Source organism: Leptidea sinapis, chromosome 3 (assembly GCF_905404315.1).
Source record: "Leptidea sinapis chromosome 3, ilLepSina1.1, whole genome shotgun sequence".
NCBI classification, from domain to species: Eukaryota; Metazoa; Arthropoda; class Insecta; order Lepidoptera; family Pieridae; genus Leptidea; species Leptidea sinapis.
The window spans coordinates 8,595,709-8,719,631 of record NC_066267.1 but is presented as its reverse complement, the minus strand read 5'-3'; the positions used below and the strand labels follow the sequence as shown (position 1 = coordinate 8,719,631).

The following is a 123,923-nucleotide window of genomic DNA, read 5'->3' as shown; positions in this document are numbered from 1 at the left end:
CGCTCGAGGGATTGAATCTCAGCCGCGAAATATTTTTACAGTTTAGAATGGATGAAAGTTGATTTTCTTGAGAGATAAACTTTTTGATGTAAAATAATTGTAATAGTGCTGAAGTGTAAATAATATAATATAAATTGTCATTTTTTTGTACGATTGCGCAATAAATGAAAATGCTAGTACTTTAATACTGATAAATAAAGCAATTCGTGCGAAATTGTTCCCTAACCATGCCAAAATATTCAAAAATGCACAACTTTAATGTTCGGAAACTAGAACTTCTGCCGGCACTCCCGGAGTGCTACCCTTTTTTTTTGTTGCTGTGTTGATGTCGTGGTCCATCTATTTTTAAAGATTTATTTTCATTTGAAAGGTTGAATTCTTACGCATATTGGATTTGTCATATTATATTTCAATCTTCTAGTGAAAAATTTCTACAGTGCTCTTTGTATAACCATGGTAATAATAAATGAAAAGACGAAATGTAGGTCGCGTTTACAAAAGCTGAGCTGCTATTGTTCAGCAGCAGGTTTCCTGGCCTAGTTTGCGTGACGCTGCCTCCCTCATCACACTAGAATTATCCATTTGTAACATTGCGAAGGTTCTCCTCCTATTTTTGGATAAGTATAAGTTCATACTAATATTTTAATAATTTAGATCTTAAGTATGTGTAAAACAAAGTATAAGCATTGGTACAACACTTTATGTTTTAATAACCCTTCCTTCTGGTATTAATTATTATACAAAATAAAATTTGAAAACAAAATTTATGAACGATGCGGGACTCGAACCCGCGAAATCTCGAGTCAACCGTTCGAGTGACGTATCGTTGATAAATTAACTTTTTATAACGTAGTCATTGGCGTGTCACGTCTAATCAAATTTTTTTCGTGTTGTGTAACGAAAAGTCAGCCGCACCTACAAAAGAAAACAATAGGTATTGTGTCAGTAGGTTTCAATTGTAATAAGCCCTTTGAATGCACGGTGCCTTGGGCTGAAGTTTAATAAGCCCTTATATAGACCTACCCCTGTGCGGGTCGCCTAATTATTTATATAACGTTTCCTTTTTTTAGATGGTGAGGGAATGTTTGACCCAGTCCAACCTGCCCCAGGGCCAGTGTGTTATCTGCCTCCACGGCTTCAAAAACGGGGACATTTTTACCAAGACCCAATGCTTCCATTATTTTCATAACTACTGTCTTGGCAAGCACTTAATTTCTGGCAAGAAGTATTATGAAGAGGAACTGGATAAGCTGCCTTCTTGGCAGCGGGTTGAAGCCAAACCCTATCAGGTACCGAAATCACGTATTTTAAATATTTAAACGTCGGGCTAACTAAAATAATAATAAAAGTTTTACTTTTACGCAAAATCTAATGTAAAAACACAGTTAAATTAACCCTCATTTTAATCCTTTAAAAAGTGTATTTAAATGTGCATCACTCGCATAAATCAAAGAAAATACTATGGAATGACGTATGTTTTTTTAAATGGACTGTAAGTTTTAAATTGACAAAAATATGCAAAACATTCCTACAATAATCTGCGAGAGTTTCTTGGTATTGCTCTTCACTCAGAGCGTTGTTTCCGAATAGGTGGTACTCATATAACTGACCCCTTACAGGATAGTTGTAAAGGAATTAATTATAAGAAAATAAATTGGACTTTAATGAATACAAGCCAGTACCAATTTAGTTGTTCTCCTTTTAGGTTAAAATAAAAATAGTTACAACGTTTCTATACAAACTTTACCCCCTATTTTACCATCCTTAAAAGGGGATTTCCTAAAATGACTTACACAGATTTTTATTATTTAAAGCTAATAACCTAAATGTCGATTTTAACGTCTCTAACTTAATAATGCAACCTTCGACTCCCCCTTTCACCCCCTTAGGGGAAGAGTTTCTCAAATCTGTTTCTTAGCTGACACCTACATCCTAGAAAGGACCTACCTTCCATATTCCAAGCTTGTAGGCTTTGTAGTTTCGGAGATGTCGTGATGAGTCAATTATCGGTGGAAATCTCTTATATATATATATATCAATTATATATATTGATATCCTTCCTTCTTATTGATATTCCACCGATATATATATATATATATACATAGTTTAATTTTACTAGTCCGTGATATATATATCACGGACTAGTATGTATGTGTTAGTCTCATTTGCCCAGTAATTTAATTTGCTTCGGCGCCCTCCAGACCGAAAAACACAGTAATGTTTAAATAAATAATAATAATAAGATTGTGTATACACACTGTTTCACGGCCGAAATAGGTGCCGTTGTGTTGTGGTGATTAAAATCATCAATAAATTAGACAATGGTAGGTAGGTGAAAGCGGTCTGAGTTTGCCTTTTGAGGCCAAGACCAGTTATAATTTTTCTCACTCGTTTTGAATTTCTTCGAAAGTGTGTGTAGGTTTCCTCATGTGTATGTTTTTTATTCCTGTAAGAGCTTCGGATAAACATACATATAAAAGGCATATAAGGCATTATTTTTTATCAAAATTGATCCCTTTAGAATTCTTGATGTCTTTGAAAACAAATGGCGTTCTTTTTTGCTTTCTATTTAATAAGAATTTAGAAAGCCAAAACACATTAGTAAGTGGAGGAGCTTTTGCACCACCGACACTCTAGAAAACAGTTTATATACATATCATTTAGATATTTATGATTTTATAGTTTAACCAGATTCACCTAGAACTGCAACAGATCTAATAGAAATAAATTCATGTGTTGCAGAGACGTCAATATACTCAAACTTTTGACCAACAGAGTATTAAAAGTTCTAAAACTGCTAATCTTGTGTTATTTACTTGCAGCAAACTTGTCCAGTCTGTCGTTCCACAGTCCAGTTCAAAGTGGATGATCTGAAGACGGCACCACCTCCCCTTGAGTCTCTTGATGCGCAGCCATTCCAACTCACTGATGAAATCAAGGTTGGTATCATCATTCTTTACTATGATGTTTTATTTATGGATTAGGATAACTAACTTACAATGGGGCCCCCATATTGAAGGATTGGCGAACAGACTTAGTTCTGCAGCATACACAGTTCAAAGAATAGACAATTAACTGACATAGATACAGCGCGACTTGTATACTTTAGTTACTTCCATAGTATTATGTCCTATGGTATATTGCTGTGGGGCAGCGCTGCCGATATTAATACAATATTTGTGCTTCAGAAGAGGGCTATTCGCGCTATTTATAACCTAGGCCCTAAGGAATCATTGAGAGCAACATTCAAAGAAATTAACATCTTGACTGTTGCTTCTCAATATATTCTTGATAATGTAATGTATGTTCATAGGCACATAAGTGAATTTGCAAATAATGTGAACACGAGGAACAGACATAAGCTTATAATGCCTACTACTCGACTTAGTCGAGTTAGCAAGTCTTTTGTGGGGCGATGTATATGATTTTACAACAGGATCCCAGAAAATGTTCAAAGCAAAAGTATTACGTTATTTAAAAGAATTGTTAAAAAACGTTTGTGTGGTAAAGGTTACTATAACATAAATGACTTTCTTAATGATACCACAGATTGGGAATGGAGCGACCGCTCTTACTTTGTAAATGTTACTTTAATTGTAAAAAATATATGTTTGATGAAAAAAAAAGCCCGCTGACTTTGTTGCGCTCATTCTTCTCAGGCCTCAGGCATTCATTTTGGAATGGGTGGTAGTTTTTTGACTTTCAATAAGTGATTTCACATCCTATTTTGAATAAAAATATTTGAATTTGAATAACTACGTCACTAGATGGTAAGTAACTTGCGGAAGAACGACAAGAGCGTTGCTGGCTTTTTAGGATCATACGAATTGTCCTGGAGATGCAGGACTAAATAATTCATTCCATAGTTTGGGAGTACTTGGAAGCAAGTACAATAGCAAATGAAAGGCGTGATTGAATGTATGTGCACCTTTGCATCCTGTATGCCGGCTATGGGTACCACAACGGTGCCTTTTTCTGCCGTGAAGCAGAAATGTGTAAGCATTATTGTGTTTCGGTCTGATGGACGCCGTAGCTAGTGAAATTACTGGGCAAATGAGACTTAACATCTTATGTCTCAAGGTGACTTTTGGGTTTTTCAATAATCCTGAGTGGTACTGCATTGTAATGGGCAGGGCATATCAATGACCATCAACTCATATCCTGCTTGTCACGTCTCTTATTTTCATACACATTACAAATTAGAATATCATCCCTACCATTAATTCCTTGTGCGGTGCTTCCAGAACGATACGACACGGTTACCTTCAAAAAAAAGCTTCTAAAACGCCGGCAACAATTCAGAGATTGTTCCGATGTTGCAAGAAAATGTGGGCGGAGGTGACCACTTAACATCAGGTGACCCTTATGCTCGTTTGTCCTCCTCTTCCATACAAAAAGCAGTAATTGGCAAGAATTACTGTGTTAGGGAGCCGTAACTTGTGAAATGTCTCATGTCTCAAAGTGATGAGCACAACTGCGTTTCCGCCCAAATGTTCATTCCAAGAATCTTGAGCAGCACTGCATTGTAATGTGCAAGGCGAATCACTTTCCATTTCCAAATTTTCTAAAAAAAAAAATATATTGAAAACTGCAAAACTTTTTACCTTTTGATACTACAAAGGCCTCTTCCCACTTCTGCTCTTCTCTATCTCATGCTATAATACTCATTATTTCTTCTTTGTCGTCCCCTCACTGCTGAAGATCGTGACTCCGTAGATGTCCATCGGTTATGGTCGGTGGCCTGGTGCAGTGCTACGTTGACAGGAATATCCAGATGTTCGGATGTCTCATCCGACCATCTTTTCGGACGTGGCCTCTCGATATTTTCCCCTGTACCTTCCCCGTCACCAATCAGTCTTTCGAGACTATCTTAGATTCTGCGAGCAATGTGCCTCAAATATTTCAGGATTCCTTGTAAGATCTTTTTGAATCCGGATAATACTCATACACGTCCCCTTTTTAATAAAATAGTAGGCTAACCAGTCCACGTACACTCTCTTGGAATGCCAGAAGAATCACAGGAGCGTATGTATCAAGTGTTTTTTTTTAAGATACCCATTTTGACCTTACTAACACCGCGTTCATTCCATAGTTTGGTTGTACTTTGTCCAAATAAAAAAAAGCCAAACATTCAGTTACTGCGGACCATATTTAAGGTGATGTTGCGATGGTGGAATTCTTCAGTAGGAATCAAGTTAAATAGCTCTTTGGAATACAATGAAACGACGTCTCTACGCATCGCCAAGCGAGCAAGCCGTTCAAATCCTTGTATTTATCACATTACAGGAAATGCAAGAACGGATGCAAGCATTGATGGCTCACCAGATCTCTCGTGGTGGAGTCATCGGAGTTGGAGACTTGGAGCCACCGCCGCTCATCATCACTGACCCTGCTGAAGTTGAGGTAAGAATTAAATGAACACGCACGTACACATGCATACACACACACACACACACACACTCACACACACACACACACACAGATATCCTGTTAAGTAATATAATATTTTTCTTTTGTTATATATTTTTTAATTTAAGGCCTTGTGAGGAAGCTATTTGTCGCTCAGAGGGCTATGCTCGGAGTTTCCCTGCGACATAGCCCAAAAGATTGCGAAATTGAAGTGGCAGTGGACAGGGCACATAGTTCGACGGACAGATGGCCGGTGGGGCAGAAGAATCCTCAAGTCACAGAGTTGGTAGGCCACCCACAAGACGGACCGACGATCTAGTCAAGACCCCCGGAATACGTTGGACGAGGGCAGCGCTAGACCGGTCGTCGTGGAGATCTTTAGGGGAGGCCTTTGTCCAGCAGTGGACGTCTTCCAACTGACTATAATAATAATCATTTATTTCGGATTCATCCATACATGAGATTACATCCATATTTGTTAGTACAATTTGCAAGCTTACAAAATAGTGTTAGTAATAACTTATTATATTAAGAAAAAAATAACAGGCTGTTCCGGGTGGACTTCCCGATGATTACTATACGACTGCGTGCAGCCGTATCCAACGAGCCAGCATCGGGGAGTCCCACCGGTCCGATAGCGTGCGCAGTATGCTGTTGGGACTGTCGCGCATGCGGCGCGTGGTAGAAGCGCACCGCTTGCGCATGATGGCCGCCAAGCCATCTGTATGAGGCGCTGCAGTGGCGCGGCAGTTCCATCAGCACCTGGAACGCGTTATAGTATTGAACACGCAGATCGCTGTATGTCCGTAGTGTATAGTTTACCCACAGGCTACAGGTGTAAAAAGCTCGGGCTTTACAATTTGAAAAGCGCAACTTTATAGTTATTTATGCAACTGTTGTATAATAAGGGGTATTAAAACACGAATGTGGGTGATAATAGTATCACATGAGTGTTTTAACCAGCCAGTCAGCTAGTAACCTAATATCATCCATTACTGATTATTTACAAATAAACTAAGTATTAATAAAATAATAATTTATTTTAGTAGTAATTTACATTGCAGCGTTTAAAATATCTGGCGGTGTGCTGTCAAAACTTGAATCGCTTATTATTTGTTTCGTCTTCGATATCCGGAATCCATATTGAGTCAAAGCCTTGCTTTTCAAGCGTTTTCGATGCTAGCGACATCTATCTCCCTTCCGGTTTGTGCGTGCAGTGCCACCTAGTGTTTCTTTTCCGGACTAAAGCTGTTAAGTTGGAATGACGCACAAAATCTTTTCCTCATTATAGCGTCGTATTTCGTTGCGTTCACATCGATCTAGCTAATTTAGTAAAACAAATTAAATTTAAAAAAGTTATTTAAGCTTTTCTTTGTCTCCCTTCTAAATGGAGCCTAATTCAATTAGTGAAAATATAAGTGCTTCAAATAAAAGAAGATAAGAAGAAAGAAGTAGCAAAAATTCGCCCTCGAGTTCTACTTCGGAGAGTGAATCCAGTTCAAATACCGATAAGCAGCAGGAAAAATCACACATTCGTAAGCCGAAACGAGTGCGCTAAGTAAGTGATTCCCGATTTGAATTATTATAACAACAAGTTGCTTTCTTATCAAATATCATTACCCAATCTCAATCAGATATGATTAATAATCAGTTTAATTCGGCGAATACCTCACATACAAAAAACTCAGAGGTTGCTCAGAGGTTGCAACGTCTGTTTAAATAATTTTCCGATTACGTCATTAAATTCTGATGTACAATCTATGCAGACATCGGGTTCTCAATCGTGTTCGAGTTTCTCATTAGTGCCCCCAAATAACGATCAGGATAAAAATCGACTGGTTTTAGCTGAGTCATTTACTATAGTTAAAGATCCGATCTACCCTAAATCGAATGAAAAGTACCTCACTAAATTAAAAGAATTGCAAAGATTTGATTGTAAGGAATGGAATTCGGTACGGTTTGCTGAAGTACAAAAGAAATACGTTACGACATCTGGATTTGTAGAACTAGAAATGAATGACGAGTTAAAACGTTTTGGTTCTCAATTTCGAGAAATTGTCTGCCGCCAGATCAGCAATGCGTACAACACAGGGATACAGCAACAGTTTAATTAGGCAACCTCAGAGGAACGACAATATTCTTAAGCCTTCCACAAGCAAGCAACTGAGTGAAAAGCCATTTCGTAACAGCTCTAAAAGAGGAAAAAATATTAAATCAAAATCATTCTCAGATAACAGATCCGCATCATCAAGTGGACGACAGAATGGAAAAACAAGAAAGCACCGTTTTGACTCCCCGACTAGACATTTCAACCGCAGTGCATGAGTCGCGAGCATTTCAGGGTGGGTGTCTAAAGCAATATTATCATATCTGGAAAGAAATTGGAGCACCACCGCATGTGTGTCAAATCTTAAAAGGTAAGGACCCAACAAATAGAAGTGATGCTCAAGTCTCAAATTCTAGAGGAAGCCGAAACTTCTCCCAGTTACCTTTCAACCTTTTTTCTTGTCCCGAAGTCGGACGGATCGCTTCGACCGATATTCAATCTCAGAAAGTTAAACGAATTTGTAAAAACGAAGGAATTCCATCTATTCAGCCATTTCAAGGAACAAGGAAGGTGGGACCAAGTCAAAGAAATTACTCAAATAGACAAAGACGTTACTGGTTCTCCTAGGCGAGTTGGACACATGCATAACAGCTCAGTACTTCCCGGGGCGGTATAATGTCGAAGTAGATGCCTTGTCACGCCAAAGGGACCTCTTACCCGAATGGCATCTGACGAACGAAGCCACTCAAATTATATTTCAGATGTGGGAAACTCCAGTAGTGGACCCGTTTGCATCAAATACAGCTCATGTAGTGGACTGTTACGTAACGAGAGACACTCTAGACAGTCAAGCCCTATTTCACAATTCGTTTTGTCAACAATGGAACTTTCGGCTAGCATGGTTGTTCCCCCCGCCAAACTTGATTCCTCTGGTATTGCAGCACTTAAACGAGGCTCAGGGTCTTTACATATTGATAGTCCCACAATGGACGAGAGCCTTCTGGATAGCCGACATCCAGCGCAGAGCAATACAAGCAAATCTTCACAGAGTACTGGTAGACACAAGGACGTGGATGCATCCACCTCGAATAAAAGAAATCCAGTTGGAAGCGTGGCTGATTTTGGGTGGTCAGAGGTAATCGAGGATTGGTCAGAAGAAGATAAAGCCTTATTGCTATCCAGTTGGCGAAAATCAACTCTTAACACTTATGCGCCAGCATGGAAAAAATGGAAAGAATGTGCTAAGGGTTCAACAAATTTTAAATTTCCTTCTCCTGAGGTGACACGATACTTAGCATACCTCCACAATGTAGAAGGACTGGCCTATAGAACTATACTTGTTCATAAATCCGTGATTTCAACTTTTACCAATATCACCAATAACGTTGATTTATCTTCAAATTTCTTTATTAAGCATATACTAAAAGCAATGTCGGTATCACAAGTAATAGCTTTAAAACCCCCTATTTGGGATCCTAAAATTCTTATAAGTCACTTATCTAAAGTCAATCCTAATGAAAATAATATGTTTGAAGTTTCTAAACGAACTGCAATCTTGTTATTATTGTCGTCCGGCAGAAGAGTCCACGATCATCTCACCTTGCTGCATATAGGCTCAGGAGACTTTATAGATGAAGGTGATTCAGTCTTGCTTTGGCCAGTATTCGGCTCGAAAACTGATAAGGCTGATCACAGACAGTCCGGGTGGAAAATGCTTAAGAATACCAAACAAAAGATCTGCTGTGTGTACTGGATTAGACGTCTGATACAGGTATCACAGGAACGCCGTGAGAAAGGCAACTTCAGTCATTTATTTATTACAACCAGGGGTAGTCCACGACCAGCTACGAGGACAATAATAGGGGGCTGGGTAAAATCAGCACTTAAAGATGCAGGAATTAATGCCCCACCTGGTTCAGTTCGTTCGGCAGTTGGATCCTTAAACTGGTTAGAAAATTTTAGCATCGATCAGATTCTGTCCACGTGAAATTGGAAATCAGAACACACATTTCGGAAGTACTATCGGAAACAAATCATTTCTAATGTTAATAATCAGGAGTCCCTTTCCTTATCTAATTATTTTAATGCTGTCAAATAGATGATATTTTGATCTTTAATTATTGTATACCAATTAATATATCGACTTTAATTAATTCTCATTTAATTTTATTTATGTAATCAACACATTATAGCATCATCGTAAAGAGTACCGGGAGATAATAAACATATCACTCAATATGGATTCCGGATATCGAAGACGAAACATATAATAGAGTTTTAACAAACAATAAAACTTACCTATAATTTTTCTGAGATATCCGGAATCCAGGTAATGTCTACCTGGTACATTGAGTCTTATAATGAGTAAAATATTTTGTGCGTCATTCCAACTTAACAACTTTAGTCCGTAAAAGAAACACTAGGTGGCACTGCACGCACAAACCGGAAGGGAGATAGATGTCGCTAGCATCGAAAACGCTTGAAAAGCAAGGCTTTGACTCAATATGGATTCCGGATATCTCAGAAAAAATAATAGGTAAGTTTTATTGTTTGTTAAAACTCTCTATTTTTAGTAAACAATTTTTCTTCGATATTTTTATCCCCTTCTTACCCCCTAGGTAATCCTAAACTGAACAAGATACCTTATAACATTTTCTTGAGTAAAACTCTTTAGTAACAATTTGTTTTTAATAATATCAAATTACTAGTTCTTATTCTACCCAAAAGAAGCACACGTGATTGTTATCTAACATTCATTAACATTATTTTGTTATATTTCCCGCAGGAGCCAAAGTCGTCTTCGAGTGGTGCTCAGAACGTAGCCACGCCAGAGACATCTAGCGGCGCCCGTGATGGAGCTAACTCGGCAAGTGCTGCAACTGCGTCCGTCACGCGTCCTCCTTACTGCGGCCCGTATCGGTATGTCACTGTACTAGTTCTAGCTAGAATATGATATGGATATATTACAAATGTGGTGTCAATATACAACCCGTACAGGTTAATCCTCGGAGCGGTTAGATATGGTTTGCAAAATTTTTATAATTAAGTAGTTGTGGTTGAGGTTGTTCTTTTATGGTATTAAATGATCACCGCTGCTCACATTCTCTTGTAACACCAGAGGAATCACATGAGCGTTGCCGGCCTTTAAGGTAGATGTACGCGCTTTTTTTGAAAGTACCCATGTCGTATCGTCCCGGAAACGCCGCACAAGGAAGTTCATTCCACAGCTTTGTAGTACGTGGAAGAAAGCTCCTTGAAAACCACACTGTGGAGGACCGCCACACATCCAGATGGTGGAGATGATAGATGAAGGTGGAATCCAGCGGCAGGAATCAGGTGAAACAGGTCTTCGGAACACTCCCCGTGATTAATGCGGTAGAGGACACACAATGAAGCGATGTCTCTACGCAACGCCAAGTGTTCCAGCCGTTCACAGAGCACTGGGTCCCCGACAATTCGAGCTGCTCTGCGTTGCACGCGGTCAAATGGATCGTGCTGATACTGGGGTGCGCCAGACCAGACATGAAAGCAATACTCCATATGTGGCCTGACCTGCGCATTGTACAGCGTTGTTAAATTCCAAGGGCACAGTTAATTCACGCGTGTCAGTTATTGAGAAGGGAATGAATGTAGATTTAGTGAAGAAGTGTAAATACTAAAATTGTCAACGGGTATATTATTTTATAACAGATAGACGTAGACTAACGACGCGGACGGCGGGGTCTTTTTCGTCCGTCCATGAAAGTAGTAATGTTCAAACATTTTCTGTGTTTCGATTAAAATGGCGCCGCACCTATTGAAATTACTAGACTAATGTGACTTAACACCTTATGTCGTAAAGTGACGAGCATAAATGCAATGCCGCTCAGAAATTTGGCTTTGATAAAAATTCTGAGTGGCACTGCACCTTGCGCTCGGCAGCCTTGTGACATAAGATGTCTCATTTGTCCAGTAATTTCACTAGCTACGACGCCCTTCAGACCGAAACACAGTAATGCTTACATATTACTCCTTCATAGCAGAAATAGGCGCAGGTGTGGTACCCATAATCTAGCCGGCATCCTGTGCAAAGGAGGTTCCCCCTGGTATAGTAGTATAGTGGTATTTATACCATAAGAGCCTTTAGTTTTAAGTATTGTTATATAAGTGTTTACTAACATAAATTTTAAGTTATCTGTTTATTTATCTATTGTATCTTGTATGGATCTCTATGTCTGAAATAAAACTTAACTGTTAATAAAATATTTATGAGCATAGTGTTTTTAACTCTTTCATTTGTTTTTCCAGTGGCTTCAATCGTCGTGGAAAGCCAGGCCGCCGTGGCCGTGGCGGTGCGCGGTGACCCGATTTACAAATAATACTCACTTGTTTACCCTAGCCACCTCCCATCGTCAAACGCCCCGCCTACACTTTTGTTCTGCCAGCTCACAATAACTTTCACCATCACTCATATGTTACGTTCTCTCGGTTACACTCCTTTAGTGTGACAAGAATACTTTCACACCCAAATGATTACAGCTATTGGAATCGTCTACAATATGGCTCCTATACTATTACTCTTGGTCTTATCAATTCTAACTTTCAAATGTTCTGTAAGCTCCGAATGATAATTTGTATCATTATTTTCTCCTCAACTCACAACCATGAATCGTTACATTCTGACTCAATAAACAAAAATAATTTAAAAAAAAAATTTAACTATCCTCATTCGTATAATAGAGCAGTAACTATGCTAAGGTGGTTTATTTTAAAATTATCAAAGATATTATCCAAGATTGTAATAAAACGTGGAAAGCACTGCTTTAATTTGAGAGTCTATATATACGGCTTAAGGCGAAAATTACTTTCGAAGTGTATTTATACGGAGGCGAGAATCGATTGTGTGCTATTAATAAGTTCCTATACAGGGTCCCTTTTACGTTAACCGACTAAAGTCGGATTTATCACAGACTGACGAATTACCATATACGTACGTTTTTGTACACAATTATGTTGAATTTAGACATTTGTAACGATACGCATTTGTATATTTTCACGCCATATGTTTTGTATTAGATAAATACATTTAAACAAACGATCGTAAAAAAATAGATCCTAAAAAGTAAAAGTAGATTTATTGTTTATCTAAAGGACTTTTTTAAAGTACTTTCCACTAGTACCAAAAGGTGCACTATATCTACTAAAGTTGCTTTTTATTGCGTTCTGTATAGGTTTTTATAATTGCACAAATCGATTTAAGGTTCTGTTTTCATTAAACTACAAAATTCATACCCGCCGCATAGGTTACGAATTTTGTCTCCCAATCGAATTGCATAATAATAGTACAATATAAATAAATAACCAAATATTTGTAAAATAGTTTTAAGTATTTTACTCTCACTACCGTTTGTCTCCTAGAGGTCACCGAGATTACGGTATGCACTGACCATTTCAAGGGTAACATACCTGACATAATCCCCAGTGTGTTCTAGTCAATCCAGTCATCCATACTCTGTCTTCTTGGTCGCGTTCTTCATTTCTGGAGGAAGGTGGTAGGTTTTCGTTACGTTGGTCACTAAAACCTTCCACTCCTTTCGGTCCTCGTGCTTCCTTGTTGCGGTCTTCAGTGGTAGGCCAGTGAGTGTCTTGACCTGGTCCGACCAGCACGGCGGCTAGGTGATCGCGTGGTATTTTGCCCTCCACCTTGCCTATGACTGTCAGTTTATGTAAATTGCTGGGAAGACTTATTTAAATAAAACACTTTTAAAGGATTAAAACGCGTGTAATTGAAACTGTTTTTACATTAGATTTTTGCGTAAAAGTTACATTTTTATTTTCTTTAGCCCGACGTTTCAAGATCTTTCCAGATCTCGTTTTCAGGGGGACTGCAGATGAAATGAGTCAAAGATTTTATTTGTCATAGTTGTCATTATAAAGTTTAGCGCCATTTATTTCCTCGGAGGTGGTATTTGCTGTATATAGGTATACAAAGAAAATACCACTGGAAAGACGTCGAACAATGTGGCCAAAATACCCCAAAATCTTTTGACAGCAAATTGTGGACAATCTAGTGCCAATTAATTCCCCTTTATATGACCAAACCTTTTCAGCATACCCTTTCCACAAAATCGAATGTAACTCAATGTTTAGGTGCAGTTTTTTGTTAATCATCAGCTTTTATTACCTTCATGCGTTTCTAAGTGGAATGGTTTTAACAGACATAGAGAATGAAGTAATTCTATCAGGGTTACTATTATCACTCAATTAACCCTAAAATGGTTCAGGGATATCATAGCTACATAACGAAGTTAAAATATCTGAGCTTTAATCTAAAAAAAATGATTTGGTTTAAAATTTCACTTTAGAATGTTTTTAACGATTCATGGTTGTGTGTTGTAAGTATTACGTATGATAAATGTGTTATAATGTCCAGTCATTGTTTCAATGTTAAATATTCATGTGTTTTAAGAAGTATGAGGATTGTGAAGCTAATAGGTATGTTTTCTATGTACTTCTCTTACATTATGATAGTCTGGGATGCTGTCTCCACCTGTGTTAGACCTTGTCTACATACAGCGAACGAAACTCCTTCTCTTTTACTCGCCTCGTGACGCATACTGTTTCTCTTTTGCTTCTTAATTAGTTTGCCTTCGTTCGTTATATCTGTACTCGGCCTTAGAGACAAATATAATCAGAGATACAAGGAGTGATGGGTCATTGTTTGAAATTCTTCTTATTTCCAACAACACTACTGATTCTAAAATAGAAAACTGTATGTATTGTCAAACATTTTAATCTCAGCAAACAGAAGTATATATTTATTTATTAATATGGTTTTTCGGTGTGGTTACCGACTAGTTTCGGACCATTCGGAGGTCCTTCATAATAAGCAGTGGGTTCGCGATAACGTCCCGTCTCTTACATCGGACTTGTGCTCGTAGTGCGCGGTTGATGACGAGCACGGTATCACTGACACTTTATCATTATTGGTGTCCACGGGTGCACAAAATGTACTCACAATGTCCACTACGTGATCATCGGCACTATAATCATAGTACCCACACCGATAAATCGTGAGTAAAGCCGTATTAATAAATAATTTAACAATGTCTCACGAAAGTTTTCATAATTTTAAAGTATAAATTTCTTCTTTCGAAGGTGGGCAGCGGCACAAATATAATTATAAAGTATCTTTTAAATTAAGTTACAATTCTGTGACGATACCTAGTCAACCTAGATTCCAGGTAAATGTTTAATGTTAGTCTGTAAAATGCCGTATTCTTAAAATTGATTGGGTGAATGAAAGTAATGATAATTTAAATGTAAATGGAAGCTGTGCGATCAATATTCCGCACTATAAAGTTTGTTAATGCAAGTTGCGTGTATCTATGTAATGCAGTGTGAAGTTGGTTAATGCAAGTTGCGCGTATCTATGTAATGCAGTGTGAAGTTGGTTAATGCAAGTTGCGCGTATCTATGTAATGCAGTGTGAAGTTGGTAAATGCAAGTTGCGCGTATCTATGTAATGCAGTGTGAAGCTTTTTAATGCAAGTTGCACGTATGTATGTAATGCAGTGTGAAGTTGGTAAATGCAAGTTGCGCGTATCTATGTAATGCAGTGTGAAGTTGGTTAATGCAAGTTGCGCGTATCTATGTAATGCAGTGTGAAGTTGGTTAATGCAAGTTGCGCGTATCTATGTAATGCAGTGTGAAGTTGGTAAATGCAAGTTGCGCGTATCTATGTAATGCAGTGTGAAGTTGGTAAATGCAAGTTGCGCGTATCTATATAATGCAGTGTGAAGTTGGTTAATGCAAGTTGCGCGTATCTATGTATTGCAGTTTGAAGCTGGTTAATGCAAGTTGCGCGTATCTATGTATTGCAGTGTGAAGTTGGTAAATGCAAGTTACGCGTATGATGTTAGTCAATAGAATAATAAAATTTAAAAAATAAATGAATATTTCGAGCTGTGAAGCTACTAAGTAGACGTTGCGCACAACAATATGTGAAGTTTGTCAATGCAAGTTGCGCGTGTTATATTTATTTTGAAGATCTCACTTCACTAGATGACGCTTACTACAATTTGAAAATATATGGATGGTAATTAATAGTTTAAGAATACCGTAGTTTTATTCATGTACAAGTTTCTTCATGCGAAACATCTTTCTCTAAACTGGATATAAATACAATCGGCCTTACGAATAAACTTGGTATAAAGTTATAACTAAGCATAAACAAAGAATATGCAAAATGTTTACAATATCGTTGACAACACTGTCAACACAATGATAATTCTGAATCTTCTCTGAATGACAAGCAGCCTTGCAAATAAACGCGGGAAACGTTATACGTCCGAATAAACCAATCGTAAGCAAAATTTTGCATTTTCTTGGTTTGTGATTAGTTATAACTTTATGCCAATTTTATTTGTAAGGACGAATAAGTTTTAAATCTAATTATAAACTTACGCTAATCGCTTTATGACTGTATTATTATGTTGTCTGTTAAATCATTTAAAAGTCACGTGAAACAACCAACAAAACTCTTCATTGAAATCCCATCTTTAGACATACTATTTATTTTATTGTTGTAAATAAATTAATTTAATTTAAGTAGGTATCTTTAACTTATATTAATTCTTTTTAGTAATATTAACAAATAATTTCGTTTTTAATATTGTTGTATTTATTGATAGTACAGTAATTGATTATTTATTGCAAGTTCGTGGCTGATTTTAAATAATTTGGTAAGCGCTTTTCAATTCGGCTTTCTTATTCCAGTAGGAATTACGTTATTTAAGTAGACACAGAAATCTAAATAAGAAGGTAATTATAATAGACATTGCTATTATTTCTGTATTGAGAAAGATGAATAAATTAAAAATATCTGTAAAAAAATATGCCATAAATTTTATTTAGGAATTCGTTATTTTCAAATTGATATCCCTCACTTCTTGGGATTAAATATTCAAATTAATTTTGTACCAAAATTGTAGATGGAGATCTACAAATTTTTTGGTATTTTATTGGTATATACAAATATATTTTATTGATTTACGAACGTTGCGTAACTCGAACGGTTGGCTCAGTTAGTAAGAGCGCTCGGATGAAAGCCAAGAGGTGGCGGGTTCGAATCCCACGTCGTTCATAAATTTTAGTTGCAAATTGAATTTGTAGAAAATTTTGCAATTTAATTAAAAAAAAGTTGTATCGATGGAATATAGTAATTTTATTGATATAGTTGCAGGTTGCGGAAGTTTTGTTATACCTTACTTACTTATTACCAGTGGGAGGCTCCTTTGCACAGGATACCGGCTAGATTATGGGTACCACAATGGCTCCGTAGCTTGTGAAATTACTGGGCAAATGAGACTTAACGTCTTATGTGTTTCAAGGTGACGAGAGCAATTGTAGTGTCGTCAAGAATTTTTCAGTTTCTCGAGAATCGTGAGCGGCACTACATTGTTATGGACAGGGCGCATCAATTACGTTCAGCTGAACTTCCTGAAATACACCATATTTACGCGTTGTTTCACGTAAGCCGTTACGATTAAAACTAAATCACTACTTATTCGCTGGTGATCTAAAGTTCACATCCGGCGGTAAGGCGATTTGTTTACTATGCCTATGTCACGTCTATTCCCTTCTTATTTAGATTTCTATGCGTATTCGTCTGTAAAATATGTACTCTGTTTATAAATGTTTAACCTGGAAATGAGATGTTTCCTTAAAAAAAGCAATCTTTATATTATTTTGTTAATTTAACATATTGTTTTATTTTTTGTTACATTTTATATTTAATATTCTTATTTTTAATCTAATTCAAGTTGATTTTTAATAAACTTTTTTCTATTAATTACACAATAACATTGATTTGGCACATTGCTAAGATGTTATTAACTACAGGAATCTTAACATTCCTAATATACACATTACTATAATTAATAGTTTTGTTAAGCGAGTGAAGATTTGGGTGATGGAAAAGTACTTTAAACTTCCCCTTTGATGTGTAAGGCTAGTTAGAATCTAGAGTAAATATCTCAAATTCTGTGTGTAGCTTCAATGTTTTTGCTTAGTATCTTTAAATCGTACAAATTTGTGGGTATTTCAATATTTACTTAAGTACATGTTGGTTTTTGGACTAAATCTAGACTATTATTATTCCTAAACAAGAAGTTTTTCTATTTGCAGCAGCAAAATGAATGAATTGTTGGTAGTTTTGTGTATCATCGTCTGTGTCGTGTCATATTTTTTTAATGATTGTTAAGCGTCATAACGTCTGTGTGACGTCAGCAGGGATTCGTCAGATTGCTGCGGTACTTTTGATTGGTCATTTCTAACCTGACGTCAAAAACATGGCGGCCTGTCCCATATCAACGCGCGTGGTTTATACCTCTATACGAGTTATAACATGTCTCATTGAATTTGCTGTCTTCATGAAGTTATTCATTATACATTATAGATCAAGTTCTGATTGTTTTATAAATATAACTATACCACCACTAACCAGATTGATTAAAACACAAACCACACGATTATTGACATTTCTCTAGCCCTTTTGGGACCTTTAATTTAGTACACATTCAGTTGTACCACCACAAATTTATTATAAAAGGCACTAACATGGTCAACACAAAACTGCATATTTATCGTCAAAATCTCTAGAGATGTAGTCTAACATTGCATTCAATGACGTTCTATAAAACCGTAAGAACCTCGGAGAAATACAAAATAGACAGGCTAACAAACGTAAAACTTATAGCAACCTAACTTTTTCTTTTCAAATATGAGGAGATTTTTGCCCCGACGTAAAATATTCACAAATTTGCACTTTTTAGTCATGTAGTGTATTTAATATCTAGATATTTTAGCTTTGATGTCTATTCTACGAGAATGTAGCGTATTTAGACTCGTATTTGGTAAAATGTCAGTTATGTAATTTTAATGTCTTTGTGTATCAGATATTATTATCAATAAAGGTACCAAAAAATTTTGTGGGTTATTTTTTTACCAATTCAACAAGGAAAAACGTTATGGCTGCGAAACAGTTTATTTTAGAGAAAATAAGGGACCAGACGAGCAGAACGTTCAGCTGATGGTAATTGAAACGCCCCGGCCCATTACAATGCAGTGCCGCTGAGGATTCTTGAAAAACCCAAAAATTCTGAGCGGCATTACAGTTGCGTTCGTCACCTTGAGACGTAAGATGTTAAGTCTCATTTGCCCAGTAATTTCCCTAGCTATGGCGCCCTTCAGACCGAAACAGTAAAGTTTACACATTACTGCTTCACGGCAGAAATAGGCGCCGTTGTGGTACCTATAATCTAGCCGGCATTCTGTGCAAACGTGCCTCCAACGGTAAATTCCTTAAACATTTTTGAGCTTGTGAGTGAAGATTTAGCGAAAACTGTTTAAATACTTTTAGTAACTTATATTCAAATTTAATGTTTTAATTCAACGTTATATGTTTATATTACGTTTTAAAAGTAATAATATCCGAGCATTCGACGATATTATGACTCTGAAGATATGATATAAAATTACATTACATTGATAATGGTTTGAACACGGTGTGTCTTGCTTCATTACTTACAATTCTTTTAAAACTTTGTATAGTTTCTGGAATCCTGTTACCCGACTTAGTCGCGTAGTAAGCATAATAAGACAAAAGGAACAGAAAAGAATCACTTTTTTGTCTCGCAAGAGAAGATAAAAAGAAATATTATTTCGCCATCGACTTCTGAAAATCAGCATTGTGTGGGTACCAGTATAGTACGACGCTAAAAACTAAGCCGTTATTTCACTTAAGTATGAAGTCTTTAATTTGATCACTCTGAGAGGCTAAATATCTTAAGGTTGCGGACCGCGCCAATGGCCTCGAGGAATCGAACAGAACTAGGTTACCTCTCTCACACAAGATCGCCCTAGTTTGAATTCAATATTAATATAATGATATTAATTTATTACAAATATAATACAATTTTCTTTAAAAAACTATATCATGTTAAAATAGTATTGGTGTACAATAAATTACAAAACTGACGAATTTTCTCCAATAGATCAAGGTCGTATTCACTGTTTACCAATAATTGCTTACTTATAAGAACGCAGTTCTGTTTATGTATACATAGAGAAGTAAAAACCTCCGTTTTTACTACGAAGGCGCAGTGAAGGGTCTCAGAAACATTGATTATAATATATAGCTACTGTACTGGAGCGTATATATTTTTTTCATTGGTTGGTGATACTTGTTACCACCATTTTTACGTAGTACTCACTCTTGTGGTATCTTCAAAAGTTCTGTTTATTGTGGTAAAAGAGAACTTACATCTAGGTAATAATTTTGATTTGATTGATTTGCTTAAAAAGTGATTTATTGAAGTAGGCATTACTTTGCGGAAATCCATAATTATCCAAATGATTTGAGTTTTCTTTAGTGTTCATTCCGCCAATATTTGTCTAAATACCGTGCCAGATTTTGGCGAGACAACACGTCCTGAGGATGCCTCGTGTAGAGGCGAAACACATGTCGAATTGTTTAAAGACAAATATTGGCGGAATTAACATTAAAGAAAACTCAAATCATTTGGATTAAAATGTGATTCTAACCTAGTACCTACATTATTAAAATTTCCCCTTTTAAACAAATAATTTGAGAATATAGTAGAAATAAATATAAAATACTTATATTATTCACGTATACCTTAGACTAGTAGTGGTATGTACTATCAAATTATCAATTTCTACAGGTTTTTCTCACGAAGCGTTGAGCCGTATTATGCTGCTTGTAGGCACAAAATAGCTGTGAATAAATATGAAGGTTTAAACTTAGAATCCCGTAGCGAATTATGTGGTAATAGTAGATTTTACAACGAGTGCACAAAACGAACCATTTTTAGATAAAAAGGTTTTGTGGACGAGTTATAAACTCTGCTTTTCATTTCAATTGCGAGGAAATAAAACAGTAGTATAACATGGACATTTTAACAATTTTAGCAAAATTTGAAGAAATTAATAAACGCACGAAAAAACAAGACCTGTTTCCCGCCACTTTTTTTTTTAATCTTACGACATTGATATTAGTCTTGGGCTCCCGACCTATACAGCCTACTATTGAATTAATTTGGTAATATATATATTTTTTTAATTAATTAAATAACCTACCGTATTTAAATTTAAATTTTATGTTATATGTTTTATGTCTTAAAAATCACACGAGGCAAATAAATTAAAGTAAATATTAAAAAATAACAAATTCTATCTCTGAACTTTTTATTGTGTTTCGCTGTATGGCTCATTTTCTTTGCCATAATATAGATACATTTATGAGTAGATACTTTTGTGCACTTGTGCACAAAAATCGATTATGTGCAGCCTATATCGTGCACAAATAAGCAATTTCACTTCTCATATATATAGGCAAATAAATCGAATGAAAACCGAAACAAACCTAACTTTTAGCACACTGCTGGTTGAATTTTATTTGATAATATCATATGAATATGTTGCGTTTGCTAATAAAAATTAAAAAAGCAGCTTTCCAGTTGCCCGACCGGAACACGCAAGTTGTGGTCATTGTCGAAAGCTGCTCTTGGTAACTTCAGCCAGCCGTCTCCGCCGCCGTTGCAGACGGGGAATGACACCCTGGCCTAAGCGGCAAAAGAGAAAGCCAATCCCCTGTGCGCTCTTTTTGCCTCCAACTCGACTCTTGACGACAATGGAAAAACACCACTGACCATCCCGCGGTGTCAGAGCTATGCCTGAAGTACAGTTCCGACAGAAAACTGTTAGGCGAATTCTGTTTTCATTGGACGTCAGATCGATCGGGCCGGATGGCATTTCTCCAATCGTGCTTAGAACGTGTGCCCCTGAGTTGACGCTGGTGCTAACGCGTTTATTCCGGCACTCCGATCCAAAAAAAAGTAGACAGTCCGTATTCGGCAAACTACAGGCCTATAGCTATTACCTCCCTGCTCCCCAAAATCGTGGAGAGCATATTTAGCCATCAGCTCTTGGTATACCTAGATGGTCTCCAGTTGGTCAACGACCGCCAGTACGGTGTTGGCCATGATCGATAGGCAGGTGATCTTCTGGTATACCTAACACATAGATGGGCGGCGGCTATCGAAAGCAAGGGAGAAGGCCTGGCAATTAGCCTGGATATAGCGAAGGCCTTTGATCGTGTATAGCACGAGGCGCTTCTCGCTAAACTTCTATCATTTGGGCTTACCGAGAGCTTATGCAAGTGGACCTCCAGCTTTCTCACTGGGTGCAGCATACAAGTCGTTATCAACGGTTATTGCTCGAATCCCAAGCCCGTGAACGCTGGAGTGTCCCAAGGCTGTATGCTATTGCCCACACTGTTTCTTTTGCATATCAATGATATGTTGGACACCTCCAACATATATTGCTATGCAGACGACATCACGAGCGATGCCGTATACACGGGCCATGCAGGTCCCTCTCGGGAAATCGTCGACCAGTACCGGGAGAAAATTGTTTCTTCTATCGAGTCCTCTCTTGAGAAGGTAGCGGAATGGGGTAAATTGAACCTTGTCCAATTTAAGCCCCAGAAGACTCAAGTTTGCGTGTTTACCACTAAATAAACCCCATTTGCCGTATCACCGCTCTTCGACAACACTTCCCTTAAAGCCTCGCCTAGTATCGGAATACTGGGTCTCGAAATCTCGAGCGATTGCCAATTCCGTGGCCATCTGGAGGGCAAAGCCAAATTGGCTTCGAAGAAGCTGGGGGTCATTACTAGAGCACGGCAATTCTTCAAGCTGGCCCACATTCTAACGCTCTACAAGGCGCTGGTCCGGCCACACATGAAGTATTGCTGTCATCTCTCGTCTGGCGCACCCCGGTATCAGCTCGATCCATTTGACCGCGTGCAACGCAGAGAAGCTCGAATTGTCGGGGACCCAGTGCTTTGTGAACGGCTGGATCACTACTGAATACACCTTGCTTAAAAGCCGGCAACGCTCTTGTGATTCCTCTGGTGTTGCAAGAGAATGTGGGCGGCGGTAATTTCTTAACACCAGGTGACCCGTACGCTCGTTTGTCCTTTTATTCCATAAAAAAATCTCTGGTCTGGCGCACCCCAGTATCAGCTCGATCCATTTGACCGCGTGCAAGGCAGAGCATCTCGAATTGTCGGGGACCCAGTGCTCTGTGACCGGCTCGATCACTTGGCGTTGCGTAGAGACATCGCTTCATTGTGTGCCTCTACACTGTGTGCATTTATCACGGGGAGTGTTCCGAAGAGCTGTTTCAGCTGATTCCTTCCGCCGAATTCCACCTTCGCACGAAACGCCACAAGTTAAGATATCATCCCCACCATCTGGATGTGCGGTCCTCCACAATGCGGTTTTCAAGAAACTTTCTTCCACTTACAAGAAAGCTGTGGAATGAATGTGCGGTGTTTCCGGGACGATACGACATGGGTACCTTCAAAAAAAGCGCGTACGCCTTCCTTAAAGGCCGGCAACCCTCCTGTGATTCCTCTGGTGTTGCTAGAGAATGTGGCGGTGATCACTTAACACCAGTTGACCCGTACGCTCGTTTGTCCTCCTTTTCCATTTAAAAAAATTGCATGGCGGCCATCTTGGATTTCAAGAATAATCCCAAATTCGTTCTCTGCATCCTCGAGAACCTTGGTTTCGATATCCATATTTTGAAATCATAAATTTGTGCAGCGGCTATCTTGGATTTAAAAAATGATCCCAAATTCGTTCTCGTCACCCTCGAAGTGCGAAGAGTTCAATAGGTACGCTTTTTCTGAGCGAAAACATCTGGAAACCCGTATTCACCTGGTCGCTAGTGGGGCGTGATATATAATGCTTTTCAGCTACTTCAAACGGTCACGACTCGAGCCGTCTCCCGTCTCCATTTTCGGACCTTTTAGTAGACTACTTGAATACGGTTTTATACCTAAATATTTCTAATATTGTATTAAAAAACTGTATTTACTACGTCTCAACCTCACCGACCGCGACAGTCAATGTAATTAGTAATTACAACCTAGAATTATATTAGTTATATTATGAATTACATCATTGTAAGCCTTTATGATAGGTATGATTTTGTCCTCTTTAAAAACTGAAGATTTCTGAATTTTTGTATTTAGTATGATTCTATAAGTCTACATACACCACAAGTCTACTACCTTTACTCGTATCTTTTTTTATGACAGTAATTGAAAAAAGACGAGCAGGACGTTCAGCTGATGGTAATTGCTACGCCCTACCCATTATGCAGTACCGCTCAGGATTATTGAAGAACCCAAAAATTTGCGCTCGTCACCTTGAGACGAGCTCAGATGAGATAGAGAGAGATAAGATGTTAAGTCTTATTTGCCCAGTGATTTCACTAGCTACGGCGCCCTTCAGACCGAAACACAATAATGCTTAGGTACACATAACTGCTTTATGGTCAATGGTCATATCACGGACGATGTTCGCGAGTACAATAAGTTAAACGATACCAATTCAGAACTTGATATATTCGGTGGTGGGCTGGTCAGGTTTAAAGAAAGTGTTGTTAAGCACTTAGCTGGTACTCAATCTGCATTTGTCAAATAAGTAGTTTTTCTTTTTTTTTTCGTCTTCATTTTTTTCATTATTTTTATAAGTTAAAGTTATAATTTGTACTTTCTTTTTTTATTATAGCTTAGATAGTATTAGTTCTATTTTTCAGAAGTAATTAGGGAGTATTTTTTGTAATTTTTATGTTCACCATTAATTGTCGTATACTTTAGAACTACTAATTGTAACATTAGGTTAAAAAAATTGTATTGTATATGATGTGGTGGATAAATAAATAGATGTTAAGATAACAACACGATTTTATCATTTCTCGAAACAAATCTAGTGATTTGACCAAATGCCAAGGTTGGTTTCGTGAAATGACAAAAAGTCATTTCTTTCGTATTTCATAATATTTGGTAAGACTAGACATAATATTTTGGTAAAAATTTTGTATCGTGTCTCAAGCGAGGGAGAGGTCTTCTGCTGCTACTTAATAACAGGGGTGAATTCTTTATGTAATGCCTTTTGTTGGACTTTAATTTTCCGAACATTTACAATTGTAATTTATATATTAGACACAGAAAGTAGATATTTCGAAATTTGTTGAATTATTGAAAATTTGAAAATTAGGGTGCTTTTTTTTAAGTTAAAATATGGCGAAAAAATAAATATTTTAAATCAAATAAATTACAGTGTATTTGGGACATAATAAGGTAAGCTTTCACCAAATTTCGTTGAAAAAAAATTTTTTTTGAAAAAGATATAAATAAAAAACCAAAAACTTGGTTTTTTTAATTTTTTACCTAAATTTTGAGGTTATGTGAAAAAAGTGTAATTACAAAAGTTGTAGATCTCTTTATTACCTACAACTTTGCCAATTAACTCTTTGCCATAGGACTTGTAGTTTTGCCGGAAATCGAGATAAACCGTTTTTTACCCTAAAACACCCCCCCTTTCCACTTCCCGACCTCAGATCGCCCGTAATTTATTTTTCCCTTAATTTTTGTTATATTCTCGTCCTTTACCAATGGGTTTCATCCTGCTATTATTTTGTTTCACTTTTTATCATTTTTAAAGGCTTCGGCACTGGTCTATACTGTCTTGTTTCTAAGGAGAGGCAGTTTAAGAACTGTGCTGACCGCTGACACAAGCTGTGAAAGGCCACGGTTCAAGCGATAACATTATGAGTCTTTGTCATAGATGGCCCTAACAGTTGCATTGAGCGCGCTGATAATATTTGTATCGATCAGTTTTGTCAGATGGCTTAATTAGTTCAGTTTATATTGCAACATAGATTTTATTACCAACATGTTATTTTTGTAGAGTGATATGTTTGTTATTTATCACTTTCTATTTGACCCCTTATGAAATGTATCTTTGTTATTATGAAGTTCATAATATCAATTATCACGTGACACGTACGTTTACCCAATATAATAGACTCAGCCACAGGCAGTGTTGTCAAATGTCAACCCGATTTTTAGAAAATTAGTAGACTTTGTGCCAATTCTTGGTAGAATGTAAAATGCAAAATTGGTAGATCTACCATCTCAATTTAAAAAATTATTTAAGATTAACAAATGCATGAATTGTTCTTAAAATGTTTATTTTTGAAAATTATACATATTTTTATTGAAAAATTGTAATTGTTCTGTGTTAGGCTGCCCGTTGTTTGCTATAAATCTTTTAGTACGCAACAATGCCTCTAGAGTCTCCGTGGAAATTCTATTTCTCTGGAAGGTTTTCATATTATTAATTGCAGTAAACAATCTCTCAACGTTGGCGCTACTATGTGGAAGTGCGAGTAATTTTCTCACGAATTCGCATAGCAGGGGAAACATTGGAGACTGGTCTTCTTTTTCAATGGATGAAACATGCTTCCAGAATTCTTCAGGTGTAAGGATCCACATTTTTTTCTGTGAAATGAAATGTCATATTTCTTAATAATCTCCACTCTCGGTCCAATTCGGTCATGTTTTCTGGGCATAGTTCTAAAACTATAAATGTAATATGAATAAAAAAAATATTCTAAAGTGGACAACATTAATAATTTATTATATTTAACTTGCCTGGAAACTGAACTAATAAATGAGCAATAGTTGTGACTGCATGTTTTTCAATGATATGTTTAGGATTCATAAATTTAAGACATTTTAATCTTTGCTTTTCATTAAAGCAAAAACGCTGCTTTATTTGTTTTACACTCTCCATATAAAAGTGGATGCATTTTTCTTTAAACTGTACTATTTCCATTTCATTCATTCTAGCCACAAAGTCCTGTTTCAATAACAGGAAAATAACATTGCCACCAAGGTATATTTCTTCAATTGGTACATGGTTTTCTTTATTTTCATATTCTTATTTAAAAATTTTGTTCTTTAAATCCAAGTTAGCTGCAGTAATTCTGGTTTGATTAACATTCCAAGATAGTTTTGTATGTTGTAAAAATCCATTCATATAACAAATAAAGTTTAGAACTTTCTGATTGCATTTCTTTATAAATGTCATGGAAATAGGGCAACACATAATCCAAAAAATTTAAGTATCCATATACTGTTGAAGGATCCATAGACTTCACTTGGATGGTCTGAGCTGCAAGTAGACTGTCATTCAAAACAGGATTTTGGAAATATAACTTTAAAGCTGGAAGCTGTTCTAAAAGCCGTTTGACCACAGGAAGTAGAGACAACCATCTTGATTGAGCTGGGTGTAGAAGTTTGTGGGGTTTTATATCCAGAAAGGACTGGAATTCTTTATAGTCACCCAGACGTTTTGGGCTTTTTTGAATATAATTGTATACATCTCTTGTAAAATCCTCTACACCCCTCAGAAGAGTTTTACAGGCATAAGAAGCACACAAATGAAACGAGTGGCAAATGCACTTCATCATGAATAAATGTGGGATCTGATTTGCAAATAGGGTGGACAATGAATAGTGTGAACCGATAATTAGTGAAAACAAGAAATGATGTAATCAGTAATAGGCCAATAGTTTTTCTTATGTATAGTTTTATTTAAAAGGATGGACACTATTTAGCTCAATTCAAATATAATCAAGACAGCGTACACGAATAATCTTGAAAAGCTCAAGCTATAATATAGATTTTATATTTACCTGGGAAGTTATACACATTGTTTTTTTTTAAAGTATTCATCGTTATTCTGTATAAACCCAGGGGCCAATAAGACATAAGATTTTATAAATCGTACTGCTTCCATACATAATGCTTGTGAGGAAAGGAATTTCCAAAACAAGCAGTAACGAATGATAAATAAAAAAAAGTTTGTGTGTCAGCTCCGACGCACGGCTGGAGTTTACTTCTCAAGAACGATTGTCTTTGAACAGGTACTAAACAAAATCAAGTCCAATGGAGTCAGTTACAAACAAACATACCTACAGAAGAAGCTAATAAAAGCGTATTAATTTAAAAAGATCGACATCATATGTAAAGGAAAATGAATGCATTAATGAAAATTCTTAATGAATATAATATATATTTTTATTTTATTTACATTTTTGGAGTTTTATTTAGGCATTTTTACTAGAATGTCAAAATTTGGCCGGACAAAAATCCTGTTAAAAAATTCTATGAAAATCGAAATATATATAAATTCGATATATAAAATCGTTATATCGTACAGATTCAGCGCGCGGCCGCGAAAACGTAAAACATCTTCCCCATCGTATCGCGCAGGTTTAGCGCGCGGTTGCGAAAAAGTTGAACATCTTCCCTACAGCTAGCGTTGTATCGTGCAGGTTTAGCGCGCGGATGCGAAAAAGTTGAACATCTTCCCTACAGCTAGCGTTGTATCGTGCAGGTTTAGCGCACGGCCGCGAGTAAGTAGAATAATAATTTCTAACATTGACAAAACACAATTGGTTTAAAGAACAGATTAGGATAATTGATACTATCGAGATTTAAAAATTAATTTCCCAAAGAAGTTCCACTTCTGACATGTGTACTTTTTTACGGGCGCCATTTTTTTTAAAGGCATTTATTTTCTCAAAATTGATTCCTTTAGAATTCTTTTTGATGTCATTTCTTATACTACTAGATACTACTACCGCTTCGGAATCAAACGGCGCAAGAAACTCTCCCAGCATTCCTTTTTCTTTGCGCTCTTTTCAATAAAAATATACAATATTGTACAGTGATTTCTATCTTTATAAAATAATCACAATCTAGTCCCAGGCTGTCCGATCATTTAGATATTCAGCAGTGGAGTAATAGGATTTACGACAGAGCCATTTTTTTTATAAAACATTTAAATTTATTTATAGATAATGCCTGAACAGTGGCTGGGACTTTATTGTAGGAGTGTATACATTTACCCTTAAAGCTATTATGTATCTTATGAAGCCTACTAGAATTAGTTACAAGCAATCCCTTATTTCTAGTGTTATAATAATGAAAATCACTATTAAGAGCAAAAAGGAGACGATTTTTGTGAACATATAATAAATTTTCATAAATGTACTGACAATGAACAGTCATAATATTTATTTCTTTAAATTTTTCTGACCGTCTATAAGCAAGCTGATATATAGCACGAACAGCTCTCTTTTGCAGTGCAAACACTATATCAATGTCAGCAGCATGACCCTATAGTAATATACCGTACGTCATGATGCTGTGAAAATAACTAAAGTACACTAATCTAGCGGTCGCAACATTCGTGTACTCTCTAATCTTTCTAACTGCATATGCCGCAGAGCTGAGTCTATCTGCTAGATGGGCAATATGTGGACCCCACTGAAGCTTTTTATCTAACGTGATACCCAAGAAGACCGCAGTGTCCACAAGTTCCAATCTCTGGTCATTTATAAGTACGTTGGTTTGTACCTCCGCTGTGTTTGGTGTAATGAACCGTAAACACTTTGTTTTTTTACTGTTTAAATGCAGAGCAGTGCAAATGTTCTTGGGATTCCTATTTCATGTAACTAATTATAATTTTCATTTTATATTGTATTTATAATTAATTAATACCACTTGTATGTTTAATTATTTTACTCATTAAATAAAATAATTGTAAATAAGAAATTGAAGATTATTAATGACCACTTAACAATATGACGTTGTTATTGAATATTAACGAATATGGCTGTATGGGCTCGAACCCTTTGCCTGTCCTAATAATGGACGAAGAAACCAAAAACTGGATGTTACAGAATACCTAGTAATTATATTAATTACCGCATATCAATATGACTTTGTAATTGAATATTATTGAATATGGCCGTAAGGGCTTGAACCCTTTGCCTGCCCTAATAAAGAAACAAGTACAGAAACGTGACGCGTTCTTGCCGTAACGGACTTCCGGATCCTTTGCATTGTCGTCTTCAAAATTAAATGTGTCATCGAACTAAAAAGTAACTGTTCATACTATGTTGCAAATTTTGTTGGCACACTTACAATAAAGAAATAAATAGTATTTTTTTAAGTTGCTATGTCATTCACTAATAAATATCATTGGATTGATTTACTTTGCATTTCGAAAAAGACGACTTTTGGTTGAGAGGGCTTAATGATTGTCATATTTATCTTCGGCTAAAATACAATATGGTAGAATTAGGACTTGGATGTCTATTGTAGCTCAGGGGAGGTGGATATACGGGTACATGAGTAACTAAAGGGAAAAGAGTAAGCTTCTTAAGGACTGTAAATTGTTACCTGTTTTGGTAGGGCTGTTACAAAAACTAAGAGAAATAAATAAAGCATTTTTTTATTGACTTTGGTCATCAATATTAAATGGCCATATTTACAGGATTTCATACATTAGTCACAAATAAAAGTGTCCGCATTAACATTATAAACATCTATTTATATAAACCATGCCTTACCATCTAGTTTGATAGGTTTTGAAACTTTTATTATTTGGTATTTAAATATTTATTTCATATTATCTTTAATGTTATTAAGTATAATGTTAAGATTAGTATTTTGTTACTGCGCATTGAGAAAAATACAAACTCATTAGTCGTTTGAAAGCGCGCGGCCGTCACTTTACAAATATGGCGCCACAGTGTAACCTTCATTCTCTTCCGATAGAAGTAATTTACATGACCTGCTCTTATATGGCCCTATAAGATGGTTCCTGAATTGTTTGGTCCATTGACCTCCAATACCACTTTAATCGTGTTCCTTTCAATAGTATTAACGTATTTTATGTGTTTAAGCGAACAATTCATGCATGTAGGGCGTCCTATAAAAACTAAGAATTTTTATGTTGCCGGCAACTGTTATTATCAATCCAGATCATTTAAATAAATAAAATAAAAATAAAAAAGCCTTTTATTTCTTACAGCTTATAAAACATGAAGTTATATTAGATTAAGTTAGTTTTCTACATACAATTATTAGTTTTGTTAGTAATTAACTTTCGTTCCTAAAATTTACTTGTGTTAGTTTAACCTACCTTAATCCTATATTATTATTCTTCATTCTGTAAAAACTCCTCTGTAGGTGAAGGCCTCCTCCAAAGATAGCCAGTCCTCTCTAGATTGGGCTACTTGAATCCAGTTGGGGCCAGCTGTTTTTTTGATGTCATCTTCCCAACTAGCTGCAGATCTACCTCTCTTTCTTTTTCCCTGTGGATCCGTCCATGTAGTCGCCGTTTTCGTCCATCTCTTGTCACGTAGACGCGCCACATGTCCTGCCCACCTCCATTTTAGTGACCGAGCGTATTCTAATCAGATCATTTAAAAGTCTAGAATTCAGTGTCTCCCATCGTGGGGCCCACGCCCAACAAGGGGGCAATTTGATAGTCAATTTAAAAATGGACTCGACACGATTTTCACTCTATCGCTTTGGGTTATTTAAATGCAACGCTCGATATCGGTGACAAATTTAACAACAAAGCCAAATTCCAAGAATGTGCATGAAAACTTTTACTACCATCTTCATATTTAGCTGAATGTGGATTTACTGCTATAAATGATTTAGTGATGAAAAAATAAATCGACTTGATATAACACAACGCGGAGATTTGAGATGAAAGTTAATTGGAACTTAATATAAAATCTCTGTGCAGCAAGCATCAAGAGCAAGGATCGCACTAAATGAATAAAAAAAAATCAATATTATAATTATTTTGAATTTCAGTTTTACATTATATGTTTTTTAATTTTACTTACAATGTTTTGATAACAATTTTATAGTGATTTCTTCTAAAAACTTATCATTTATATTTCGGGAACAAATCAATTTTTAAAGGTAAAAAATTATTAATGGTTAAAAATGCTAGAAATGCTATGGTGGGGCATGGATTAATAAAAGTTAAGAAACACTGGTCTAGATATACTGCGGCAGCTGTGAAAACGTCGTAAAAATGCGGTTGACAGTTAACCTCTATTTTGAGCAATACACCCACAATAACACACAGTGAATTACAAATCGTGAGTGTAAGACGTAGCTTGTCACGCACACTAAAGTGATAAACCTGGCCTGATTTGATCAGTTGCCTTGCAAGGCTTACAACATTATAATTATAAAAAGAGGAGAGTTCATAATGACAGGCATAAACCATCCATCGCTTTCTTCGCCATATTTTGGGATACGAACGACCCGCCCCACGATGTCGCCACAAGCAATATTTAAAAACACAACCAAACGTGCCAGATGAATCTAATACCTATCAGAAATATTAACAAATTTATACAAAATTATAGACAGATTCAGATATATTTATTATTGTAATCGTAAAAGCGCAGAGTTCTTGCTAGAGGTCATCATGTCTGGTCAACTTCATAGTCTGTGGTGCCTTGGATATAAACTTAGATTTATGTGTGGGCTTGGCCTACCACTACACACCTACACTTAATAAGCGTCTATTACAAATCAGAAATGTACTTAAAAAGTAATATATTGAAGGCTCATTGTGCAATGTGTAAAAATTTGTAGAAATATTTGAATATTGTATTTATTTTTGACAATCAGGGACGAGACGAGCAGGACGTTCAGCTGATGGTAATTGATACGAACTGCCCATTACAATGTAGTACCGCTCAGGATTCTTGAAAAACCCAATAATTCTGAGCGGCACTACAATTACGCTCGTCACATTGAGACATAAGATGTTAAGTTTTATTTGCCTAGTAATTTCACACGCTACGGCGCCCTTCAGACCGAAACACAATAATGCTTACACATTACTGCTTCACGGCAGAAAAGGCGCCGTGCTGTGCAAAGAAGCGTCCCACTGGTATAATATGTTTTTATCATCCCGGTTCCGTAATGGTCATCTGTCCTTTATACGTTTTTACGGAAACCTTAATTAGATAAAGAAAGTAATTGGCGTAAGTGTGGGTGATGGTTATTTTTATGGGGTGTGAGTGTATGGTTGTAAATATTTATATACATATTGGGTATATTCCGATATGCACTGCGAGCACTGCACAGTGCTATCACTGTAGAAAAATTCGTTCCGTTATGGACTGCCAGTATACTGCCGCAGTACCCTTGGGAAATATATGACGTCATAAATCGCCGCCATATTCTACTGTGAGCACTGGCATTTTCGAGGTAAGGTACTCGCAGTACTTTGATCACGTGATCAGTCAAACCACTCGAGTGCATAACGTTTTATAAAAAATACCTACAGTATAATCCCAAATATTTTTAATTTGACAGTACTCTAACAACAGTTTTTTTTAATGAACTAGAATACTTTAATACACTCATTTGAATGCTGCGTCAAAAAATGCGGCTGACAGTATACGAGATTGCGTTCCGTTTTAAATAGTAACCAGTATAACTGGCTATAAAGGAACGGCTTCACAGTATACTAAATTGACGTCACACTGTACAGTGGTCGCAGTGCATATCGGAACATACCCATTATTATATTATGCTAATAGAAAGCTCATAAAATACTCTTTGGTTTTATACAAGAGTCTGTTGTCTGTGTAAGAGATAGAAACGTACACGAACTCTGGCCCTGTGTATCAGAGTTAAGTAGTTATCCAAACATGAGATCGATTGGCAACAATTATTATTATAATATGACTCACGGTACGAATAAGGGTATTGCAGAGAAGGCCGTCGCCGGATCGCGGTCGTCTCTCGCTTAATGTGGTGACTAATCACATGTTCAATAGTGCAATATTAACAATGAATAGATTGAAGTTTATAAATAAACATAAATCTTAATATATAAAGGTGTTTGTTTCCAGTGAACTCTTAAACTAATAAAAGGATTTTAATGGGGACTACTTTATGGAGGGCAGCTTAGTCAAACTTGAGAGATAGGATGCTTTTATTTTGATTGGAGACCCCTAATTATTTTATGTCAATATCTGTTTTGTATGGACATATTTTCTTTGAGAGAATTTATTGGCGCACGGTTTGACAGTGCCGCTGTGAAACAATTTCATTATAACTACAGGGAGCATATTTTATGAAATAATTCTTGATGTTATGAAATTTTTTTAACAAATTTATAAAATAACAGTTACGTCTGTCGGGTCTGCTAGAAGTAAGATAAAAACGATTTTGAGCAGACTCCGAAAAAAGAGGACATTTGTATATATTACATAGCATCAAGAATTATTTCGTAAAATACGCTCCCTGTTGTTAACAGCCTAGCGAAACTCTATATACTATACTAGACTCTATATTCATTACTCTTTTCATACATGCTCGCCGGTTCCAGGTACTTCAGACCTATCCTTTTCTCAAAACGTCCCAAATTTGGTCGACAAATGTTCTACGAGGTCTCCCGCGACCGACTTTCCCACACACACTTGCCTTATATATTTGATGCTTATATACTATCATAAATAAATAGCCGTCAACTATGGAAGCACCCGTGCAGTTTACACCATGGCCGGATTTAGAATTATTATTATATTATTAAAGTAATCTATATATATAAAAAATAATTGCTGTTCGTTAGTATCGCTAAAACTCGAGAATGGCTGGACCGATTTGGCTAATTTTGGTCTTGAATTATCTGTAAAGGAAGAGAAGGTTTAAAAGGTGAATAAATATGAAAACGCTCGGAATTAAATAAAAACAACTATTTTCATTTTTCTTTGATGTATTCCCTGTCGGTCAGAAATCAAATGAAAATAGTTTAAAATGAATAACTAATTAGAATTTATAATCCTTTCTAACTTTCTCAGGAGTTAAAAAATAAACTTAATTTTAGCTAACTATATTTGGTAGATTAACTACAGTTGTTAACTATCTATCAGATTATATTTATGTAGGTTGATAAATATTACGTTAATTCATAAAAAAAAAATATTTTATTTAATATGTATATAACAACGTCTGTCGTGTCAGCTAGTTAGGACATAAAAGTTGGCAATCTTATAGCAATGGATTTTTTTTAAATTTGGATCTTCTGCTTATAATGGCGGTAGATTATGGATTAGTTTATGATTAGTTTTCTCAACACCACTGGTTTTCTCTCCAGAAGGCCTTAGAGATTCTTAAATATCATCCTAATTAAGCGTTGGCCCAAATAAGATCCTATATTCCCAATTAGATTTTTCAATAGAGCAATAACAGCATAGGTTATAGTTACTAGTTTCTACGTAGGATATCCTTTTATCTTAATAAAATAATATAGAACTATTTATTTTAAGAATAGAATGAATTTTGAACACTAGACTAGACTATTCATCATCATCACCAGCCGTAGACGTCCACAGTTGGACAAAGGCCTCCCCCAAAGATTTCCACGACGATCGGTCCTGCGCTACCCCATCCAACGTATTCCGGCGATCTTAAACAGATCGCCGGTCCATCTAGTGGGGAGCCTACAATGACTACGTGATCCCCATTCGACGATTTTACTTGTCCACTGCCTTCAGTCTCGCAATCATTTGGGCTATGCCGGTAACTTTGGTTCTCCTACGAATCCCCTCCTTTCTGATTCGATCTCGCAGGGAAACTCCGAGCATAGCCCTCTCCATTGCCCTCTGAGCGACCATGAGGCCCATAGTTAGCGACCACGTCTATTAATTATTATTAGACTTAATATTAAAAAGTAATTAAAATCAGATTTTACTAAAATAAATAAAAAGTAAACTTTTCTTAATTTTGAAATATCACATTTTAACCTTTACTACAGCATGAATTAATAGGCCATTTAATGTGATAAATTACCATGTGGCAACACGGTATTACTTACAAAGGCACTAAAGCGTAGCTTATCACGTATTCAAATTCAATTAAATTTTTTTTTAATCAGAATATATAAAAGGATATAAAATCACTTATTGAAAGTCAAAAACTACCACCCATTCCAAAAGAAAGCCTTAGACGTGAGAAGAACGGGCGCAACAAACTCCGCTGGCTTTTTTTTCTTAAAAAATATGGTTATAAATTAATATCGTACAATTAAACTTATCATTTTATAGCGTGAGGTCGCTCCATTCCCAATCTGTGGTATCATTAAGAAAGTCATTTATGTTATACTAACCTAAAGGTTTTAACCTAAAGGTTTTTTTAACAATTCTTTTGAATATCGTAATGCTTTTGTTTTGAACATTTGCTGGGGTCTTGTTGTACGCATATATACGCCCCACAAAAGACTTACTTACTCGACTTAGCCGACTAGTAAGCAATATATTGTGAAACAACAGTCAAGTAGTGGCTCTCAATGATTCTTTAGAACCTAAGTTATAAAGAGCGCTGTATATAGTTGAAATAACTAAAAACTCTTCTTTCTTAACAGTCACCAATTCTATTCAATATAGGTTCAACCTTATCTCTTTGACGGCTAACTTCCTTTCGTAAAACGTCACTCGGCAGTCGCCAGTATGTCGATGGAACTGGCTACAATAAGTTGTGTGTGAGACAATTACATATTCCATTCGTGTGTAGTCAGATGTGTTAAGTGCAGTATAATGTCAGCGTTATTAAAAAATGTCACCAACTGTATATGGCATGCTTTTGACTCATTGCAAGTAAATGATGTCGTGCATAAATCAAAGTTAAAGGTAAGCTGTACAAGGTTTTAAGTTATTTATTAAGTTATCGCTTAGTTAAGCTCCGAGAAAAACTTTTGAATTTTGTATTTTTGAGTAGTGGTATCCGATTTTTATATTATTTTTATTCGAGACCGTAAGATAGAAACTTACATACAGGATGTCAATGGTTGTGTAAGAGAGGATAACTACCGTAGATATACCTTATTTTATTGTCCTACGCCTAGTGGTTTTAAAGTTAATTTTCAATGTTTTTATATTGTGAAGTGCTTTCTTGTAAAGTAAAATCTTTTGTCTTCAAAATCAAAAAGAATCCATTCCCAAGTCATAACGTCTTCTAAACTAACAGAATTTATAAAAATAATGTATTCGTCAAAGTAATATTTTATATATAGAACCTTTAATTAATAACTATATTTGAATATAAGTAAATATTGATGTATTTTTTTAGAATTTATATAAATAAATAAATTACCGAAATTACTTTTCTGTGATGCGCAATTACTTAGAATATCTTAACATATAAGGATAGAACTACTTATGACGATTATAGACTGCTTATGTTTTGGATTCGAAGTAATTAAAAAAATGGAATATGTCCAATTTTTTAATTACTATTGTTAACATTTTCTTGAATTCATTACATATAGGATTAAACCACAACAAAATTTGGCTGGGTTTGACTAATTTTTGAATAAAAATAATATAAATTTATATTAAATGGGTACATAGTAGCTTGAAGGTTACATGTATACACTTTTATAATGAAGTCCCAGCCACTGTTCAATAAATGTTTCATAAAAAAATGACTCTGTCGTAAATCCTTCTACTCCACAGCTGAATATCTAAGTGATCGGACAGCCTGGGACCAGATTATGATTATTTTATAGCAATTGCAATGACAGTACAATATTGTATCATTTTATTAAATAGAGCGCAAAAAAAGAATGCTGGAAGAGTTTGCGCCGCTTCGTCTCTCTCACAGCGCCATTTAGTCCCGAAGCAGTAGGTAGTGTGGTAGGTGTAGGTAGTGTTAGAAATGACATTAAAAAAATCTAAAGGTATCAATTTTGAGAAAATAAATGCCTTTTATGCCATGCCGAGCATTGCTTTGGTACTGTTGACCTCTACGACAACTAATAACCTTGGATATTTATTCGCGAAATAAATTTTGTTCCAAGGCATTCGCAAAAGCAAACGACTTTTTGCCTTTAGTGCTTACATGGGGTAAACTTGATGGTGATGATGAACCTGACCCATTACATCAATATTGATGCTTATTGTGTTTATTTTAATTTTGACAACAAGGTACGTTTTGAAATGAGGCCGAAAAGTGTAATCAAGATCGCCCCCTTTCGTAATCGACATCTAGAAGTATTTTTTTTATATTTAAACAGTTTTTATTATTATTTTTTATGAAATATTTGATGATTTATTTAATTAGGCGTTATTTCGCGGAAATCCATAATTATCTAAATTATTTGAGTTATCTTGGCAAGAGACAGTCTCATCGTGGGCGAGTCAACATCTCCTGAGGATGCCGCGTGTAGAGGCGAAACACGTGTCGAATTGATTGAAGACAAATATTAGCAGAATTTACTCTGTTAATGATTCATATATTAGATGCACCTTACTTACGACAATTGTAAAACACTAATTGATTCAAAAGAGTGCCCTTGAGTTTCTTGTATGTTCTTCTTACGAGCTCTACTTTTTCCGAAAATATTGTAGATTCAGTAATTTAAATATTTTTAATGACGATTCAAAAGCCATAGTTTAAGCATATTTGAATAAAATTCATTTGACTTTTACTTCGATCTTGACATATTGTATCGTCCTGGAAATACCTTGCAAAGAAGTAGCTCTTTCTTTATCTGGTTTTACGTGGAGGAAAATTCCTTGCAATGTGAAGTAAGCCAACACATCCGGAGAGCTAAACACTCTTACGTTTGTGAAGCTTCTTGCGATATTGGCATTCGGTTGGAGCAGACAGCTCTACAGAACTCGTTCTATGATAAATGTGGTAGATGGCACACAATGAAGTGACATCTCTACGCAACGCCGAGTGAGTGAGTAGTCTGTAGAGCAGAAGTTATTCAAATGTTTGAACTGATTCCTGCCGCCGAATTCCACCTTCGCACAACAATCCACCAAAGAAGGATATCATTCCCACAGTGCGATTTTCAATGAACTTTCTTCCACGTACGACTAAGCTGTGGAATGAACTTCCTTGTGCTGTGTTTCCGGGACGATATGAAATGGAAACAATCTTGTGATTCCTCTGATATTGCAAGTTAATGTGGGCGGTGGTGGTCACTTAACACCAGGTGACCACCACTGCTGGTTTGTCCTCTCTTCCATAAAAATAATGTTTTGACCCTGGGGTGCCTCAAGCTAGAGAAGAGAGCAAATATATGGGGCTGGACCTGCTCTTTTTCACAGAAGACTGAGACCAATTGAAAGAAAATCCAAGGATTATTTGAGTTTAGCTTTGACATGCAGTTATTTATATCATTTACTTATTTATTCTAGCTTCGTATATGTAAATTGATCGCTATCAAACGGTAATTAAACAGGTTTCCTGCAACCACCAGTATTCGGTATGAGTAATGAAATTGTGTGACGCGTGAACAATGTTATTGTAACAGATACACAGCATATTGTGAACAATCATGAGACTATTTAGAAATGTGATTTCATAGGAAAGCCGTGGCTAAGTACGTACTAGAATATTAACTAGAAATGGGCCGAATGTCGTTTGAAGCGAGTACGAACTTCGGCCTAACTGTGACTTTTCTCGCTGCATTTACATGATAGCGTTAAATAAAACTTTTTTATAGGATTATAACGTGTGTATAAAAACTGCTTTTACATTAGATTTTTGTGTGAAAGTTACATTTTTATTTAGTTATCCCGCCTTTTCGAGACCTTCCAAGATCTCGTTTTCAGGGGGACTGGGACTTTTAATCTAATAAAAGGCATAAAAAGGCATTTATTTTCTCAAAATTGATTCCTTTAGAATTCTTTTTGATGTCATTTCTTATACTACTAGATACTACTACCGCTTCGGAAACAAATGGCGCTCTGAGAGAGAAGAAGCGGCGCAAGAAACTCTATGAATAAAATACTATGATAGCGTTACTTTGGTGATCATATATATATTTATAATGCACTTAAAATATATGATAATTTATAAGAGCTTCTTGAATGTGATTTTATGATTCTAAAAAGTTAAGATTTCAATCTTGACCTGAATTGACAGTTAATGATTTACAAATAAAGTAGGTACCTACTGTGCTTAGATTAAGGATTAGTCTCCGCTGCGCTCCAACTAGATGTCGCACTACCTAAGAACAAAAGCTTTTTTTTAACAAACATGTTAAAACAATTTGTTTTTTTTTTAAAGTGATAACCCTCACTTCTAGGATCAATAGACAAATAAAATTAAAAAAAAAACCACAACCTGAGATTTGAACAAAGCATACAAGATTTTATGACGATACAACACTCGAACGGTTAGCTCAGTTGGAAGAGCACTTGCACGGAACGCCAGAGGTCGTGGGTTCATGTCCCGCATCGTTCATAAAATTTTGTTTTCAAATTTTATTTGTGTATTAAACATGTTAAAGTACAGGCAAAGCAAAAATGTGTTAAATCATTTGACTTTTTCATTAATGACGTCATAACTTTAACTGTTAACCGTAACCGTCCAATCTTCGCCGATTAAAGCTATTGTTAATGTTCAATAGCTAAATAGCGACCTGTCTAAAGTTTCAAATAAATATTCGATATGTATTTTATATTTCACTTTTTAGTTTTAACTATGCCAAGGAATACGATGGTGCAACACATTCCGCAGTCTATGTTAAATGAAAAAAATCTTTCTTGATATAAACACATTCTCCTTAACAAATAGTGGCAATAATCTCCTTTTAAGCATATAAAGAATGCTTGTGCTAGAAGGCTCCGCTCTTTTTTAGCCCTTAAAAAACATATTTTGAGAACTCTGTGAAATATGATAAAGCCTTTGTGTGTGTGTATGTGTATATGTGTGTGTCAGTCTCAGAACCTAACCTAATAATACTGATATTATCATAATTTTGTGGTAGTATCCAGGCGATCGATTTTCAGTACATTTATGAAAATTTAATATACGTTCATAAAAATCGTCACCTTTTTGCTCTTAATAGTGATTTTCATTATTATAACACTAGAAATAAGGGATTGCTTGTAACTTATTCTAGTAGGCTTCATAAGATACATAATAGCTTTAAGGGTAAATGTATACACTCCTACAATAAAGTCCCAGCCACTGTTCAGGCATTATCTATAAATAAATTTAAAAGTTTTATAAAAAAAATGGCTCTGTCGTAAATCCTATTACTCCACTGCTGAATATCTAAATGATCAGACAACCTGGGACTAGATTGTGATTATTTTATAGCGATAGGAATGATTGTACAATATTGTATATTTTTATTGAAAAGAGCGCAAAAAAGGCATGCTGGGAGAGTTTCTTGCGCCGCTTCTACTCTCTCAGTGCGCCATTTGTTTCCGAAGCGGTAGTAGTATCTAGTAGTTATTAGAAATGATATCAAAAAGAATTCTAAAGGAATCAATTTTGAGAAAATAAATGCCTTTTTATGCCTTTTATCAATGCAATTCTACATTCATGGGAGTAGAGTTAGTGTGGTTTTTTGAGAAGGGCGGTGATGGCGAAGTCGGAAATTACGAGACTTAGAGAACAGTCATGAAAGGAGTCATGCCCTCGATTTATAGGAAAACAATAACGCATATTTAGTTGTTTAAAATTACTTGAACTTTTGACATTTTTAGTATAACATATCTTTGCAAAGAATGATCCTTATCAACAACAGACTCTATTGGTTGAATAATACAGGGTGTAATTATTTTGAAAAATCATTCGGGTTGATTTCCGTCAAAAGTTTAAGAAATTAAAAAAAAAAAATATGCAGTAATAACTGGATTCTTATAATTCGAGGGCATGACTCCTTCCGCGACTTTTCTCTAAGTCCCGTAGTTTCCGACTTAGTCATCACCGCCTTCTCAAAAAACCACCCAGTATATATATATAACTGTTTGTTTATTTTATTTATAGAAATGTCAAACCATTAACGTTAAATTTGACTCAAACGTTAACTATAACAACTAATATGATGCAACTCAGCCTTAGTATGTGGGTAGGCAGTATCGTAAATGCCAAATTAATTTGCCGCAACACAAATCAATAAGAAGCCAAGGGTGGCACCCTTATTGTGGCGCCACGCAGACAGGGAGATACTTGATGGGAATAAATACTTGGGGATTCAGGGGGTCTACTCTCTTTGTCCGAAACGAAACTTCGTAAACGAACGAAATTTAAACGAATTTTCGATTGTGACCCTACTCTATTTTGTGTTCGGACACATCGACGAATTTCGGAACCATAGACAATATTCGTGAACGAATGGTGACCGATTGAAATGAACATTATATTAATCCAACTAATTTGAAGAGTTCTATTTCATTCCGACGTTGGGTAGTAGCGTATGACAACCAAAAATGTCTGTATTACAGACGCAATGTATACATGTCAAATTAGTACTTCAGTAGGTCTACTCTAATTCATTCGTGTCGAAGTTTCGTCCCGAACGTCATTGCTTGACATTTCGAATTTCTAAACGTACTCTAAATCATTTACGTTCTGAACGAAAATATGAAGATGACGGCTATTTGTTCGGAATTTTAACGTCAATGTGACGAAACCAAAAATGTTACCTTTTGATTTTCGTTTGTGTGTATTTTGTTGCAAATTGGCTTGCTGTACGTGAAAAACATTAAGAACATTGAAGAAACCAACGCCGCTTATGCAATCAATTTAATATTATTGAAATTCCCGACTTAGAGTACAAACTCTAGAGTACAAATTTTGTAATTTCATATATATTCGTATTTCATATTCGTTCGGAATGTAAATAAATTAGAGTAGGTTTATAAATTCGAAATGTCAAGCAATGACGTTCGGGACGAAACTTTGAAACGAATGAATTATAGTAGACCTATAACTGAAGTACTAATTTGACATGTATGGATGCAAGCAAACTATTAAAACGTCCAAAACTCAATTACCTACATAAATTAAAGTTAATTAATTAAAAAAAACACTAGATTTAATGTAGCTTACTATAAAATCTAACGCCTATCTATCTAATATATTTCCACTCCTGCATGTGATGTTATCTTCAGTAGTCGCTGTTATAGGACGTCGCTCACGCGGATCATCATTGAGATTGCTACGTCCACTTAAACTCGTTAAAACTATAGTAAATAGTGGCACGAGATTGGGCTTCATTAAGAAATGCTAATCGCAGCCTATCATAGGTTTGTTGTTGAGTAAGCCCACAACGAAAGTCATAATAAATCATTGACCGAACATTTTCTCGCGTCAGGTTCATTTTCACGTGTAACAAGAGTTTTAGATTTGCCGCCAATTCACAAAAACAAATGACAAATGAATGCAATACACTACATTAGGTTACAAAAGAGTTCTAAAATTGAAATTCAAGTTTTAACCAATTATTCTTTAAAACGTATTCAAACATACAATTTTTACTTCATTAAGGTCTTATCTTATGACGAAACAGAGATAAGATTATCTAAATAACAATATTGGGGTCGATGTAAAATAAAAACAACAATTATTTTCCAATACGTATTGTAAATATGAAGAAACGTGTATTCAGTTTCTATTTTGAAAAACATAAAAATTTAAACAAAAACACAAACTCTAAAACGAGATAATAGATATAATATACACTAAAAAGTTTAAAAATAATTGCGTTTTTTAAACAATCTTACAAATTAATCTAATTCTAGTTACGATTATTGTGATTTTTGGAGTCGAACAACTAGTCATAGGTGAGATGTGCTTGAGTGGCAGGCGCGACGTGAGGAGGCGAGAGGCGAGAGCGGGGCCGTGGGGGGGGGGCCGCAAAAATGAATCATCGAAATCGATTGGCGCGATATTTCAGTTATTTGTAAATTTGATGCGAACATATATAGCACATTAAGGCTCTTATGGTTTTCTCATGGATGCCATTGTCAGATCTGGACCAAATTGCATTGGGATCACACGGGAAGCACCAACATTCAAATAAAAAAAATTAAATTATCATAATCGGGTCACCCATTCCAAAGCTGACGAATTGAAAACGTTCTTCTTTTTTGAAGTCGGTTAAAGAATATTCGGTGGCCCAATAGGTAGAACCATTTACTCTCGCCACCGGTGCCGCCGGTTTGATTCTCGCCCGTCACCACTGTGTTTTCGGCTTTAGAATTCATATTATGTACTTTTATTCGATGTTTTATAAGTTCGCAATGCTTGTGTATTACGAGAGATAATAGGCCACGGTGGTAACATACCATCAGGTGACCCTTAAATATCGCTTCTTCTAAAGCTTAGCGTAACTTAAAAAAAACAACATGCTATAACCAAACTTTGATGTCTGATAAAAACAATTGACAAATGATTTCTCGCCAATTGTTTTTTTTTTTATTACTAAGAAGGTTGCAACGTTTCAAAAAATATAACATTCGAAATTCAAATAGTTCCGATCAGCTAGAAGTGCAAAACTTTTGGTGTGCCCCATGTATATACAAAACAATCATATATCTCTCATCGTTACGGGAGTGTTCGTAACAAACGTTGCGTTTCGACCGTTTTTTCTCCGACTTTACAGTTACTAGACTACCACGAACAAGTTTTTTCATTTTTCGGGTTAATGAGTCATCATTAACTCACAACTAATGTTGCTTTCTATTGAATTTTCAAAATCAGTTCAGCAGATCCAGATATTACCCCCTACAACTGTCGGTACAAACTTTTCATCTTTATAATGTTACTATAGATAATATCACAAACAAGTAGGTAGAACATGCATCGATAAGTAAACCATCGTTTTACTGTATTGTGACGTCATTCCACCCCATGACCGGGTCAGCTGCAAAGGTCATATATATAGGACATGATGTACTCATTTAAGGATACTAGAGAGATAATAGATTACCAATGGGAGGCTTCCTTGGCTAGATTATGGGTACCACAACGGCGTCTAATTCTACCATGAAGCAGTAATGTGTAAACATTACCGTGTTTCGGTCTGAAGGGCGCCGTAGCAAGTGAAATTACTGGGCAAATGACACTTTACATATTATGTCTCAAGGTGACGCTCAGAATTTTTGGGTTTTTAGAATCCTCAGAGGCACTGCATTGTAATGGACAGGGCGTATCAATTACTATCAACTGAACGTCCTGCTCGTCTTGTTCCTTATTTTCATAAAAAAAAAATTGCGCTTTTGGAGCACCTAATATGTCGGAGAAACTCAAATTACATTCAGCCTTACAAATAAACTAGGTATAAAGTTATAACTGTGAATAAACCAAGAATTTGCAAAAATGTTCACAAAAAGACATTTTGCTTATTTGCTTTATTCGGACAATAATTCGGTCAAAGATTCCATGATATACAAACAGAACTCACCAAATATATTCAGAAACAACACTGCATGAAACTGAGCTTGTACTGTTCAAGTTAACATCAATTACGGAATAAAACGGAATGAGTAACGTATATGATATGTCGGCTCGAATTAATGAAATTACCATCAATTTAGGGCATGGGTTTTATGGTGCTGCAGTGAAATTATATAATTCTTGCGGTTAATTTCTGATGTTGCGTTTTGAGTATTTCTGCATGCACGGAAAATACCAATGGTATACAATTGTAAATAAGCAACTAAGATGTTTGTTTACAAGGGTTAATACATTATATGTGTTGTAAATACATTTTAGATCTCCAAGTAATTGAGTATACAAATACTTGACACAAAGAAAATAAATATATATATATAAAAATCAATTGCTGTTCATTAGTCTCGCTAAAACTCGAGAACGGCTGGACCAATTTAGGTCTTGAATTATTTGTGGAAGTCCAGAGAAGGTCTAAAAGGTGAATAAATAGGAAAATGCTGTTAAATTAAATAAAAACAACAAATTTGTGCTTACTTTGATCTGTCCATACATAATTTCTATGAGAGAATTTATTGACGCATGGTTTGACAGTTCTGCTGTGAAACAATTTCATTACGACAGCATGGTGCATATTTTACGAAGTAATTTTTGATGTTATGATATATTATTGACAAATTCATATAAAAACATTATTTTATTTATAATATACAGAACAACGTCTGTCGGGTCAGCTAGTATCAAATAATGTTTTTGCGATGTGCGAGCTTAGACGAGAAAATGACCGTCAATCGATCTTAGTGCATTATTAGGTTCGTACCAAGCTCAAACAAATATAAGTATTCTTTAATTAAGAACATGACTTCATTGATGAGGATCGAATAAACTACTAACTCATACAACAAACAGACAATTTCATAGAACCGTCAACGTCTTATCTTTATTTTGTCGCTTTATATAATCTTCTATTACGCATTCTTTAAGAGTTAATATTACAGTCTTTGTAGATATATTTTTTGGTTACTGAATGAGAGAGTTCGTTCAGTAGAGTTTGCTTGAGATTATTAATACCACGACCAATCACAGCAAAATTTACCAGAGACAGTTCAATCTTTTTGAAAAACAAAATTTTATGAACGATGCGGGACTCGAACCCACGACCTCCGGCGTTCCGTGCCGGTGCTCTAACCAACTGAGCCAATCGTTCGAGTGCCGTATCGTTACAGAATCTTGCATGCTTTGTTCAACTCTCAGGTTGTGGCTTCATCTACAGGATCTACTTTACAGTTGATAACCTGCTCAACCCCAATATTTGCATATTAGGAAATTGACTTGAGATGTCGCTCTTGTAAAGCTAAACAATTTGTTGTGTTTTTAAAGTGATAACCCTCACTTCTAGGAGTAATACACAAATAAAATATGAAAAAAAAAATTATGAACGATGCGGGACTCGAACCCACGACCTCCGGCGTTCCGTGCCGGTGCTCAGGTACAGAGGGCCTACCATCAACTTTTAATAAGCGATGCGAATCCGATGCAGTTCAGTTTAGGTACCCAAACTGAATCACTAAAATTCGTACCATGAAGTGCCTTTTGCTGAATGGCGTTTGGATCGCTTATCGCGAAGAATGAACGAAATAAAATTGCGTTTCGAAACCTGAAATGTATGATTTTACAATGATTTTAGCGGTTTTTTTGCGTAGAAAATTCTAAAAACGCATTTTAAAATTGCGCAATTGCGTCAAATTATAAACCATTAAGCCCTTTTTTATACTTATTAAAAAATAGTAATATAAATAAATATAGTTCTTTGAATTACAAATTAAATGTTTGCTTGTGCAAATTAATGTGTTTTCGTAAAAATAAAGAGTTATGAACGCACCTCCATTGATGTTTCATTTGAAACGACCACAGAGTACATTTTTTTTAATTCGTTCTTGCGAACAGGCTATAGCTCAGGCCCTTACTGCCTCGTCTTTAGTATTTTAATTTTTGATATTTATTTTCAGTATTTTGTTTTACGAAAAAGTCCAATAAAGTATTCTCACCTCATCTTTAATCGATAAAATTTTTGTTTTCTATGTTTTCACTATTTTTTAGAAGTTATTAACAATACGATTCACTTTCCTTAGAGCAAGTAGCAACTTTTTTCGAATCGGTCACTTTGACAAATAAGCTATCCAGTTTAGGTTGAAATAATACCTCATGGTACGAATGAATGAACGCACTAAATCAGTTTGCGATTCAGTTGATATCATTTTTGACATTCAATTGACATCATTGCGATTTAATCAGTTGATTTGACGTCAACCTAAATTAGATAGCTCTAATCACGTCGTGGTACGAAATAGCAAAGCAGTTCATTTTAGGTTGTCAATTGAATCGCAATAAGAGTTCATGGTAGGCCCGCAGATCAATCTATTTGCCTGTCAGTAATGTTTAATTATTCTTACTAATATTAAATGCGAATTTAAGATTGTTTGTTACGCTTTCAAGCGTGAACTCAACATGAAATACAGACAAATAGAGGTACAGAAAAAAAAAAGGGGTCTCAGAGCGCCAGAAGCGGTAGTAGTATCTAGTAGTTATTAGAAATGACATCAAAAAGAATTCTAACGGAATCAATTTTGAGAAAATAAATGCCTTTTATGCCTTTTAGCTTATAGTAAGACCTAATACTATTTCCATGCAAACAAGACAACATAATATCATAGTATATGGCATTGTATACCAGCCTTTTGGCCAACGATTGTGTTCGCTCTCTTATTATCACGTTTATTACGATGTTGACCTTTTCTGTCACTTTATTTCTTGTTTTTTATTGTTGCCCATAAATAGCTCACGAAATTTCTGAAGGCATTAAACGCACCTTCATAAAACACTCGTTAAAATAACGACGTTGTTAATAAATTAACAACCTATCTAGAATATTTTTTTGAAACTTCTTTATATTTTTTCTATATATTTTTTTACTGTATTTGACGAATGATGTGTACAATTTTAATTGGATCTCAGGTTCATCATAAAATATGCTGTACTCGTTAGTAGATGATAGTTTTATCCTGTTATCTGTTATTGTACCTAATTGTAGATAAATAAATACGCAGAAAAAACGCAGCGCATCTGCGTATTATCTGATGAGCACAACCGAGATGCAGATGCAGCGAGAGGGACCAGATTATAGTACCCAAGAAGCTTCCATTTCGGAAAAGATAGCCGAGAGATATACCGAGGGAGTGATAGTTGTGGTGATAATGCGAGATGAAGAGTTTGTTGTTAAAAAGCACTGGCATTTCATTTAAAAAAAAGGGGATGAGAAGACCACGGACCAAGACCAAGGCTTCGTGGTGAACAATCATTTACAAACATGAATGGGCACAGCCGAAAGCGCACAAACCCAAAATTTTATTTAGTTATTTAGCAAACAACAAACAAATCAATCTAAAACTAATCATACATTCAAACATTACATTAAAAATAAAACATCACACCAGAAAATACAAAAAACTTGAACATACAACTATTTACCATAACATACAACATATAACAATAACCTTGCTAGTTCACTCCACGTACACTCAAAAGTGTCTACTTTGTTGTAGAGTTCATTTATATGGCGAAGGGCTCTAGTTAAAGGCGACTTTGCCGACACATTTATTCTCGCCATCTGAATAAATAGTAGTGGCGGATGGAGGCGCCTCCACACGTACTGGTCTGGCACACGGAGACTCAAGCAGCACAGAACTCCCGGGTTGTACTCCTTCCCGCGCAGCAACTTCACCACATGCGGTGATAGAAAAAATCCCTACGGACGCTCAACTCGGTATATCCAACCATACCCAGCACGAACAGTGTCGGGTACATAAGTGGGTAAAATGGGTATACTCCATATACCTTGAACTATAGGTGCCTAACGAATTTGTTTTGGACACGCTCTAACATCAACCTGTACTTATCCTCATAAGGGGCCCATATCGCTGAGTTGTACTCAAGACGCCAGTGCATTATAAAGTACCTTGACGGTTGTGATAATAGTGAACTCTTTAGATTGTCCCAAAACAAAACCTAAATTCCTACAGGCCATTCTATAATATGCTCTCTAAACATCAAGTCCAAAGTAAACAAAACACCCCGATCCTGTATCTGCTTCACTCGCTGCACTGTATCCATGCCTATCTTCTAGTTAAACAATATATGTTTACTGGCTCGGGTAAAACTTAAGACACAACACTTAGCAAGATTGAATTTCAATTTGTTCTCCCTGTTCCAGTCTATGAGTTTGGAGATGTCGTCTTGTAGGTGATCGCAATCCGATTTTTCTCTTTTTTGGAGCATTAACTTTACATCATTTACATTTGCTGTGCAATGTCTCCTTTTTGCAGATGCTTAGGACCTATTATAAACTGCTCTCTACCTCTCATGTAAGAAGCCCAGAACTGTTATGTTTTTGGCGAGCAACCTACATCCGCTAATTTCCTCAGCAATACGTCATCGACAGTGTCGAATGCTTTTCGGAAATCAAGGTAAACCACTACCTGTATTCTAGAGTCCATTGCTGGGACAAAATATGTCATCAGATTAAGCAGATTAGTGGCAGTACTTCGGGCTGGACGAAACCCGTGTTGGGAGTCGCAAAATTGCGCTGACACTTGGGCGTACAGCTTGCGATGTATATATGACTCGAACTTTTGCCGGCGTTGATAGGACTGCCACCGATCTATACCCGCTGACATCTGGTCCCGCTTTACCCTTTGGGACTGGAATAACTCTCGTGGTTTCCATAATTCAGGGAATTTGCTATATTTCACGCATGTGTTAAAAATGTATTGAAGAGGCTCAGCTAGCACCACAATCCTTAAAGAAGAACGCTGTTTCACAATTTTGGTCTACTTTGTAGAATTTTAAAAATGAAAACTACCTTTACTAACAGACATTGCCCGACCGTCACACCAAAGAGGTAAAAGTATTATATCTATGACAGAGAACGGACAACACGAAAGCTATTTGGATTTAAAAATTTGACAATTTGACAAACTAATGATCTCGGAGCAAATACCCTTGTCATTAGCCCCCGAGCTAAAGATTTACCAATAAACTGAATCTCTTTGTCGTCAGACAGTTTATAATCGACATGAATTTGAAAGTCAAAAGGGGTAAAAATATCCAAATATATAAATATTCCAACGATAGTTGAAATGTGCTCTAAAATGCTTAACATATTCAATCTTAAAAAAATATGCAATCGAGTTGAATGATACCCTGGCGATCGAATGCTTTAATATAAGATTACGAAGAATCGACAGACATCTTCATAAGAGTAATGTGTAACACGTAATACAGACAAGAGCAAAAAGACAGCTGCCAACTTGTAAGTTGTACCGTAAACTTACTCATGTCATTGCACTTCATATCGCGTACAGGAACAAACAAAGATGCCTTGATACATAACATAACTGTCCAGTAAGTATGAACACACCTTCTAGATACCTTCTGTATTCTGCACTAGTCTTAAAGTGTTATGCGCGATCCAATATGAAGTGTTTTGTGTCACTGTCTTCAGAACTGTGCATAAAAGACCTACGTATTGAGACGCCTTTTGGAATACAAAACTAAAATGCAAAAGTAAGTCATGAGGTCAAAAGAAACTTATGAATGTCAGATAAGAAGATGCGGCAAGAACTCATCGCCACTATTTGAAATAAATATTAACAGCTATCATTTTACGAATATTTTAAAAACACTCTTTAAAAAGTGATGCAATTGATACTCAAATGTTCTCAATTAAATGAAAATTATAAATGTAATTAACCGAAAAACCGATGCATAAATTTACACAAACTGTAAATAAATACAGGTATTATGAAAATATTTCCAGCATTTTAAGTATTTAAAGAAAAAATAGTGCTATATTTCCAGCCACTGGTGGATAAATTATTTGGTATTTTTCCCAATTCCAAATTTCCAACTCCCAAATTGCCACAAAATAAACCAATCTTTCACCAATTACGATTATTCAAAGCAGTTACAAATATTATATTTTAAGATGAAAGTTTTATAAAACATCATCTCAATTTTTTTCGTCGATCAATCGCATGTCGCATTACAGCCGGCCGCGGAGTAGGGGTGAAGTTGAATCATTAATTTCAACTACTACTTTCAAGTCAGGTTGGCCGGGTAGTCTAAGGTGTCAGACTTTAGCTCTGGTTTCGATAAGAATCTTGGGTTCGAATCCCATACCTGTGAAAGCTTTTTTCACAGGGTAGGGTGAACACTTACGTAATTTATTTTATAAATAAGTAAAGCATAAAGCATAATCTATCTATATATATAAAAGAGATTTCCACGTATATAGTCACTCATCACGATATCTCTGGAACCGTTAGAGCTATTGACTTGAAATTTGGTAGGAATATCCTTTTCACCGAGTAGAGGTCGGGTAAGAAATTTTACGGATTTTACAAAATTCCAAGTTTTTTTTTATTATGAACAGAACAACGTCTGTCGGGTCAGCTAGTATCTATATATATATATACATATATATAAGAGATTTCCGAGTATATAGTCACTCATCACGATATCTCTGGAACCATTAGAACTAAAGACTTGAAATTTGGTAGGAATATTCTTTACAGCGAGTAGAGGTCAGCTAAGTCCATCCACAACAGTTTTTTATGAACAGAACAACGTCTGTCGGATCTGCTAGTATAATATAAATGTGTTTCTTTTTCTGTCGATTATTTTGCTGATATTAATATTATTATAAATTAATTTTATTTTGTGACAAAAAGTTTCACTTGCATCGTTGTTTCATAAAGCCACACATTTGTTTTTTTACTTCCTTAGTGTTAGCGCTTCCTTATTTCCACACTGCAGTTTGAAGAACTTTCTTCCGCGTTCATCCTAATCATGTAGTGACGGCCATTTCCCAGCTGATACAAGTACCTGCCCTTAGAAGCGTGACCATCCACATTAAAGGCCAGCTTTGATTCCTCTTCTATTGCTAGAGAGCATGAGAAGAATAATTGTCATTAACTTTATTACAATTGATTACTTTAAAATTATTTTTGTCGTCAGTTAAATCCCTATCACCGCTTTAGAAAACAAATGCCGCTCTGAAAGATGAAAAATGATGCTTAAAACTTACTGTTCTTCCGTCCGTACTTTCCTTCTGTATTTCTAATATATTGTTCTACGATTATTGTTGTTATAGGTGCTGACAGCAAACATCGGAACACTTCTAGACCTGTACGGCGTGGAGAAAGGCCTGGATCATTTCCGTTCATCCCAGGAGTTGACCTTCGACGAGTTCAGATACTATTTACAGCATGAAGTATTCTGCGCGCTGCCTAAAACTCTTACATTGCCTGTAGCGAGAGAATTTGAGAAAAAAATCAGTGAGGTGAGAATACTAAATGACAGCGACCTTGAGCGATATGAGTTCACGGCTGCCGGCCCGCCATCAATGTAACAAAGCCAATATATTCAAAATTCTTGTGTGGAAAACAGTTTATATGCTTACAATCCTCGTTATTCACTACTAATCTGAATAAATTAACCTACACAAAAAAGTACAAGCTATAAGAATAACTATTATGAGAGAAGTACCCAAAAAATGCGTCACGCCATGCCAAAAAACTTGTTTAACTTCAAAGAAAAGTGGTAGTTCAAAAAGGCTCGGCAGTGTTAACTATAACCAACAGCAAGCATTAGCAACCTACAAATAAGACTTAAGGATATGTGTAACAGGATTAAGTAGTGTTCATAGCTCGAAATGCTATACTTTCACCACAAAACTTGTCTAAAAATACCATGGTTGCGTGTTTTCTGCTTACTCTTCACCTTAATCAAAAGCCGTCTGTAACCAAAATACGAACAGCTTGCATGTTACCTCAAGTGTTGATCGCCAACCAATTTTAACTCAAATTATCAGAAGGATGCCGCGAAAACCAAAGAATACTTAAAATTGTTCATGTCATATTGTCCACACTGGCAAAACTAACTCCGACAAATAGTATCAATCAAAATTGAGAAAATTTACCTTAAATAGAGGCTTGTACTTCCAAATACCTACAACCGTATAGTAAACAAAAACAGTATATTTTTTAAAGTCTACAATTACGCTTTTGGATGAACCTAAATATTTTATTATTATTTTAGTACATTTTTTTAAATGTGTTTAAATTTGCTTCAATAGACCCTCTATTCTCAAGTCATACGGCATATCACAATAAAAGTGATTATAACAAAATCTATGTGCACATTTTGGTACTATAGCTATTTCTCTATCATCCAAAAACATTACTATCATCATTTCTAATACATCACGCAACGACTATATTTGTATGTTTATTAATAAAAATAATTTGTGGACTGTATAGTGACCCCCGATAAGGAACGCCCGTCACACCTATCGGGGTTCTCCCTATTCTGGAGAGACACTCGCAAAATCGACAACGGTATATTCGGAACGATACGATAATAATCCGCATATTTCGCACCTACTCTACTCTAACAAATGTTCGTATTCCATATCGTATCGTAACCATAGACTAATATTTTGATTTTTTTACGATGTTAGAGTGAATGAATTATGTGCAAACTATGTATAATCTGTGTTATGTCGCTGCTAAGTGTCAATAGTTAAAACAAAGCTTAGGCGATTAGGACAATGCCAGACTCTGCACAACCAATTTGCAACACTTACACAAAATGTAAATATTCAAAAATTATGTAATGAATTTAATATGACCATTTAAAATTGAATAAATAATAAAAAACTTGCGGATAATAAAATGTAAAAAAAAGTATCTCAACACTTCTCGTCGACTTCCTATATCTCAGGCGGCCATTTGTATTACTTTCTACGCATAAACAAGCAACAAAATGACTTAAATTACTTGGTAGTAAATAAATCCTGTTGAATGGCAAATATATGTATACAACTTGAAACGATAATAGCAAAGACAGCTTATAATGTGTCGTTGAGATTATCGTAAAAATGACGTTTGATTGTTTGTCGAATTCGAATATTCGTCTCTGACATTTTCAACTAAGAGTAGGGTTAGGACCGAAAATATCGAAAAATGTTTCGTTCGTTCAATCATCGTTTCGACATTGAATACGATGTAACTAAGAGTAGGATTCGACACGACTAATGCCACGATATATATATATATAATACCGATTTTAGGAGTAGGCGCCCTGAGACGTTTAATAATATTTACTTGCTTTTGGCGAACAGATTATAGCAACGCTTAACCTACCGCTTAACACTTTCACTGCGGCACCAATTTTTGAATACATTCCGTTCCTGTACGAGGTGTTATCGGCCCGCACCGTGACCAAACGTAGGGGCGACACGCGGTCTATTAGACCCCACCTGCCTTAACAGACTAAAATCCATTTTCTGGCGCTAAATCAAAGATAAATGAGAATGTTGGTATTTACTGATATAAACAGTGAATTGATGAACCCTAATCTACCGTCGCCCCGGGATCTGGCTAGCTAGTTTAGGTATTTTAGGAAAAACAAAATATGGGATCTTATTCACCTCGTAACGCACTGAAATAGGGCAAATATTCGATGACATTAGTGATGGGAAAAATAATATCGATATGTTTAATTGAAACTTTTTATTGAAGATTTGATCTACTAAAAGCCACTCATATATTCACTGCGCATATGGATAAGTAACGCCCGTCACACAGATAGCGGTACTGTCATATTCTGCGGTATTCTGAGATGTTCAATATTTACTTACTTTTGGCGAATACCGAATACCGCTTAACGCGACGTATTCACAATCGTCAATAATTGTTACTCTAAAAATTTGTATATTTTATCAGGTTTGCTGGTTCGTGTGCCGTAAGAATCTGCTGACCAGAGATAAGCCGGTATTTAAAGATGAGTCGGTTTTCAAGCTGTTCAGGATATTCTGTTTACTTGCAGATCTTGTACAGGATGCAGATGAAACGAACCGTTATATTGTAAGTATATAGGTACATATTACTACCATTTTTTATTATCAACTTTATCGCCGATCGCAATATCAGACTGTAAACTGAATGAATGAATTCTTCTCTTATCTCCTGAAGCAGTTTCTTACAAAAATGATAAGTGTTCATGAATGGGTTGTTGTTTACTTAAGGCGACACTAAATACCGGCGACCTTGAGCGATATGAGTTCACGGCTCCTATAAAACAAAGCCAATATTTTCTAAATTCTTGCGTAGAAAATTTTACATTTTAACAGGCGCAAACTGTTTAATTGCTTACAATCCTCATTATTGATTACTAATCTGAATAAATGTACCTACATAAAAAGGTAAAATCTATAAGAACAACTTTTATGATAGTAGTATACTAAACAAATGCATGATGCCGAGAAAAAACTTGTTTAACTGCAAAGAAAACTGGTAGTTCATAATAGCTCTGGAGTGCTAACTTTAATCAACAATAAGCATCAGTAACCTACAATTAGTAATACTTAAGGGTATGTGTAACAGGATTAAGTAGTGTTCATAGCTCCAAATGCTATATTTTGACCACAAAACTTGTCTAAAAACACCTTGTTTGCGTGTCTTTTGTTTACCCTTCGCCTTAATCACAGGACACGAAATCCAAAAAAAATAATAATATGGAAACACGATAAATTTTTGCGGATTGAGAGGGTAAATAATGATAACAGTGCTTTTCTTATGAAATCCAGGGACGAGACGATACCGATACGATACAGTGCCACTCAGGATTCTTGAAATACCCAAAAATTCTGAACGGCACTACCGTTGCGCTCGTCACCTTGAGACTTAAGGATATTAAGTCTCATTTGCCCAGCAATTTCACTAGCTACGGCGCCCTTCATACAGAAACACAGCAATGCTTCCACATTACTGCTTCACGGCACAAATAGGCGCCGTTGTTGTACCCATAATCTAGCCGGCATCCTGTGCAAAGGAGCCTCCCTCTGGTAAACTGCTTGCTCTAGAGTCTAGACGAAAAAATGAACATTGAATGAATGAGTGATATATTTAATCCAACCAAACTTGTACATGTACAATGAATATATTTTAAAAAGACTTATTGTATTTTCTTTACATAAGTACAATTTTTTACGAACAATAGATACTGTAATAGGCTAAAATTATACGCATGAAAAATACATTTGTAATTCTCTGTTATTATTTTTGCAATACGAAACAGCGATGCCCTTTTTGTGATAATTTTTCACTTCGATACCACGTAGTATTATGTAGTAGTTCAGTATGACTACTGACAACGAGGCTAGGGCAAAGTAATTTTAAGGGTAAATGTATACACTTTTATAATAAAGTCTCAGCCACTGTTCAGGCATTATCTATTAATAAATTTAAATGTTTTATAAAAAAAAATGGCTCTGTCGTAAATCCTATTACTCCACTGCTGAATATCTAAATGATCGGACAGCCTCGGACTAGATTGTGGTTATTTTATAGCGATAGAAATGACTGTACAATATTGTATATTTTTATTGAAGAATGCGCAAAAAAAGAATGCTGGGAGAGTTTCTTGCGCCGCTTCTTCTCTCTCAGAGCGCTATTTGTTTCCGAAGCGGTAGTAGTATCTGTTATTACCATTGCATCAAGTAACAAGTTTCCATTTTATAATAATATAATACCTACTCAGAGTTGTTGACCGTAGATAGTAGTACCGTAGACGTTAGTAATTAGGTAGGTATTTATTAACTATTTGCCTATGGTTACTAGTTCCTATGCTTAAAGATTTTTGGAATTGGTATTATTCAGTGTTATTGTTGTTGGAACATGTTAGTTGGAATATAATATATAAGTATAATATAGTTAGAACGGTAAAGTAATAAAAAATAAAAACCTAACCTAAAAACTCAAACAAAACAATCATTTATTTCTCCATTATCCCGGTTCCAAATTGAAAATGAATAATGTCAGTAGATGCAGAAAATTATAGAGAATTAATTAGTACACGTCAGTTCTTGAGACGCTTCCATTCAATTTCAAATATTTTGTAGTATGAAACTTCGCCATTGTTCTTTATGAGCGATTTTCTCGTATTACTTCAAAAACGGTCATCCATTGATGCACACTTAACTTATTCAGTGATATTCAAACGTATGCAACGATAAGCATTATTCATTGGCCGGAAGTATGTTTATTGTATAACTATAAAATATAGTACAGGAGCCGGCTGTATTCCGGACATTACGTGCGTGAACTGACGCCCACGAGCCATATGTATAGTCAGCATATACAATAATAATTCATTTCTTATTCGTTTGCTAATTAGTTATCGTGGTGACGTCATTGCGTATACATCCCTCCATTGTTTGTCTCATTTGTAAACCAGATGTTTCTATTCATTAGCAGTTCATTGACTCATAGCTTAATACTTATTGTTATCAACATTAGGTGATACATAGACTTGCGATATTGTTGTCTAACGGCCGTTCCCAATATACTATCTACAGATACAGATAAATTACTACCTTCTACTGTCAGTAATTAGCTTGTCAATTATCTGAAGCTGTCCCAATATGCCCGATAAGTCATTCTTATCGCCTTATATTGGGACGCGTGAATTGCAATTTCTTATATCTTTATATCGCTGGTAAGCTATACGTCGTCGCATTGACAAACAGCATTTTTTTTTATGGAATAGGAGGACAAACGAGCGTACGGGTCACCTGTTGTTAAGTGATCACCGCCACCCACAATCTCTTGCAACACCGGAGGAATCACAGGAGCGTTGCCGGCCTTTAAGGAAGGTGTACGCGCTTTTTTTGAAGGTACCCATGTCGTATCGTCCCTGAAACACCGCACAAGGAATCTCATTCCACAGCTTTGTAGTACGTGGAAGAAAGCTCCTTGAAAACCGCACTGTGGAGGACCGCCACACATCCAGATGGTGAGGATGATATCCTAACTTGTGGCGTGTCGTGCGAAGGTGGAATTCGGCGGCAGGAATCAGGTTAAACAGCTCTTCGGAACACTCCCCGTGATAAATGCGGTAGAAGACACACAATGAAGCGACGTCTCTACGCAACGCCAAGTGATCCAGCCGTTCACAGAGCACTGGGTCCCCGACAATTCGAGCTGCTCTGCGTTGCACGCGGTCAAATGGATCGAGCTGATACTGGGGTGCGCCAGACCAGAGATGACAGCAATACTCCATGTGTGGCCGGACCTGCGCTTTGTAGAGCGCTACTATGTGGGCCGGCTTGAAGTATTGCCGTGCTCTATTAATGACGCCCAGTTTCTTTGAAGCCAATTTGGCTTTGCCTTCCAGATGACCACGAAATTGGCAATCGCTCAAGATTTCGAGACCCAGTATTCCGATACTAGGCGCGGCTTTAAGAGAAGTGTTCTCGAAGAGCGGTGATACGACAAATGGGGTTTTTTTAGTGGTAAACGCGCAAACTTGAGTCTTCTGGGGGTTAAATTGGACAAGGTTCAATTTACCCCATTCCGCGACCTTCTCAAGAGAGGACTCGATAGAAGACACAAGTTTCTCCCGGCACTGGTCGACGATTTCCCGAGAGAGACCTGCATGGCCAGTGTATACGGCATCACCAGTGCTATCGTCTGCATAGCAATGAATGTTGGAGGTGTCCAACATATCATTGATATGCAGAAGAAACATGCATGCTCGGATAAGGGAGTTACCGTCGATAAGTTTATTGGGACAGAAAAGTCAACGATAGTTACGATTTTTATCTCAACTAAGAGATAGACTGAATATTGGGAACAGCCGTAAGTTTAAAAAGAAATATCCCACTACTATTACTACATTACACACAAAAACACTTATGGAGTACTAATTCATCAATTATATTTTCGGCTCAATATCGTTTTAAAACTCGTTAATTTAAAGTTGATGAGTAAAAACTTTTCCAGCCGCAGTATTGGCTTGTTTGGCTAAAATATACAATCGGCATTTCAACGGTATTAAAGAAGTATAGATGTAAAATACACATTCATTTGAATTTTGATAAAAAATAACTAAATAGTCGCTCTATTGAGTAGTAAAAAACCTAACAATTTTTCTTAAGGCCGCTATCCCAAGAAATCGTCAAAATAGCGCAGAATTGAAACCAATTCTTGACTAAATAAAGCTTATATTTTTATAAAAAAAATAATTATATATCTACAGAATATGAATAGAAGAATCGTTTTTCTTTACATTTCTATTTTTATAGACGTTGTGAAAAAATCACCAGAATACCCCTTGGAGCTTGGAGCCATGCTAATCATTCAATCTAGATAGAAATTGTACGAAAATGTATCCATTGTATACCAATACTATTTAACATGATTTAGTTTTGTAAAGAAATTTTTATTATGTTTGTAACAACAACATAAATTGCTATGCAGACGACAGCACTGGTGATGCCGTATACACGGGCCATGCAGGTCTCTCTCGGGAAAACGTCGACCAGTGCCGGGAGAAACTTGTGTCTTCTATCGAGTCCTCTCTGTTTAACCTGATTCCTGCCGCCGAATTCCACCATCGCACGACACGCTACAAGTTAGGATATCTTCCCCACCATCTGGATGTGTGGCGGTCCTCCACAGTGCGGTTTTCAAGGAACTTTCTTCCACGTACTACAAATCTGTGGAATGAGCTTCCTTATGCGGTGTTTCCGGGACGATACGACATGGGTACCTGCAAAAAAAGCGCGTACACCTTCCTTAAAGGCCGGCAACGCTCTTGTGATTCCTCTGATGTTGCAAGAGAATGTGGGCGGCGGTGATCACTTAACACCAGGTGACCCGTACGCTCGTTTGTCTCCTATTCCATAAAAAAAAAACAAATTAAAAATGCTTCTAATTCTGAATTAAAACTATGACAATCTTGTGCGAGAGAGGTTACCTAGCTCTGTTCGATTCCTCAAGGCCATTGTCTCGGTCTCCAGTCTTAAATGTCATTGTTATTTTTGAAGTTAGAATTATCGACCGCGGTATGAATTATATCCCTCGCTAAACTTCTAGTTCACTCAAAAGAAGCAGAAATTTATAGTGACAGATTTGTATAGTGACAATTGCTGTGTTTTTAACGTTCATATTCTTCATGAGATATAAGTTAAGTGTCTCACGAAAGTTTATGTCATTTAACCATTTTAATAAAATTGTTTTTTTTTTGCGACACACAAGACATTGCTAAAGTTATGATACCTTCAACAATACTTCAAGATTAAGGCGACACTAAATGCCATCGACCTTGAGCGATATGAGTTCACGGCTGCCGGCCCGCCATCTATGTAACAAAGCCAATATTTTCAAAATTCTTGGGTGGAAAACAGTTTATATGCTGACAATCCTCGTTATTTACTACTAGTCTGAATAAATGAACCTACACAAAAAAGTACAAGCTATAAGAGTAACTTTTCTGAGAGAAGTACCAAAAAAATGCGTTACGCCATGCCAAAAAACTTGTTTAACTTCAATGAAAAGTGGTATTTCAAAAAGGCTCGGCAGTGTTAACTATAACCAACAGCAAGCAATAGCAACCTACAAATAAGACTTAAGGATATGTGTAACAGGATTAAGTAGTGTTCATAGCTCGAAATGCTATTCTTTCACCACAAAACTTGTCTAAAAACAACATGTTTGCGTGTTTTCTGCTTACTCTTCGCCTTAAAGAAAAAATCACATTATATAGCGAATTCTATACAAATACTTTAGCTGACCTTCACTCCCCTTAAGATTGCTGTTGCTGCTGTACAGTTGCTGCCTTGTTACATTAAATATTATGAATAAATGATTTTTGATGAAAACCAAACAACCTAATAATGCTGATGGCCCTATCTTAAGTTTATCAGATATCAGGAAGTCTTCGCACTCATCTACTGCTTCATTTAAGAATAAGTTAAAACAACAATTACTGTCCTTACTTTAAACCTTGTATCTTTATTCATTATTATCCACTGGTATGTCTGTCTGTGTCTTGATTTATATAATATTGTGTATTCACCTAAATATTCTATTGTTTACTTATCTTAACGTTCTGTTTTCATATCTGTATAATTGTATTCCTTTGTGTTCTCAGTGAAATTATTCTAGGATATATCCAATATTGTAATTTTTATATTTTACTAGCTGTCCCAGCAAACGTTGTATTGCCGATATTAAAATCGCGATACAAAAGTTACTGTTGATCGTAGATGGGTAAAAATTTGAAGTTGTATGTATTTTTAATGCTGAGTCATAATCAAACAAATTTAAAAAAAATAAAAAAAAATCGTGTGGACCACCCTTAACATTTAGGGGGATGAAAAATAGATGTTGTCCGATTCTCAGACCTACCCAATATGCACTCAAAATTTCATGAGAATCGATCAAGCCGTTTCGGAGGAGTTCAAAGTTTAACACCATGACACGAGAATTTTATATATTAGATTTAACTTCATTTTGTACTATAGTGATGTATCTGTTTGTTTCCTTAATAAATAAATGAATAAAGACTATGTATTGTTTATGATAAACAATTGCATTGTGCGGTTTTCTAAGCCACGTATGAATTCCAATATCAAATGATACTTCATTATTCCGAAGGCTGCCTGCCATCTTTCGTAGCATTTTTTCCACAATCGACGATTAATTCCCCTATAAATTATTGTATGTAAATTATGTTAGTATGTAAATATAAATTATTGAATTAAATTAAAAAAAAAAACAATAAACACAATTGAAAATTACAATTTAAATGAAGACGCTTTTCTTCACATACTAATGAAATTGTTATGTGTGTGTTTGTAATGTCGAAATAATAGCTTTTGATCATTTTAAAAATACCATAATTAAAAAGACATGTAAAAACTACTTCGTTATTACTTATATCGATACTTTGGCAGAATTTGGTTAAACAAAAAACGGCATCAAACTGCAGGGATTAATTTTTTAATTCTTGAAAATCTTTATTACATATAAACAGTCCATTTATTACACAAATTAAATTTGAAAACAAAATTTAAATGTAAAACAGATGAAGCCACAACCTGAGAGTTGAACAAGACAAGATTTATGAACGTTACGTCACTCGAACGGTTGGCTCAGTGCAAGAGCGCTCGCATGGAACGTGAGAGGTAGCGGATTCGAGTACCGCATCATTCATAATAATTTTGTTTTCAAATTTAATTTGTGTAATTGATCCCAGAAATAAGTTTAAGGTTATTATTAAGCTTCATCGCGAGTACTTTTATATTTAAATAAATAATTTTATTTATTTTTTTAATTTTAATAAGTAATTGTAGATATAAGTTACCACAATTTTCATTTCTGCATTATATATTACATACCTACGACATACAATGCCCGCGTGACGTTATAACATCGCTCTCATAGTGAGTTACGCCAAGTTTAGCGTAGTGACGTTACAGTGGTCACAGAGTCACCGATCTTACTCCGGTCGTGCCTGGGTAAACCACTTTATGTTTCGAAAACAAAACATCAATTATAATTTTTGAAGTGAAAACTTCTTTAGAATCGCTGTTACTTGAAACTCGATGAAACGAAAATGCGAGACGATAGAGACAAACATGTAAATGTATAGGATTCAGCCGGCAAGAGAATGAGATAGGATATATAGTGAAGTACAGTTGAAGAAGAGATCGTCTTATGAATGACGCAGGTATACCTTAATATATTCTGACGTCACGTGCACGACGTATTACTACATAGACAGGAGAACATAAATATGGTAGCGGTGATTCTTTTTCTATTTTTTTAAATAGAATATATTATATTACACAAATAAAATTTGAAAAACATAATTTTATGAACGATGCGGGATTCGAACCCACGACCTCCGGCGTTCCGTGCCGGTGCTCTACCATCTGAGCTAACCGTTCGAGTACCGCCTCGTCATAAAATTCTGTTTGCTTTGTTCAACTCTCAGGTTGTGGCTTCATCTACAGGATCTACTTTACAATAACCTGCTCAACCCCAATATTTGCTTATTAGGACATTGACTTGAGACGTCGCTCTTATAAATCTAAACAATGTGAAGTGTTTTTAAAGTGATAACCCTCTCTTCTAGGATTAATACACAATTATATTATGCTAAATGGTAGCAATCTAAATTTGGTAATATTGTTCATTGCAGGTTGTTCTTCAGCCATCAGAAGCCGGCATAGTTGCTGAGCAGCTAGTCCTCTGCCTGGGTTTGCGCTGGGACGCCGCAGACTGGGAAGCTCTCGGCTCGTCTATTGGTCACTTTAGATGGTCTGCTTTCCTTGCAGTGTTGGAGGCGAAGTACTGCTGCGATCCGCAAATACACAACGCAGCACTCGTGGAAGCTGTTGATGAGATTTACGATGTTTTTATCGAAGATATCATAAAGAAGGTAAGAAGAATATTAAATCAAAATTTATAATATAACGTTAGCAAAGAAAAGATGCTACTTACCGATAAGGAATTGCTTAGAATTTTTACGGTTTTGTTAAGGCCCAAGAAATCGCCATAATTGCGCATAATTGATACAATTTCCTGACGGTTTACAAAAGCTTATATTTTTACAAAAAATAATTATATATCAACAGAATCTGTTAAAAATTAAATTTCTATTTTTTATAGATAGTGTGAAAAAAAGATCACGAAACCCCTAACTTTTAGAGTTGGAGCCATGCTAATCATTCAATCTAGATAAATTTATACGAAAATCTATGTATCTAAGGAATACTAACACTTATGGGCCGTCTGAAATAAAGATATTTTATTTATTTTTATTTTTTATCAATTGAACACCAACACTATTTTGATGTTTTAAGTTCCATGACATAGTTTTTTTTAACTTTGTAAAGAAAATTGTATTATGTTTGTAATAAATTAAACGTGATTCTAATTCTGAATTACAAAAAATGGCGATCTTGTGCGAGTGAGGTTACTTAGCTCCGCTCGATTCCTCAAGGTCATTGGCTCGGTCTCCAGCCTTAAGGACCACCCTAGAGCTATTCTTAACTTATAACTGAGTCCCAGCCGAAGGTCAAACGCTAGATTTGTAAATAAATATAAAGATTTCATATAAAAAAGTACTAAATGATCAGAACGAATGAAGGTTCCAGGCAAGAGAAGATTAAACATAAAAAAATCATCCTTTTGAATTGAATTCCAATTAAATGAATATAAATGGTTCTGTTAAAGAAAGGAAGAACTTTTAATAGATCGTATATGATGCATAGACTTTACAACATCGTGGTAATTCAAACTCAAATATCTAATATATAAAATTCTCGTGTCACGGTGTGCGGGACCGAACTCCTCCGAAACGGCTTGACCGATTCTCATGAAATTTTGAGTGCATATTGGGTAGGTCTGAGAATCGGACATCTATTTTTCATCCCCCTAAATGTTAAGGGTGGTCCACACGAAATTGTTTTTTTTTTGACATTTTTTTTTAAATTAGTTTGATTATGAGTCAGCATTAAAAAATACATACAACTTCAAATTTTCACCCATCTACGATCAACAGTTACTTTTGTATCGCGATTTTAATATCGGCAATACAACGTTTGCTGGGTCAGCTAGTTTTTATATAAAATAGGACATGAAATCATTTCATTGAAAAATAAACTACCACCCATTCGGAAATTTATGCCTCAGACCTAAGAAGAACGGGCACAAGATCTTCAGCGGCCTTCTAGTTTTTTTTTTTTGATAAAATTCAGTTACAATCAAACTAATCATTTCAAAAGCATGATGGCGGCTTCATTTCCCGTCTGTGGTATCATTAAAAAAGTAATTTATGTTATAATATCCATTAGCACATAGGAGTATTTTAATAATTATTTTGAATTTTGATCTTTTTGTAAACGAGCTGTGATATAATTTATTTAATTTTATGATTCATCTAAAGCCTCATAGTGTTATATGTATTAACATTTCAGGGTTACCTCTTCAAACGCGGCTACCTCTTGCCGACCATGCGAGAGTATTGGTGTGTTCTTCAGCCCTGCGCCCTTACGTACTACAAGAGCTCTTCCCAGAAGGAACAATGCGGACGTATCACAATCGACGAGTATTGCTCCGTGGAAGCTGCGGTTGGTGATGGCAAGATGCGGAAGTTCCAACTTATTACCCCTGAGAGAACATTTGAGTTTGGGACGCAGGATCACAAGTAAGTTTTAAGTTCACTAACCCGACAGACGCTATTCTGTCAATAGAAAAAGAAAAAATGATGTACCTAAGTATTCAGGAATAATAAAGTATAAAGCCATCGGAAATTAATGAGTTTATAATATGTAGTAATAAACTGATAAGGATTTATATAATATTCGTGTAAACAGCTTTTACATTACCGCTTTTTTTGTAATTGCTAATTCTTAATACTTAACGTATTAAAATGTATATATAGTATGTTATCCTTTTATTATGGAATAGGAGGACAAAGGAGCGTACGGGTCACCTGGTGTTAAGTGATCACCGCCGCCCACATTCTCTTGCAACACCAGAGGAATCACAAGAGCGTTGCCGGCCTTTACGAATGGTGTACGCGCTTTTTTTGAAGGTACCCATGTCCTATCGTCCCGGAAACACCGCACAAGGAAGCTCATTCCACAGCTTCGAAGTACGAGGAAGAAAGCTCCTTGAAAACCGCACTGTGGAGGACCGCCACACATCCAGATGGTGAGGATGATATCCTAACTTGTGGCGTGTCGTGCGAAGGTGGAATTATTAAAAGATACATTATATTATTATATCACAATGGGTTTAGACAGCGTTTTCGATGAAAGCTCACAGAAGGCTCATTTTTTCCGACACCTCCAACAAATATCGTCAATGTATACAAAATATATACAAAAACAAATTATATGCTATAAAACCTATCTCAAGAATTACGCTATCCCATGTTGAAAACAAAACGACAATCGGTGCGGTAGTTTTTGAGTTTATCGCGAACAGACGCGGTGGAGGACTTTGTTTTATAATAAAATATGTATTATAGTGATTTACACTCAGAATCAGAATATCTTTATTCAATAAAATCTCGAATATCACATTGAATCGTCACAAAATAAATTATTCTAATATACAAAAATACAAAGTTGTATCCATAATTATACTATTGCACTATATTATACAAAAACTAGTCACAGCTCTACATCGGCTTACAAGAATCTAAGTTATTGTCAATCTGTCATAGCGATATGGAGCGACATCTGGCCAAGCTATCAAGATAGCTGCATATAAATGCCAAGGCATTTATAATATGAGATTTGAAATGACGAATTGTTAGCTCTGTCACTTTTGATGGTAGTTTGTTATAGAAACGCACAGAGTTTCCCATGAAAGAATCGTTATGTTTTTGTAATCGGTATCTTGGAATCAATAATTTATTCTTGTATCTTGTATTAATGTTATGTATATCATTTCTTTTCAGCAGATTATCTTTGTTTCTATGCGTATACAATAAATTTTCATAAATATATTGGGAAGTTACTGTTAAAATATTTATATCTTTAAAACGGTCACGCAATGAGTCGCGAGGTTTCATATATATATGCCACGAATTGCTCTTTTCTGTAAAACAAAGATTGTTTGGATATCTGCTGAGTTACCCCATAGCAGAATGCCATACGTCATAACACTATGAAAGCAGGTCAAGTACACAAGTCTAGCCGTCGATTCGTTAGTTAGTTGTCTGATTGTTCGAACCGCATACGCTGCTGAGGCAAGTCTACCTGCAAGTGACTAGCATCACCATGAGAATTACAAGTAATACTTAAACATATAACAAGTCTTAAATGCTAAGGATAATAACTACAATAACAGGCAGTTACAACATGAAATAAAGAGAATCGTGCAAACAGTTTTTGTATTATAAGTGAAGGCTTTCAGTAAAAGAGATTAAATTTATGTTTTAAAAGGAATTAAAAAAAATACAAGTCTTCTTATACCTGTTACCTAGAACCCTAACAAATTTCAAATCTTATATTAAAAAACAATTAATTAAGGAAGCCTAGAATAGATGATTTTATAAATGCCAAGATAGCTTGGCCAGATGTCGCTCCATCTCGCAATGACAGCTTGACAATACCTTAGGTTCTTGTAAACCGATGTAGAGCTGTGACTAGTTCTATTATAATATAGTGCAATAGTATAATTATGGATACAACTTTGTATTTTTGTATATTAGAATAATTTATTTTGTGACGATTCAATGTGATCCTCGAGATTTTATTGAATAAAGATATTCTGATTCTGTTTCTGAATCTGATAACATCTATGTGACCGCTACAGAGTTCCCCAGCATCTGGATGTGTGGCGTTCCTCTACAGTGCGGTTTTCAAGGAACTTTCTTCCACTTACAACCAAGCTGTGGAATAAGCTTCCTTGTGCGGTGTTTCCGGGACGATACGATATACCTTCAAAAAAAGCGCGTAAATTTTCCTTAAAGGCATGGCTCCCGATTACCCTGGTGTTGATTTAAATTTATTTTCTATTTTTTAGTTGAATTTTATATAAAGCGTGTTTTTAAAACTATTAAGTACTTTAACATCAATTCCAGAGTTATCGACTATAGATAAAAATTATATATAAATTGGCAAAAATCTTATTTTGTAAATTGAATAATGGAATCTTTTCAAATTAGTGTATTGTCATAGCTCCTCGATAAATCTACAGAGTTTGAATGAAATCTGGCCGTTTAAAAAGGGTCAAAATCGCGTCTAAAGGAGTCACTTACAAACATACATACAAACATTCAAGTGAAGCTAATATAAAGCGTGTAAAAACAATATTCATTTATTGCGCTATCCTACACAAAAATGACAATTTTTATTACATAAAATCTTAACAATTCAGAGCTATAACAATTATTTTACATTAAAAAGGGCCAGTGGCTCGCAACCCAGCCTTAAGACGACACTAAATGCTAACGACCTTGAGCGATATGAGTTCACGGCTGCCGGCTTACTATCTATGTAACAAAGCCAATATTTTCAAAATTCTTGCGTCGAAAACAATTTATTTGTTTACAATCCTCTTTATTCACTACTAATCTGAATAAATGTACCTACACAAAAAAGTACAAGCTATAAGAATAACTTTTCTGAGAGTAGTACTAAAAAAATGCGTCCTGCCATGCCAAAAAACTTGTTTAACTGCAAAAAAGTGGTAGTTCAAAAAGGCTCGGGAGTGTTAACTATAACCAACAGCAAGCATTAGCAACCTACAAACAAGACTTAAGGATATGTATTACAGGATTAAATAGTGTTCATAGCTCGAAATGCTATATTTTTTACCACAAAACTTGTCTAAAAACACCATGTTTGCGTGTTTTCTGCTTACTCTTCGCCTTAAGTTCATGAAAGTAAGTTTCTTCACCACCGCATTGTGTATGAATGCCACACGTCCTGATGATGAGAATGATAACACAGTGTGAGACGTGTAGTGCTTAAATGTATTTCGATTACTTCTCCGGAGTGAAATGTAGGTAAGTAGGAAAATAAAAAAAAAGTTATTCTTATAATTTTAACTAAAAATTGCGTATTTAGCATAGATCATGCACAGGGTTATTAGATATTTAAACAAGCCATTATAATTTAAATGGATTTTCATATAACTTTAGCTGCCCGCATACCTATAGGTATATACCAGATGAATGTCGCAGCTTCAGCTCTGTTGTCTCACCAATTCGTACACACATTTAGAGAAGGTATGGTGTTAGTAAATGTTATTTATTTTCCATCAAAGGAGTCGCCTCCAATGGGTATCTGCATTACGGCAAGCGGCGGCAGTATCTGGTGGTGCCGAGGGTTATCAGAGGAGAGCCCGAGCTGGCAGACGAGGTGCGGGTGCTAGGAGGGAGCAGGAAGTTCGGGAAACCAGGGCGAGGCTACAGAACGAAGTTCGCGCCAGATTGGCAGCTGAAGCACAAGCACAGGTAACCAACTTCAAACTCTTTTATATTAGAAGGGGTTAACAGGCAATTACACACCTGGTGGATATTGTCCACAGACATCCCCAAGGGTGGTGTTTCTTTTTATGACAATAAGGGACGAGACGAGCAGGACGTTCAACTGATGGTAGTTGTAACGCCCAGCCCATTACAATGCAGTGCCGCTCAGGATTCTTGATAAACCCAAAAATTCTGAGAGGCAATTGCGCTCGTCACCTTGAGACATAATTAAGATGTTAAGTCTCATTTGCCATGTCATTTCACTAGCTACGGTACCCTTCAGACCCAAATACACTAATGCTGACACTGTTTCACGGCAGAAATAGGCGTCGTTGTGGTACCTATAATCTAGCCGGCATTCTGTGCAAAGGAGCCTCCCACTGGTGTGTCTATACCTAGCGGTGCCCCCGTCGCTCAGCAAAAATGAATACAATGAATAATGAGCTCTTGATTTGTTATCGTTAGTCATTTATTTTTCAAAATTAATTCCTTGGGGATTGTCTTTAAGGCTCAGAGTCACGCCAACGATCTTGAGCGTTAGGGTGGAGTTTGCTATCTCGATTCACGGGTATACACCAACCCCAATCAAATATAAGTCAGCGGCACACTGCCTCCCGTCACCCGCACACGGTTCCGCGTACGGCCGTTTGTAGTGAATATAGTATACGTTATATGCTTTTTTTTAACTTTTAAAACGTTCGCTTTGTAGAAAAATAAAATAGCTACTCTCCTTTGTTAGAGCGATAAAAATATCGCCAGTAGTTTAGAAGCTGTAGCAAATTTAAAGTTGAAGAAAGCTTCATTACAATAATTTTTATTAGATGGTATTTTACGTTTTACAAAATTTTTAAGCGTTCGAATTGGAGATTACATATCAGTCCCTAATATATATATTTTTTAAATCTCCCAGCCAACTCTTTGTAGAGCATTAGAGCCTTAAAGATAATCATTCCACGATACCAGTATCCTTAAGGTAATTGTGTTCCTACCACAGTTTCGAATAAATTACCGCTCTGAAAGAGATGAAACAGCTGTAGAAACTCTTCCAGCATTATTTTGTTGCAATCGTATAATAATATGTTTTACATAAATATTTGTTAAAGACAATAATAATCAAGTGCAGGCTGTCTCATTGTTTAGATAATCTGCAGTTGCTAACAAAATTTACTGCAGCCATTATAACTTATATTTATTTAGAGACAATGAACGGCCGAAACATCTTTATTATTTACTTGATTAGGTCATTTGCCCTTTAGACTATGGTGAATTTTATAGAGCTTAATAGAATTAGTAACTCATATTCTGCAAGAATTACTGACTGACTGACTGACCAGTGGGAGGCTCCGTTGCACATGATTCCGGCTAGATTATGGGTACAACAACGGCGCAGTAATTTGTAAGAATGATTGTTTTTCGGTCTGAATGGTGCCGTAGCTAGTGAAATTTCTGTGCAAATGAGACTTAGCATCATATGTCTCAAGGTGACGAGCGCAATTGTAGTGCCACACAGAATTTTTGTGTTTTTCAAGAATCCTGAGCGGCACTGCATAGTAATGGGCAGGGCGTATGAAATACCATTAGCTGAAAGTTCTGCTCGTCTCGTTCCTTAATTTCCTTTAAAAACTGACTAGGTTACTCAATGTGATATTCAATAATTTCAGGAGCTTGCAGAACTCGCACAGAAAGACAACAAAAAGCTAGAAGAACTGAAACACGCTCAAGCAGAGCTGGAGAAACTGCTTCATGAAGAGACTCAGGCAAAGCGTGACGAAGAGATTGTGAGAGCGTTACAAGCGAGGTGAGAAGTTGAATTGATACTATAAATCGGTGTGTTAAGAACCACATGACTAACTGAAAATTTCATCAAGGTGAGACAATATTGGTAACATCAAAATAAAAATAGATTCTAAGATTAACGATTGGTCTAGATAACGCGTAGCGTAGTCGCGAAGTGCGGCAACTAATGCTACGCTCAAGTGGGCGTACTCAGTCTCAAACAATGTTTGACGTTGACGTGCTACATGTTCTGTTATACTTTGCTAATAATTGAAACTAAAATGCCGGTTTGCGTAGTAAAATTTTGTAAAAATAATACCAAAAGAAATAAGAAAGACACTGGGATCACATATCATCGGTATTTTGTGTTTAATTCAATTGAATGTAAAATAGCACGAAGCGTATGTTACAAAATTTAAAAGATTCCATTTAGAATCAAGATGCCACACACAGAAGCATAGTTGCCGTAACCAAAAGCTATTGTTCTAAGGTAGTGCGGTATCTAGTTGGAGCGTACTCTTACCTATGTACACGCGTTTGAAGTTATTTTATTTAATACATTTAATCTTTTTACATACATACTAAAATATAGAGCTTTCATTCACTTAAATACAAATACAGACTGCTATTACCTTGCAAAATTTAAGATTACATCACAAATTTTGATAAGAATTAAAAGAAGGCGATATAACCCGTTGTATTTTTTGTTTGTAAATATTTGCAATTATTTGAAGACATTTACTTTAGATTTTTTTAAATAATTATTTTGCTTAACACCACCAATTTTAATCTCTGTACGTTATAAAGTGAAACAAAAGATACTGATGAATAATTTTTTTTTATCATATTAATTGAAAAGCCAATGTATTGAAGTAGGTGATGTATTAATTGTAACTATTACCTACAGAGTTCTAGCAGAAGAATGGGAAAGGCGTGAAGAACTGGAGAGGCTACAAGAAGAGCAAAACAGAATGTTAGAAGAAGAAAGATTTAAAAGGATGCAGTTTGAAATGCTTCAAGCGGAGAAAGAAGCCCAATATCGAGGTAATGAAAATATTACCGCTTACTTAATAAATAAGAAATAACAAAAGGATGTACTTAAATCTAGGTATGAAAATTGTGTAAATTGTAAGGTTAATTTGACAAGGTGGTGATCTTCTTCTTTAGCTATTCTCAACATCTAAGGTGTAGGCCTCCTTCAGCTTATGCCATCTTTTCCGGTCTTGAGCAGTCTCATCTGCGGTCTTTCTCACGGGCGTTTCTCACCCCACGGTCTCCATTCTATCACTGCCTTGCACCACGAGCCATGCTTGCGGGCGACATGGCCAGACCACTCCCATTTCAATTTCGCAACACGGTTGGTTACATCGCTCAATTTGCTTTGATCTCTGACCCATTCATTTCTTTTACGGTCTCTCAGTGTAACTCCTACCAGTTTTCTCTCAATTGCCCTTTGAGCCACCTGAAGTTTGAGGAGGATCTCCTTAGTAAAAACCCAAGTCTCAGCCCCATACGTAAGCACGGGCAAGATGGTCGTGAATACGAGCTTTTTGGTGAGCACTGATTTTCATGTTGAACGCGAACTTGAATTTGGAGTAAGCTGCCCACGCCAGTCTTTACGCTTGTCAATTTCGTTAGCCTGATTTTCCTCTCCCATTACGATGTCTTGACCAAGATACACATACTTTTCCACTTTTTTGATGAAAGTGCCATTTACGCTGATGGATGATGGACTATTTAGGATTTTGGTAATGATCTTGGTTTTGTCGAAGTTCATTTCTAAACCACACTGCTCAGATGCTTGATTGAGATCTGTATCATAGCTTGCTGTTACATACATGAATACAAGCCAAGATAGATAGGTGTTTAAATAAAATTGCGATCACGGATAACGTAATACTAGAGAACAGTACAGATAAGTGAAACATTGTGAGCGTTAGATGGGATGTCTCGGTAAATGCAGATGAATTTTCGATTTTTTTGCAGACATACATCTCGCTCATGTATTGGCTGGTGATGTAGCATTGCTAATAGTAGATATCTACGAGCATGTTTTGCCTTTTAAAAATATTCAGACCACATGCAATTCTTTTGAATTACGTTTAGAAATATTTAAAAAAAAGGTACATAACAAACAGTAAAAATATTTTCGTTCACTTTTCATGTTCACGATTCGGGAATTATCAACTAAATGATCCCACTAAAATAAATACATCCGAAACAGAACACATGCGGGAAAATATCTATGTCTTGTTAGCAGATTTATAAGTATTATTCAATCCTTCTCAAATGATAATTTTAAAATTAGAACTTTCCATATGACGTACTTTGACAATTTATCACACACACAGAAGCAGAACGTCGCCTAAAAGAGCTGGAGCAAGAGAAACAAAAGTTAGATGCAGAGTTGAAAGCAGCACAAGAGAAGATATATACGACAGAACATACTGCGCAAGCACTACACGTCCAGTTGAGGGTAAGTGCAGCTAAGCAGTTTTCAATGAAGTAAACAATACCCTCGCAACCAAACTCTCTTAGTTTTTACTGAGTGATTAAAGAAATATGTTAGACGCTAAACGCGCTATCGTTATAAGACTACATACACTCTTTATATTGATCAACTCCACCTGCTTTTTCTCAACTTCTTGCTTTAATCTCATCAGTTATTTGCAGAAGTGATCCGAATCGATGGTTCTGCCCGGCGATACAAGCTCATAATGAATAATACTTGGGTATGCTTCCTACACCGGCCGTGCTAACATGTCCCGGGATAGCGTCGACGAGTACTCGAACAAACTTGTGTCTGAAATCGAGACTATGCTTTGCAAAGTCTCGGAATGGGGCCGATAAAATTTAGTCCAATTCAACCCCAAGAAGACACAAGTTTGTGCGTTCACTACTAAAAAGTCTCCCTTTGTCGTATCCCCTCGATTCGAGATCACTCCTCTAACTGCCATAGCCTGTATTGGCATACTTGGCGTCGATTTATCGAGCGACTTTCAGTTCCGTGAATGAGAAGGCCATACTGGCCTCTAAAAAGCTTGGTGTACTCAGTAAGGCGAGACAGTACTTCACTAAAAGCCACCGCCTGCAACTTTATAAGGCGCAAATTTGTCCTCACATGGAGTACTGTTCTCACCTCTGGGCGGGTGCTTCCCAGTACCAGCTTCTTCCATTTGACCGCATGCGACGAAGAGATACGCGAATCATCGACGATCAAGTCATCTCCGATCGGCTTCATTCTTTAGCATTGCGTAGAGATGTGGGTTCTCTCTGCATCTTCTACCGTATTTATCACGGGGAGTGCTCAGAGGTGCTGTTCGAGTTGATTCCAGCGGCCGTTTAAAATCAACTACCGGCGGCGGTCTTCCCGAACAGATACGACTTAGGGACCTTCAAGAAAAAAGCATACTCCCTTAAAGGCCGGCATCGCATTTTTTGACACACCTGTTGTTGTGGATGTCCATTTTTTTTTTTTTTTATGGAATAGGAGGACAAACGAGCGTACGGGTCACCTGGTGTTAAGTGATCACCGCCGCCCACACTCTCCTGCAACACCAGAGGAATCACAAGAGCGTTGCCGGCCTTTAAGGAAGGTGTACACGCTTTTCTTGAAGGTACCCATGTCGTATCGTCCCGGAAACACCGCACAAGGAAGCTCATTCCACAGCTTCGTGGTACGAGGAAGAAAGCTCCTTGAAAACCGCACTGTGGAGGACCGCCACACATCCAGATGGTGGGGATGATATCGTAACTTGTGGCGTGTCGTGCGAAGGTGAAATTCGGCGGCAGGAATCAGGTTGAACAGCTCTTCGGAACACTCCCCGTGATAAATGCGGTAGAAGACACACAATGAAGCGACGTCTCTACGCAACGCCAAGTGATCCAGCCGTTCACAGAGTACTGGGTCCCCGACAATTCGAGCTGCTCTGCGTTGCACGCGGTCAAATGTTTCAGTTTTCGCGGTCAGTTTCTTTGAAGCCAGTTTGGCTTTGCCCTCCAGATGGCCACGGAATTGGCAATTGCTCGAGATTTCGAGACCCAATATTCCGATACTAGGCGAGGCTTTAAGGGAAGTGTTCTCGAAGAGTGGTGATACGGCAAATGGGGTTTTTTTAGTGGTAAACGCGCAAACTTGAGTCTTCTGGGGGTTAAATTGGACAAGGTTCAACTTACCCCATTCCGCGACCTTCTCGAGAGAGGACTCGATAGAAGACACAAGTTTCTCCCGGCACTGGTCGACGTTTTCCCGAGAGAGACCTGCATGACCCGTGTATACGGCATCACCAGTGCTGTCGTCTGCATAGCAATGCATGTTGGCGGTGTCCAACATATCATTGATATGCAGAAGAAACAGCGTGGGAGATAGCACACAGCCTTGGGGCACTCCAGCGTTCACGGGCTTGGGATTCGAGCAATAACCGTCGATAACGACCTGTATGCTGCGCCCAGTGAGGAAGCTGGAGGTCCACTTGCATAAGCTCTCGGGAAACCCAAATGATGGAAGTTTTGCGAGGAGCGCCTTGTGCCATACACGATCAAAGGCCTTCGCTATATCCAGACCAACTGCCAGGCCATCCCCCTTGGTTTCAATAGCCGCCGCCCGTCTATGTGTTAGGTATACCAGAAGATCGCCAGTCGACCGACCATGGCGAAAGCCGTACTGCCGGTCGTTGATCAACTGGTGACCCTCAAGGTATACCAAGAGCTGGCGGTTAATTATGCTCTCCATGATTTTGGAGAGTATGGAGGTAATAGCAATAGGCCTGTAGTTTGCCGGATCCGAACTTTCTCCTTTTTTTGGGATCGGATGGACAAGGGCTGACTTCCATGAATCAGGGACTACGCCTTTTGAATAAGAGTGCCGGAATAAACGCGTTAGCACCGGCGTCAACTCAGGGGCACACGTTCTGAGCACGATTGGAGAAATGCCATCCGGCCCGCTCGACTTCCTGACGTCCAACGAAAACAGAGCTCGCCTAACAGTTTTCTGTCGGAACTGTACTTCAGGCATGGAGCTCTGACACCGCGGGATGGTCGGCGGTGTTTTTCCGTTGTCGTCAAGAGTAGAGTTGGAGGCAAAAAGAGTGCACAGGAGATCGGCTTTCTCTTTTGCAGTATGGGCCAGGGTGTCATTCCTCATGTGCAACGGCGGCATGGACGGCTGGTTGAAGTTACCAAGAGCAGCTTTCGACAACGACCAGAACTTGCGTGTTCCGGTCGGGTAACTGGAAAGCTGCTCACCAATTTTGACGACGTGCTTCGATTTCGCACGGGCGATTTGCCGCTTAAAAAATCTGGAGGCACGGTTATATTTCCTCTTCAGAACTTTGCAGTTCGGATCCTTTGAGCCCAGCGCCGCAACCCAAGTTCGATACGCCTGTTTTTGGCGGTTGCCTCACCCCATCCCGTGAGCCTCTTGCCCGTTTGCCCCCTCTCATATATAAAAAAAGTCCTTTCAATCCCCCATCATACACGTAGCTTCACCTTATTGCGAATTAATCGGCACAGTCTGTGAAGCCTGACCAACCTTTGACCATGACCTATTTCGGATGTTCGTGTGTCACTACTAGTTATAAAGGTTTCATTACAAATCAATAAAGAATCACAAAGTTCGATCACACGGATCATCGGATTTCTTTCAGTGAGCTCGATATGCACCCAATTATGTAGCTCTTTTGTGTACTCAGCTTTATTAAAATGTGATAAACCTTTTTTGTGGTTAAATTTTTCCACTTTATCATAATTAATTTCTTATCTTGTTCCGTTTTTTTTTAAATTGCATAGTTCTTTTGCATAACAGAGCGAGGTGCGTCTTTGATATCATTTACGGATTGAAAACTCTTAAATAAACTTCGTGCTCTTTTTCTCTCTCTGGGATCAATCTCTTATGTCTCACACAAACACATCACACACGCACACTCACACATACTCTGTCAGATCACTACTAAAATCTTAAATAAATATTATGTACGTGCTTAAACACATAATGGTTACTTTTAACATATTATATTAATTTTAGAAAGGAATACTTTACTTCTATCAAATATTTTCAGAACTAATTTAAAAATTTCATTTGAAGCTCACTTATGAACCTGTTTTGTAACTTAATTGTATTTGTATGTTCACTTGTTTTCCGCGATACAGGCATGCCTAGTGCGGAAAGCGCTGCTAATTTTGTATTTTTATGTATCCATTTTGTCAATAAATATATTTTCTTTCTTTCTTCTTTCTATACTTTTTATTATTTATTATTTACAACTTTATAAGTTTCGTATTACGACTCTATTGTCTTAAAATATGGCATTATAAGTTACTCATCAATAACGTTATTATTTCAGGATTTGAATCCTGTTCTTCGCAACGGAGAGCGGGCAAGGCGTGCAATATCTTTCGTGCCAACAACGAAGAGCTCTTCTGACACTCTCATCGACGTGAAAGTTTTAAGGCACTTGAAAGTCATAGATGACAATGATAACATGTGAATTAATTGCTTGATCCACGAGCATTTCGCGTCAGTAGTAGGAAAGTATTATATAAATGGGTTCCGACCAGACAACGATCAACTGCACTCACAATAGCGGCTCTGAGGTCTATATTATGTGAAAGTAAAGAAAGTGTAAGAATATGTCAGCAATGTGAAAGTTTAAAAAGTTTATTTGTGATCAGGGTCAGGGAAAACCCTTGGATACATTGTCTTATTTGTGTTTGTATTGTTGATCTACGTACCCACATAATGGAACGAAAATACGCTTTAGGGTTTTCCCAGATTCAAAAGAGCGATGATTACGAACGAAAGACAGAAAATGGTCTCACTTCTCTTTTAATTCCTCGGCTACATACTCTTCCTTCTTCTGGACCCGTGGACCTGGCAATATTTCATAAGAGTTACATCCGAATTCGGTCTATAAATTTTTGCATAATATTTTAACCGTCTTCAAATACAGGAGAAGGGTATCAAAGCTGTGTTCATTTTTTTACGTTTGATACCTCAGACTTCTGTCATTTGTGGACATATTACTTCTGTCATTTAAAAGAGTTTCCTTCCAGATTGTCAAGACGTCTTTTACCGTGTTTTAAGCTGTTTTTGTAAAAGTATATAAAAACAAAATTTATTTAATGCTAACAATTTCGATATTCCCTTAATACAATATCTTTTTACATAGAATAAGTGACAAAGTTTTGGAAACATTATAGCGCCGTGAGCACTGAAACCGAGAAACCGGCTCAAGAAACTCTTTCAGAAAATATTCTTGCACTCACTTTGTTCAGCTTCTTCAAGAGCTATACATGAAGTTTACGAACAAAAATGAAATGTAATATAATTTTGAGAACTTACGAGCTCTTTTTATGGTAAAATTAATTCACGCAAAGCGCAGATTAAGGCTGGATTATCTGCCACATACAGCTACAAGGACGACATTAAATACACACTTGAAGAGTAACCTAACTAATATAAAAAAATATATATAAAATAAAAATATTTTTCAAGAAATTTTAATCACCCTTACGTGAAGTTAGGTGGTCGCATAAGTATTCACAAATCGGGTGTCAGTGCCTACGCTAGCGCTCGACTGTTATGGAATATTTATTTAGTTGAATTAGGTATTTTTATTTTTGAATTTATTGTGATATGATTACGGTTAAGTAGCTCTATCCGTGTCTTTATTTAATGCCGTTTTTATATGATGCTGTATAAAAAACTTCGGTTTAGAGCAATGGAACGAAATCAAGAGAGTGTGCGTAGGTAAGCGAGCGATAAAAATGGAATCGGTTCCGTTAGCTTCCGTTCACCGTTGTTCTTTGTATGTGGACACGACCTAAGATGGATTAATAGGATCGATGAAATATAAAATAATGATGGCTTCTTTATTATATTAGTGTCAAGGCAGAATTATGTAAAAATATTTAACCAATTAAGTGCTAAGTATGTAAAATAAATTATTTCATGTACTTAATTTGTATTTTTAAAATGGCTTTCCATCAAGATTATCTTATGTTATTGTTAAGTGCCATAATACTGTAGCTAATCTTTTACACCCTAACGGCCATATTCATAATAAAACGCTTGCCGAAGCTATTCTACAGTATACCTAATTTTTTTAGGTTTATAAACCTACTTATATAAATTAAATCGATTTTTTGTATGTGTTTAATTGTTTCTTCATAATCGTTTGTTAAGCCTTCGATAGTAGATATGCAATAGTAAGTATACAATGTTACCAAAAATCTGATTATAGTCTATTGGTTTTGTCTATGACAAATCATATTGTCAAAAAGTTGTCAAACAGTCAATGACAAAATTTACGCGGGAAACTTCAATTATTGTAATGCTAGGGCACATGACATGACATCAAAAATAATTCTAGAGGAATAAATTTTGAGAAAATAAAAGTAAATATAAAAAAAAAAGACTTTTTTTATGCCATGGAGTATTATCGCCGATGTTCTAAGCACGTTATGAGGTTCTTTTCGTTCTGTTCACATGGTTCGGTTTTATTTAAGGCGGAACTTACAAATAGATTGAAGTCGATAAGTTCATATTTATCGAATTTCATTCAAGAACATTAATTTTTCGATTCAATATAAAATTTTAGTTAAACGTTAACTCTAAAGCTTACTGTGACCTCAGCTTAATATAATAAACTGACAGCATCGAAAATCAAACGGAACAGCTGACTGGCTTCGGCCATTTTTTTTCTATCGAGTCCATAAAATATTTATAAAGAAGTGTCCTAGCGTCTATACCTAAGTCACATCTACTTTGTTGTAGAGATAATAAGTGATTTATCACGAATATCCCACTATAAATACTACTTTTAACAAGCGTATATTTAAAGACTAAAACTCCGACAAGGCATTATGAATAAGACTTCCTCTAACAAGAATTCTATAATTAAAAAATATTTAAATATGTCTACACATTTATTAAAAGTTTCCTAGTCTAATAAAATAAATGTATATTACCCTTATCTTTTCGTTTATAAAAAGCACTAATGAAGTTGGGTAAACTACTTTCTACTAGCATAATAAATACTATCGAACGTTATGTTATGTTTTTAAAGTGATAGCCCTCACTTCTAGGATTAATACACAAATAAAATTTGAAAAAACAAAATTTTATGAACGATGCGGTCACCGGCACAGAACGCCGGACGTCGTGGATTCGAATCCCGCATCGTTCATAAAATTTTGTTTTTTCAAATTTTATTTGACTATCTAACGTTGTTGTAAGCATGGCCTTATGAATGAATGAATAAAATGATTGTCTTCTAAAAATTGTTGCAACAATTAAACAATTAAAATGTATAGATATATCAGTAGATCTTTATTTTTTCAATTGAGTTTTTATTTTGATTTATGTTATAAAAACTACAAAAGAAATGTAAGCATTAAATCATATGAATAAATTATTTGAATTACATTATGTGGTTTCTATTAGTTTCAGTGTTACTATGTACTTACTACTTCTATTTTTTTGCGCCCAAATAAGGGAAAGGGCTATCCTCCGGGATAACGACGGGAGGGAGGTGGTGAATGCTCATGCATATAGGGATAGTTTTTGGTGCGCATCATTTCTCGCGCACCTTTCACTTTTCAGTTGGCTCGACAGTCTAGACGCTCGATCCCTATATTAGTTGTATTGCAGTGATACGGATAGCAAACTTTATTATGTCATTGAAATTGATTTATTATTACACATTATTACATATTTCACGCCAAATAGACAATTTTTAACCTAACCTATTATTTTATTTTTTTAATATCAATTTTTTTTTTAATTAAAACGCTTTTATTAGCTTCTGCTGTATGTCTGTTTGTAACCGACTCCATTGGACTTGATTTTATTGAGTACCTGTTCAAAGACAATCGTTCTTGAGGAGAAAACTCCAGTCGTGCGTCGGAGCTGAAACACACACTTTTTTTCATTTATCATTCGTTACTGCTTGTTTTGGAAATTTTCTTTCCGCACAAGCATTATGTATGGAAGCATTACGGTTTATAAAATCTCATGTCTTATTGGCCCCTGGGTTTATACAGAATAACGATGAATACTTTAAAAAAAAAACTATGTTTTATGCGTGTATTGCTTCCCAGGTAAATATAAATTTGATATTATAGCTTTCCGAGACTATTCGTGTATGCTGTCTTGATTATATTTGAATTGAGCTAAATATTGTCCATCCTTTTAAATAAAACTATACCTAATAAAAACTATTGGCCTATTATTATTTTAGCTAACGAGTCTTTATCAACCTGATTACATCATTTCTAGTTTTCACTAACTTATGGATATGTTTATTCATTTTCGTACAACACTATTTTGTATTTTGAAGTCAAATTTATGGTCACAGAATTCCTATTGAATTTGAATTGAGTCCATGGTTCCTTTTCCAGCTGTGAAACCAAACTGGTTTTTCGTTAGCGAGATGATAAATGCTAGACGTTCACTGAGCACTCGTTCCCAAATTTTTAAGGTGTGTGATGTAAGTTTTATTCCACGAAAGCTTCCGCACTCTCTCATGTCACCCTTACTTTGTAAAAGTGAACAAGTAATAGAGGTGGTCGTTATATCAATAAACTGTTTTTATTAACAGTTTTATATTCGTTAACGAATTAACTGTTTTTCTTCAACGAAAAAACCTGTTCAAAATAATAAGCTAACAAATTCAATCAACGTCTTCGCCTGCAACTCGCAATGAATGAAGCATAATTCCGACCCTTTTGCACCTATCCCAGCCAGTAAAATTACGATTGAATGCCTCAGCTTATTTCAAAACAGTTGACGAAGCTGCGAACGAAAAAGTTGACTTGATATTATATTGAAGAAATAGCTACTACATATAAATTAAAATTAGCAATGTTATTAATATGATATGAACCTAATTAAAACCTAAATTATTAATAAATTAACCGATTTATCGAAACCTGTTGACGATTTAACAGTTTTTTCAACCTGTTGACGATTGACAAAAAACAGATAAAAGTACATAATTTAAAAACCTTCAATGACACACCTCTAACAAATATGCTTTTTCGCCAAGCACCTGGCAATTCCTCAGTAGTAAGGTAAGGATATTATTAATCAAATTAGATCATTAATAATGGATCTTTAATTCCTTAGACGTGATTTGTTATTATAAGTATAATAATATCAAACATCGAATTCATAAGAATCAAAGCAAAGAATTAAATCGGATAATAAATCTCACAGTAATCCTCCTCCTTTTGGAAGTCGGTTAAAAAGAGGTAGATATTATGTCACTAGCGCGTCGAAAATCAATCGCTTCATGTGGTCGTAGTCGCTCTCTCGATACGAAAACGGTACGCACTCGTTTGTTGTTGACAGAATTGCTTACAATTTTATATACAACATTAAAATGGTTCATGGAATTACATACCACAGGTAAGGAATCATGAAATAAAGTATTTTATTTGATTTTATTATTTCTTGTAATAAAATAAATATGGCGGAACGAGTCGTAGTCGTAGTCGGAACCGTGCGACATCGCGTGCCGGACGGAATAGTGCATGAGCCCGTGAACCCCAGACCTACGTACATAAAGCTGAAAGTTTGTCAGCGCATGCTTCTAACACAGGTAGATTGTGGTAGGTGAGTTTGTTAAAAAAAATAACAAGTCATGGGTGATGCATTAATTTTTGTTATTTGCAACAAAATTAGTGATAAATTAACATTACTTTCTGACGAGACATTGAAAAAATGTGAATTAATTTTAAAATAATATGTAAAGTCATCAATCAATTTTTTTATCCTTTATAATAACTTGTATCATAAACCAATTTTTAATAAAATTTTTGAGAAATATTTTATTTTGTTTTTTATTAAACCTGTTATTGATAGAATAAATTGAAAATTGTAGTTGTAGCATTGAATGTCTTTTCTGAGAATGTTTGCAAAATTCACATAGACTATCAGTTATAAGTCTGCGCCAAAAAGTTTGTTTCATAAGTCATTCTTATCTCTTCTTGCGATTTACGATTATTGTCTGGCAAGGGGTTGGAACTATCAACGGTGTCTGGCTAATGAGGAAACATCATCAACTTATTACCCAAGTACTATATATAAAAATCTGCTTTTATACTATGACTTAAGTAAAATTATAATTTCATGAACATTAAGGGTGTCTGGCATGCTAAGGGTCAGGCAATGAATAACGTGATTTTTAATAATATTCTGAAGGTAATACCGAAAAATAGCACTTTATTATTTGTTGTATTAAGATCGGTATTTTACACGCCTTTAGTACCGTTTACCTGCCAAAGCCACTGTTACAATGTCAGTACCAAACTCCATAATGGTCCATCGTTCTTACCTGTGTTGGGAGCATGCGCTGACAAACTTTCAGCTTTAATAAAATAACGTCGGTCTGGAGTTCACGGGCTCTCAGACTATAAGTCGAGTGAGACTCGACTACCGAGTCGAGTCGAGTGCCATAGATTAACATACAGAACTGCCAAGAAATATTGAAGCTATCTGTCACGGAATGATCCAGGTATTATACGTAACGTATTAATGTAATAATTTTTAAAGTGACAAAAAAGAAATAATTTAAATCTTTTTGAGGGTATTTAAGTTAATGTACTGAATTTCATTACAGCAGTCGTTTGGATGATGTAATTAATGGTTATTAGGACATTGGGTGTTCTAATGTTGGCAATAAGCTAACTGTTTCAGAATCTTTAATAGAGGATTTAATGCAAGTGTGTAGATAGAAGCACAAAAGACTTACTAACTCGACTTAGCCGAGTAGAAGACATTTTAAGTTTATGTCTGTTCCTAGTGTTAACATTATGGTTATGACAGTTTCTAGCAAATTCACGTATGTGCCTATGAACATACATTATCAAGAACATATTGAGAAGCAACAGTTACACTACTACAGGCCGATAGGCGGCCATTATGAGAATTGTCATCGTCTGTGACAGATCAGTTTGCGTCTCAATAAAATATTGTAAAAATGCCGTCGGTAGATGTTAATTTCTTTTAATTTTGCTCTGTGTCTATTGTCTTATGCCTGCATAAGAATTATTTTTTTATTCGCTTATTTCGATGAATAAATTAGGTTATTGTAAAATATTAGACGAAACTTAAAAAATAATAAAATTTATTAAAGATGAATTACTAAAAGCAAACATACAATAAAAATTGTAAATTTATATTAGTTCAAATTCACATGTGCATCTTATTTCTTGGCCGCCTTCGCTGCAGCCGCCTGCATTTTCTTTTGCAATTTCTTGAGCTAGAATATAGGACAATAAATGGATGGTTAAAGGTAGGACTTGATTGGATTAGATAGGAAATTGTATAAGGAAAGTGGGTTTTTAGGATTTCTTCTTTCCTTTCTTCCCCTTTCCTTTGAGCTGAGAAGCAAAACAAATGATTAAATTATATCTCAATAGCATCTTACATAAATATTCATATATCGAAGGTCTATTATATTATTGATGATGATGAAATGAGCAGGACAGTTACGTGATGGTAAGTGATACGCCCTGCTCATAATTGTGAGCGGCATCGCAATTGCGCTCGTCACCCTGATGTACCATCTCAACGATCGATAAAATATTAAGTTACTAGTGACGACTCGTCACTATTCGTCCTTCGAGCTTCTCCTACCATTGTTGGCACGTTCTAGTAGACAAACTTCATTTTTAATGTAACTCTATGGTAAATGTGTGAACGTGAATAGCTTTTGATCCAAACCACCTAGAAACCCAAACCCTCAAACGATTACTCACCAAGACTTTTCCAACGATATATTATACGGATCTACAGCTATAGTGGTTGCTGAGAAATAAAATTTCCAACGCCGTCTTTGTTTTTTATATATATTGATGAGTAATGAATTGGTACCCGGTGCTTCGCTTCACCTAAAAGAATCTACCACTTCACCATCGACACTGACGTAACTATGTTCGTTAGACTGTTCGTGTCGCCCATATGTGCAAAGTATGTAAGTTTTTGTAACCTATAATAATTTCATAAAGAGGTATTAGCACGTCACGAATTTTTCGTATATAATTGTACAGCACAGTATCGTAAACATCACAATTGAATATGTCGGAGAATCCATTCGGAAACTAGCGATCACGAGCCGACGTTTACCGAGTCGAGATTGATTTATTTGTACGTAAAGTCGTATTATCCAGCCTCGAGCCGACAAATATAAAATATATAAAGAAATCATATTTACCCGTCGCTTCTCAGCTCTGTTCTGCAGCACTTCTCTCCAAGCCACCTGGATGACTCGCGCAGCATGCTCCAGCATAAACCTATTCATCTTCTCCGTCAACTCTTGTTGATACTCCGCCTCTCTTTCTTCCATCAAGGGAATGTATTCTATGTCCTGTTCAGCTAATTTTTTCTGAAATAAAAATTTATTTAAATTACATGTTATAATTTATGTATCTGCTCGTATTGAATATCTGAAAAATATAAATTATGTATAGTGGTCTGATTTTAAAGTGAAGTAGTTACGAGCGTACGGGTCATCTGGTGTTAAGTTAATTGTTTCTGAGTTATTATATTTTAATTTCAGAAAGTATTTGTATTCTAATTGAAAGAAAAAAAATATACCTTATAGCATCCCTATAACATTTTGTAGTTGATGCTTACATTATGTGTATAGGTATACAGGTAACGTGGAAAAAGTAGTATTTATGAGGGACAAGACAATTATTATAATTTAGAGAAATGGTATTTACATATTGTAATGAGATTAGAGCTCAAAAACGCACACAAGATGTGTCAAAAGCTAAACTGGAAATGGACTGGACACATTCTGAGGGAAAAGAAAGAAAAATGGACAAAGACCGTTTGAGAATGGTATCCAAGAGACGGGAAACGAAGGAAAGGTAGAGAGATGACGTTTGAGTGTGTTTGTTGCTTTACTTTACACATTATATTGTAATTGAAATGATTTGTAAAACGATGAAACTGTAAATCTTGATATAAAAGAGTGGCAATGAGTTTCTTGCTACTTCTTCTCATAAGGGTACAGTAGCGGTAGATTCAAAAAGATTTTTTTTTTGACATTTATAGGTATCATTTCTGTGACCTACATGAATAAAGTGATTTTGATTTCATTAGAAGGTGGGAGAACAATTTTAAAAGGATAGCAGGGCCGGACTGGATAAGAGTAGCTAGAGAACGAATGAAGTGGAAGTCATTAGAGGAGGCCTTTGTCGACATAAAAGACAAAATATTACTTATTAAGTTAATTTAAGTTTTATTTATAAGAAAAAAAATAAGTGACTGGTAATAACTGTTAAGTATTTAATTTTATTTTTCTAGAGTACGGGCCATGGCAATTCTAAATAAGACCACTGCTAGGATACGTGGTTCTAGAGGAAACTTTAGTGGCCAACATTTCATAGAAACGACTTCGACTCTTTTGTCCGTGGTTTTAACAAATATTAGTACATTATATTATTCTTTTCAAACATAATCATTATCTGTGTCTCTCTGTATTGCATTTTTTGATATTTTTGTTTTTCTACTTTCAACGTGGTAGCAAAAAAATTAAACCGTCAAACAAAGGTCCGACAAAAATTATTATTTTTTTAAACTTTCAAAATCTGTCACCTCAAGTTCTTCACACTTCTTAAGTTCATCTTCATAATTATCCGTGAATTCATCCAGCTCTAACTGTTTATCTCCCATTTCTAAGTCGTACTTCTGCAGCCAGGACAGCAGCTGCGTCTCCACTTTAAATCTAAATAAAAATTGATGATAAAAGTTATATCTGACGACCTTATAAATGTACTGCTGCGCTCACCTGGTGAGCGCAGCAAAATACCTGTATTTCGCGAAGATATGTGAATTTGCAATCCATGTTAAATTGTAACAAGTACAAATTAAGAATAACTAAAATATCAGTATGTAAATGTATGCGTAAATGTGTAACTATCTGTCTGCCCGTTTAAATTTATATAACTAAATTATCAACATACTTTCAAAGGAGAGGATGAACAAGTTTAAGTGATCACCACCGCCCCCATTCTCTTGCAACACCAGAGGAATCACAGGAGCGTTGCTGGCATTTAAGGAAGGTGTAAAAGTGAGTGTACCTTTAACGCATAGTTTAATTTAAAATAAAATTACTTTTTAGCTTAGTTACGGCGAGATTGTAATACAAGTGTGGCAACATTAAACTTATCATAGTACTATGTAACCTAGAAGAAATTAAAAAAAACCCTTTCAGAGAGTCAATTTGAAAAAAAAGGGTCTTGTCATTAGCCTCATAGTTCATACTATCAAATTCAATTAAAAGCGACCAAAAACCAAAGAGCCAAACTAAATTTTATCGTTGAATGTGTGTCGCCCGATAATATATTTATTTCCCTATTCTACGATGTTTAACGATTAACTTTATCGTGTACGAATTTTATACAGCTTTAAAATACGAGACGGATGATACAACTAGCATAAGAGCTGTTGAACAATTAAAAACGTATACAATAATGAAATCCAAGTACTTACATAATACCTATATAAAGATTAGTATTATATAGTTGAATGAAAATATTGGCATTCTACCTCAGATTCTTCTGCAGGTACATAAAATTAGTTACGTATGGTAAGTAGAAGTGGTTAGATTATTTGAAAATTTTTTGTCAGTGGTTAATTAAAATTTTTGTTTAATAATAGGGGTTCAAATATGAAATTGCCGTTATGTTGTACCTAATAGGTAATTCGAATTGACATAGAACCTTCATGGTTTGAAATTTTTGAGTGAAATTATTTTCATATAGTACCTATGTAGGCCTTCATTTATAAAATGTGCAACATTCGACTGTCGACTTTCAGTTGTTTTTTTTATTCAGCTTAAACAAGAAAGATGGATACTTCGAATAATCGAGTGATTTTTGAATTCCAGTTCCGACGCGGTAATAACCCGGCAGAAACAGCTCGCAATGTTGCCTTTGGAGACAGTTTAAACGCTTTCATGATTTGAAGAACGAACCGCATGGAAGACCGCCCACACAGGTGAATAACAATGAGTTGAAAGAGATGATAGCCAAACTAGCCAGGAAGCGGCATGGTTTAACGTTACCTTACCAAGAATATTGACTCATAGAAAAAAAGTCGACACCTTCACGCTTCCTTTAAATTCACGAACAGACAGGGAACAAAATGTAGTGATGCAGGGTACTTTTTTATGCCACTAGATATTTATATTTTTTATGCCACTTTAACCACACCCTAACATTGCAATATAAATTAGACTGACAAATTGAGACTTAAACGTGAATTTCTCTACGTCACAGTCGTTAAATTTGTTGATGGTTCACTTTGTCGTCGGATCAATCATTTAAGATCAAGAAGTTAAGGTATTTTGTATAGATAAGATGAAAGAACAACACGTACCTCCTGGCTCGCTGGTTCTTCTCCTCAATGAGATGTGCTTTCAATAAATTCTCATACATGCTCCGTGATTCCACTTCCTCTTCCTTCAGCATTTCAGACTTGATCAAATGCGATCGAGTTGCCAGAACCATCTGCCGATCGGAATCCAAGCTGTCAATAACGAATTGTCCTTTAAAACAAAAACTTCGAATACATAAACTGGCGCTCTGAGAGAGAACAACCGGCGCAAGAAACTCTTCTCGCATTCTTTTTTTGCGCTCTTTTTAATCATATACAATATTGTATTGTCATTGCTATTGCTATTAAATAATCATAATCCAGTCCCAGGCTGTCGGATCACTTAGATATTCAGCAGTGGAGTAGTAGGATTTACGACACAGCCATTTTTTAATAAAATATTTAAATTTATTTACAGATAATGCCTGAACAGTGGCTGGGACTTTATTATAAAAGTGTATACATTTACCCTTAAAGCTATTATGTATCTTATGAAGCCTACTAGAATTAGTAACAAGCAATCCCTTATTTCTATATGTAGTGTTATAATAAGGAAAAGACCGAACTGAGCTAGAGGTCCCGGGTTCGAGTCCCGGTAGGTGCAAACATATATACGATGAGTTTGGATGTTTGTTTCCGAGTCATGGATGTTTATAAGTATTTATGTAAGTTTAAGCAGATATATTGTATTAAATATATCGTTGTCTTGTACTCATAGTACAGGCTACACCCAGTTTGGGACAAGATAATTTGTGTAAAAGTTTTTTTTTTTTTAATATTGTTTATCTTGCAATCTGCCTAATCACTTGGCATTTGGCTAGAGGTTACATAGTTCAAATTAGTCTTGGAATGGTATAAATCCAGTGACCAATCCTTTTTTTTTTTAATGCCAATATCTTATACAATATTGAGGTCTTGAGGGGCTTTTCTCTTTAGTCTGTTGAAACAACTTTTACTCATCAAATTGCAGGCGAGTGCGTTTGGGTGGGCTTTAATACGTTTTGCATAAGACTTGAGTTTATTAAGAATCTCCTGTTTGACCATTGGTACTTTCAGGTCGCGGTGAAGTTGGATATTGGTGATATACCAAGGTGAATTTGTTATGATCCGCAGCATTTTAGCCTGAAAGCGTTGGGAGTATTTCCAGGTTTGAATTTGATGTGTAAAAGTGTGTCAATATTATATTATTATACTATATATAAATTGAATTATTATACCGTTTCTACTATCGACCACTTCGATTTAATATTTAAAGAAAACCATGTCGCGGCACTTACAATATTTTTTGCTGAGGTTTTCTTATCAATATTAAAGTAAATTTCCTTATCAATATAAAATATTAAAGAAAATATGGCTATACCCTCTCGTAGATTCCAAAATATCGAAATATCGAAATCATGCAGACTATCTAGGACCTTCAATATATAACCAACTTAATAATAAAATACAAATTGCGGACCTCTCTTCTTACAAAGTAAGATTAAGACGAGAGTGGCTTTTACAATTAAGCTATGATGAAACCGAGAAAATTATCAAATCAAAATTAATATACATATATATTTATAACTATTTGCTTTACCTATTACTTTTTAATTTTATAAAGTTTCTTATTATGAGATAGGTATATTTTAAAGTCAGATAAATATTGTTAGTTTTATTACATTCATTATTAATATTAAATTAAATTACATAGCACACGGATATCACTGGTTAGCTTTGCACAGGGTTTCCTCGCAGTGAGCCATCCAGAGGAATTTAATACATTAATGGTGCCTCTTTGTTTCTGCTTTTGAGACTGACACTGTAAATATATATGAGGCATGAAGAACAACGTATGTATTTATTATCTGTTATTACGGCTTTACTCACGTTTTTGTCGGTATCGGTACCGACTAGTATGTATTTAGGACAATTGATAATTTGTACCTAACGTTTAATCGAATCACTGTATAGGACGTTACCAACAGATCCACACGCTCAACTGAAAATGATTGCTATATTTTCTTGTACTCATATTAAATTTATAAGTCTTACATTTTCTTCTTGAGGAAAATGTCAGCGTCACGATTTAAAATGCCAAGTTCATATTCCAACTTCGATATCATCTCGGATTTTATTCTCATCGATTTCTCAAAGCTTTCGTTCTCTTCCTTCAAACATTTTGTGTATTCTACGAACAAATGTCAATATGAGTTGTTATAAATATATAATATATTAAACAATTACAAAATATTGTTTGTTTCTTCGGAAATAAGTAAAACAAACGGAAAGCCCATTTTTGAACAGTCGAGTTGTGATATCTTAGTTCACAAATAAAAATAAACTCAAAAATTACTATAATTATAATATAAATTTATTTACAGTCCGACACCTTATTAAGAAAAAGCCATAGGCAAGTTATTTTGCCGAAACATGAGAAATAATAAAGATAGGAGTTACTAGTAATTACTAGTAAGAGGTTCCAAAAAGTTTGAAAACATATATATAAGTACGCTATAGCGTGCTCATTTAATGGCGAATAGCATGACTAGCAAGCCACGACTGTCCATCGTTTGCAAGTAACTTTCTTGAGCGATTTTTGCTAGAATAAGGAAGGGCTGGCAACACCTGATTTTGCGGATGTCCATGGGCGGTTGCCTCACCTCTCCCTATCCCGTGAGCCCTTGCCCGTTTGCCCCCTCTTATTTAAAAAAAAGGGAGACGATTGGAATCGTTGTTGGAAATACTAAAGGCAAGTGATCACGTTGCCGATCTCCTGCAACAAAAGTTTTATGATAAAGTGAGAAACGCGTAGATGGGAATCGATAGAGGGCGTGTATATGTGGCCAGTGCACAAGCACCAACCACGATCATAACAATGGACACGACCATCAAGAAGATAGCAAAATTTGACGATGCTAACTGAGACAACTGTTCTTGTGACGCAAAGATCGTAATTCTTGGTAAACCGTCTATATGATTTACTTTCAGTTTATAGAATTATTTATTCCCATTAAGACAAAAAAGTCACTTACATGAGAAATAACTTAAATAATAAATAAGGTTAGTATTAATTACTTATCCGATATGAATATGTGGTTAGTATAAAGAATTAGTGGTTAATAATAACATATAGTTCAATAATCTAGTGTGAGGACACAGTGATATATCACAATAGCAAATGACTTCTAACAAATACAGTAAATGAGTAACAAATTAATTAGCAAAATAGTTGATACAAAGTAACAACTCAAGACAGCTTCTTGGGTTGTGGTACAAGTTGACAAACTTTACAGTTGATAACCTGCCCAACCACAATAATTGCATACCAGGAAATTGACTTGAGTTTTAAAATCTAAACAGTGTGTTAACAAACTGTTAAGCTAAAAGATTATAAAAAATTATTATATATTGATTGACAAATTGAGATTTGAGAATTATATTTTTTCTCATTATGTATAGATTAATCTGTATGAGCACCTTGTATTTTCTCGAGCAGCTTTCCGTTGGAGGCTTCCAGCTTTCTGGTATGCATCTTCATTTCCAGCTCCTCAGCAGCAGTCATCTCCATCTGCTTCACCATCATATCACGAAAATTCTCCAATGTCAACAAATATTCCAAGCCGGGGACCTTTCGTCTCATCTATAATTAATTTATTTATGTATTCTTGAAAGGGAAATAGTTAACTGGCTATTTAATAGTAAAAAAATATTAACAGTTATATTACTTTCTTACAAATCGCAAGTGTAAAACGTAGCTGCTTTCGTGGCCTGCTTTTATCGGTTGTCTAACAGCAAGAGACTCTATCTAGACGTATCAATTGCCTAAGATGAAATACATGTAATGATGTAATCGTATTAAAAACTTACATGGATATTATCAGGCGTGTGTTCCTCTTTAATCTGTAAAAAAAATATGTAAATGATTTGAGTTTTCTTTAGTGTTAATTCCGCCAATATTTGTCTTTAAACAATTCGACACGTGTTTTGCCTCTACACGAGGACGTGTTGTCTCGCCAAAATCTGGCACGAGACTGAATCAAATGAGCCGAAAGCCCCTTTGTTTTGGAAATTTGTTTGTTCATTCAACAATATAAACATGACATAACATTTAGTCCCATCACCTTTGTTACCTATCTCTTCCGTAATACGTCACAACAGCCGACCAATCACAGCGCGTCATTTCATGGGACGAGGGTATAAAAGAGCGGCTTCCGGCTTATTGATTCAGGCGAAACACGTGTCGAATTGCTTAAAGACAAATATTGGCGGAATTAACACTATAAGTATAATTATGGATTTCCGCAAATTAATGCCTACTTGGACTATGGATTGATTATATATTTTGATATACATAAGATTTGCGAGTGTTAAAACTGATAATCCTACTAGACTCTTGATTTATTTTTCAACTATTGTCCCGGTTTGAATGGCGCGAGTGCGAGTGGAGTTATTACGCCAAATAGTCTATCGCTCGCCTGTCGGTGTGCGACGAAGCGTTGTCATGCTGAAGGTTTCTGCTACGAGGTCGTTTCTCCCGAACTTTTTCCAATACAACTGGCAAAGAATTGTTAATATACACTTTGCAGTAAAAAATAACGGCAGCAAAAATTACATAACTGTCTATATTTAATTCTGTAGGAACTTTTGATGGATCAGTCTGTAGGAGCTTTGCACGCGATGCCGGCTAGATTATGGGTACCACAACGGTGCCTATTTCTGCCGAGAAGCAGTAATGTGTAAACATTACCGTGTTTCGCTCTATAGGGCGCCGTAGCTAGTGAAATTACTGGGCAAATAAGACTTAATTGCCTCGCGAGGCTCGCCTCTGCGTTTCAGGGATGCGTCTTGAGTCTGTCTCGCGAGGCCAATCTCTCGAGTCAATAAGCCGTGTGTGGACGCGGCGAGTAACATTTAACTTTAACTTGTCATACCTCAGCAATCAGTTGTTCTGCTTTGGGCCTTAGCTGGGGATAACTATTCAAAATATACATGAGATGCCCCAGCTCAGGATTTAACCGGTTCTTCAATGATATATCACCCTGTAATCAAAAAACAATATAGTTTGGTCATTTTTGGTTTTTAGACATATACGTAGGTCACACTAAAAGTATTCGAAACTTAAAAAAACAACATGTTATAACCAAAATATTATATTCATTGAAACATTTTTTCATGCGATCGAACCATTTTTTTTACAACAGGAGAACCACAGATCTAAAGGAATGTTTTCTACGTGCTGATTGAACGCTATCACTGCCTCTTCGAAATTGGTAAAGTGAATCCTCAAATCTTTGATTTTGGGGAAAATATAGAAATAACAGGGTGCTAGGTCGGGGCTATGTGCAGGATTGGTGACGAGTTGTACTTTTTCGGAAGCTCAAAATGACATCGTTTTGTTGCCCATGTGTAAAGAAGCGTTGTCATGATGTAGGAAAACGCGGCTTTTTGGTCGTATATCGCGAACTTTTTTTAACACCCTCGGTAAACAAATGGTAGAATACCACTCGGCATAAACACTCTTTTGATCTTCAGGTGGAATTGTGCAGATGGGAACCGTAGCTGAGAAAAAAAGGATTCTCGCCTGCCTCAATTTGGTGATCTATTCTCATTTTCAAACACAGCATTGCTGATTTTTTCGGGTTCAAAACAATGAATCCACGTTTGGTCTCCTGTGACAATCTTACAAACAGATCTAATCTAATCTAATCTAATAATCTCATAAATGTCCGTGGTCGTACTTCATCAGCATCTGTGAGTACCATTCCCCGCTTCTGCTCCGCTGTCAACTCATGAGGGAACCAACGACAACAAAATTTCCGAACTTAAAATTATTCGTGTAAAATTTTCTGAATTTGGCTCATATCAATCCCCAATAGTCCTCGAATTGTCTCATAGGTAATCCGCGGGTTTTCTTCAATTATCCGCTTAACAGTGGCCACATTATTTTCGTTGACGGCAATTGAAGGCCGCCCTTCATGAAATTCGCCATGTAAAGAAATCCAAACTCTCTCAAATTCAGCAAATCATCGCCTCACGGTGCTCAAGCAAGGTGCTTCTCACCCAAAAGCATTTTGAAGTCGAGCGGCACAGTCTTACGGAGAGAGAGAACTTTTAAAATCATAAAAAATCATCGCTCTAAAATATTTTCGACTTAATTTTATTTTCATTGCGTACGTAGAACTTTGATGCGTGATAAAAACAATTGACAAATGATTTCCCGCCAATTGTTTTTTTGTTTCTTTAAGGTTGCAACGTTTCAAAAAATATAACATTCGAAATTCAAATAGTTCCGATTAGCTAGAAGTGATAAACTTTTAGTGTGCCCCATGTATAATATAACAATACCCGTAAAACGATTAAAATAAATCACGGTTGAAAAGACAATGGAGCCTAAAAATCACCAAAAAAAAAACAAATCAACATATTTAACAATAATTGTACTTCGGTTGCTAGGAATGGGGTTAAATGACGGCCGGCTTAAGCATTCCAGATATTGATACGGCTTAAAGACCTTACTGCACTAGAATTTACTCTCAATCTACTTCAAAATCTCGAAATACATTTGTAGCACCTCTGCTATTGTAGATGATCATGAGAATAGGCCATCACTTACCTTCAGGTAAAACTGCAGGTTCACTCGCTATTTAGCTTATCTCATATGAGAAATACTGACCGCTTTTATATCCTCCATCGCAGCCACATTCAACAAGCTAGTGGAGAACAAGGGATTATCGTATTGTTCGAATATGAATGTGAGATCGTCCATATGTTCCACTTTTAGTATGGAGCTCAACGTGCGGTATTCCTGTACAAAAATCGGTAGACATATCGCCAACTTTGTTTTGTAAATAGCTTCGTCGAGGATCTTCGTTATTCGCTCAGCCTGGATGTGACATTCAAGGTCGATGGGTGATGCAGCTGAAATTATTAAAGCATAGAGAATCACTGAAAAACAAATCTAATTCAAATACGTTTAAATGAATGAATAAATGAATGTTTAATTACATTTAATACGCCACAAAGTCATATATTTTCTCCATAAAGTTTTATTCTTTTTGTTAGTTAACGTGAACAAGTTTCGCTTTAAAAGAGAAGACGCGGCTAAAGAAACTATACCAGCTTTCCTTAATAAATATAATTTCATATAAATACTTTAATATTAACGTACAAAAGAAACATAAAAAGCAGTGTGTATAAATGTTTAAAGAAGTGCGAACTGCGTGCGATTTCCTCTACGCGTACCTGTTCCAAAATTCGCTCTAATAAACCTAATTTAAAATACAGGAAATCGGCAGCAGGAACAACATATAACAAACAGCGCTTGATAAAACTCTATGCGATACACGAGGAGGAAGAGTTACCCCACAAAGCGAAAAACATCTCAATTCATGCTGGAATCCCTATGACAAATGCGGTACACAGTGGGAAATTCTTTTGAACAGTATGCCTGCTAGATGATTTCACAGCAGTGGTTTTTGCAGCATGGTTATCGGTAGGGAATATCTTTTTAAATTTAAAAGGGTACTAATGGGCAAGGGCCACATAATGAAAAGCAGTGAAGCAACCGCCCATGGACCTCCGCAATACCAGGTCCCTAAAGTCGTATCGGTTCGGGGAAACCGCAGTCGGTAATTGATTCCATAAAATCACTGTGCGAGCCATGAAATTTCTCCCAAAACACTCCGTTGTAGAATACCAGACGTCAACATGATGCGGGTGGTTTGCATTTTTTTTATATAACAGGGGGCAAACGGGCAAGAGGCTCACGGGATGGGGAGAGGTGAGGCAACCGCCCATGGACATCAACAACAAGAGGTGTCAAGAAATGCGTTGCTGGCCTTTACGGTGGGATTATGCTTTTTCTTGAAGGTCCCTAAGTCGTATCTGTTCCGGATAATAGTAATGTCGTAATGTCCAATGGTGGACTTCGGCTGCTGGTATCATTCGAAATAGCTCCTCCGAGCATTCCCCATAAAAAAAGCGGTAGAAGAAGCAGAGAGAACCCACATCTCTACCCAACGCTAAACAATCAAAACGATTTTATCACTTACCAATCATGTATTGCTGGTCTCATCAATTCTTAACATAAAATAAAAGTAGAATGCCAAGATATACAGTCGCTTGCACATGTTTACCCCCTTATTCATAATGGTCCGCTAACTTTAAACAGCCGCTAAGGAGTGTTTTTTCTCATTCTGACTTAGGTCATTAGAAGATAGAGTGAGAATTAGCAATGCTTTAAGTTAGCAGACTATTATGAATAAGGGGGTTAGAGTTTACTTACAGTTGTCTTTGGTTAAGTCCTCTTCCTCTCTAGAGCTGGCAAGAGACCTCGTACTCTGAGTTTTGGAACTGTCGGAGTACGTCGAAGGAGACTGCAAGGTCGCAGATGATTGAGAATCCATTTGCGACATTTAATGATTTTGTAAAACTATCCTTGCTTAATAGAAATTTCATTAAATTTTGGAATAGCCTTCGGCTACGGGGTGATTTGTTAGATATCGTACAAATAATGCCATGAACACCTGCAATTGATTAATACGTCAAATTAAATAATATAAATGATATAAAGTGCATGTTGCCATGGTAACTAACAAGGAATAACTATTATAACTATGCAATTTTTGTTCACCCCATTGACATCTACTATATACCACTGGACTGGCGGCTGTCAAAGTGCTTTCGTGCCTGTTTGATATTCGCCATTTTGGCGCTGTTGGCCATGTAGCGAGAGTCTGCGGTACGAAAACTAGTGATGACAACCTCAGCAAACATCGATAGATGGTGGGAAACTATTTACAAAGAAATTGTATACTTTATTATGTTGATTCTTCAAGTATAAATAACACGGAAAACGAACGAAATTAATTCAAAATACAAAAATACTTCAGAGTTTTGTACGTTCCGCAGCCTTTTGTATTGTACGTCAAAATGGACGCTCGTGAGTGGCGCTACATATAGGCACAAAAAATTTGCTGTCAAACATGGAACAGCCTGTCCAGTGGTATTTATACAGGTCAGTGTTTCGCCCAATTAGTTATCGACAGCGTTTTTATGGAAGAGGAGGAGAAACTAGCGTACGCATAAACTAAAAGCCTATATACATCATCGGATTTGGTAGCTCCGACAATTCGCGACAATACTAAGGAGCTGATCCAAGTAAGTGTACATGTTCAAGTGGGAAAAACTTGTTTTTGTTTTTCACAGAGCAAGGGACCGACATGATATTCTCGATAGAAGTACCTATTTTAGGGTCAATGTATTTTTTTTTTAATTTTTGAAGTTTTTATAGTTATGTTACTTTTGTTGTAAATAATTCTGTAGTTTCTGGTGTTCTGTGTCGCTATAATTGTTCTACAAGAAAAATAAAAGCTTTTTTTACTAAACTAATAATAATAACAATCAATAAAACAAAAAAAAAACCTCACTTCTAGGATTAATACACAAATAAAATTTGAAAAACAAAATTTTATGAACGATGCGGGACTCGAACCCACGACCTCCGGCGCTTTGTTTTTTTATTAATAACTAGCTGACCCGACAGACGTTGTTCTGTACATAATAAATAAAGTACTGTTTTTATGAATTTGTCAATAATATTTCATATCATCAAGAATTATTTCGTAAAGCTCCCCGTTGTTATAATGACATTGTTTCACAGCAGAACTGTCAAACCGTGCGTCAATAAATTGTCTCATAAAAAATATGTCCATAAAACAAATATTATTAGAAATAAAAATAATTAAAGGCCAAATTGAAATAAAAACTATCTTATCTCTCAAATTGGACTTAACCGCACTCCATGAAGTAATCTCCATTAAAATCCGTTCATTAGTTTAGGAGTTCACTAGAAACAAACATCAGGACACTGGATTTATAGATTTATTAATATCTAGCTGACCCGGCAAACATTGTTTTGCCATATAAATTATTTTTAGAGTTAGATCGTTTCTTGGACATTGCAACATTATTTTATTTTTCTAAAATAAAAGATTTTTTCTAAAATAAGTAGCCTTAGTTACTCCTTATTACATCAGCTACCTGCCAATAAAAGTCCAGTCAAAATAGGTCCAGCGATTTCAGAGATTAGCTGGAACAAACAGGCAGACAAAAATTGTAAAAAATGTTATTTTGGTGTTTATATTCATATAAATGTAGTAAAGAACGGTTATTTTAATATTACAAACAGACACTCCAATTTTATTTATATGTACTTATAGATGGATAGTCCATTACAGAAGGCCAATTAAACGGACACACAATAGAATATGTTGACAGTTACATCTATTTGGGGAAACAAGTCTCATTCAATACAAACAGCAACTTAGAAGAAGTAAAGAGGAGAATAACATTAGCGTGAAAAAAATTCTGGTCTCTAAAGAAATATTAAAAGGCAACTATAGCCTGCATATGAAAAAAATTGTGATGGACAGTTGTATTATGCCATGCCTGCTATATGGCTGTCAAACCTGGGCATTCACAAAAGAAATAGAACAAAAAATAGAAAAGACACAAAAAGCAATGGTGAGAAGCATATTGCGGATCAGAAAACTACAAAAAGTACGTAGTGAGGACATTAGATAGAAAAGCAAGCGTACCGATGCACTAAGACACGCGCTAACATTGAAATGGCAATGGGCTGGCCACATTGCACGCTTCACAGACAGAAGGTGGACAATAGAGACCACCAAATGGAAAGGACCACCAGGTAAAAGATGCACTGGTAGACCAAAGCAGAGATGGGCAGATGACATCGTGCAGTCGGTGGGGAGAAACTGGATCGATCAGGCCAATGATAGGGAAAAATGGAAAAAGCTGGGGGAGGCCTATACCCAAAATGGGGTCCATAACCAAAGTTATATAGAATAAATAATTAAACTGGTCACTCTAAATAAAATTAACACTAGATTTTAAGAACTTTAAATTATTAACATTTTTTTGTAAATTATGGGTTATGGAATAAATTACTTATTATTATTATACAGGGTGTCCCAAAACTCAACGATAACCTGGTACCGGGCGAGAGGCCAAGGTAAACCAGTTATGAAAAAAATAAGAAAAAAAAATCTATGTCACTTAGTCAAGATAGTCAAGATGATAGACATTTTTCGAAAATGTTAAAAATTTGACACCCTTTGTCGCATTTTTAGGTACTGTGGTCGCAATTTTCACAATTTTACAGTGATTTTTTTAATAATGTTCTCTCAAATAACAGTGCTATTAATGGTAACCACAAATGAAAGTAACAATCATTGTTAACTAAGTAAAATAAATTAAATTTTGACGAGTTATGGTTTATAAAATTTATGTCAATCAACTTTGACACTCTACGTTGGAAAAAAAATGTACTACACTACCTATGGCAAGTTTTTTTAAAGATGATACTATCCTAGTGATGCTTGTTTTGCACACCGTAACAAAGCGACAATATGACGTCATCAACAGTGACGTCACGCCAGTGATATTGTAACCGGGTGTTAAATATTGCAGTGTTGCTATGACAGATGCAAGTTATTTATTCAATACTTGTTAGAGTTGGCCAAACTACTTGTTCAAAAACCTAATCAAGTGTTAAGTAGTAACATAAGTGAGGGCTTTTGTATTTCAAATTCAGTTAAAAATAAAGCACTGGTAAGAAAAAAAAGTAACATATTAATTTAATTTTCTTTTTCAAGGTTTTAAGCAGCGGGAGGTACATAATGAGTTTTTAGCATTTTTCCAGTATTCGCTCCTTTGCACAGGTTGCGGGCTAGGTATTGGGTACCAGACCGGCGCCTATTTCTGCGGTGAAGCAGTAATGTGTAAACATTAATGTGTTTTATTATAATTATAATTTAAAAATTACTAGTCGCTGCTACTCCCAGACTCAATAATGTTGGGGCTACTGAAAACCAGTGCTACACTGGCACCACGCCATTGCAGCTTTTTACTGAGTTAGCTCCATTTGGTGACATTCACTGCCGCACAGTACCTTTTTCGTTTTAAGCTATAAATTGTATTATTTAATTTGTTTTAAGAAATTATTACTTATTTTGGTTTGTATCATTTTAATAATTGTGTGGTGGTGGTTTTTCTTATCAACAAATTTTTATTCTATTCTATTCTATTTTGGTCTGAAGGGCGCAGTAGGTAGTGAAATTACTGGTCAAATGAGACTTAACATCTTATGCCTATACAGTTTCACGGCACAAATAAGCACCGTTGTGGTACCCATAATCTAGCCAGGATCCTGTGCAAAGAAGCCTCCTACTGGTCCTACCCCACTTATATAATAAAGTGAAATACAATAGCAACCTGCCAAAAATCTAACAGAAAACCTGATCCCTATACTTTACAAGTTAACTCGTAGGGCTAACATGAAAATTACTTCAAAATATCATCAAAATCGGACTTTCCGTTTTGGACCTCACAGAGAATGTAGGTACACATTGATCGTGTTAAATTAGATTTAATCAAATTTAACGTTAACAGTAACACTTTAATATAGACTGCGGAATGCGTTGCACCATCGTATTTCTTGGCATAGTTAAAGTTAAGAAGTGAAATAACAATTCATACCAAGAAATAAGGTATTTAACATTAGCAATAGCTTTAACGGTCGCAAATTAAACGGTTACGATTGTCAACCCGTTAAAGATATGACGTCATTTAAAATTGTCAAATGGTGCCAATGACGTTCTATACATAAGAACGTCATAGAATGGTGCAACACATTTTTTACTTAACCGGGACTTCAGCACGTTTGTTATTGGTAAAGTTAGTTTGTGCAACCCAGCCTTAGAGTTTCATATTTTAAATAATATAATAATTTAAATAAAAATCAGCAGGACTGGGGAATTTTGCCAATTACTTGTTTCAAAAGTACGTAGCTAAATTAATTGTATTGTAACAGTTTTAGATATAAGTATTTATATCGGTTACAAAAATGCCAAAAAAGAGCAAAGTGAACAAACTGGCCCGCATGTCGGATGAGGAACGGGCCCGTTACCTGCAGCACAGAGCTGATGTAGAAGAAGAGGCCAGGAGAAGAAAACGGGAGCTGATCGCTAGATTCATAAAGGTATTCAATTTCTGGACTTAAGTATTTTATACTAGCTCTTACTTCGTCTGCATTTAACAGTGTAACAATATTAGTACGTGTTTCAATTCTGCCACAGACATATTATGATAATATAACAAACAATCATAATATCTCACATCGTTAAGGCTGGAGACCGAGACAATGGCCTTGAGGAATCAAACAGAGGTAGGTAACCTCTCTCGCACAAGATCGCCATAGTTTTAATTCAGAATTAGAAGCGTTTTTATTTTATTTTTCAATTTTATACATTTATTCAAACAAAACAAATCTTATGACTATATTTACAAAACTATGACTACATAAAATTAAAACTGTCATTACGTGGAAGCGTACCAAGAATACTAGCAGCATTTCCGCGTTGGATAGCTAGGCTGATCCGTTGACCGAGATAGCTGCCAGCGCTTGAGTTTCAAGTAGTCTTATTGAGGCGCGAAGATAGTACTTTGTACATTCTCCGCGCCTCTGGGCTCATTTTTAATGTCTTAAAAACATAATACAATTTTCTTTACAAAACTAGCAAAACTATGTCATGTTAAATAGTATTGGTGTCCAGTTTTATATAGATTCGTACAATTTTTATATAGATTGTTATTATTAGCATGGCTCCAACTGAAAAAGTTAAGGGTATCTTGGTAACTTTTTTTCGCACTGTCTATATAAATATTTGTAAAAATATAACCGTCAAGAAATGGTTTCAATTATGCGCTATTTTGGCGATTTCTTGGGATAGCGGTCTTAAGGCAGCGTTCGTATTAAACGTTTTTGTTCTGACATACTTTGCAAATCCGCCTACCAAATGATATTAAGTATTAACCCATTAACCCGAACTATTTACAAACCCAGCTATATATTAACCCAATGGTAACAGAATCAAAATCCCCCAAACTACAATTATCCTCTTCCCGACATTTTACATTCGTCTCACATAATATTATGTGAAATAAAATATAAACTACATATTATGTATTTTTTTATTATTTATATAAACTTATTTATATTTCATTCAATTACAGAACAAACTAGACAAAGAAGAAAAGTACAGCAAAACAAACACAGCAAAGATAAATGAAGCATGGCGATTTATATTGCGGAAGATCAAGAGTAAGCAAATGTCAGTGGAAATACAGGCGAGTGTCAAACTCTATATAAAATAAAAACATCTATAGTTATGCCACGGACTAGTAAAAAAATAAGGACTCCGTGTCACCTTACATAACAGTGTAGCACTAAAACAGGCCGATTAACGTGTAAATAACTAACCCCACGCACACACTTACACTACTACAGGCCGATAGGTGGCCATTATGAGAATTGTCATCGTCTGTGACAGATCAGTTTGCGTCTCAATAAAATATTTTAAAAATTCCGTCGTGTGTTATAAAAAAGTGTAAAAAAGATAGTATATATGTATTTGTTGCCAGATATTTATTTATGGGAGAAAAAATTGTGTAACTAGTATCTCCCGTAACCGCACACACACTAGGATAACGGTGCTTCACTTGCGGCTTACATGTCACGGCGCGGAGTCCTTCTTTTTTTACTCGTCCGTGAGTTATACCAATAATATCGATAATGATCATGACGTGTAAAATCTTTCGGCGCGTTCACGTAATGTTGCCCCCAGAACCGCGAGGCCGTATGCGGTGGCCCACGTCGCCTCTGACTTACGCCAACACGATAATGAATTTCCTATTACTTAATTGTGATTCATATCCATGACATTAGAAACAATAAACAAACGTAAGCCTGTTAGGCTTACTACTTTGTTCAGTAGAGTTAGTAAGTTTTTCACTGGGTGAAGTAGGTATTCGTTTCTACAACAAGATCGCAGAAAAAAAAGTTTGTGTTACAAATAATACCAACCTGGGGTCGGTACTCTCACTACCACATTTTCATGAATTAAATATTAATAAATGCATGCATCAAGTGTGTTCTTTTCAGATCTGATCTAGAATATCGCTCAAAGTAAATTTATTGAAGTAGGCGTTACTTTGCTGAAATCCATAATTATATAAATGATTTGAGTTTTCTTTTCGATTAGATTCGACAAAATCTGTCACGAGGCCGTCTCATGCCAGATTTTGGCGAGACAACACGTCCTGAGGATGCGTCGTGTAGAGGCGAATCACGTGTCGTTGTTTCAAGTTTCAAGGCGAATCAATTGTTTAAAGACAAATATTGGCGGAATTAACACTAAAGAAAACTCAAATCATTTATATCGTTCAAAGTACCCACTCGGTAGGTACTTTTCATGAGAACACATACAGGCATTTACATTCTCAAAATTTAGTCCATAAGAATTCTTTTGATGTCAGATCAAACACTACCACCGTTTCAGAAACACATGGCACTCTGAGAGAAAAGAAAAGGCGCAAGACACTCGCCCAGCATTCTTTTTTGCGCTCTTTTTAATAGAATATAAAATATTGTACTGTTTGTTATTAATATTGTGTTAAGAATTTTAATTTATCTTTTGCTCTCGTGTGTTTGGCAGGGTATGATGGAGAGCTTCAATTTCTTAATGGAAAGAAAGAGCCGCCTGATTGAATCTTTGACTGCTGCCATCGCGGACTCGGATGAACAGAGCCGACGGGCATTCCAGGCTCATACAGAAACATTGAGTTACTTCCTTAGTACGTAATTGTCTTGATATGAATTATCATTTCATTGGTGGCAAGTTTAGACTATACAACTAGTCAAAGTAAAAGTAAAGTACTAGACTATACATATACTCAAAGTCTCGTGCCAGATTTTGGCGAGACAGCGCGTCCTGAGGATGCCTCGTATAGAGGCGAAACACGTGTCGAATTGTTATAAAAACAAATATTGGCGGAATTAACACTAAAGAAAACTTAAATCAATTGTATAATTATGGATTTCCGCAAAGTAGCGCCTAATTCAATAAAGTTTAGACTATTTTTTTAGTTTAGTTTTACATATTAAATGAAAAAATATTTCTTAGACATCCTTTAACTTAATCACAACATTCAAATTCAAATATTTTGATTTCAAAAGAAAGGATATAAAATCACTTATTGAAAGTCAAAAACTACATCCGATGCCAAAAGGTATGCCTCAGACCTGAGAAGAACGGGCGCAACAAACTCAGCGGCCTTCTTTTTTATATAAAAATATGGTTATAATGTAAAATAATACAATAAAGTTTATTATTTAATAACTTGTTCGCTCTATTCCCAAACATCAAAAAAGTCATTTATGTTATAGTAACCTCTTCCACACAAACGTTTTTTAGCAATTGTTTTGAATTTCGTAATACATTTGTTTTTTTTTTATGGAATAGGAGGACAAACGAGCGTACGGGTCACCTGTTGTTAAGTGATCACCGCAGCCCACAATCTCTTGCAACACCAGAGGAATCACAGGAGCGTATAATAGAATAGAATTTGTTTTGAACTTTATCGGGGATCTTGTTGTAAAGGCCATATACAACGCCCCACAAAAGAATTACTAACTCGACTTAACCGAGTAGTAGGCATTATAGTAGGCAGTATTGCTTTATGTTTTTATTATATTTTTATGTATATATTATTATTAATTAATATTACTAATACAAGTCACAACAGCAGTACTAAATTTATTTAATACTGACTGTAAATTATAACTTACTATATTTAGATACGTGGAATGATCTATAAAGTTTCAATGTGTGGGGCCCCCATATTGAAGGACTTGCGAATAGGCTTAGTTCTCTTAGTTAAAATTAGACGGTTAACTGACATAGATACGGCGAGATTAGTATACGTTAGTTATTTTCATAGTATTATGTCCTATGGTATATTGTTATGGGGCAGTGCGGCCGATTTTAATACTATCTTTGTGCTGCAGAAGAGGGCTATTCGCGCGATTTATAACCTAGGTCCTAAAGAATCGTTAAGAGAAAAATTTAAAGAAATAAACATTTTGACTGTTGCTTCTCAATACATTTTTGATAATGTTCTGTATGTTCATAAGCACATTGAGGAATTTTCTAGAAACTGTGACATTCATAATGTTAACACGAGGAACAAACATAAACTTGTTATGCATACTACTCGGTTGGATCAAGTTAGTAAGTCTTTTGTTGGGCGATGTATATGCTTCTACAATATGATCCCAGAAAATGTACAAAGCAAATGTGTTACGAAATTTAAAAGAATTGTTAAAAAACGTTTGTGTGGGAAAGGTTATTATAGTATAAACGATTTTCTTAATGACACCACGGACTGGGAATAAAGCGAACACACTCAGGCTCTTTAATTATAAATGTTTATTGTACGATATTACATTGTTATCCATATTTTATATTAAAAAAAGTCCGCTTAGTTTCTTGCGCCCATTCTTCTCAGGTCTGAGGCAGTCTCTTTTGAATGGGTGGTAGTTTTTGACGTCCAATAAGTGAATAAAAATATTTGAATTTGAATTTGAATGGCAAACAGCTCCTCTATCTTGTTTTAGGAATTGGGACACAAAGTCTAGATAAGTTACAAAACGAGTATGAAAATCAAAAAAATTATTTTCTGGAAAACTGGGAAAAAGATGAAAGAAATATTTCCAACAATCAAGACCAGGCTGAGTTTAAACTTGTTTTGATAAAGTTTATTCAGCAGAGAGACTTTGAGAATTACAACAAAGAAAAGGAGAACGAGAGTGCTACTGTAAAGAACGACGCCAGACTTGAGGTAGGAAACGAGAAATTGATACGTAAAAAACATAATTATGAAAGTGAATCTAACAACGTAAAAAATATTAATAATGATAATGACATCCAAGTTACTGACATGTGGGATGTAATTGATTCAACAATAATTATCCCAATAGTCGTTTCAAAGAGCCTCGACCAGCATCTCAAGAGGCTTACGCTTAATAACTGGATTGAGGGTCGGTTACAGAAAGCAGCTGTTTTGGGAACGGGACGCATTGTGCGGGAGTGTCTCAGTCTGTCCCTAACCACCGGTGGAATTCTCGTGAACCTACTCCGGTCGGGCTCTATTTTTTCACAATAAACTAAGCATAGCTATTACATCACTCCAAATAAAACAAATTTGCAGCTAATAATACTTGGATTCGAACGCGGGACCTTTAGCTTAGTGTCAGTTAAGTCCATTTTATTAAAACTTTCGTGAGAAATTATTACCTTAATTCATTTAAATCGGCTTAACTCACGGTTACTGTTTGTCCCGACTTGTTTGGGATCAATCGAAAGTCCTTCATCAGTACGAGTGTAGTAAATTTGAAGTAGCGTCCCGTCTATCACTGCGAATTTGCGCTAGTAGGGCCACGCCTGACAGGCCAGCAGGAAAGTAGTCGGTCTAACACCGATTAATCGTGAGTAAGACCGATTGAAATAAATAAACATATTTTGAATGGAAAGAAAATTAACGATTCGTGCCTCGTTTATTTCATTTAATTTATATAATTCAGTACATTATTTATCAAATTTGTAAAAGTCCTCTTAACTGTATCCGTGTAAGCCTTTTCATTTTCGTTACAAAAACTGTATGTCGTCCTTCCAATCGTCACAATTAGCTCTGCCTTTCTCGGACAAACAAATTAATAGATTTTTGGAAAACTCACATCTGTCGTCCGAGTTTTCTGAAAACAATTAATTTAATTAATACTACTATCAAATAGTACCTACATAAGTAGTTTAAATTAGAATATATTAAAAATATATTTATTTACCATTACACCAGTGCTGAAGCCTTCGAAAATGATAAAAAGTGAAAAAAATAGTAGGATGAAACCTATTGGAAAGAGATGAGAATATAACAAAAATGAATGGAAAAAAATACGGGTGATCTGAGCGTGGAATAAAAATGGAGTCAGAAATGTCTACTTTTAGATGGTAAAAAAAAACATTCAATGGTAAATGTTCAGAAAATTTAAGCCCATCAAAAGGCATTTCGTAGAGACTTCATATCTGTTATTTCGTAGCAGCAAAAAATGGATTACAATAATTAATCAAATCTATTTATAAATGTTAAAAGGATAATGATTCAGTGTTATATTGTCCTTCTTTTTTCAACCCGTAATTACTTTCCCTATCATTTTTGTTATCTTCCTTTTCCAATGGATTTCATCCTACTATTATTTTTGTTTTGTTTAAAATATTATATAGACCCTGATCTACATAGACATTAAAAAACAACACTTGGTTAACTGACCTTATGAAGCTACATTAGTTCGTAAAGGGGCTTTGATGGGGAGAAGAACTGAAAAGAAACTCCCATAGTCATATAATATTCTCAATCATCTTTGACGTTGTAGTTATTTTGAGATTCATATTGTGAATTAATTTTATATTTATTTATTATTATGTCGTCAAAAATACATTAATTACCATTATCAAGTATCTGAAAACACTCTTCGATTGATTCTTGTAAGAATTCCCTCAAATCCTCGTTTCTGACATCCTTCGTCATCGTATTTGTCATCATATACTTATCTGGCATGCCATTTTCACCTGTCTGGAGGAATTATTTGCCTCATGAGGATTAAAGAGAAATAATAAATTAAGTAATTGAAATCATAAGTTCAGGAATAGTCTCTAGGTAAGTCTTTAATGTTTGCTATTTGGTGTTGATGTTCAATAGTTTCGATTTCAAGTTGCTGATTATAAATATCCGTGTAGTATTTTTTTTAATTACTAGAACATATTTAAAAGTTACTAATATAATAATAGTAAGTAATATAATAGTTCCTAAGACACCATAGATAATATATGGTGTCATACTTTAGATAATACGATAAAGAATTTTTAAATCGACTGCAACAGACACTTTATATGGGCTCACGTATTTTGATGGTTTGTCGTATTTTATTAGATTAAGTTTTATATAATACTAGCTGACCCGACAGACGTTGTTCTGTAGATAATAAAAAAATACTGTTTTATAGGAATTTGCCAATAATATTTCAAAACATCAAGAGTTATTTCGTAAAAAATGCACCCTGATGTTACCTATAATAAAATTGTTTCACAGCGGAGCTGTCAAACCGTGCGTCACTAAATTCTCTCATGGAAAATATGTCCATACAAATAAATATTGAAAATTAAAAAAATTATGGGACCAAAATCGAAATAAAAACTATACTATCTCTCAAGTTGGACTAAACTGCACTCCATGAAGTAATCCCCAATAAAATCCGTTCATTAGTTTAGGAGGCCATCGCGGACAAACAACGTGTCACGTAATTTATATATATAAGAATATTTTTACTTTTACAGTCTGTAGAATGAACTTTCGTTTGGTAATTTTTGTATTTTGTCTTATTCAGTGTATTTTAACTAAGAAAATACTTATTTACATATTATAATAAAATTAAAATAAAGATAATATAAAGCCTTGTAAGGAATTGATTGACAGACGGAGAAAATGATATTGGCCTTAGCACTTAGTTATAAAAGATTGCATACCATTTTTAAGTTTTCTAAAAAACAATGCATTGCACAGCTTCTTCCGTTTTGATTGTTGTCAGTAGAATTTCTTCGGTCACGGGATTTATCACCAGATCTTTGTATATTTGGATTATACTGACTTCTTTGACCAGAGTTGATTTCTACTCGTCGATCCCTTTTGTAGCGTCTAGAGTTCTGTGTTGAATACGTCATGCTCTAAGGAGACGAAAACGATAATTTTAAAAAATATACATTACTTATGTATGTATTTCACTCAATTAATTAAAATATTATATTAAACGAAATATTTTTCGCAAATCTTATAAATATTTTAAATAAAATGACTTATTACTTTATCAATATCGATAAGTTGTACATTATTTATATTATAAAGAAATCTGAAACAGTCTTTTCATAGTTTGAATAAATTATTGAAAGACATTTTTATTTAAAAGACCTTGAAAAGACCCAAAAGAAGCTACTACAAAAGTGTCTATTAAAATGCTGTCACTACTATCTATCCATACTGTTTATTTAAATTATATATTATTAAACTAACTGACCCGACAGACGAAATAAAATACTGATTTATGAAATTGTGAATAAGTAATATTTTATAACATCAAGAATTATTTTGTAAAATATGCTCCCTTTTGTTATCATGAAATTGTTTTACAACAGAACTGTGAAACCGTGCGTCAATAAATTCTCTCATAGAAAATATTTGTATACAAAACAAATATTGGAAATAAAAAAAATTATGGGTCCCAAATCGAAATAAAAACTATCTTGTATCTCAAGTTGGACTAACTGCACTCCATGAAGTAGTCCCCATTAAAATCCGTTCAATAGTTTAGGAGTTCACTGGAAACAAACATCAGGACACTGGATTTATATATATAAACCCTAGCTGACCCAGCAAACGTTGCATTCTCTTTTGAATGGGTGGTAGATTTTGATGTTCAATAAGTGATTTTAAATCCTATTTTGAATAAAAATATTTGAATTTGAATTGTCGATATTAAAATAGCGATACAAAAGTAACTGTTCATGGTAGATGGGTGAAAATTGGAAGTTGTATGTATTTTTTAATGCTGGCTCATAATCAAACAATATTAAAAAAATTAAAAAAAAAAACATGCGACCACCCTTAACATTTAGGGGGTTGAAAACTAGATGTTGTCCGATTCTCAGACCTACCTAATATGCACTTAAAATTTCATGAGAATCGGTCAAGCCGTTTCGGAGTAGTTCAATGTTTAACACCATGACACGAGAATTTTATATATTAGATTATAAAGATATTAAATTTATTTTATGGACAGCTACATGTACAGCATGTAAAACCTACGAATATTTTGTTAGTAATTTTATTGATAATACAATATTACATACGCTTCCAAAGTCGTCATTCTGATTATAATTTTGGTTTTCGGATCCATAGTTGTTGTCAAACGCATTACCATAAGTTTTAGCTCTGTTACCATTACTCATTTCATCATATCTTCTATCATTCGTATCTCGTTGGTTGTATGAGCTTTCATATTGACTATATTGATTTCTTCCATTCGTTTTCTGTTCTCTTCTTTGCATTCCATTTTCAAAACCATAGTCATTCCTATTGATATTTTCTAATTTGCCATCCAACCATTGTCTTCCACTGTCTGACATCCTATCTCTGTTGTTATAATTTCTTCCGTCATCGTTCCTGTTTTCATTCCAAGAATAAGATTGAGAGTCGCGCCAATCTTGCTCAGAAGTATTTTTATGAAAATTGCTTGAGTTCTTACCATCTTGTTGTTTTAAGCAGTTATTGTAAACTTTCTTTATTTCATCACTTTTAAGGCTTCCCTCGGACCGGCAATTGAGTGCCTGTTAGATATAAAGTAAAAATGTGGAATTATGTTTTAATGGCTCACTGTATAATTCAGTATTTCCATAATTTGTAACCATGTTGTTTTGTTCCCTTAAGAAATATAAATGGAAATTTTAGCAAGAAATCACTAAAATTGTTATCAAAACATCCTAGCAAAATTTCAAATCGTTAGATAAGCTCACTCAACTCCCCTCCTCTTTTGGACTATATATTTTATTTGAAACTGGGTTTCCTTCTTTCCTAACAAATTTTTTAAAGTCAGTTTTTGAAGAGATGATCAATTTTGACCTAAATGATATCCTGTTTTCGTAATGATTGCAGATTATTTAAGTGAAAATTATCTCTCAAAGCCGAACACAGAATGAAAATAATACTTACAATGCAATTTGATAGGAGCATATAAAATATGAACGAGGATAGTTTGATCCACCTCATTGTACAAGCGATTAACTTGATATAACACAGAACACTGCTAACAAAAGTAGTAATACCTTACTTTATAAACATATTGTCACGCTTTGATGACGCCCTGATTCAAATAAAAATTATCATTGGCCTCACATTTTATTTTACCATTTATGTAAATTAAGCTGCTGCCGCACCATATTTTCACATTTCTTTAATATCTTTTGTCATGTATGGTATTCTCATTTCACTTGAAAAGTTTATTTTTTTTATTTTACCAGAGGGTTTTCCTAGATTATGGGTACCACAACGGCGCCTATTTCTGCCGTGAAGCAGTAATGTGTAAACATTACTGTGTTTCGGTCGGCTGGGCGCCGCAACTAATTAAATTACTGGGCAAATGAGACTTAACATCTTATGTCTCAAGGTGACGAGCGCAGTTTTAATGCCGCTTAGAATTTGTACTATCTTAAGCGGCACTGCATTGTATTGGACAGGGCGTATCAATTACCATTAGTTGACGTCGTAGTCGTCCTGCTCGTCTCGTCTCTTATTTTCATAAAAAAAAGAGGAAAATCCAAGCAGACAGGCACACGAATTATAAGTTGCTTGATTTTTTTATTTAGACTCCCATAACAATAAACAATTCATTAAAAAAAAAGAAATTTCAAAATTCCCTTTAATAATAACATATTTATCTACAAACCTAGCCTACCCGGTTAACCACGATCGTATATATTATAATAGTTTTAAATACATGGTTGGCTTTTTGTATGTATCTACTGGAAAAATAACAGAGTTGTTACAATATTATGTTCAGCAAGTTTTCCTAGCGATTTATGAATATAATTGTGAATTTTACGAACGCATACCAAAAGATTAAAAGGATATTGACATTAACAGAAGTTGTCTTTTTTTAATTTTTATTGTGCGTTCAGTTTTATAAAAAAGAGAATGTATGTTTGTATGTTCCCTAATAACTCCTAAACTATTCGACCGATCTCAATCAAATCTTTTGTAATAGATAAGTTGAAGCTCAAGGACGGTTTACATATATAGTTTGTCGTGTCACGATCCCACCCACGCATTTACCATATCTCTGGAACCGTTTATTGACATAACAACGTCTGTCGGATCAGCTAGTTGTTAATATTATTATCTATCTAAAAATTATTACTACTTCCTACGTACTTATTACGTATCTAAAAATTAAATTACATAGCTAATTGTAAGTATATCAAAATTAAAATAGATTTACTACAATAATACGTAGGATGTCAGTTTGTTACCGGATGGTTTTGACACTCTAATCACAGGATGTTTTTATTAGAGAGACGAATTGAAAATTAGCTTACATCGTGACCGGATTATCTGTCACATTTTGTGATTTAATTTATGGTTTATTGGGACGAGCTGCGTCGGTTAATTACCTAAGGCTAAAAATTACTAACTAAACTGCTAACGTTGCTACTTACGATAAAAGGAAACAATGAGAACATGTCTGTCAGTACGACCGTCTGTCAGCGGATTTTATCTCATAAAACGCAATTGTTAGCTGAAATTTGATTGTGTATTCGTATTGTCGCTATCACAACAAATAATAAAAAATAAATATAAGTATTTTTTTTATAAAAGTAGGTTATTATAATATTTTGTGCGTCGGTACGGAACCCACGTCTCACTCGACAGGTTTTTTGTAGCATTGAACTAGAGTTAAGGCTGGTAGAATTGTGCTTTGTGAAATTAAATAGGTCGAAATTTCAAAATTTAATGGCCGGCAACGCTCCTGTGATTCATCTGGTGTTAAATGAGAGAAAGGCGATGATCACTTAACATCACTACGTTCGTTTGTCCTCCTTTTCCATAAAAAAAACTTCCTTGTTAAAGTTCAAACTACTGTACAATATACTTCAAAGACGCAGACCGAGTGAAAAATAAAGCTTCGATGCACGCACTGATATACAAAAAACGATGCACGAAAGATACTCGAGTCCGGGCCACTGGCCGAGATACTAAGATTCTAAGGATAATTTTTTTCTAAACATTCTAATCCAACTTGTAGATACATAACATGCGCGTTCAAACAAACAAACAAAAATACTTCAACTTTATAGTATTAGCAGGATTAAGCAATTAGGTATTTTTAGAAAATATTAAATCAAAATAATAAAAAATTATTCCTTCCGCAGCATGAAGAGGATATGCGTCACCTTTACCGTCCAAAGCAACAGCAAATAGATTTCTACTGGACTCAACTACGTGAGGTCTATAACGGATATCTGGAGCAACATAAGCCAATAATGGCGCATTACAACTGCCTGCGTGATAAAGACGACTTCTACCAGCGAGACATTGCTAAAAATGAAGTACTCATTGAACAAGCTACGGTATAATTATGTGATTTTTTCAGAAATCGCACACTATCTAAAATTAGTTAAGATGTGCTGACTATCCGGCAACTATCGTAGTCGTCCACTAGTCGGCGATCATTCGGCAAAAACACGCCGACTATCCGGCTTATTACCTTGTATGTCTTTAAAAAACTCGACACGTGTTTCGCCTCTACACGAGTTATCCTCAGGAGTCTGGCAAAGTCAAATATTGGCGGAATTAACACTAAAGAAAACTCATAACATTTGGATAAATATGGATTCCCGTAAAGTAACGCCTACTTCAATATTTTTTTATTGTATTTGTCAATATATATAAAAATATTCAATATAAGGAACATATCGAAACATAAGTCTAGTCACCGTTATTGCGCAGAAGTCAAAAGTAGGATACCTGCGGGGGGCTAGAGCGATGAAGGGCGAGATTGCTTGGTGCCGATTGGCTCGCCAGTGGTATTCCATCCCCCGTACCGATACGGCAACCCGGGCACTTCCGGTGTACAGTCACGTTCTGAATTGTATTGTTATTTGCTGTTTTTTGTTAAGTTTGAGTTGGTCTGTTAATTACACACACACATACACTCACGTACGCGCAATACCTTTCTTTCATTATAATGAATTATTTAATAACATAAGTGTGATTAACCTAATTTATTTTGAGTGTTACTTTCCTGACCTCTTTAATTTAATTCCTTTGTTTTAATTTTTAATCTTATTTATATAAGTGAAAATTTGTAATTAGCCTTCAGTACTTAATTATATACTTACTTACCTACTTGTTAATAACCTAGCTGTAAATTTTCCGAATAGAATAAAAATAAAATAAAATAAAGTACACACACACATAATATTCTATAGTTGAGATTTTCTTGACGACTCTGGCACGTAATTAACTTTGTTCAGAAGTACTTATCACTTTAACATTAAATATTTTTCAAAATATAATATCTGCATTCGCAACAATTTTACTATTTATTAATTAAAGTTATATTTGTTTGCGTGACAGTACACATGCGCAGCTATCCCCTCCACATTTCGTTCAGCGCTAGACTTTCGTGCCACTCATTCAATAAATAAAAACCTTATTTATTTTATTAATATTTTTATTTTATAATCAGTCTATACATTTCGAATTGTAACGCAACCTTTTATTCGGTAATCAGTTTCCAAAATTAAATTATTCTTGTTAAAAAAAACATATCTACCTGGCCGAATAGTCGACATCTTTACAACCGACTAAACGGCTAGTCGGCCAAAGTCATAATCGGCACATCTCAAAAAATTTGTCGCACAACGGTCGAATATATGCCGCACTACCCATATACTAGTGAATAGACGAATAAAGCGTGCGAAAGAAGAACATCTCTAACGGAAATACGTCGAGATAGTAATTCGCTTACCTAAGCGAATTACTGTTACTGCAATCGATTTTGACAAATCTTAAGTCAGCGACGATTGGCATTAACTCCTCAGTGTTTTGAATATTAATAAACCACTAGCTAACAAACACAATGGCAAATAAAAATTGATCATGTATTATCCGTCTGTTCGTCTATACACTTGGAATATACTAGATATTCCAATGCTGCCAGTATTCTTGGTACGCTTCCACGTAATGATAGTTTTGATTTTATGTAGTCATAGTATTGTAAATATAGTTATAAGATTTGATTAATAGCCAATTGTGTATTACCTACTACTTACCCTAGAATATAAGAGATAATATTTTAATGAATAATAGTAAAAAGGAAACCAAATACCTACCTACTCAGCTTTTTCAGGTCAATACCTGATCCTAATTATAAGGTTGAAATTATATTATGTAAGTAGTGTCATGGCCTTATCGGGGACGTAGTAGAGTCAGCTGAAGTGTTAATTAAATATATTTAAAAATGCAAACCATTCGAAACTCTGTGATCTTATTAGGAGAAAAGCCTTGAGATAAAAAGGAGATTTTATATTAGGTACTGCATCAGAATTCAATACCTCATGGGTAGGAATTTGAAGGAATGAAAAACATTGGAATAGAACCAATTGTTATTTACATCGTGCATTATCTACACACACATGGGGTCCCATAAGTAATGGTACAATAAGTAATTGGTTCTATACTATGAGGACAATGAAAAGTAAATCTTGTAAAATATAATGTTAAAACCTTTACAACAGATAGATCTGATTAGTCTTCAAAAAGAATACTTTAAAACAACAAACTTAATGAATAACAAGTTGGAGCGATTGAATAATCATAAGGAAAAACTAACGAAACAGTATTGTCATATGAAGAGAGATAGCAAAGTGAACCGTGCATTAGAAGATGAAATGTTATCAATCCTTGTGGAGGCAAGCCAAGGGACTATACAGGTACGTTAAACAAACTATTGGTCTAACAAATTTGGTCAACAGTATTAGTCTAGTAAAATTATATAATTATATTAGCGTATATATTACCTACGCTGCTAAGCATATGAACTATGAAGGTAGAATGAATTAGAAATGATACGAAACGAAAATTAATATCAAATAATCTCAGATCATTTATACGTCGAGATAGACTATGCCAGCTGTGAAAACGTCGGAAAGAATTGAAGTTAGAACTAATCTGTATTTTGAGCAATTCCCGCACACTAACGCAAAGTGTCATACAAATCGCGAGTGTAAGACGTAGCTTGTCACGCACACTAAACTAATATTCCTGGTTTGTTTTTATCGGTTGTCTAACAGCAAGCGATCTCTATAGATGTATCGACCGATCTATCCAGAAGTATAAATTATCTATGCTAATAATGATAGTGGTCTAATCATTCTAAACCAGACAAAAATAGTTGAATTGGTAACAGTAAGCAATATATTTTTTTTCATGTTAACTTAAGGAATTTTCATTTAGGTTGTTTTTTTTTTAAATATAGCTAATCGAATTGAAGCAGTTGCAAAGGAATTTAACTACTTTTTACGCGTTTTTACCAATTTCCTGGAAGTCGCTGCCGATTAAATTTTCCTGCAAATATGTTAGAAAATGCATAATGCTGCAACATTGGTGCTTGAGCAACTCTTCACAAAGCTGTTCTGTTTCCCGAGAGTTCTAGATACTCCACGTATTACTAAACCTTATTATATGAGATAAATAGGTTATTCCATGCACCTTATGTGTACATCTATATAGGTACATCTTTCAAATAAATAAAAAGTTATAGGTATGCAATCAATATGTACCCATCAACAGGTTCACTGCCAATCTAACATGATTTATTTACAGAATCTTTCTAAATTGAAGGACAAACTAAACAAAATCATTCAAATGGATCGAATATGCAGTAAATACGAAAAAGATGAAGATAAAAATATTGCGAGTGAACAAACAAATAATAATGATTTCGCAATTGATTTTGAAAATCTTAATTCTGCTATGATTGTAAGTAATTTGTAAATTGGACTTAAAAATTAGTAGGTTTGTTATAATCCCTTGCCTGTGTTCGCTAAAGTGAAACCCACATGTTCCGATGGTTTCATCATAATCGAAGATCAATTATTTAAAATGCAATTACAGTCAAGTAACACTAAACGGTTACAAGTTAGGATATCATCCCCACCATCTGGATGTGTGGCGGTCCTCCGCAGTGTGATTTTCAAGGAGCTTTCTTCCACGTACTACAAAGCTGTGGAAAGAGCTTCCTTGTGCGGTGTTTCCGGGACGATACGACATGGGTACCTTCAAAAAAGCGCGTACTCCTTCCTTAAAGGCCGGCAACGCTCCTGTGATTGCTCTGGTGTTGCAAGAGATTGTGGGCGGCGGTGATCACTTAACACCAGGTGACCCGTATGCTCGTATGTCCTCCTATTCCATAATAAAAAAACTAATCGGGAAAGGCTAAGTAGACTCGACAAATAATTTATCTGGAATTGCGTTAGATTTTATAATTAGCTTCCTGAAAACATAATGTAAATTTCTTTCAGCAAAATCTTATTACAATCTTGGGTATGAATTACCCGACATGATTTGAGCTTTGAATAAAAATATAATCCTATTGTATAATATTATAAATATGAAAGTTTGTATGTCTGGATGTATGTTTGAACTTCTTTAACTTGATTTTGATGAAACTTTACAATAATATAGCTTACACACCAGAATAACACATTAGGCTATTATTTATAAAACTATCGCGTGAATTATACTTTATATGGCAAAACAACGTTTGCCGAGTCATCTAGTAGGTACATATAAATAATTATGAGATGAACATTCGTTTTTAGGGTTCCGTAGCCAAATGGTAAAAAACGGAACCCTTATAGATTCGTCATGTTACTTGCTTGCTTCATGGGCGAGTCCGACTCGCACTTGGCCGCTTTTTTGTTATTAAGTTGAGTTCTCGTGACTGGCTTGCTTAAGTGTGCTGTGGCGCCGACATTGTCTGTGGCGGCGACGTGGGGCGAGTCGCTCCCTTCCCTAAAATATGGTGGAGGAAGGCGATGGCTAGTCCATGGGTCATGCTCGTGAACGGACCTTGCTTATGGTGGCTGGATGATTTTACCAGAAACTCTGCTTCTTATTTATTTATAATCGCTAATAATTTTTTTGCTTAATACCATATAACTCAATAATTCTTGTGTTTTTACTTTGTTATATTTACTTTTTTTACTTGGTTTGTTGTAAGTATTTTTGTTGCATCACTTTTCAAAATAAGATTGTTATTTAATTTATTTGTAAAACCATGTAAAACAATGTAGCTATAAATGTTGATTTTAAAGAGTGGCGATTAGTTTCCTGTCACTTTTTCTCATTAAAGCTCAACCTTTTCCTTAGTGGTGGCAAATCTAAAAGGAAAAGAAATCTTTTGACATTCATTAGTGTCATTTCCTTGAACCACGCGAATAAAGTAGAAATAATTGAATTATGAACATAATAGATACCTACTCACTAAAATATAAGATACTACGTGTCTTAGATTAAGGATTGGTCTTCGCTGCGCTCCAGCTAGGTACCAATATATCAATAGCTTTTTTATTACGGCAACTATTAGATGCGCGTGGCATCTTGACACTCAATGGCATCTTTCAAATTGTGTAAAATGCACATTGGGTTATTTTTTTTACATTGAAATTAATGAAATACAAAATACTGATGATATGTGATCCCAGTGTCTTTCTTATTTCTTGTAGTATTATTAACACGGCATTTTACTTTAGATTATTAGCAAAGTATAACAGAACATATTGTTCGAGACTGGCTCGAGTACGCCCACTTGTGCTTAGTATTAGTTGCCGCACTTTGCGACGCCTGTGGTATCTAGTTGGAGGGGAGCAGACACCCAAACATTAATATAAGTAAGCTACGTGGGTAATTTAATGAAAGTATTAATAATCAATGTAGGGATCTTACCAGTGGATGAGTCCCTCCCATTAATAGCGTTTTTTTTTATTCATTCAATAATTCATTTTCATGCGCAAACCATTTTTTTAAATAATATAATTCCTCCACGAATTTCTGAGAGAAAAATCGTTGACAGACGAATGACTAGATTCTACTAGAGTAGCTTTTTTAATACATTTTAAATTTTTAAGACAGATGCTGAACCCTTATTTGAAGTTGACTTTATGACAATATATTTGTATAATAACTGGTGTTAAACACTATAATTTCAATTTAAAATCACGTGTAATGCCTGGAGGGTCACCAAATACATCTCACTTCAGCTCCTGGTCTTTGTATATCCATGCCTCAGCATCATCCCTGGTAATTGACTGGCCCGACAAAATTTCCAATGAACATCTTTGCCATGAACTTCAGCAAGTTTGCCATCGATCAGCATATCAAATGGATCAGTACAGGTATATAGTACACACACTTCAAACGGATTCCAACCATATTCATTACAAGCTAGAGGCAATCTAAATAAATCTAATCTAAAGCCAACCTGACAGCAGACTCTCATCAACACAGTGAGAGACATCAGAAAGATCTCTAGGGTAATAAAGAGTGAGCTGCTGTTGTTGAGATATATAAAGTGTTGTATCCTTTTCTTATTCTTCACAGGATGAATGCAAGGAATACAACAAGCTGAATAAATTTCTTCTAAAAGTAAATAGGGTAAAGGTACAAGTAATGTGCCTCAAATCAGAAAAAACAAAACTATCCAAAGAAAACAATCAATTGAAACAATACATAAAGAGATACCTCACTGATCTTGCTTTAAAAGATACCAAGGCAAGACCTGTAACATCAAACTACCACAATGAAATGGAAAAAATTAACATTAAAATGTATGTACACCAAATTTGAACATTATTTGACAGGTTTCAAGCAACTATTAATTAATATAATATTTGAGTGAAACTACCTATATTATTAATATACTTTCACTCAATTATGATACTCTTACAACAATTAATTAAACTATTGCCTTCATATTAAATGTACTGCATGTTTGAATTTCAGAAGAGAGTTAGTGTTCAATTACTTACACTATTAAATATAATTAGATAAGAATGTAGTATGAAACTCATTCTAAACATAATGAAACATTTATTATATGTACATTACAGAAGCCGACCAGTAACCTGTATTGAAGGTGCTTTGTCAAATGTTGTGCTGCATGAGAGAAGAGTTAAACTGGAACAACAGAGGATGAAGCAAGTGGGTGGCATCAAATCATATCCTCGAGTAAACTGTTGGTAGAAAACAAGAACTTTTCTATCTCAATACATAATATGAACAATAAGACATTTTAAATTGTATTTAAGAAATTTAACTGTTTTAGGTAAATAATAATAATTTGTGATGCATCATAATTACCTATTTAAAGATTAAGAATAAATTATACTCCTAATTACTTGGGTTTCATTGATCCTTTAATAAAACAAAAATAACAAAATACTGTTTCATTCTAAACCTTAATAATTAATAACAAGAATATATTACTTATTCCATTGGTGTCACACCTTGCATCCCTCCAATACCATCATCGCCAAGGTTCCATGGATCATCAAGAGCTGATAAAAACTTAGATAAAGCTTTATGACCTTCAGTATCAATATTTTTTGTCATTTCTTCTGAAAACGGAATGAATTCTTCACAAATTATACTCTTTCCTTGCGACACGCCATGAATTTCATACCAGCCTTCTAGTGCTTCGCTTAACGGTTTCCTCAATTTAACTTGGACTTCTTGATCATCAACAGTTTTTACTAGAAAACCTTCGCTGGCAGATACTTTTGTAACTTTACCCCACAAGCATACTTTCGCGCCACTTCGTTGTTGTAGGTTACCGGCGGTCACATAGGGTACAAATTCATCATTGTCCGGATACTGATTGTCCTCGAAATCGTCGTGATCAGCCATGAGTTATTAGGGAGTTTTAATATTAAAAGATAATGGAATAAATAATATTGCGATACAGTTATAACTATTTAGTTATGAGTAAGACTATTGACGAATGAAATGTACAGAACTCTTGAACCAAAGAGAATTTAAACACTACGTTCAAGAGACGGGAGTGCCATACAAAATATGAAAATAATGAGAAATGTCGCTTGTATTGTATTGTACTAAACCTTGATACCAACATAATCAACTAATGACAATATCAGAGCTGCCAATATAATAAATACATAGGGTTGGAATCAATCTATAATTTTATCGATAATTAACTATACTATACAAATAATACGAATATAACTATATATCGTCAGTTACATTAATATAAATGTGATCTAATTTTAAGGTTTCCTTTGTTAATTTTAAGATAGACCTAAGCCAAGTCTAACTAGGAATACTCTTTAGTTATCTCAAAGAAAAGAACAAATTACATAATTAATATTTCGTTAATAGTTTTGTTTTCACTAGTTTTAGTCGACAGATATTAAAATTTTAACTCGGCATACTTCTTCTACAATTGCTACATTCATACTATTCCCTGTGCCTACAGCAGCGCCATTGTGGATGGTTTTTGAACTATTATTAACAGCATAAGCTGGACACTGTTTCAACTATTCTCCCATATAAGATGATTCTCCTTGCCCTTACCCTCCATACGTCTGGGGTGATCAATAATCTAAAACCACCATACAACTTCAACAGCTGAGTTTATCAAAGACCCACAAAAACGGCTTCATCTATGGAATGCAATGTTCAATTTAATTCATGGACGGGTGGTTGCCATGTTAGAGACTGAGGATTATCTATTGTTTAACATCCAGCAACAGTGCAGTTCTATTAGTAAAATAAATATTCATTTACTGCGGTCCTGAAAAGTATCAGGCCTGCTTAGCAGAATACTTTATTATATAATGTCAATATTTCATTGTGACAAGACGTATCACGTAGCTGTGTAGTTTTTTTAGAATAGCCTACATAGTCCATATAGAAGATACATAAGCGGTTTGCTAAGATGGATTGATTGATCCATTCCATTTCCATGCGATAGAAACCCCGCACTTCTATAGATATGGCATTTATTTCACAAATTTGTAAGAATTACTTTAAAACACGTATTTCCTGGAATTTATGCACACTTTAAGTTCAATGTTATCTCTTTCTTGTCGTCAACACTTGGTATGCGTTGGATGACCATATTTTGCGTTGACGATAGACAAGACCAGGAAGGGCCTTCTTAAACCTCTTTAAGTTTTTTCAGCATTTAGTAGTCAGTTATATTTAAAAATTCATCTTTTGGTTTGTATTCATTCACTGGTGGAAATTAAATAGAAAAATAAGTATTTGAAGAAACTATCCCTGTCGTGCTGTACCTACCCAATATGCACTCAAAATTTCATGAGAATCGGTCAAGCCGTTTCGAAGGAGTTTAACTACAAACACCGCGACACGAGAATTTTATATATTAGATTTTATGGAGATTTAATTCAAAAAGATGACGGATGTATGCGAAACGTGGAGGCAAAACTAAAAAATTCGACGAATGCCTGCTACCCATTAGGGTAATCAATTATGATTGACGGTCGTATTCCAAGAAATTTACCTGTACGGGGATTTACCTGTAAGAGTAGAAATAACGATATAATAAATTGCTTAATTATTTGAAAAATAACTATATTATGTTTTCTGTGTACTAATAAGCACCCCCTTTTACATATTTTATTTTAGTATGTATACAGTACCTATACAGTCGTGGTCAACTAATTAGGGACACTCTGTAGTTAAACCAAATTGTGAATTTATTTTTTATTTTCCAACGAGTCTAAACAAGATTTCATATCCCTTACATTTAAGTATTATTAGTCATTTATGTGCCCGATCATACAAACAATAACAACTTCCTAAACATTAAAACTCTTTACAGCTTAGCTGATAGATTATCACAGTGCTATTTGTTCAAAAATGCTGGCTGGTCATTTAATTAGGGACACTAAGATATTGCGTTCTATTTTCAAAATCTGAATCTCAATATTTTTTTATTTCTTCTCCTATTGTTTCGTGATAGTTTTGGCGGCAATCAAGATTATTAATTTAAGTTTTGAGAACAAATTTGAAGAAAATTGGGCAAAAATAAAAGTTGCGATGCAACACTACGAAAAATCATCATGAGGTTGGTCATACCGAGGGATAGCAGAATATTTAAATTGTTAAAAAACTATGGTGTGCAATGCAGTGCAACATTTCAGGCGCAACAACACAGCTTCAAATGTGCTCAGATAAAAAAGATCGAGAAAAACAACTCAACAAGAAGGTAGAATGATAATCAGGTTAGCTAAGAAATATCCATTTTCAGGCTCTGTTTTAATTAAACACGAAGTGTTTGCGGCGGACGAAAGAGCCGCTGTTACAGCGAGGACCGTTAGACGACGTCTGATAGAAGCAGGGTTGTTCGAAGGAATGGCTCGCAAAGTACCGTTGTTGAAGAAAGAACATAGAAATGCACGTTTGACGTTTGCACGTAAATATTTACATTGGACCTACGCCCAATGGCAACATGTATTATTCTCTGACGAAGCCAAGGTTAATTTGATTTCTTCAAATGGAAGAAAATACGTACGGGGTCCTGTAAAAGCGGAAATGAATCCAAGATTCACAAAAAAGCAGGTGAAACATGGCGGTGGAAACATTAAAATATGGGGTTCATTTTCTGGACGTAGAGTGGGACCTGTGAGGAAAGTTCAGGGTAATTTTGACCAACATCAATACAAGGCAATATAAGAGGAAACTATGCTTCCCTACGCTGAGGAACATCTCCCTATTATATGGACGTTTCAGCCTGATAACGACCCGAAACATACCACCCGTTCAGTCGTCGTTTCATAACAGTCATTCGGTATCAGTGCTTGATTGGCCAGCAAATAGCCCAGACCTCAACCCAATCGAGCACCTTTGGCACGAAATCAAGAAAAAAGTTGCCACTTATCGTACCATATTTTAAGATAAACTTAATGAAGCTTTTTGTGAGGCATGGGCAAACATTCCTGTCGAAACATGTTCAGAAACTGATAATGTCTATGCCACATACGGTGTCTAGCGAAAATAACTAACAAAGGTTTTACTACTGGGTACTGATAATACACGTAATAAAATGGAGTTGTTATAGAAATTAAAATACTGGAGATTACTAGTTTTGTTTAACTCTATTTTTCATTTTACTTTATTTTCCTTAATAAAATGTCCAGCTATAGAATTATACCTTAAATTGAATACATGGTTAACCTTGGATATTAAACACTGTTTTCTATTCATTTAATCTTTTAATTACAGCCATTTATTGCATAATAGTTGGACCAAACTATGCAAATAATAGTTACTGAGAAATCAATAGGGTTTTATATTTATATGTACATAACCGGTTATTTCTCTTCACGACTGTATATCGAAATAAATATATACACTATCGATTCATGAGTTGAACAATCACAGTCTACCTACTCAAAATCTCTACTCCATGTCGCTGATGGAAGCAGCTGTGATTGATCAATTCAAGTTCAGTTTCGCAAACCCAATAGTATCTGGGCGGTGCACTATATATTATGAGCATAACTGTTATACTCCGAACTGGCCAACCAACGCTCCTCACCTCCAGCCTTCCCCCGAAGAGTGCGATAGGGACAAATCCAGCTCAGACCGATTTTACCTACAAAATTTTGACTAAATAGAGGTTTCGTATTCCTGTTTTCCTCTAGAATACTGAACCTACCAAAAAATTTTTTGATACAATATTTTTAAGCAAGAATGAGACTATGTTGGTAAGTTTTACTTTTTTCTTAAAAACCTTTCAAAATTGTTACGTATTCGTCTGAAGACGGCGGTATAAAAATGTCATTTTCTACGATGTTTGAAGAGACATATTTTCTTAT

At 35.5% G+C, this 123,923-nt stretch overlaps 5 protein-coding genes across 5 annotated transcripts in view; 3 read left to right on the top strand and 2 right to left on the bottom strand.

Annotated features, from left to right (window-relative positions):
* LOC126979642 (E3 ubiquitin-protein ligase RNF25) overlaps positions 1 to 16,668 on the top strand; it is a 19,219-nt gene extending 2,551 nt beyond the window's left edge. Inside the window, exons 3-7 of the mRNA XM_050829091.1 lie at positions 1,071 to 1,289; positions 2,823 to 2,939; positions 5,287 to 5,403; positions 10,242 to 10,375; positions 11,744 to 16,668. Coding sequence (XP_050685048.1) covers positions 1,071 to 1,289; positions 2,823 to 2,939; positions 5,287 to 5,403; positions 10,242 to 10,375; positions 11,744 to 11,798 — 642 coding nt within the window. The 3' untranslated portion in view covers positions 11,799 to 16,668. The remainder of the gene's footprint in view (positions 1 to 1,070; positions 1,290 to 2,822; positions 2,940 to 5,286; positions 5,404 to 10,241; positions 10,376 to 11,743) is intronic.
* Positions 16,669 to 35,723: 19,055 nt separating this feature from the next.
* On the top strand, positions 35,724 to 78,517 carry LOC126979624 (differentially expressed in FDCP 6-like). Its single transcript, XM_050829055.1, has 10 exons — positions 35,724 to 35,911; positions 51,637 to 51,825; positions 54,272 to 54,412; positions 62,538 to 62,777; positions 64,318 to 64,547; positions 68,126 to 68,315; positions 69,992 to 70,128; positions 71,014 to 71,150; positions 72,458 to 72,582; positions 76,448 to 78,517. The coding sequence occupies exons 1-10, from the start codon at positions 35,819 to 35,821 to the stop codon at positions 76,589 to 76,591; spliced, it is 1,626 nt and encodes a 541-aa protein (XP_050685012.1). The 5' UTR covers positions 35,724 to 35,818; the 3' UTR covers positions 76,592 to 78,517.
* A 4,758-nt stretch (positions 78,518 to 83,275) lies between these two features.
* Positions 83,276 to 96,043, bottom strand: LOC126979635 (dynein regulatory complex protein 10-like). The gene is made up of 10 exons (XM_050829080.1): positions 95,762 to 96,043; positions 94,151 to 94,395; positions 92,409 to 92,516; positions 91,345 to 91,377; positions 90,955 to 91,117; positions 89,530 to 89,665; positions 87,499 to 87,648; positions 85,714 to 85,843; positions 84,323 to 84,493; positions 83,276 to 83,368 (listed from the first exon to the last, which is right to left on the bottom strand). The coding sequence occupies exons 1-10, from the start codon at positions 95,889 to 95,891 to the stop codon at positions 83,312 to 83,314; spliced, it is 1,323 nt and encodes a 440-aa protein (XP_050685037.1). The 5' UTR covers positions 95,892 to 96,043; the 3' UTR covers positions 83,276 to 83,311.
* Positions 96,044 to 100,402: 4,359 nt separating this feature from the next.
* LOC126979653 (dynein regulatory complex subunit 2) lies at positions 100,403 to 119,405 on the top strand. Its single transcript, XM_050829110.1, has 9 exons — positions 100,403 to 100,537; positions 101,572 to 101,685; positions 103,053 to 103,191; positions 105,014 to 105,237; positions 112,428 to 112,625; positions 114,798 to 114,992; positions 115,885 to 116,040; positions 118,663 to 118,889; positions 119,172 to 119,405. The coding sequence occupies exons 1-9, from the start codon at positions 100,403 to 100,405 to the stop codon at positions 119,302 to 119,304; spliced, it is 1,521 nt and encodes a 506-aa protein (XP_050685067.1). The 3' UTR covers positions 119,305 to 119,405.
* On the bottom strand, positions 105,986 to 109,675 carry LOC126979655 (general odorant-binding protein 71). Its single transcript, XM_050829111.1, has 4 exons — positions 109,353 to 109,675; positions 107,976 to 108,173; positions 106,899 to 107,025; positions 105,986 to 106,150 (listed from the first exon to the last, which is right to left on the bottom strand). Exons 1-4 carry the CDS (start codon positions 109,626 to 109,628, stop codon positions 106,044 to 106,046), a joined length of 708 nt encoding a protein of 235 aa, XP_050685068.1. The 5' UTR covers positions 109,629 to 109,675; the 3' UTR covers positions 105,986 to 106,043.
* Positions 119,406 to 123,923: the final 4,518 nt, after the last annotated feature.

Coding starts and splice junctions, on each gene's coding strand:
- LOC126979624 (XM_050829055.1), top strand. CDS start 35,819: ATGTCAGCGTTATTAAAAAATGTCACCAACTGTATATGGCATGCTTTT. Junction 51,826..54,271: donor TTGAGAAAAAAATCAGTGAG/GTGAGAATACTA, acceptor ATATTTTATCAG/GTTTGCTGGTTCGTGTGCCG. Junction 71,151..72,457: donor GAAAGAAGCCCAATATCGAG/GTAATGAAAATA, acceptor TCACACACACAG/AAGCAGAACGTCGCCTAAAA.
- LOC126979635 (XM_050829080.1), bottom strand. CDS start 95,891: ATGTCGCAAATGGATTCTCAATCATCTGCGACCTTGCAGTCTCCTTCG. Junction 92,517..94,150: donor CGATGGAGGATATAAAAGCG/GTCAGTATTTCT, acceptor TTTTGATTACAG/GGTGATATATCATTGAAGAA. Junction 89,666..90,954: donor GCTGCTCGAGAAAATACAAG/GTGCTCATACAG, acceptor ATTTGTTCGTAG/AATACACAAAATGTTTGAAG.
- LOC126979653 (XM_050829110.1), top strand. CDS start 100,403: ATGCCAAAAAAGAGCAAAGTGAACAAACTGGCCCGCATGTCGGATGAG. Junction 112,626..114,797: donor TACTCATTGAACAAGCTACG/GTATAATTATGT, acceptor CCTTTACAACAG/ATAGATCTGATTAGTCTTCA. Junction 118,890..119,171: donor GAAAAAATTAACATTAAAAT/GTATGTACACCA, acceptor TGTACATTACAG/AAGCCGACCAGTAACCTGTA.
- LOC126979655 (XM_050829111.1), bottom strand. CDS start 109,628: ATGTCAGACAGTGGAAGACAATGGTTGGATGGCAAATTAGAAAATATC. Junction 108,174..109,352: donor AGAATGACGACTTTGGAAGC/GTATGTAATATT, acceptor TCGTCTCCTTAG/AGCATGACGTATTCAACACA. Junction 107,026..107,975: donor TTTTAGAAAACTTAAAAATG/GTATGCAATCTT, acceptor TAATTCCTCCAG/ACAGGTGAAAATGGCATGCC.